Here is a 144,179-nt window from a genome sequence, read left to right on the forward strand (position 1 = left end):
TGACCAGATTACATGATGTCAGCAACACAACTCAGTGTCTACCTGCCCTCTGTCTGTCAGAAGGATTTCAAAGAAACTTGTTTTTAGGTTAATTTTTTGAGACAATAGTACGTTTTCCTTAAGAAACCTTGTTGTCGGTGACCAAAGTTGTCCTTGGTTGCAGTTTGATAAGAGATTTAAAAGTCACTCAATGGGATTATGGCAAGCTGATATGGATTATATGACTTTAAGGCGAAAAAGAGGTCCCTGTAAATTAGTAAACCTGTTCTTTCAGGTAAGGAGAAACTAACGCTCTTTCAGTTTTCACTTTGTTCATTTGTTGTTATGTTAACCTGGCTGCCGCCACAGTGGTTAGTAGTGGTTGCCTCACAGTAAGAAGGTGTTCCATTCCCAGTCTGGAACCTTTCTGTGAGGAGTTTGTCTGCGTGGGTTTCCACCATCAAGACACGTATGAATGTTCGACACACTCCGTCAGTTTGGTTCTCTAAAATGACAATAAAGATGCTTCTTTTCTTTCCTATAATAAAGGTCAGACCATCCATCCATCCATCCGTCCATCTTCTACCGCTTTATCCTCCACTTGAGGTGTCTTGGTGGGGGCGCTGGTGGTGCCAATCCCAGCTGACCTCGGGCAAAAGGCGGAGTCACACCCTGGACCTGCATCGCGAGTCCATCACAGGGTCACACATGGACGACAAACAACCATCCACTCTCACTCTCGCGCAGGTGCACACACACTTAATGCGAATGCTCAAGGGCGCTGTGACATTGCAACCTTGCCGCGCTAATGTTTATTATTTCTGTGCAACACATTCATGTAACAGATGAGTGTCATTAGCACATCTACAGTGAGGAGAACTGCACCTGAACACATTTAGTCAGGGAGTCAGGTCGCATTACATCAAGCACTACCTTCACATTTAGACTTTTTAAAAACAATGAAAAGTGAAAACCTCCTGCAACTTCAGAGTCAACCACATGTGGGATGTTTTTGTATAAGTGCACAGATTATTTTACCTATAAATGACTTGTATAGAGGATTCTTCCAGGGTGCCATGTAAGAAGGGGGGGATCAGCTGGCTGAGCTGAAGAAAGCTGCTGCAGAAAAGAACATCTGGGTTACTGCGTTCACCCTGTTGCGAGCATGACTGGAGTACAGTATGAAGCTGGATGGATGAAAGGGCTGGAAATATTCATTTATATATCTATTTATTTATCTATTTATTTATTCATTTATTTAATTTGTGACCAAGTCATCAAAAGTCAACACAGCTGACTCGTTTCCTTCACAGTACTCATGTTCACGCCTCATAAAATGTGATGACGAACAGAGCGGCGTGGATCGGCAAACATCAATAAAGTCAAGAGGGGATTTTTTTTTTGCATGGGTTAAATCCCCACCCATCCCCCCCTACAGACACACACACACACACACACACACATGCAGAGACTGCCTCATGCCAAATACAGAAAATGTTGCCATATTGTAAGTTACATGATAGATAGATAGATAGATAGATAGATAGATAGATAGATAGATAGATAGATAGATAGATAGATAGATAGATAGATAGATAGATAGGATTGATTGCTTCAATGTTGTGACAGAGTGGTGGTATTTTTAGGAAGATGGATGATGTTGGGAAAGCGAGGAGGAGAAATGAAGAAGCATGTAGACAGACAGAGAGAGAGACAGGGAGAGTGGGGGTGAGTTCATATTGGGGAGGGGGTGGTGGTGGTGGTAGTAGATGGTGGGAGACTAAGCTACATGACGTTTGTTTCCATGGTGATGGTCTCTGTCTCCCACATGGAGGGAGATGGTGCTTTAATGTGCATGCATGTGTGTGTGTTTCTGTGTGTGTGTGTGTGTGTGCGTGCACTTGTAACGGCATTTTTTCCGTCAATAGAGAACCAAGCTCCTGTCGTTGGCAAAGTGGGCATTTTTTATTGACACCACAGCTATGAATGATCCCTGTTTGCACTGTTCCCCCAAACGCTCCCAGGCTTCTGACTCTCTGTCAGCCGTGTTCCTCTCTCGGTGAAGCTTATATGGTTTACAGTCTACTACACAGGCATCTCACAAACCAGGGCACAGAGCACATACAACAGTCTCAATCCAAAAAGCTTTTTGCCACAGGGAGAGCTGCTCGTGCCCATCACGAGGTTTTGTCATCCGGTTATTGTATTTTAGGTATCACTATGAGGAATGTTTTACATTTTGCACTGGGGAAAAAATCCATACAGTGTCCATCTTCACTCTAAACCCAGAACCCAGCTTTGTTGGCTGCTGTGCTGGTCTTTACCTTTGGTTTCACTTGTCTGATCAATTTTATCTGTTCTGTTTTCCACCTGTGCTGCTGCTGCCATCAAGTCTTACACCCGCTGATGACTGTAATGATGGATAAAAATAGAAGTGAGTGGGCTGATGTCTTGCCATTTGGCTTGGGAAAGCAACAGTGTGATGGAAGGCTTTCACCGTGAGTGAGGATAGATGAAGATGTAAGAGGTGCAGCTCAGTGTGTTTACTGAAAATTAATTAGACGGTTAAGATGCAGGGCAGTGTCCAGGGTACTGTGTGTGTGTGTGTGTAGGGTAAAAAAGACTGGTGAAACAGACTCATATTTGTGTGGGGCGTGACCAGCATGGCGAAAGGATCTGACTGTCGCGCCAGATCCACCGTGGAGGAGGAGGAGAAGGAGGAGGAGGAGGAGGAGGAAGGGTTAGGTGGCTTGGGAATGGTCGTGAATCTTAAAGGCAACATTGCCACCTGGTGTCTGATCGAAACGTCAGGAGGAGAATATCTAAAAGTGTGTCAAATAGGAATAAATGTTAGATGTTAGATGATAATGATGATGATACATACAGTACAAAACCTTATGTCACAGCACACTCTGAGCTTTAGCAGATTTCCAGGCCAACATTGAAGCAGTTGATTCATAGCACGCATTCATTTCACTCCACTGACTAAATGGAGTGTGTGTGTGTGTGTGTGTGTGTGCATTTTTGCATTTTATTAGACGAGAAATTGGTCTTATATATTGTTTTTACTATACATGTTTCAAACTGGTAAAGTGCTACATACTCTGTGTGTGCAGTTCATTATGTCCACGATGTCTCCCTGCATTAATCCCCGATCAACAAAGAATGATTGATTGAAATATGTGAAAGATAACACTGTCTTTGGAACACACACTCTGATAAAAATGTGAATCTAATCAGTTGATGGTTAAATAAAGTGGCTTCAAAGCCTGCAGAATCATTTGTAGCGTGAGTGGAAACTGCATGAAATGAACAGATATGACAAACAAAGACTGGTGGAGGCTGCTGTGATACTGATTACACAAAAAACAGGTGAAATCCCTATGAAACTTGAAAGTGACGCGTGCATTAACGATAACAAGTATCACCAAACTCTACAACTGTCCTGAGATCTGTGAGGTTTGAATGCTTGTGTTTTCACTCCGTATGGCCCCTGTAGGCCTCTTGTATGTTTACATATGCAGTATGGAGTATGTTGTTGGCGTGATGATGCAGATACACATTGCCATGTCTTCATCAGTCCATCATTTGCGTCTCTCTGAGTTAAAACCGCAACAAAATGAAGGATATTTTTTACTCAGTCAAATTCCCTTTGTTGCTGACTCTGCTGTGATATCCACACTGGAGAAGATACTAAGTTAGTGTGACACGCTATAAAGCAGTTTCCTGCATTTGTTCCTGCCTGGCACTGTAGACAGTGGGAAAGCAGCGACTCAGGGAACTCTCTGATCCCTATTTTGAAATTATATAGCAGTGAATTTGAGATTAAAAAACTGCATTGTTTTACAAGTCACACATAAAACCGCAATCCACATGCGGCACACCACTTAATATCAATTTATTTCTGTGTTTTTTCTATTAATAGATACATTTTGTGAACTATTTATCATTCTATATGAAAACAAACACTTTTATTTTCAAAGTATGTGAAAGTCATTTGAGTGTGAAACTCCTGGTTTAAACGCTTTAACACATACATGAATGTTCTGCTCTATTACAGTGGAATAACATACACAGGCACATTGTGACCACAAGAGGGAGCTCTAGGTTAGTCCATCCAGATTCAACAAAGCAGGTTTGTTGAGTCAGACACTCACCTCTCCTCAGAGACAACCGTGTCCATCTGCTGAGTGACCCTCAGCTGTGAGACACTGAGACCATCCATCAGCGGAAGCTGTCGGCTGTCAGCTCACACAGTGAGTGGCTAGAGATCATGCCCGAGGTTAAAGGTCACACCAATCAAAGTTTACCATCTGCCCGATCTGCTATTTGTGTTTTTCTGTCTCGGAGAAAGACGGTAGTTTACAGTACAACTTCAGTGGAATGCAATCCAGTGCAATACTACAGTAAACCTCCATGTCAACATTTACATATAATACCCTTTCTTTTCTTGGTTTTTAATGACTTTATGGGAATGTGAACTATAAGTCAGTGTTTGAAGGAACGTAGCATCTACTGTTTGTTTGCATAAAGTTTTTTTTATGATTCCTATGCAGACTCGTCATACTGTACACATCCATCCACTTAAAGCTCCACTGTGCAAGAATGACTGACATCTAATGGTGAGGCTGCAGATTGTAATAAACTGAGGAGCTACAGCATAAACTTGGGAGCCAGAAAACTAGGGTGGCTATAAAAAAGCATTTTTAAAGCATTTACACATGTTTACAAATATGTTTATGGGTAGCACGTGCCATTTCTGCCATTAAACCCTCCAACTTGTAAATAAATGTTCTACACTGGAACTTTAAATGTTGATTTCACCAATGTCCAGATTTCTGCTGGCTGGTCTTTCCAGCTCAATGCTCCCTTCTGGAAAGGGTAACCAGAACAAGTACGGCGGGCACAACTCGACTGTCTTTCTGAAGGTTTATTCCACATACACAGTTAAACAGCAGTTAAGTTAAGTTGAAGTTAGTTTGAAGTTAAGACAGCATCTTGTTAGCTACTAAGTACCGTCAGTTAGACAGTCCGTCAGTTAGGTTGTAAAACCGACAAGTCGTACAAGATTTACAAAGGCGCATACGAAGGCAATATATAACAAAACATGGCTTTGACGATGCACCTTAAAGGCTCTTTAAAGGCAACGGTGCTTTGATACCAGTTACAACAATGAACAGATAAATAGAATGAAAGACAAATAGCTTTGCCTGCTAGAAAGTTCTACACCTCCCACTTGGCCTACTGATTCCTAAATCCAAGTAGGCCACAACAACCACAAATTTGCCTTTCGAAATGGCTACATCGCTGGGTACGAACGTGTTACACACGACTTTACCTTTCAAATGAGTACATGAAGCTACACCGCAGGGTACGAACGTATTGCACACAATTCTACCTTTCAAATGGGTACATAAAGCTACATCGCTGGGTATGAACGTATGAACGTATTACACACAATTTTTTACCTTTCAAATGGGTACATAAAGCTACATCGCTGGGTACCAACGTATTACACACGATATGAATGGCAGATACAAATGACAAATAAAGGTTTCACATTGTCCTTGACGACACAGTGGAGCCCTTTACCGAAACACACCACCAGCCTCTCGTGGAGGATGGTGGAGGGGGGGTCTTGATCCTTTTTCTTTCCGAAACACACCACCACCTCTCGTGGAGGATGGTGAAGGGGGGGGTCATGATCCTTTTTCTTTCCGAAACACACCACCACCTCTCGTGGAGGATGGTGGAGGGGGGGGTCTTGATCCCTTTTTCCGAAACACACCATCATGTGGTGGGGAATCTATTTCTGTTCCTCCACTGGTAACATAACCACCAGCCTTCTGACATCTCTGTGAAGGATGGTGGAGGGACAGTTCACCTTCTCTTTGCCTTTCCCACTTTGTCCACTGAAAACCGGGCAACTCTGGCACGTCCTCACCTTCACATCTCGTACTATGCCTTTCACATCAGGATGGGCCTCCACAACTCGACCGAGCCTAAACTGGCCTCTCAGTGCATTCTGGTCAGCCAACCACACTAAGTCTCCCACTGTGACGTCCCCCGCTAGGCCCAGCACGGCCAAGCAGAAGTGAGTTGGGAGTGATGACTCCTACAGTCTCGTCTTGTACCTGGACTCTGGCGCCGATTGGTCTTTCGTTTGACAGATTAGCTGCCAGGTAGAGGAGAGTCTGGAACTCCAGTGCTGTCAGGTGACTTTCCACCCCGATGTTGCCCAACGCGTATGAACTGCTGCTTCAGCTGCTCCGTTTCGATGGGGAGAGTCTGCTGGGTGAAACACCCACGACCAGTCGGTCCCAGCTGCGGTTGCTTTCTTCTGGACTTGATCCTTGTTGATGTTGTTCAGGAATTCGTAGAGCTCCCTTAAAGCTGGCTTGGCGCCCACGAAGTTGGTCCCTTGATCCGACCAAAGTTTCCTTGGGTGGCCCCTGAGAGCTGTGAAGCGCTGGTACGCCTTTAGGAAGCCATCCGTTGACAGGTCTTCCACGATGTCAGCATGCAGTGCCCTGGAAGCCATACAACTGAATACTACTCCCCAGACTTTCATCTTTATTCTTCGCTTTACAGTGTCTCTGACAACGTAGGGGCCAAAGAGATCCAGTGCTGTTAGCTCAAACGGTGCGGCTGGTTCAGATCGTTCACTAGGAAGCTCACTCATCTGTTGCCTGCATAACCTTGCCTTGGTCTTTCGACAATGCACGCAGGAGTCAATGATGCTTCTTGCGATTCTTGGCCCCTGTACTACCCATGCTTTGGACCTTACTCTGAGGAGTGTGCCAGCGATGCCTTCATGGTTGGCTCCGTGGGCTTCCCGTGTGAGGAGGGTGCTGATCCAGGCATTATATGGGACCAGGGGTACTCCGGGGTTTCCCCAGGTGATGGCTTGGACTCTGCCGTAGCACCGCAGGAGCCCCGAAGCTTCGTCCTTGTTGACGACGAGTCTGTCTAGTGCAGGGAACAGGGAATGCAACCCCTTTTTGGGCGGCCAGGCACAGGTCGTGGAACGCAGCCTCAAGTTCCTTTACTGACAGTACCACCCCCCACTTTGCTGGGATAGGGGCTCTCCCTATACAAGCCAACCACGTCTTCACCGCCCTTCTGGTATAGCCGACTACTCCACAGAGCTCAGCTAGAGAGCTGTACTTTTCCGGACCCACAGTTGAGCAGCAGTTATGTTAAGTTAAAGTTAGTTTGAAGTTAGTTAGACAGCATCTTGTTAGCTACTACGTACCGTCAGTTAGACAGTCCGTCAGTTAGGTACTGTTCGGTCCCCCTTACTTTTTCAATAGGGCGAGGGTGCCTGCCACTCACAGTTTTGCCCAGAGGGCCGTTCCACAACACCAAATTACCGATCTCTTGCAATTTGTTTGGGGCTAGGGAGCTCTCTCCAGCGCCGATTAGTAGCTCGATGCTTTCTGGGCGAGTCAGCTCTCCCGGTTCAACTCCCGAGAAGAACTTCTCCAAGCGCTCTGATGTCACTAAGTGACTCACTCTCGCGATGGTGTCTAACCCATAGCAGATCAATTGGCGAAGCCTCAAAGTCCTTTGCGGAGTCCAGACCTTTATTGTTACAAGGTACCTTTTTGTTTGTATTATCTCTTTGAATGTTTTTACTCCATGCAAGGCAATTAGGACAGGTTCACCAGTTAATCCGAGTTTCTCTGCGACTGGGTGTGTTATGTAATTCGTGTCTGAGGCAAGGTCGAGCATAGTTCCAACGCTGTTTCCCCCTTTTGCTGTGACGAACATAAGCATCATGAGGATAGGGCGTTTTGGCTTGACTTTACACAGCTTTAGTAGGTTCCTGTCGGTACACACAGTCATTGTCACCTTATTTGTGCAGGCTTGGCGCACTCTTTCCAGCTGGTCAGGCGATAATCCTATTTGGGCGAGCGCAGCCTCCCGCTCCGCTGTGGAACCGCGAGGTCTCCCCGACTTTGTAGTAGCCTTCGGGCAGAGAAGATAGTGGTGATCTGCTGGGCCATCCTTACACCTCACATTGGTACAGAGGAACCTTGCATTGCAGGGACCGTCTGCTTTGTGGTTATCTAGGCATTTTTTGCATGATCTTGCTTTTTCTACTAGGGCCTTTCTTTCCGATGGGGAAGCTTTCCTAAACGTGGCACAGCGGAACAGTTCATGCTCTCCCTCACCGCACAAGGCGCAAAGTTTCTGCTTGTTATCTCCGGTACAGGTTATGACTTTAGCTGCAGTTGCTCTAGTGAACGCCGTCCTCTCCCTCTTGCAATCAGCTGACTTCTCACGGTAATTGGGCCTTTCAGAAGCATGAGTAGGGCGTGGCCTGCTGGATTCACTGGGAAAACGCGCCAGTCTTCTAAGTATCGTCTTTTCGCTTTTCAAGAACAGTAGAAGTCTCTTGATTCGAGTCCCAGGGAGAGCATTTTGCTCGGCGATGCACTCCTCTTTGAGCCACTGAGCTTGCATACTTTTAGGGAGTCTGCTCTCCAATGGCCCCATCACTATGGGATTATTCATAGCTTCTCCCCACCCTAAGTCTGTTAGATCTAATACTGCATTCTCCAAATCTGAGACCAACTCTAGTGTCTCCCTAGGGTGAGGATCCTTCACAACCGGTTTGGAATGTAATTCCCACAAAATGTCTTCTACTGTGGCTGATATATCGCCGTAGCAGCTCTCTAGTTCTTTGAAAACGTCGCTTACTTCCTTGCAACGAGACAATCGGAGGTCCTTCCTTACGGGCTCACTTATGCTTTCCAACAGCTGAAGCCTCTTAATCTCTTCTGATCTTGAGGGGTCCGCATGAGCCTGGAGTTTCGCCCATTCAGCCTTCCAGCGCCAATACTCTCTACTCTCTCCAGAGAATTTGGGTAAGTTTATTGGTGTGAATCTTATTTTGGCATGGGAATTGTTCATACCAAAGTTGCTAGCATTTACTGTGCTCTCTTGTTCCATGCTGGTGTTAGCAGGAGCGGTATGAAACCTTGGTGGTCGTGGTGTACTAGTGAGGATTGGAGGCTGCGCGAAACTGACGGTAGGTCCGTGATTAAGGTGTTGAGACCACTGATGGGGCTGGTGAGGGAGGCTGGTGCCACACCCAGTCTCAATGGTACCTTGTCTGATTGCTGAGTGGGTATGAATAGGGACAAGTGGGGTGGTACTGGTGTACTCGCTTCCTTTGTCTTCCTCTTCACTTCTCTCGCTGCTGTCTTCTTCGTTGCGTTCGTATGCTGGCGGGGTCGTTGCGTTTATCTCACTGCGACCTGCCCACTTATTCATCAGTTCCTGCTTTTTAATTTCCAATGTTAAATGGAGTCTCCACTTTTCTTTCCCGTATGGCCGATAGTCTTTCCAAACATACAGAGCGTCTCTGAGTTCGTGGAGTTCTTGATCCAGTCCCTGCCTTCTGGCCTCTTGCTGACACCACTGTAGTGCACTTTTTCTGCCGAGTACCTCGGCCTGGTCGAAAGCTGAATTGAACCGTGCCACGAGGGTGCTTATATCCGGCTCAGCATCCTTGAACCACAGCATTTCCATAGTCTCACAGTACCTTTGCACAATGGCATCCCTTGTTGCTAGGGCATTGCTCAGTTCACAGTTATCGTCCGTTCGGTCTATCTGTCCCAGTTCTTCAATATATTCATTGCTGGCATCGACGAAAACACCATAATCTCTCTTCAATCCTGCCACCTCTTTCGACAGTTCATTGAGGTGGCCAGCTTTAACTTTGAGACGATTAAAACGTGTTGTCAAGCCCCGCTGCATATTCAATAGCCTCCGCTGTAGGCTTCTCAGATCTGGCTTGTCATCTGCCATTTTACTTCTTTGAACTCCTGACTCACTCCGGAATTGGAATTGATTGGAGTTGACTCTCTGGTTCGTTGCCAATGACTCGTTCAAAGGATTCAGTTCTTTGCAAACGACACGTCCACGAATGGCACACGAATGTCCACGCCCCAAGCTGTCGACGTCACAATGTCACAGTCTGTGAGGCCCAGAAGAGCTTTGTATTCTTTGTGCAATCTTCACAGCCTTTCACTCGGCTGCGGCACTTCCTTTAATCCTTCAACGGCTCGGTAAGCTCTTTGCTCTGGCTTCTCTGTTGAGTTATTCTTGACTGACTCACTTCACCAGCGTCCTGGTACTTCACGATTGTCGTCCTCCGCTCGGCAGTCCGTACTCCACTGATACGCCGCCGACAGCGGTTTTACAACTGTCCAGATTTCTGCTGGCTGGTCTTTCCAGCTCAATGCTCCCTTCTGGAAAGGGTAACCAGAACAAGTACGGCGGGCACAACTCGACTGTCTTTCTGAAGGTTTATTCCACATACACAGTTAAGCAGCAGTTAAGTTAAGTTGAAGTTAGTTTGAAGTTAGTTAGACAGCATCTTGTTAGCTACTAAGTACCGTCAGTTAGACAGTCCGTCAGTTAGGTTGTAAAACCGACAAGTCGTACAAGTTCTAACGATAGATAGATTTACAAAGGCGCATACGAAGGCAATATATAACAAAACATGGCTTTGACGATGCACCTTAAAGGCACTTTAAAGGCAACGGTGCTTTGATACCAGTTACAACAATGAACAGATAAATAGAATGAAAGACAAATAGCTTTGCCTGCTAGAAAGTTCTACAACCAATGTCATTTACTTTAAAGGAAAATAATGAATAGAAGATGACAGATATGACTTCAAATTCTGCACAAAAAACACTCTAGGGTAAGCTTTTTACTGCCTTTTTTTTTATATTTCCTATAATGTTCTTTTTCTTTTGATTCTTCTCTGTCATTTTACCCAATAAAGTAACCGACGGTATAAATGTATCAGAAAAACACATTTACATTAAATTATCCTCATCCCTGATGTTTCCTCTTGCTGTTGTCAAGTAATTTATCAATTGTTTCATCAGCATATTTGTGTTTTCCTGTCTCTGAGAAAGACAGTAGTTTATAGTACAAGCTCAGTGGAATGCAATCCAGTGCAATACTACAGTAATAAACCTCCATGTCAGTCATAATAACATCACTATTATATACGGCACTGTTTTGTGACAGTTCAATTCAATATCATAGAATTCCTTAATAAATAAAAAAAAGAAAAGAAAAAAGAAAAACAACCACAGGGACTTGGAGCGATGACAACTTTAAATTGAAACTATATAATCTGAATTTATTGTTATTTTTATCTGCTGAGCAGATTTCTGCAGTTCAGCAGAAAAATGTTTCTTCCAGTTTGAGGCCGACCAGGAAGATCCTGCTCTTCTGTATCGGGTACAGAAGACTGTTCACCACAGATGTCTTTCTGTACCTTTTCCAATATGATCCCAGCTTGCCACGGCACGGCACGTAATGTAATGTAATGTACGGCACGGCACAGCGTGGCACGGCACGGCACCTCAATTTAAGATGTTTGTGTATCTGGTGATCGTGAGATCTAGAGATCTGGATGAGCTTCTTGGAAGTGAACTCTGCTGCGTGACCAGAATCCAGCTTCTTTAGTCCTCGAAGGATGTTGGCTTTGTTTAGCCTTAGTTATTTTTTGATATTCTGCTTCCTCTAAACCGTAGACTTCAACCCGGTTGTAACAATGGGATTATTTATTTTCACTTTTGCTCAGGTTTTTCCTCTCAGGGAGCTCCTGGCTCACAAGCAATGTGATGTGTTTACAGTCGAAATACAGTCTAAAAACTAATTAAAACTAACTCATTTTAAAAACAAAAAGTCATAATAAAGTCAGTAATAAAAACTTACTACTGAACACAATAAAATAAAAAGGAAAACCATGATGGAAAATATAGATGAATAAATCTCCTGTCACAGTAGCATCACATGTTGAAGAAAAAAGACAAAAGAGATGAAGGATAATTCGAGTCTAATGATCTAATTTCCATGAAAAACAGATGGAGTCGTCTCACACCTGCTGAATCTTTCAACAGTTTCCTCTACAGAGATTCCAACACACACATTTATTACACATTATTAAAAAGACGAGTTGTCAACGCAGACAAAGCCGGCTCATCAGTGTGGACGTCCTCTCCTCCCTGACAGCGTGAGGAGTCGCGTGTCTGCACACTTCCTGCACGTCTTCATCAGAGTCAGTTCACACTCGGTGAGAGAGTGCAGTCGCTCACGTTTCTCCCTCTAATATACTCTAAAGTACAAAGTGGATAAAACTTAAACTGCAACAGTGGAGGAATTAGTTGCATCTCATGGTGAGACTGAAGTTTTCTAACAAAGAGAGGATTCATGGAGTAGGAACATGGAGTCAGGCCAATTCTGAGGCTATGAAAACCAAACAATACTTTATTTCAGGTGATAATACACTTAATCAATAAAACGTATGGCTAGTTTATTCAGTTTCAGCCAATAACCCCCAGTCGTCCTTAAAAAAACATAAAAAATGTTATTTCAGAAAATTTAAATGCTGCATTTTTGTTTTTGTTACTCATAAGCTGTTTAAATCGACTTGCTCCAACTTGACCAAATGGTCTAAGAGGTGACTCATCAACTGCAACTCTTCCTTCACAATTTACAAACCATGGGAGGCAAAAAAACAACACATACCCCCCCTCCTGAGTATATGTGACCTGTCTCCATGGTGACCCCGGTGCCTTCTGGAGCAAAGGCAAAGGCAAGAGTGTGTTCAGTGCGTTTACATGCATGTTAAAAGTCTGATTTCAGTCACGTAAACATGTTAGTCTGATTAAATCGAACTAGTCCATACCTGGATAATACGGTTAATAGTCAGATTACTCTTGCATGTGTGCGCTTAGTCGGACTAGAGTCGGACTTGGTGTTCGGCACCAAAATGTCCTCCCAGGTCTTTGAAGCGGAAGTAGAAGGAGACGACGTATTTAAACTGCAGGACTTTTGCCGGACAGCGCAACCACAATTTGTATCACGATTAACTTGTACAGCAGGTACGGAATATATGGACCATCCATCTCACCGTCCATCTTGTATAGGGAATAACAATATTTCTTGCATTAACCACGCCCATTTCTGGCAAATTACACAATAGTCGAAGAAAGTTGTGCCCAGATGATGTGTCAAGAACACACTGACTCCCCAAGAACTCCCCAAATGAGGGCATCATTCTTTTCTTGCAGACTCCACAGAGAGAGAGAGAGGGAACACATTTTGCTCATCTTGTGGAGTACGTACACGCCTGAAATCCATTATTTTCTCCTCAAGTTGTCCGATCGCCCGTCTTAGTCACTATGGCCTTATAATGCTTACAGAACTGCAGGTGCCACCACAGTCACAGAGAGGCTGCAGTTGCTCAGCCAACACAAATAAAAGAGTAAAGGCGCCAAAGTGAAAAGTGTAATTCAGCCACACTATCAGCCGGCGCGAGACCATCCCACACTAAACGTGTTTCCGCGTCCCTCCACAGCAAGATGGAGCACCACTGATCAGCAGCAGAGCCACAGGCCTCGGCTCTCCCGCTTTACACTGATACTAAATCTCCGTTTGTCTCCTGCACTCCTGTCGGCTGTGAGTTCAGTCGGAGGATGAACACTGTGTGTGTGTGTGTGTGTGTGTGTGTGAGAACCATTAAACAGGCACTTGTAAGTACTTTGGCAGGTTTTGAGGTTTGTTTAAATGAGAACCTGAAAGCAAATTCCAAACTTCAGTACTCCATCTACGACGAGCCTTGCTGTAACTTCATTTTTTACTTCCCTTTCTGCTGAAAAAGAAAGAACTGGGCTTTGTTCCCTCGTCCAATACTCAATTCAATAGAAGAGAATCTTTAATGTGAGCGGTAATGGCTTCCCGCTGACACCAGTTCAATCTTGGTTGGCTAAAAGCTGCTCCCAAACTCCATCTGTGTTTCTTCTGTGTTCCATAATGCACGTTTAATGACACTGTCGCCTTGTCAGAATTCTCGTTGTTATTTTCTTTCATTACCGTTGATAACTGTATTTAAACATTGAACAGTTAGCACACATGCTCTGTTGGCAGCCGTCACTGTCAACTGGAGGAATAATGTGAAAACAATGTTAAAACTAGAACTGCCATTATAGGATCTAAGTTTATATGACACATTTATAAAATGCAGAAATGTAGACGTGACACAATCATGTGATCCCACACGTCTTTATTTTTTATACACAAATTCACACAAGTCATGCTTCTGTAAAATTCAAATGAACGCCTTTTTCCACCACGCGTCAGTCTATCGGCTTACATCCTCACGTCTCTCCTGCAAAGCACATTCAGGTGCTGCGTGGGCTCATTAGCACATGTTAGCTTTCCTGCAATTAAAGCCTCATTTCACTGCATTTTCACACAATCATATCTGATGAGACGAGTATGTGATTCGGAGCCATCGCTCAGCCTTCACTCGGCTCTTCAAAGGCTCAGCGTTAAAAAACAAAGGCAGTCTGAGAGCTTCTTTTGATGCTCCAGTCACCTTTTACTTTCTACAGTTGTTTGAGGGAGTAAAAAAAAGACCATCTGACTGTAGAAAGGAGGTATTTCAGAGAGGAATGGTAATTTTTCATATGCCACGTGCCAGCACTCCACTTATCCATATGAGGCGTATACGTCTGTCGGTATTACTAAATCTAAAACACTAAATTATGAAAATCCAAATAGAAGATACTAGAACATCTATTTATGTAAATGTTTTAAAATAACTAAAAACTGAACTAATGTTGACGAGATTATCCTTGACATTTCCAACATGGATTTAAACTTCAAGGACATAGTTCTTTTTATTTGGTTTCCTGTTATTATGCTGTCAAAAATGTGAAAGAAGTCAGTGAATACAACCAAATAAACACTTTTAATTAGATAGATAGATAGATAGATAGATAGATAGATAGATAGATAGATAGACTTTGAAGGAACACCTAGTCAGCAGAGGGCGCTGTGTATATAGGACATCAACGGCTGAGTGACGTTGCGGACTGACGTTGGTGTATTCCGTGACTGTTTATACAGGTAAGAACATTAACAATCATAAACAGAGGAAATATAAAAGTAGTATAACTTGTGTAAAAAAGTTGGACTAGGAGTGCGGCTTTGTTTTGGTTTGTTTTTTTTACCATGAAACCTGTGAAAGGAGCAGAGTGAGTTAGCTCAGAGTAGCAGTAACGGTAGCATTTCAGAGTGTCTTTTCGAAAACTAACAATGAAACTGTCACTTAAAAGGAAGACAGCAATTGTTACTACATTCAGAGATGATTATGTGAAGCTAATCCGTGCTATTGTGTGATGTAGAATGTTTCAAAAGCTTTATTGTGTCAATAAGCCATGGCTAAAGAGATGCTAACTAGAGTGAAGCTCGCGTGAAGGCAGTAGATAGTTTCCGGTGTGTTTACAAAATAAGAGCGCAAAAAGGGACATGCTTGCATTGTTTTCCCGGTTACATTTCACAATAAGAGTGTCGTGAACTACATGATTCTTATTAAATGTTTTCATTGTTTTGGTGAACATTGAGCTAGACACAAACTGTCAAATAGACTAGAGTTGTAATTTCATTAGTAAGTTAAGTTAAAAGGATGTCAAATCTGTTAAAAAAAGAAGCGATTGCAGATCAATACCTCTGGTTGAAAAAGTGTTTATTACTGACGCTGGTGTTTTCTATTGCTGTTCATACAGGATTAAAATGTAATGTGCTACATATGGAATTTGCCGTTTCGTCATTCTTATACCTGTAATATGTGCACATGTGTGCGTCTTCCAGTGGCTTCAGATAGCAGCAGTTTGATCGCCTTGTGAATAAGTTATGGCTGCAGCTGGAGTCCCACAGCAGTAACTCGTTTGACTCTTGTGTGTTTACAGGAGCAAAAAAGAAGAATGTAATTACACAACCGCTGACATCGACTATGGGGCATCCTCCATCATTGCACGGTACGTATACCTGAGTCTCAGCCACTACTTGTCTTCTGTTTTTGGTCGATACCAAAGATCAGATACCACCAGATGTTTTTCTGAGGAGATTTGCTGGACATAGACTTATGTCTAATTATTAAAATGGTATAGACAGTTGCATATATCCATATGCACTTGTGCATTAACAGTTTTGTATTTATTTTTCAATAAAATATTAATTTCTGTAAAAATCAATGAATGTAATGGAAGGCAGAGATGTACAAACAATGGTGTAATTATTGTGACATCTGGTCTGACATGTAGCTTGGCATTACACGTCCCCCTTCAGAAATAATTGCAGTGGTTTTTGCTCCTAACTATAACAATCATACTAAAACCCTCCAAATATGATATATGCATTTCGCTTCACTGGCTGCACCATTACTGCAAAGCCAGTGAAGGATATACCTGGTGAACTGCAGCATCATTAAACTGTAAAAGGAGAAAAGGTGTGGAGTCTCATGAGGATGATAACGATGATGAAGAGAGAGGATTCTGACTAGATCGTAGGGCTCCATCCCAAAAAAAAGTGATGTGTCTGCAGATGATGCTGCTCGGATGGTAAATGTGCCTGCATTCCTTCTAATGAGGCAATAATTTTAGCCTGGAGTCACATGAGCTGAGAGTCTGTGTTGGGGGAGTCAGTAGTGCGTTGTAGATTGGAAAGCAGGCCTTGTGTAGAGCACAGAAAAAAAACAGGTTTTCTCTGTCGCAAGATGTTGCTAATTGTTGCCCAAATCTTGAGAGAGGACAACGTAGAGCGAGGAAGAGGAGAGAGAGAGAGTCTTGTAGAATCTCAGTCATCAAAAACATGGAGATCAATGTCAAACCTGTTGAATCACATTGACAAAAATCACACTGAATAAAGCAGAGAAAAGACACGAATGAGTGTGATAAACAAAAATAGTGACACATACGCACACAACACAACGGTGGAGGGCATTTCATTTCCTGAGGACTGCCTCATCATTGCAACTACTTGCTAAACATTATCTTAACCTGAAAGCATGTGTTGACCCAGAATTTTAATGATTCATGTTCGGGGGATTGTGTGAACAGATTTAGGTCCCCACAACATGAGTAATACATTAGCTACACTCTCTCACACACACACACAGTGGGTCCATTACTGGAGTGTGCTGTCAGCATCAGTACCGCAGTTATTCATCAAAGCCTCTCTTCCCTTTCGTCTCTGTCCTCATGCCTCGCTCAGACACTTCCACATAAAAAGAGTTGGTGCTGAAAGTGGTCTGATGATAATGATGCCATTAAATAAATGACCAGTCCAGATTAGTTTTGAATAATCCAATAATATCAGTGGTCAGTATAGGCGTTGGACTTCTCTCTGATGTTGAGACCTCTTTACAGAGGATGACAGCAACTCTCCTTTTGGCACTTGGTTGTTTAAATTTGTGTTCTTTAAAAGTATATGACATGAATGCAAAATGCTGCTGTTACACCGTGTCCGTCATTTCCCTCCTAGGCACAAAAACACATTAATTACTTGACATTTTAGATGTTGTCCTTGAATCCAAAAGGCAAAAAAAAAGCAAAGAAGATGAGGCAGGATTCTAATCTCTGTCCAACATCCTTCTCATGCAGCTGTAGGTCAGCTATAGCTGTATCTGGCTAATTAAGATAATGTTGACTTCATGAATTAGGTCTCCCATCTTTCTATGTGACAGAAAGATGATAGATAAGTCGTCATCTTCACCAGGTCATTATCTGTGCTTTGAAAGGGCAGTTAGTCTATTAGTATAATAGGAAGGAAAGTAAATGTGTTCTTGGTGTGAGGATAATCAATGGATTTAATTATGCATTTGTATATTTTCAAACAGCTTACTATGAAACAGAAAAGGCTTTTAGAGTCAGTCTCAGTCTCAGTGATGTAGAAGCAACAATTTTTGATAGACTCTCAATTTAAAAGTCAGATTTTAGTCTGCCTAAATGAAGCTAGTCTTAGTGCGATTCATAGTCCGATTATTCCTGCATGTATACATGTTGTCGGACTGGAGTCAGACTTGGTGTTCTGCGCATGCACCAGCATTTCTTCCCCGATCTTTGACCCGGAAGTAGAAAGAGACGATATATAGACTGCAGTACTGTTTCGGCGTCTTTCTTCAGACAACACAGCAACCACAAGAGCCCGTTCTAATTTCTATCACGATTAACATGTACAGCAGGTATGAAACGTACAGAACCACAGTGCGCTCCATCTCAGTGTCCGTCTCACCGTTCGTTGTTTGTTTTTCTATGACGTAAAGGTCAACAGATTCAATACAGTCAAAACAGTCAAAAAACCACAAGGGCTCAGGATTCCTAGAGGGTTTTTTTTTTTCCGTCTACTAAATGAGTGTAACGTTACAAAAAATCCAATTCACAACAGCATGTCCCATTAAAGCCTGAGTCAGGAAGGGTGGTTTAATAATAGGCATCAGTGCAATTATTCCCTTAACACTTCTACAACTTAATACCATGTGCAGCGATATCGTCATGGACTAATCTGATTAAATGGTCCCACGGGGATTAATCTTGAGTTTATCCGCAGCACGATAGTGAGTTAAGCAGATTGTTAAAACACGCAAATAAGTGGAAAAAAAGTGACGCATCTCAATTAGCTACACTATGACGATTAAAGCCTCATAGTGAGTTGGCTGTAATGGCGCTGAAAGTGACTTTAAGTCTGCTGCATGGAAACATATGCTCACGCTGTCACACAGTTGTCTTTCCTGTTAGATAACAGTGGGGTTCGCACCCTCAGCAGTAGGCGTCTGAATGTGTCCTTGTAGGAAGAGACACACACACACAGAAAGATGCTTATGTCAGATCAGTGGACATCTACACCCTTCTCTCTTGCTGCCACTTCATCTATCCTCTCCTTATGTCCCTCCTTGTGAGGAGGACACTCTGTACCTGATGCCAACACTTCGGTCGGGACCACTTAAGGAAATAGGCTGCTGCTATGTTTCAACTGCTCTTTGCTGCCACTATCCCACACTGCGACCTGTCAGTCAGTAATGACAACGTGTCATCGCCAAAAATCTGCAATGTTTACACCAAAATCTTGAACATCTTAACGAGTGCAGCTACAGTAAATTATGACTTCCCCACAAATTTGTTTAAAAGGTCTTCCCAGGCCTCCACAGCCAAAAGGGACAAACATTCACAAAAGGGGCGCAGCATCGCACTTTGCTCAACTGCTTTGTGGTTCCATTGCAATACAAGCATCAGCTAATTATACCACGTGATGTGAATATTCCAGCACAGATTATGTATTCATTCCAGCTCACATCAAATCCTGTTTATGCACACGGTTTTAAGGGAGCCCTCAGACACAGCCCTTCTCCCCCATAGCCTGTATTTTTTTGACAGACAGTGTGCACCCCTACCATAAATAAGAAATGGACACTGGAGCATTCTGGTTGCAAAATAAACTCCCATTTTGAAGCCTTGAGATGTGCAATTGGCCCCATGACTGGAAGCCCACAGACATCACCTAGTATAAGCCATCAATCACAGTGTCCACGCATATGTATTGCGCGTTATAACTTATTTTCCTCTACAAAATTCACAAAATCGACATCATGTTCTACTGAATAAAACGTTATGAATTATAAATTAATGTGAAGCTTATAACAAACTACCCCATTTTTTTCCGTCTGCTACAAATGAATCCCTCAGGATAACGAACATATTCACTATACAGTAACACAACCTCACCCCCACACTGTCTCAATGAAATTATGAATAAAAAGGGAGACATTTTGGCAGCAAACCTATGGCACTGAGCCTCATTGAGGGGGGAATTCAAGCCCTGGTGTCACTGCAGTATCAAACAACCTGGGTTTTTTTTTAACCTGCTCTTTTACAAATCCCTGGTGCATTTTTTCTTCACCCACTCCTGGCTCCTGGGAAAGGGTTTGCTGCTCATCTCCACTGTGTCCTTCGATGCTCCCGCTCAGTGCATTGTGTAGTTTTTATGTGCTGGGATGTGACCAAACCCCAGATAAGCTGCAAGGTGACTGAATTAACCCCACATGCAAAACTGAAAATGAGGTCTTGAATTTTCAACAGATGATCCCTTTATCTTTATTGTTGTTTATTATTAGGTCTTAGTAATAGGTTAGGATGCACTTTAAGGCCTATTACATAAAAGATTTTTTTGCCCGATTTTACTGCCAATTCACTGTCGGCCAGATTCTGCAGCAGTCAGCACAAGTAGAGGACAGTCGACGCCGCTATATGGTACAGAAATCTGTTAGTGTGGGGGAACTTGAATAGAGCTGAAAAATGACTAAATAAAGCTTTTTTTATGATTAAAACAAGATCTCTGATTGTTTTAGCTTCTTAAATGTGAATATATTCTTTGTTTCTTTGCGCCATATAACAAAGTAATCTTTACCAGTGAATCATTTTGGTTTGTGGACAAAGCGAGACATTTGAGAACTTCATCATTTAACGCTTTCTGACATTTTATGGACGAAAATAATCGTTAGTTGTGAGCCGACACAATCGGGGTTGTGTGTACTGGTTACTGACCCAGCTGCAAACAAACGTTGCCAACAACAGCCAATGAAAAGGAGTAGGTGGGACACAGGAAATGACATCAGAAGACGGCAGGAAGTAGTGGGAATATCAAAACGAGGGTGGTATTGTTTACCCCTTTAAACTGTCGCTCTCACAAGAGTTTGATGTCTTCGGTTGTGCCTTAAATGTGTGATCCCCAGTCTTTCAGTCGTCATAAACAAATCTGCTAATGACTCTGAAAGTTGTGTAGCGGCTGCGTGTCCCCAGCTTTTAGAAACTGTCAACATTATCCTGGAGCAAGACAGTGACCCACGTATCTGTGATTGGAAAGTAAACTTCTGTGGTTTCTTGTTGACCCAGTTACTGAGAACCTTGGACACCACGTGGATTATTCAGTTGACTATAAAAAATGGATCAGTTGATGTGACTACTCATTGTTGAGGCTGTCATTTCACTGTATTATTAGATTGTAGGCGATTTGCATGGAGTTTGTGTTGTGCTGCTGAGACTGGATCTATAGCCTCCTCCTGTTTTGTTTTCACCGTGCATGCATGAGCTACTGCTCGCTGCCTGTGTATAAGCCATTAGCAGAACATATGGCGCGGTTGCTATTATTATAGCCTTTGAGTCAATTTAACTGAGTTCAATTCATTATATCTGAGTACATATTAACTGGCAAAGGATTAGAACCATAATCATTTATTTATTTATCTGCTGGGGGAAATTGGCTGCGTTACATTTGCTCCATCAAGAACCGAATCAGGACTAAGATTGTTGAAAAACAATATAAGCAAACTGATGAAACGCATGTTAGGTTCTTTTAAGTTAAAGTTTATTTCTATGGTACATTTAAAAACAACTTCAGTGACCAAAGTGACTTAGAAACACTGAAAATATGAATATAAACAAAAATGTAATCAGAAATAAAAATATACACAAAGATAAACAATAAAAACATGTACAATTTATAAAATATTAACATGAAATGTGGACATGGTGAGAATTATGTGCTTGAACAAGACATGGCCATTTAAATCACATAATTCAACTCTAATACTAAAATAACAATGATAAAATGTCAACTGCTAAATGATCATGGTAGAAAATACTGAATATACTGTGCTGCCAGTTCACCTGCCGTCATATATAAAGACATGAGACGAGGAAGGTGACTCAGCCTCAGTCCTGTGAGATGTGAAACTGAATTACAGCACCAAATATTCACAAATACTCATGAGAGGAGATCTGATGAAGTCAGCAGCTCCTCAGTGATGGCAGCATTCACGTGTGTGTGTCCGTGAGAGTGTGAATATGCTGTGCTGAAGTTCAGTATCTGGAGGACTTATAATAAATAAATGAATGGGCTGAATATGTTATCTCGATATCACAGTTGACACAGCTTCCTCCTCTTCACCTCCTCCATCTGCTGAAGTGAAATCCTCTGCAGTGCGCTGACAGCCCTGTCCTGGCCTGTCCTTCCCACCTTCCTCCTGTTACTCACGTTCCTTCCCCGTCATTCACTCATTCCTTTGACTTTCTACCATCATTTCGCACCTCATTTCGCCCAGGAGCCTCCTCTGTCTTCATTTGCATGCCTCAACCATAAATATCATTCTGCCCAAAACATGTACACAAGCCGAGAGAGAGACAGAGTGTAATTGAATGATTCCAGGGGTAGTTTGAGGTTTGCAGTTGAGCAGAGAAAACGGGAGCGATAATGCCACTTCAAAGCAGCTCCAGACTGGATTGTTCCCCCGCAGCTTCAGATGGATTAATTCCACTTCAGGTCTGTTTGTGCCCATCAGCTCCCCTTCACTTCTCTACACAGCTTTAGAAACTCTCAACACCCAGTCGAAAACAGCACATCGTGCCCAATAAGTGTTCACTGTAAACTCGCACCAAGTGGTAATGTGTGAATTATAATTTGGTGATTTATTGCTCCTCCACTTTGAGCTTAACATGTCAGCAATTATACTTAAAAGGAACAAGTTCCACAGTGATGTCTGTGTAGATTCTCATTCATGCAGGTCATAGTTATCCTAATCTAGTGATTTGTATGCAGTATGGTGCTTTGTATTAGCAAACTTTATTACTGGAACATAAAACTGATCAAATGGATAGAACTTTTTTGTTTGTTTCTAGGTTAAAAAACAAACAAAGATTTGAGGACACTTGATTCAGTTTTGGTCACGTTTTGCAAAAGTTTGTTTCGTCTAAATTCATCACAAAACCCTTTGGCGTTGATTTAAAGCAGCTTTTATCACCATTTTGTTTTAATACGGTATCTAAAAAAAAGAAAGAAGACAATGTAAGATGTGAAAATGGCATTTTTTTCCCCCATAAACCTCAATATAATAACAACTCCACATTTATCATCAGGAACCAGACTGACAGAGCAACCAGGTAAACAGAATGTAACTTGATTTACAATATTTGCAACAGTCTGTGCGTTCAAGACAAAAACTAATTACTGTGCAAGTGCGACTTAAATCAGACAAGCTAAAAGGCGGCACGCGGCCACCAAGCATAGCGAAGATGGACACAGTTTTTTCAATAGATTGATTCCGCGCTAGTGTTTGCCAAAAGCAGTAAACCTAGTTCAACTAAACTGTATTGAAACATACTAACTAAACCAGTTTAGAATTCAGATTATCTATGAATTGTCAAGTCAACTTAATCTCTATAGCACATTTATAAAACAACCAGGGTTGACCAAACTGCTTTACAAGGTAAAACAATACAACAACAACATAAAACACAGTAAATCATAATTAGGAGTGTATATAGCCGGAAAAGTGGTTGTGCTTAAATTTGTATTTACAGTTTTAACTATGATTAATGTGCATAAATTACAAGATATCAATGATAATATAGATTCAATGTGAGATAAATGCTCGGCTAAAAATGTTCAAGGTTCTCATAAATTCATTATTGATCATATTACAGGGCGAGTTCATGTATAAGTGATGTGCAGTTGTCTCTGTTGTCTCGAGAAAATAACTAATGATTGCAGGACCAGGTGAAAAGGCACATATTTTTCATATTTTGTCAAATTTTTTGACTCCAGAGGTCACAGGAGGATATCGCTCTCATCTGACCCTAAACTGAGCGATGAAACTCAGCGGCAGAGCAGAGAGATATGACTTCTGTCTTCTGAAATCCTTCTCGTAACCTCCAGCCAAAAGTGGAAAAGCAGAGAGGGAAGCAGGGGACACGAGTGGCACTCATGTCCTGTGCCTCCACTCCTTGAAATGAAGGAGACATTAAGAGGCCTCTGTTGGGAATGTTAATTGTGTATTGATCGCGTATAATCCATGGCCACGACTTGTCTCATCTCTGTGTCCTCATGTGTGAGAGCTGGAAATACCTATCGCAACACAAGGATCGGGAGTCAAACTGCACAGAAACATGGAACTTATTGTACAAAAACTAACAGAGGCAAGTTTCAACCAGGTCAGAGAGCAAAACTAGGTCAGAAAACACAGATGAAGCACATTAGGGGACAGAAGGTAATTACACACAGGTGGGACAGCAAACACCAGGGAGTGGTGAAGTGACCTGAAACAAAGTGAGTATCAAAACAAAACAGGAAGTGTCAAAATGAAACAGAAAATGACCAGATGACTCCAGTGCAATTATAGTAAGACCCAAAAGCCTTTGCTATTATAAATGTGGTTTTCCGTTCATGCTTCGTGTACCTTTTCTTCTAAAACCACGTCCCCTTTATTAACACATAAAGATCATTCCTCCTTCCGGACTCAAGGATATTTTATGGTCTTTGGTGATAAATGCTGGTCAAGGCCGGAGATATTCTGCTGCATGACGTTGCTTCAGTGCTGTGTGACAGAAATATACACAGAGACAGAGGAGGAGAGACGAGAGAATCACTGTAACTGCACTCATATATAGACGATTCAAATGTGTCCTTGTTTTTTGGACACCAAGGGACTGGTCAGTTTAAAAAAAAATGTGAAATTGAAAAATGCTACACTGAATATCAATTTAATTCACTGTATTGTCTCTTTTCCTCCATGTATTAGATTTTGTGAGACTTTTAAAGTTTTAAAGACACACCTGCTGAAAAATCTGTTGAAATGAAGAATCTTGACACTGCTGATGAGCCACACACTAATGCAACTGCAATGTTGACCACCATATATCATGTTTTATGTCAGTCATCATCAGTCATCATCATCTACCGCTTTATCCTCCACCAGAGTGTCGTGGGGGGTGCTGTGCCAATCTCAGCTACATCGGGCGATGGGCGGGGTACACCCTGGACACTTCGCCAGTCCATCGCAGGGCCACACACATAGAGACTAACAACCATTCACTCTCCCACTCACACCTATGTTCAATTTAGGGTGTCAAATTTACCTAATCCCCACATTGCATGTTTTTGGACTGTGGGAGGAAGCCGGAGAACCCGGAGAGAACCCACGCACACGGGGAGAACATGCAAACTCCATGCAGAAAGCTTCTCGCTGCAAGGCAAGAATGCTAACCACTACACCTGTTTTATGACTCGTCTTTTTTTCTTTTTTTTTTTTCCAATGTGTCAGTCTCATTGTCGTCAGCACGACTGTCTGATGTTCTTATACAAAGTTCACTTTTACATAGAAAAATTTGCTTTGCATGTTTCGGTTACAGTAGAAGAAGGAGACGGGGGGGGCGTATGTATAGTATAGTTATGGTATAGTATAGTACATTATAGGTATGGTATAGTATTGTACAGTATAGTTATGGTATAGTATAATATAGTATTGTACAGTATAGTGTAGTTATAGTATAGTATAGTACAGTGTGGTATTGTATAGTTATGTTAGGTATATTATTTTGTTGTATATTATAGTTATAGTAGGTATAGGTATAGCATTGTACACTATAGATATGGTATATGTATTATACAGTATAGTATATTAATAGTACGATATAGTATAGTTATGGTATGGTACAGGTATAGTAGAATAGATATAGTATAGCAATGTACAGTATAGTATAATTATGGTATCTTATAGTATTGTACAGTGTATATATAGTATAGTTATGATAGGTATAGTACAGTATTCTACAGTATAGTGTAGTTATAGTAGGTATAGGTATAGTGTAGTATAAGTACAGTATGGTATCGTATTGTACAGTGTAGTATAGTTATGGTATAGGTATTATACAGTATAGTATATTAATAGTATGGTTATGGTATGGCATAGGTATAGTAGAGTAGGTATAGTATAGTTAGTATAAAAGGTAATCTATTTGCTGATGTCTAAAATGTAACTGAAATGTTTTGGCAACAACAATAAGAATCGAATAGAGAGAGAGAGAGAGAGAGAGAGAGAGAGACACTGGCTGTGAGTGCTGCTGCTGCTGCTCGCTGCATTTGTCTGCAGCACTTGCGCACTCCTCTCACTCTCTCGCTCTCCTCTGTGCGCACAGTGAGAGACGCCGCCGCTCGTTCTCCTGAAAGTCCACCAGTGATGTGAGGACTGTCCTCGAGACTCAAACCCGCACCGAGACGCCAACACACGGCGTCGACCGCCGCCACCAGCTCACCCTCACCCTCCCTCACCCTCTCTGCTCTGGCCGCTGTTGCGCTTCTGCTGCTGCAGCGTCCAAGTTGTCCGGCACAGCGAGATCATATCTGGAGTGGCACCGGCCAGGATGCTCGCTCTCTCCCCCCCGCTGAATGGGACGTTATAGATGGGCCGCGCAGGATGTGAAGCCTTGTTAGAAGAAGCAGGAGCAGGATGGAAAAACCACGCTCGTCTGCGGCGGCGGTGCCACCGCTGCTGCCGCTGCCGCTGCTGCTGCTGCTGGGCTTCCTCTCAGCGTCCTCCGTCAACGCCGGTGAGTTTCTGTCCACAGGTTGATGAGGGTTCATCACCGGTTAACGGGGTGGAGGAAGGTGCGCTAACCAGCTGATGATAAACACACATGCTGCTGCTGTGTAGTGTTGTAGTGTGTGTGTGTGTGTGGGGGGGGGGGGGGATGTAGTGCAGTGGTCACAGCAGCAGGTTGTTTTGGGAAAGCAAGACTAACATGGTTAAAGATGTGTTTGCATGCGTCAGCATCAGTTCTTGCATCAGCTGGTACAAATAATTCAGGTTTTTCTAAGCCCAAAAAATCCTGACACAATTTGGTCTGCTCTTGGACTCTTGGTGTTTTATAACCTTCTATAAGAGAGGTTTGTCCATAATTTGGTGCCTTTTTCTAGACATAAATGTCATTTTTAAAAGGATTGTAAGAAAGTGCAGGAAAGCCTATTGGTAAAATGTGAACTTCTTTCAAAAAATAAGGTTTAATAATTTAAGTGTACGTACCCCTGAGCTTAAAAGGTCATTATTTTTTGGATTTACACATTTCTGCTCTAAGAAACGTGGTAAATGATATGATGCTAAATCTTTTCAAGTCATGTTTTTATGTTAATTTGGGCTGTTTCTCTGAAATGTAGTGTTACCTTAAATTACCACCCAACAATATTAAAAAGCACTTTTCTATGGTCCGAATTCTGCGTCTAGTCATTGTCAAACAAACCCTAAAGTTGGGGAAAACAATGAGCTTCCATGTAATTCAATAGACTCAATATTTCCAACTTGAATCTTTCAATATTTACTTTTTGTTTTTATCACTGGTTAATTAAGAAAATCATCAATATATGATGAACGGATAGTGAAAAATAATCATTAGCTGCCACTCCTGCCTGAAAACTTCAGCTCCAGCATCCATCAGTGTCCAAATGGGACACGGAATGAGATTAAGCGGCAATGAAAGCACCAATACGCAGCATAGGCTCCAATCATCATATATCATGCATGTTGAGTATAGCATCTCATAAAATTTTCATATTCGTGTTGCATATTTTTAACCTGCGGCGGCTTAAGTTCCAGGCACGAGATGTGCTACTGATTCCACTGCGATGATAAGTTGAGAGATGACAGATTTGTCCCTTGTAAAGCCCCAGATCCTGCTGATAAGATCATGCAGGATTTATCTCGTGCCCCCCTCCAGAGAGTTGGATATTTGGCTTCCTGAGGCTGGAGATGAATGTAGTTTAAAGAGGGGAGTTTTGTGAGGTTCCAGCCACTTCTTGCATTTGTTTCTTCACAGCTAAAGAATGAATGGGATTCCCTCTCTCTTGCTATTGTATGTGTTCCTCAGAGTGTTGAGAAGATAAATAGTAGGAAAAACAGCAAGGCAAACAGGGAGCCATAGCCATGCATCACACACACGTTTGAACAAACACCACACATCCACTCTGCATCAATACACACACACACACAGAGCCGCAGGGAGCCATAGGGGGAGTTTGTCGCCCACCGAAACATAAATCTCACAAGACGAGCGAGCACTACGCAACACTCCAGTTTCCTCTGTTGTGTTGTGATGATTGTGTTCACACCGAGTAGACAAGAGGAGAGGAAAACACAGTTCCTTCTTGCTCCCCCCCCCCCCCCCCCCATTTTTTTTCTACTTACTCGTGGAACAAGTCTTCAGCCGGAGGTTCAATATTTGCAGGGGTGTGAGAGTATGTGAGAGTGTAATTTGCAGTAAGTGACACCCTGCAGTTTCTGCTCATGATCTGGTGGGTAAACGGTGACAAACCGACGGAAAGGAAAGAAAAGAAGAAAGAAAGAGAGTACGGTGCTGTAATCACACCACAAAGACACCTTTTAAAACACAGTTGGGAAACGTTACAGTTGAGTGAAGATTAGTTTTAAAGCGAGACTGTTTCCTTTGACAGATGTAACAGCAGAATTCTCCTCTGATACTTATTCATAAGAAAAAGTGGGCTTCCTCCTCTCCACTCAACTCAGTATGCAGGTATTATACTATGCATTTATATTTGTATTATCCCCGAGTCTTTCTTTTACAGCATGCTTTTCTCTTTTTCACAATAATCCATTGCAGTCATCGAGTTGACCTGGTATGACCAAAGTTTTCCTGTGGTTCCACCAGAACCTAGACAAACACTTTTCACTGTTCCTCAAAGATTCCTACAGGAATCTGATCATTTGTATTCCGTTAAAGGCATTTGAGATGTTTGTGGGTCGTATATGACATAATGTTTACCCTATTTCAAAGAGACACAAACGCTAATATTGTGCACCTTTTTGATTTCATGCATGTTGAGATGCACCTGAGATGACAAACACGTTAATTTATTTAAATTTAAAACACTTACAGCTAATACTATACACTTTTTTTTACACACTTTGAGGTGTGCGAAGAACAGGTACGACCAAAATAACTGTATTGCTAGATCTTTTATTGTATTTTAAATGCACTTTTTAAATGTGTCCTCACCTGCTGCTCACTGGCTGCAAGACCTGTCTGGCCCAGCTAAATTTCTTTGTTTGAAAATGTGGTTTGTAATTGAATAGTCCTGATTTAAGGATTGTACGGTGGCTGGTTAGTGCAAAACAGACATTACAAAGTGTGGAACTCTTTTACAAAGGGACGGACAAAATGTGAGGCACTTTTCCAAGTACTTTTATTTCACATCTTTTTATGTTAATTTAGGCCGTTTCTCTGAGAAGCACTCAGTGCACGTCATTTCTCTGTACTATGGGAAATAGTGTTACCTTAAATTACCACCCAACACTATGAAAAAGAAAGATAAATATTCATAAAGCACCACTTTTCCAGTTGCTTTCATACAGTGCATCTACTGTATGTGCGGCGGTATTTTTCCATCACGCCTCCTTTATACACCTATTCACACGCTTGTTGGGGAGGAAGGTGGCATGAAGTGTTTTTGCCCAAGGACACATTAGGATAGAACTGAACCACAGCATATATGACAGGAAAACACAAGGTATAAGTGGAGGAAATGTGTGGAGTCAAAGCTGCTTTTACAGAGAATGGAGCCGAGTATTTCCCCTGAAACTGTAAATACATTAGAGTCAGACCTTGACACACACACACACACGCACAGGTTTCTCTCTAATCTTTGCTCCTTTTCCATTTAAAGGAGGAAAAGAACTAATTGGATCCATCACAGATAATCTCCCCATAAATAACTGCAGTGCATACTGGGATGTGCAATTTTTATATATTGAAAGATTCCACCCCCATGAGTCACACTTTAATGAGATGTGCGTGGGAGGAAGAAGACGGAGAGGAGAGAGAAATGTAAAGATGAGGAAGAATGCATGCATGTGTTTGTGTGTGAGAGAGAGAAAATATACCAAGACAAAGACGGATGAAGTAAGAGTCCCTCTTCAAGGGAAAACACCAGCAGACCCATGTGTTGTTAATTGGGCCTGGTATTAATGAAAGAATGATTAATCTGTGGGTGGAGGAGAAGTTCTCAGGGAAGGCGGGGCAAGTGAAATCGAAGCTCAAAGAGAGAGCGAGAGGGAGTTGAAAGACATGATTTCATCTCTTAGAAGACATGAAGACAAATTGTGTGTTTGTTTGTGTGACAGACACGCTGCTGTCAGCTCCACTCAATGTGACCATCAGAGAGCTTGAGGGCAACTCCGCCGTGGTCACGTGGGAAATCTTGGAGGGGGATCCCGTCATTGGATTCGCCATCACACAGCAGGTACTTTTGCACGTTGTGTACACACAAACGCTTCATCTTTCAGGTCTGATAGTATTGCTTGACACAATCAATCAATCAGAAGAAGGACATCGGGCTTCATAGAAATAATGTAACGTCATTTCTGTTCATGAAGACCAAACAAAGGCAGGGTAATAACGTCAACAGACATTACGCACTGCAGCTTTTAATTGCTATAATTAGGGTCTGAGCACAAGGTGCATAGTAGTAGTTATTCTTCTTATTATTTTTATCTCAAATTAATCGCATTTTTGGAGCCTTTCCCATTTTTTTTACGACTGCATCAATCCTGGTGGAAATGTACGTGTGAAAGTCATTAAAAAGCGAGGAAAATTGGAAGTGGGAGGGGCTAACAAAATGGGAAAAAAAAACACTTTCATCACGTGATCTTTTGAAATATTTCATGTACATATATGAAAGTTGGTACGCATGTTAATCGTGTCGGGACGTCCAAAAAGTAAATGACAACTTTGCCATAAGTCCTAAAGGAAGGCCGCCGTCTTGGGTAGAACAGCTATTTCTTTTGGGTGATTTTGGCAATTTCACAAACGATGATATTTGAACAAACTTGTCCCAGAGCTTTGGTCCGATCATCTTCAAACTTGGTGAGGTCACTGTGGACAGGTTGAGGATCTAATTCACGCTTAAAGTCGTCCAATAATCTCAACTCACTGATGTGATGCACGTTTTTTGATTCAAAGTCATGTGCTGTTTCTGAGAATATAGAAATTTAGTCCAGAAGCTGAAGCAAATTCATCACATCACTGTTTACATCAGAATCAAAGGAACACAGTGAGAGTAGACATTTATGGCCACAGTGCAAACAGGGAAAGTTAATAAATATTCTCATATATTTATTCTGGAGGAAAGTTGTCAAAATGTAAACAAAAGCCTCCCTTTTCCCCGTTTAAGTGAAGTCCTGACACTGTCAAAGCCCTGAGATGTACATAAAATAAGCAAAGTTCCATTATGCAGGCGAGTAGATGTAACACGCACTACATCTTGACTGCTTACAGTTTTAATAGCATAGGAAATTCACTACATTAATTGCCTAGTAAATAGTAAATAATATTGCCGCTAAGGAGCAGGGACCCAATTGCCCTGAGCAAGCAATCCTGGCCAGATGATAATGTTCTTTTAAAGCGCACATGGCCGTAGAAGCACGATATGTTTCCTTGAGCTTAAGTAACTGAAAAAAACCATGTGAGTCTTTATTTCAGCATTTTTACAAGAGCTGACCGTGATAGATAGATACATGTTTGTGCAACACAGCCTTTAATCAGAGGGAAATTAGCGGGGGATCATAATCAAACTGACCTTGTTCTACTAAGAATCTTTTTTTCTTGACAAAAACATTCGGGCATTGAATGGAAATCTGCTGTAATCTGAGGTTTAAAAATATCAGAGAGTGAACCAAAGCATCAGTTAAACCCTGACCCTGTGAGTTCTCTGCTGAGGCAGTGCCAAAAAAAAAAGAGAAAGAAATCCCTGCAGCGATCAATAAAATATCTCATTATATTGAAACTCCTGGTCCTGATTTCTCCTGTGCTCGCTTTTCATCTCATCTGCAGAAGAAGGATGTACGCACGCTGAGATTCATACAGGAGGTGAACACCACCACACGCTCCTGCGCCCTGTGGGATCTGGACGAGGACACCGAGTACATCGTGCACGTTCAGAGCATTAGCATGGGGGGCAGCAGCCCCCCCAGTCAGCCTGTTCTCTTTAGGACGCCCAAAGAGTCGGAGAAGATGGCATCCAAGAGTCCAGGTGAGAGAGGAAACACGATTACAAAAACACACACACACACACACACCAAATTCAGTATATATGAGAGCATGCAATCAAATCAAATACGTTATTGTCCATACAGGGACATTTTCCATCAGCTGCAGAACAAAACACAGCACGAGTGCCTACAAAGGACGTTTCATTCACAGAATATAAATGACACAATAAAAAAGATGAATATTGCACCTGTCCTGTAAAAATAAATAAATAAATAAATGGATTGCACTTGCAATCATACAGTGTAGATCAGACCGGACATCACAAAAGAGTGTATAATTCCATAATACAGTGACTACGGCTGTGTATTTCTTACAACCTTATTGATACGATACATATCACGCCACAGAGGCTGTGATACAGTTATGCTAATGTCGCTTTTCCACCATACAGTTCTAGAACGGCACGGCTCGACTCTACTTTTTTGTTTTTTGCCATTCCATTAGTGATACAAGTACATGGAACCTGAGTCGATAAAATGGGACGTCGACAGACTGCTGGCCACTGAGTGTCGTCAATGGAAGAGTTATTAGCACGATGTCTGACACAAGAATCAAACAGAACCATGCCGAACTGTAGATTAGTTAAAAAGACTTAAAAATCCTGAAAACATTATGTTAATCTCCAACATTTAGCAAAGGAAATGTCTAAAATCTCAACATTTAACAGAAGAGTCTGGTGTATTTAGCGACAGCGCTGCTGAAAGTCGGCAATCGCAATCACAACCCCTTACGCCGTGTGAGACAGAGTGACTGCGTCAGATGGACTGCAGTTTCTGCCGTGCTAGATCTGTATCATGGAAATAACCATATCCTACACAGAATTTTCTACAGCTGCCTTCACTGCTGTGTTGTGCTGCTGTGTCAAACATGTTGACATTGGCACATGCAGGTCAATGCAATTTGAGATTCTAATATCACATATAAATATGAAGACACATTCTGTTCATGCACCATTTCCATAAGGCAAAGCATCCTTTAACATTGTCTGCCACCTTCACGAGAATCCTTCCACCCTCCCACCCTTCATCAGGTGCATTGTTCTCATTCTCAGAGGCAGAAGCAGAGGCTGCTGTTATCTGGAGCTGCTTGCAGTTCTTCCAATTTTATCGTGTCCGACCCAGTTACAGTGTCAAGAGCTGCTGCTCCAGAGGGACACACAGCAAACGCTAAATGCTCATCAGCAGCGAGCTGATAAGAGTGGAGAGAGTGGACATAGTGGCAGTGTGCACCCAGGAAACACTGCTTGTTGTGATTCCTGTGGGGGAATGGGTTGATGTGCGAAAATGCATATTAACAAGTCACTTTTCAGTGTTTTGCCACTTACCGGAAGTACTCAAGACGAGGTAGTTGTCTCAGTGGAGTGTGGGAGATCGGCTTTGTCCTCCAGCACCGCTGTTTCATAGCCACACTGAATTTTCTACTGACAGTGACCTACTCTATTTACACATCCACCATACAGGACATTACACAGACCGTGCATCAGGGTGCTGACAGAGTTAAGTCAATTTAATGTCCGTGTCACTGCTTTAGCTGATTCAGACTTTTGGGTTCACACACATAATGCTAGCAACAGAGAAATATTCTGTGTGTATGTGTGTGTGCAGCAAACCACACATTATATACTTTATGCACTCAACTTTTATATTCTTCTAAATTCCTTTTTCTTTAAAATGGAGGCTTCTCATTTCTCGCTACCCATTGATTTATGTGACAGAAATGAAGCTGGTCGTCTGAGGGGACGCAGGGTGCAGTAAAAAGTCAGCGTCCTCGCCCGTTGATGATTCATGCAGATGACAGCGCTATTGTTCCGGTGCTTAGCTTTTGTATTTTCTGAGGATAAGGTCGTCTTAAGTCAGGATGTTGTGCAGAGCAAAATCAAATAAATAGTCGAGTTATCTGTCCTCGTCAAAGGAGCTAAGCGTGGGTCATTTCTAGAGAGCTCCCATGGGAACAAAATACCTTACTTTCAAAAGATGAAATGAAGTGAATTAGATGATGAACAGTACAAAGAAAGTCATCAGAACTTACTGAAGACAGACACGTTTAATTATAATCTTTACAAAGTGATTTATATAAAAACATACAGCAAGTCTGTCAATTATTAAACAGATTCATTTATTAACATTTACCATGCGAGGTCATGTGATTTGCTCCGCGGGACAATTTGTCTTCATGTTGAGAGGTGGACTTATTTAGTTTGCTTTGACATTGATGGACGTTCCTTGTGTGCAAATTGTGTTTGTATCAGTGTGTGTTTGTGGAAGCATTCATTAACTGGCCTGATTAAATCTCATCCATTACTGCTCTCCTTCCCCTTAAAGTGGGTATTTATCAGTCTCACACCATTTAGCATCAGCAGGTGCAACACAACACACAACCTGACTGTTTCTGTCTCTGTTTATCTGCAGCCTGTATTATGTAAAAAATGTATTAAAGTAGAATTCTCTGTGCGTGACTAGCATTGCTGTGTAACGTGTTATGTCAGTTAATATTATATTCATCATTATACAGCGTTTGAAATAATCCTTTAGAGGCGTCCGGGGCGAGTTGTAAAAAAAGACTTCAATCCACTAAGGAGCCACGTGGATGACATTTCAAGTATTCTTCAGACGGCGGACCCTTAAGCACTGTGATCACACATGAGCCAGAATGAAGATTTAACCTGCAAAGTCATGAAGCCTCCAAAATCGTCCTTGCGCTGGAGAAGAGCCCATTCCACAGTTGGCTAAACAGCCAGTCAGAGTCTCCAGGGGGAGTACGCTGTAGACCTGTCTGTCAGGCTGCAGGGGAGCATCACCCAGAAGGCAGCATAGCAAAACTTGGGCAATTCAGTCACAATCAGGCGGCTATAGAGCACAAGTGTTTTCACATTACTGGCTGACCCGGGTAAGAACATGTCTGAATCTGCTCTGAATGCTTCCTAAGGTCCAATCACAGAAACCACACTGGAAGGTGGTATGCATGTGGCCGCATTCATGAGCGTGTACAAATGCAGTCTGTGCTCAGGACAACTGAGAGACCACCTATTTACAGCCATCGCCACAATATCAGCGCTGATCACCGCATGCCTTCTTTTCACTCTTGGGTAAAACGACCAGGTCCTCACGTCCCTATGGAATACTACCAGGACACAGGAGCAGACTCTGTAATCAGAGCAGCTTATCCCACACACCAGGCTGTAAGACACTGCTGGCCCATGCTGCATGTGGTGCCGTTGGCCCAAACTCTGGCACAGCTGTTCAAGGTCCTGAAGAGAGGTTTCTGAGAAACTGTTGGCCAACCTTCGATGTAAGATCTAAAAGGCTTCTTCAGAACTCTTGGATGAGCAGTGAAACAAGTCAAGGTTGCTACTGATTCAATGACATTTGAAGACCTCTGTGGGTTCCGCAGTGGACAAAATGGGCCGGGCGGCATCATAGACGCCAGACCATGAAAGAAAAAGACTTGAGTACACAGAGCTGACCGTGCAGAGGTCTGATGCTGGGGCTGTTTTCTGGAAAAGAAGAAGTAGTTGATTTAAGGGCAGAAGTGGCGGTGCAGCAGGGCACACTGCGTTTGTACAACGGCCCATATGCGGGGGATATGCAAAATCTGCACTTTTGTGAATCAATCTGTCACTGGAGCGAAATGTTATCGAGCCTACTTACTGTCAGATGAGTTTCCACCTTCAATTTATCTCCCAAACACAACTCAGCACCTTGCAGCCACAGTCTGCCTCACATTCACACACACAGTGCAGACGAGAAGAGACGAGGATCTTATACTGTGATTACAACCTTTAGTTAAGCCCAACAGACACACATTATTGCAGCTGACCTATGAACATTTTTTATTCTGCAAAACTTTAATGATCGTGGGTGTTTAAGATGAAAAGATTGATTCTGGGCACATGGATCAAACGTCTTACAGTGAACTGGAAGTGAAGTCTGTCTGCACCTTATTTTAAAATCAGAGCCTGTTCTTGAATAATCGTGTGCGAGTCTGGAAAGTGAATGAAATCTTTACTCTTTTCAACGGCCATTCATGGTCTGAATCACTTATTTACAGCATTGTTTTGTGAATGAGGTTCTTCAGAGTCAAGCGGCTGCATAAGAAAGAGGCGCATGCTTTGTTTCGTGGCTGCGGTGTGATTGACGGGGAGAGATGTCGCTCACAAGATACAGCTCAGATTAGAAGATGAATGACTCAATTAGAATATCTAACCGATCACCTCAGTCTCTGTGTATGCGTAGTATGAATAAAAGGCTAAATGCCAGTTAAATACAGTCAAAAAAGAGTTTTTTAGTTAGTCCTACATCCATCCTACCTCCAGATTCTCCATTGATTTTTATATCACTTGAAAGATACAGCCATGTCTTAAAGGTTACAGACAGGAATAACAAGGGCATTTAAACATTGATCTACCGCTCACATCAACCTATAGCTGCAGGTCATAGAATCCAACTCCACTCTGTCTAAATCAGAAAAACATCCGTCACAGTTCTGCCCTCACAACATGTACTCGGCTATTACCAACTTATAGAGTATAACCTCCCCTCTGTCAAGCTCGAGGCCTCAGCTTTACTGCGGCGGGATCACCATGGCAACAGGAGAGCAAGTTGGACCAGAGAACCCCTTGACTTATCCAGACACTGGGGAAAAAGAAGAGACTGGACTGAAAATGACAACCGATTTTCTACTTTAACCCGTGTTTTTGTTGTATCGCAGTTTAGCATTACTGTTTACAACAATGGCGTCGACAATAACGCAACTTCACGTGCGGCGAACGTTGTTGTTGATGATATGGCAGCACGCAGGGAGGGAGGGATGACCATGATGGGGTCGCAGTTGGATCTTGATGTGGACATTGGAGACTAGAGCTGAAACAATGACTCGATTAATTGGTTTGAAGATTTCTGATTGTTTCAGCTTCTTAAATGTGAATATTTTCTTCATTATAAACTGAGTCATTTTGGTTTGTGGACAAAAATGACATTCGAGAACATCCTCATTTCCAGGTTTTGACAAACACTGATCAACATTTTTCTGACCAAGCGATTACTCGATTAACTGCCCACTCCACTCTGCATCGGCAAAACCGGCTTACTGCCCCCTCACTGAGAGGACACAGAGGCATTCGCCGAACTCACGACTGTTCGCTGTCCTGGCTCCCAAATGGTAGAACGAGCTCCCCATCGACATCCGGACAGCAGAAAGCCTCCACATATTCCACCGCCGACTAAAAACACATCTCTTTTGACTCTATCTCGACTAAGACAAAGACGACAAAAAACAAAACAAAAAAAAAGCACTTACTTGTACATCGCACTTATGACTAGCACTTTATAGTTTGGCATACTTGAAGCACTTACTTACGTTTAGCGCTTGTTTGTACCCAAATGTTGTAATGCACTTATTGTAAGTCGCTTTGGATAAAAGTGTCTGCTAAATGACATGTAATGTAATGTAATTTATTTATATGTTTATTTCGGTCATGTCAGGTAGATCACTCATCACACATCATCTTAGTGTAGTTCACACAATACACATAACCGAAAGGGAAAGCAGGAGAAGCAAGAGCTTATCTAGTCCCGCCCCCATTATCCACAGAATACATATTTTCATCATACAATACATAATTATTCTTTTTCTTATGACATTTTGACAAAACATGTTTCAGCATCAGGTAGCACTCAGAGATGTCAGTCAATCAGACTCCATGTGTGTCTGTACATGTGTCCATAATATTCCGTTGTGAGTGACAGTCTCGACTTGTTGCCCGGCATGTTCAACGTCCCAAAAGTCACAAAATGATCCAATCAATAGAGGTCAATTCATCAGGTTAACTATTAAATGAGAAAATAATTGACAGATTAATGAAGGTGTAATTGTGTGTGGTGAAGCACCATCCGATCACAGAAAAGCACATTCTAAGGTGTAAAGAGGGCCTATATGTGATCGCTCACCTTACACAGGTTCCTAAACAAACAGAGGAATGACATGTTTGCCCTTTTTTAATTCACGTATCTGCTCTCTTAATATTCTTTTACACTCCTGAAAGATTCTGTGAGCAAACTAGTAAGTCGTAGTCCTGTCAGTCTGCCATAGAAATGTGTTGTGTCAGTGTTCCTCTTGAGTTATTATTGAGTAGCCATGTTATTAAAGCTACCCTGACATTCTGTCCCCTTCTACCAGTGTGCTGAAGGCTTTTCATGTCACCTCTAATGCAAACGCAGTCACATCAGCGTCCGTAACACCCTTTCTTCTGTATGCTGTGGTCTGTTGGTCATATACAGAGGCAGACGAGGGGACATGCTGACCAGGGAAAATGTTGTTGTTGTTGTTGTTGTTGTGTGTGTAATCCTTTATCCCTGTGAACAGTGTCGTGCTGCAGCTCAAGGAGTCTGAGTCAGCCGGAGAAACACAGTGAATGACAGTAGCATCCAGCTCTCTGTGTCTCTGTGGACGTCTGATCTCACTTAGCTTTAATTACAGTGACCACAGTGCAGAACTGACACCGGGCAGCACCTCCACTCTCATTTGTCACCTCATTTGATTATTTTATCTTTCCCTCCAGACTTTTGAGTAAAATTGCAATTTCACGTGCAATTTTACGCTCTATGGGACAATGAATGGCGGCGTCCTCAGTGGCTTGTTGTTGACTGTCTCTGTCTCTCTTTCTCTCTTTGTGTGTGTGTGTGTGTGTGTCTTTGTTTGTTCCTTCCCCAGACGAGGTGACGATGGAGGAGTTTGGTCACGCCGCCCAACTGAGGGCCGGAGAACTCATCATCATTGTAGTGGTGCTCGTCATGTGGGCAGGTGATACTCCTCTTCAGCATCACACCACATTTATCACTGCAAATGTTATGAGCATTTTCCCTTTCTTTGGCTGAAGCTCCATTAAGAACGTGTTTGATCTCTCTGTGATGACTGTTTTCTTCCCTGCGGTGCTCTTAAAATTATGTAAAGCTGATCACTGTCTCATTCCCACCTGTGCTTTAATCAATAAAAACACTGAAATGGAACTCACTCTGTTGTTGAGAGGCAGAAAGTTATTGAAGCGACTTGTCGAAATACACAGAAATGAGGTTCAGTTAAAGGAAGAACAGACAGGAAAGTCAGATTAAAGAGACTTTTTTTGATTTACATTTTTCCTGTCGAGTTAATGGTCTCAACTGCTAGTTTAAGGTCTTCTTCAATAGAACACAATGTGGATTTTGTAAATAAGGTTTCAGTTTAGAGGAGTATAGATGATAAACACAGCACATATGAGTGGACACCTGTGGGATTGACGCAAAACGTCAACATGGCACCAGCCAAAGCGCGAATCTCAAGGCTTATGGGTGATGTCACAGCCGGTTGCCACCTGAGTTGGGTCTTAGGTTAACATACAGCTGTGCAGGAGGCTCAAAACTGGCTGAGGAACAGCCAAACTCTGCTACCAAGGTGAGGTAGTGGAAGATAGATAGTTTCATGTCACACAGGTCGTACACCACGGCAAGACCAAGTACAGCAACAATGAGGATTGCAGATGCGGGTAGTGGAAAACAACGTGCCTGGTACCCAAACCACGCAGAGTCGAGCCGTGCCAAGTCGTGCTTGGACTGTAAAGTGTGAAAGCGCCATAAGAACTATCTTCGGCGTGAAGAAAAACAAGGAGGGCCAACTGCTCAAAAACTCTTTACAGCAAATTCTGACAGACTCATGCCTTATTTACTTGTGTTTTAATATTCTGACTTGAACCGCAAAAGTTTCTCTCAAGTTTTAAATCAATAATTTATTACACATTTATACCATTCATGCAGTTTATTTTAATTAAAGTAGTATTCCCCAACTACAGGAGTTATATTCCTCACCCGTGCACCACGTGTAATGAGATCCCACATTGGCCTAAATACTATTTAGGTCTGTGTACAGTAACGGCGAGAGGCCTACAGTACAACTCCCTCGCCAATTACCTGTGAGAGGCCAAGAGGATGAGTAAGAGAGACGGAGGGAGTTTCAAACAGGGATAGAGAGAGAGCGAGCAGTGAGGGAACCGAGGGAACAAGCAGCAATCAAGACGAGGGGGAAAAAAAGGTGGATGAGTAGGAAAAAGGGAAAGTGAAGGAGAGGAATTGTGTTTTTCAGCTTTTAATTGGGCCTATGGGGCATCCTCGGGGATATCACAGTGAGATGTCCCATTTTGTTGTTTGGTATTGCAGCTATGAAACGAGCAGCGGCTGACATAAGCAGAACAGCCGAGAATGAAGCCTGATCGGGCAGATTCAATCCTCCACACACTCCACTCCTCCACCCTCATAAATTATTCTCCTCCTCTTTTTTTGTTTTTCCTCCTCTTCCCTGTTTGTGCGTTTCTCTGCAACTTTTCTCTCCTCTCTGCCATATTGTTCATGTCTTTTTGACAGAAAGCAGACATCGCATGGTTTGACAAAACATCATATCTGCATCTGCACATGTCACTGGATTCATGAACCCTCCGCTGATTTGATTATAGGTGATTATGTCGTTCCCTGACATGCTTGACAAAGGGAGAAATTAAATGCAGAGGATTTTAAAAAAACAAAAAACCTGGGAGACCACAGACGGGGAAATTTGCATCTGATTTTCAATGTTTTAATCCCGAGAAAGCACAGACTAGACGATCCAGGACCACACACTTGGCAGTTTAATCAAATTATTGCAGGCAGGAGATTCCAGGGGTTTGGGATCTCACAGAAACTTTTAGCGTGACTTCAGAATGTAAGCAGACATTGAGACACATTAGACAAGCGATCATTCTGTTAACATAAATCCACAAGTTTGTCTTCTGGGCTCAGGAGATGATCTTTATTGATTTTCTTATCCAGTACTTGACAAGAAAAGAACACAATATTTACTCATTAAAAATATTGTTAAATGAGCCCAGATAATGACAATAATCTACCATGTTCATTCATGTCTCTCGCAGGTGTGATCGCCCTTTTTTGCCGCCAGTACGACATCATCAAGGACAACGAGCCCAACAACAACAAGGACAAAGCCAAGAATTCCTCAGAGTGCAGTACTCCCGAGCACCCACAAGGGGGGCTACTGCGCAGCAACGTCTAAGACCAGCCCCGCATCGCCTTCTGCAATAACCAACTCCTCGTACCTCAGGACAGGTGAGGGAGGGACAGGGACAGGGACAGGGACACACATATTTACTGTGTGTCATTTAAAACGAAGTGTCCTGATTTATTCTCCTCGTCCTCGGTTGAATGCTTCAAAATTCGTCCTTAGTCCTGCTGCGAAGGATCCAGATATCCCACAATTCCTTTTGTCATGGAAACAATTACAAATAACAGCGAGGGTTTTTAAAGCTCTGTTAAAGTGTACAATCAAATGTTAAAATAGAATATCAGAGCATTATATTAATCACACATTCAAGACATAAAGTGCACGTAATGGAATATTCCAAATAAGGTGTAGTGGAATATATTGTCTGCCTCAAGGTTAAGAGGACTCGACAGTGCAGCTGAGAGGCGCAGGCAGACGGGAGCAATGACGTGGGCAGCGCTCGCTTACTAAGCCGAGAGATGAACCAGTCAAAAAGGCAAAAAAGGAGGAAACAAAAGGCAAAATCCAAACAGGACAGGCTGTCAAAAGACAAAGAACAACAAAGCCTTGTACGCTACAGTGTAGAAGCACCAACAGATAAGCTGGCAGGAGATGAGTGGAAATGGGCCAGTGTCTATGAGCTGATTAGGGAATTGGGAACAGGTGAGAATGAGTCCGGTGAAGAGATATAAGTCGGAAAAAGGGAAAGGCGGGGACGGCTGCAGGGCAGGAAAGTGGATAGTATGGGAAAAGATAAGCTCAAGCTGTGATCACAGTACATTCATAACAGCAACTCAGCTCTGAGTGAATGTTAAGATTTGGATTTGTCAACATTCTTTGTAGACAAGAGCCTAAAGTCTGATTTATACTCGCTGAAAGAAGCGGAAAGAATTCACACAACGTTTTCAATTTAGCTCTCAGTCGTCTCTGTGTAACCACACACGCACACACACACGCACACATAAATCTGCCAGATTTATGCCGTATCATCTTCATCAGTTCTGTCAGCCTGTTTATTTCTATCCACGTCTGAGCTACGCTCCGATAATGGATGCATTTCAGGAGGTTGAGGTTTTTGAATGTTTTGCTTTTACTCGAAGGAAAACAGGGAGCGGATGAAACAGAGCAACAATTTATTCAAACGATAAATATGTTTCTACATAGAGAGAGCCACTACTGCCACAAGAAAATTCTACAGGTGCGTGACGTGAGAGGAAAGTGTTGTGCGACACTTTTTAAACAGACTCAATTAAGGAATTCATTTGCTCTAACTTGTGTCTCAAACATTAGCGATTTCAAATTTAATTGGATACCAACGGGGGTACTTTGTTTTTATTTATATGCTTAGCGTAGGACTGCCACATATTTATTTTCACAATTCTCTCTTCCTTTAGAACAGAGGTCTCAAACTCGCTTAATATGAAGTTGTATTGAGTTATTTCTGTATGTTTTTGTTTTATTAATCGACCCATTTTGCATCATAAGTATGTTTATAGTGTGAACTATCTTATCGTTCCGTATAAAAACAAGAACATTTATTTTGAAAAACTCAGAAACTCAGTGAGTGGCCCCAAGGTCATTTGAGTTTGAGAATCTTATCATGTGAGCCACAGAAAATGTTTATTTGCTCTCATTGATGCAGTCTGTTGGTAGCAACCGTCTTTACAGCCAGCAACGTTCAAAAGAACTCCAATCATCTTGAATCAGAAATCGTTATCATTATAAACTGCGGGGTTTCAATGTAATATGTGACATAGTGGCTTGTGTATTTCCAGTCCTGTCCTTGGTGTCTCATGTAGTGCAGTAACGTTGTTTTTTTCCAGACCCGGAGAACAACAGAAAGCCATTCTCAGACACCATCAAAGCTGAAGAACAGTTTAACCATTACAGGAGCTCTGCTTGACACAGTGAGGAACTCTGGTGCAGAGGAAGAGGTGCAAAATTTTTTTTTTTTTCCACTTTTGTTGTGACCAAAAAACTGCACCACAGTCTGCACTACTGTGTGTGCAACGACTGCAGATACACACACTGAAATGGCATTCAGTCAAAGAACCTGAGGGGACTCTTATTATTCACGAGGAGAACGATGTGACGACTCTTCACCAGTGGAGTTGAATCATGTTTTGGTTTTTTTTTTTTCAACTTTAAGACGGGCGATGGCAGAAGTGAACAGCTGGTCCTTTAGGTCCACGCATCAGTCAGCACACAGCGAAACGAGCAACGTTCTGTTTTAAAACCGAGGACTTTCTCTTTTTTTATCATCATCTCCTTTCATTCTTACCTACATCTCTTGTATAGCAGCTCATCCCCCCCCGTCTGTTCGTCTGTCTGTGTCAGTGTTTCTCTAATAAGCACATTGCAATGTGGTGCTCCTCCTCCTCCTCCTCCTCCTCCTCCTGTGATTGTCTAAGCATTCACAATCCCAGTCTTGATTACGGTGTCATGATCAGACATGCTCGCGTGTCCGTCCGTCCTTCCTCGCTCTCCCTCTCTGCGTCAACAGATGCTGTTTTTCTGCCTCCTCTTGAAGCTGGAACAGTAAAGCCCGTGTCAGTGTAGGGACAAAGTGCAATCTCATATTTTGCTTATATGAGTGGAGACACAGACATTATTTAAATGTCTGTTTAAATGCCCCCCCCCCATCACCATCCAACTTTTACAACAGGTTTGAAATCCAGAAGTTTAAATGGCTTGGCTGTAAAATTGAGGTTCTAGCGTCCGGACACTGCATATTCAGCACCATATGCCGTGTGTGGTTTGCAGCAGGATGTGCAGGCAGGGACGGAGCGAGGACGGAGATGTGCAGAGTGCCGTTGTCTCTTGATGAAGTGTTTATCCAGGGCAAAGCTTGGAATCGGCTCTGGTTTGGCTGACGATCAGCGGGGATGCCGGGGAGGCTGCGGAGGCTCACAGCTGTTCGTTTTGGCCGCGTGTGGCTGCTGAGCCCAGGTTTGAAATGAAATATACTGCACCACCTACTCTCTGTCATAGTCCTCATCAGAACTGCCAGTAAAACTTTCACTTACTGCTGCTACCAAAAAAAATATCACAAGTGTGCAGTTAGTGGCTCTTAGAGATTTTTTTTAATGTTAATGGTCTACCGTCATTTGGTTTTGTGTCTGTTAAGTTTCAGGAAATATGCTCATTTATAATAATTTATGTTAGAATTTGTCTGTATTTAGGCACAAAAAAAAAGGGAAACTGATGAACTGAAGTTGCAAAAGACAACATTACCAAGATGTGATGTTACAAAATCCAGTTACTGATGCTCAAAAAAAACCAAACAAAACATTGCTAACATTGCGAAAAAACAATGTTGTACGTAACAATGGATACATATATTTACATAAACAGTTGAAAGCGAAACACAAGTATCAAGAAAAAAACTACAGTAGACGTCAATCATGGAAATTCGTAGGCTCCCCCTGGTGGCACCATGTGATGATTTAATGTGCAACAATTAACTTTTTCGCAGTGTGACAGTGTTATAAAGCCTGGCAATTATCTGTCTCTACTCTATATAAAGTACCCGGTTCTCATTTGGAAACACTGAAGGGTCCAAACTAAGTCCATAAACAGTTGGGGTCGAAGTTAATTTCAATCTCATAGGTCCATTTCAGCAGGACTCGCAGTTATAATACGTCTCCTGTCTCCAATGAACAGTGAAGGACAGTGTCGTCGTTCTCCACCTTAGCACTCGGGCCCCACACAGCAGCAGGATGGTGTTTACTCAGGGCCCCACACAGCAGCAGGATGGTGTTTACTCAGGGCCCATGGCCTCGCGTTTTCCATGTAGACAGAGAACACGCTACTTTAGGAAACAATGGAGTCATATTCCCAGCTTCCCTTTTGAATTATAACAGCTACAGTATCTCACTCAGTAATATAAATTCAAAAAAAGGTTTGGGAGAATTCCCAACACGGAAGAGTTTACATGGAGGAGCAAAAGGGTTTCATTAGTTTTCCAGTTTCGTTTTTCTTCTTTTAGTTGCTTCCTGTTCCTCTTATGATGTGTTAACCACGTTAGTTACATTATGAAATTTCAGACCGCAGCCTCTGGATACCGGTGCTCGCCAGTCGAGTTCAGTTTTAGTCAGTTATAGATAAAGTCTGACAGAGGAAAAACGCCGCAGAGCTGAACTCAGCAGAGTCGCAGCCGTGTTGGAGATAATTGGGAAACTTGCACTACACACACACACACACACACACACAGTGTATACAGACACATTGTGGATTTAAATACTGAGAGAGGTTTGATTTTCAACAGCGATCCCTCACCCTGCTGTCCATTTTCACCTTCTCCTTATCAGTCTCCTCCTCCACCTTCATTTTCCCCCCATTTATGACTCCCCATCACTCTGTCGCACTGCTGTCTTTCTCATATATCACGATGCTCTTCCTCGCTTTCTCCCCTTCACCTGTCTCGTCCTCCCTTCTCTTCGCCCTCCGGCTTCCCTCTTCCCCTGTTTCTCATTATCCACTCCTGTTCGCCTCCCCTCTTCCTTCTCGACATCCACTCCTCTCTCTCTCTCACTCTCTCCCTCTTTCGCCCCCCAAACCATAGACGACATGCTTATCCCTCGCTGCTCTGCTCATTTATCACCTTTTCCATTTCAGTCTGGCCAGGGATGGACACTGTAACCTGGTAAACAAGTGGGCCGAAATAGAGGAGAATGAGATGATCAATAAAGAAGGGAGAAGCCAGTAGAAAAAGCACTTTTAACAAACACTACTGAAAAGCACATCGAGTATAGTGAGAGTTACTAAGTCCAAAAACCAAGCAACATTTAACAACATTTAAGTTGCATGATGCAGCTGAATAGCCTTCATCACCTCATCATCCTTCCTAAACAAGAGTTGACCCAGCTCCTGATTTAAATAGAAAAGGCTCATTCTGACAAAAATCACCTAATTAAGCATTAGCCTTGAGGGAGAAAAGGAAACTTTGTTTTTTTGTTTCATAACTTTAATTCCGTCGCAAAGCCATCATTTTCCAACACGAGTCTAAACTAAAAAGCGCACACACACTCGACTTAAAGGGATAGTTCGGATTCGATCTATGAAGACTTGTACCGCCACCCAATGGTGACGTGAGATACTACAGGACTGACGTCGGTATACCAGGGCCTTGACACAGATCCCAGGAGCAGAGATGATACAACGATAAATCATTTAACGAGGTTCCGGTTCGGAGGTCTCGCCCCGGTTTCGGTGCCAAGAAAAGTAGTTTCGGGAGAGAGAGTTTTGGGACACATAGCTAACAGGGTTTTAAACCACAAACAAGCACGCATATGTTATGTTAACGTGTCTGAACAATAAAATCGCCGTCCAGATCAGATCAGTGTGGCACTATTTTCCGGCCCGTATTATGAAGCCACGCAGCCGCAAAAGTCCATTTACAGTTTCTGTGTGCAAACTTGGCGACTTTACGGAACTACTTCTCGTTAAATGATTTAACAACGTTAACATCCACTCTCGACTCCTAGTGGTCTTCTGTCATACAATTTAATGTTCGAAAAACTATCCCTTTAAAACCAGTCACTTGGCTGCAAATCAGCAGAAGGCACGTCTGGCTCCAGTAGCCCCGTCTTCTGTCTGTCTGAAGCCGCAGGAGGCGATTCAGCAGCTGCTCGCGCAGGACCATGCAATGAGGCATGGGAGAGAGAATGCGGATCCTGAGACACAAAAAAAAAACACCAAGAGACGGACAAATGAGGACATGAGGTTGTAGACCAGAGACGAGACAGAGGCAAAGGCGACATATACACAGGGCAAGTGTGATTTAAGAAGAAAAAGCTGTAGTAAATGCTGTTTTCAGGTCTGATTTAAATGTGCTGGCAGTGTCAGCTCAGACGTAAGTTTGTTCCACAGAGAACTGAACGCTGTTTCACTCTGTTTGGTTTGGAGAAAAGGGAATTAAAATGATGATTTGAACTTGAAGGCTCACCGTTGGAGCAAATATGAGTGAATATTTGTATAATAGAACATTTAGCAGGAAAAGAAATGGCTTATATGATAAAATCTCACGTTTCTAGAACCAAATGTTTAAATAAGTGCTTGGTCATCTCTACATGTATGAATAAAGCCCCTTAACTAATAATGTATACTATTTGTTCCATGATAACACCATGAGTTTCTCAGTAACCTCAGCCTTAAACTTAACTCCTGCTCATCTGATCTCCATGTAGTTGCCTCACCTTTGTCCCCCCCACTGTTTCTGCCTGTGTTGTAGACGACTGGAGGACGAATACTGGAAAGTACCTTGAATACTTGCCCCTGCACACACGTAGTAAAAGAAAAGGGACCTTTTTTAATTCATGGCATACGTCTGTACTGTTTGTCTAAGCGAAATAACCAAGAAGCATGGATTTACAAAACCTGAATAATGGAGTCAAGTGTTTTTTCTGTACAATCACGGTGTCTGTGTCCATGTTGATGTTTAAAAATGGGATAAACCCTGTTCATGAGGGCTAGCATGACTCTGCTATTGTTCACATTCATGGTATATATATATATATACACACACACACATATATATATAGATATATATATACACAGTAAATGATTTCTATGAAAATGTACAATGTCTAATTCTGTATTAACATGGGAAAGAAGTAAAAAAAAACAATATTTTCAGTGCACCATTCATTTTGCCTGGTGTTTTTCTTTGAGACTCTGTCACATTATACTAAAAAGAAATAAAAAATATTTTGTAGATAAGTTGACTGAAAATCCATCACAACAATTCAGATCGTTGTTCTCGTCTCAGTAACTCTGTTTTCTTGTTTTTCCAGCAGCTTTTTGTGGATCTTTAAGTCACAGCGTAAGACATTTACCATCCATCATCGACCCAAAATGACTGTGTGAGTTTGCATCATCATTTTCACCATCAGTCGACTTTTACTAAAATGTCCTTGTACATTAGGTAAATGTCTTTATTTATATTTGTCAACATTAAATAAATCAGTGACATTAACTGGGAAAGCCAGGTGTCCCGTTTTCAGCCGCTACTGATTTGCTAATTAGTAGAACGTTCAGACACGTAACTCCGAATACCGAAACTTTCTTATACTAATAAATGCATTTATTTGCACTCTGTCCACACTCTGTTGCATCGTTACTTTCAATAAGTTTTCTGAACAAAGTCTTTTAAACTTTAAAACTATATCAAAAAAGTGGATTTTTTTGGTCATTTTCTTCTGAGATATTGATTTGTTTTTTTTACACAGAATTTTTTGAAACATCAAATTTTTTGACTGATTTGTTTTTGTCTCAAACAATCTATCAAGAGTGGAATTTTTGACACAAATCTTTTGAGATACTGATTTTTTTTACCACATTTTTTGACAATTTCTTTGAGATTTTTTTTTTTAACTGAATTTTTTGAGACATCGAATTTTTGGACTTAATTTTTGAGTTTGAATTTGTTTACACTGAATTTATTTTAACATTGAAGAAAAAAATTCAGTGCTTGAAATTTGATGGATTTTAAAATTCTTGTGTGCTATACCAGTGTTAGAAATTCAAATTTAAACTCAGATGGCACAAATTTACTTCCATATAACTCATTTTAAAAATAAAAAGTCAAAAATAAATAAAAACTAAAACTAATAAAAAATTATTATGACCGTGATCCTTTCCAGGCGCACGACCAATTCGGGATTGAACCAGTGACCTTTATGTTACGTCACAAGCCCAATTCCTGCCTGTAAATAGACAATGAATGAATGAATATCAGGGTGTTTTAAAGATAAAAAAACAGGTATGTATGTTCCCAGAGTGCACTTGTGCTGGTAGACGACACCTGATTTGAATCAAATCCCCCTCACATGCTCTCAGATTACCTGAGCATCTGCCAAGTGTGGCCGTTATCTCTCAGAATGCTAATGAAGGCTGTGTGTGGGCGGCTGAAGTCGGGCCTCCTCCACCATATGGGGCGTGACAAAGGTTAGATTGCCATGGATGTGGTCCAGTCCTTCAGACTATAGTTGGCTTTATGGTTTTTTACGAGGCTGGATCAGACAGACACACTAACACCAGAGACATCAATCAGACTCCGGGCTCCGGAGAGTTGCACAAATGTGCAGGTGTTTGCACGTTCGCTCACGAGCCTAATGGCGTTATGTCAAAACCAAAATGTTGATATTTTGCTTTATAATGAATGAGGTAAACAGCGGCGGCAGATGATGACTCGGTAGATTGCCAGAGGAGGCTGATGGAGCCTAATGAGGCGAATACTCCCCGCTCCTGGTTGGAGCCTTGGGTGCCGTGTGTGTGTGTGTGACGTGGACGTCAAGAATAAAGACAAGGACATGGGCGAGGAAGGACACAATCATCGCTCTGCATCAACGGGGACTTTAAACTTTTTCTCCTCTTTCCTTCTCTCTACCCGTCTGCATTGGGCGAGGCTGTTATCTGAATATCCAGACAGAGGAACAATGCAAAATTAATGTCACCATTTCCCCCCCCAGCTGCTCCAATACATTACTTCTGGCAGGTCACACGTCGCATGAAATCTGTTAGATATTATGTGGGAAGAAGATTGACATCGATCGCAGCCGCTGTAGATTCATCTTCTGTGAAGCTGCTGCAGTGCTTGTAACATCAGTGTAGTTTGTGTGTGTGTGTGTGTGTGTCCGTTGCGTCTCTAATCTATAGCCCATCTTAGCGTTTTAGGATTGGGGGAAAATGTTGATGATGAAGGTGAGTTTTTGAGCTGCTGCATCATCTGGTTCATTTTTCAGGCTGAATAAGGTTCTCATAAAGATGAACTGCACCTCTTTTTTTTCTACTTAACACATTACATTTAATTTGTGCTGCTTTATGACACATTGTTAAGTGGCAATTTCTGCCTGTAACTCTGTAACAGCTCCTGTAGTTTGGTGTATGTCTGCGTGAAAGGAGGCTGTGGATGACTTTTATTCTTTACAAGTTTTTGTAGAGGTATATTTTGAAATAGTTAAAGTTCAGTACATTTTTCATCAGCGTGGACTGAAAAGTGTGAACAACATGAGATATGCTGTTTCTAATACTGTCAAACCTTTCTGTCGTCATCACATTTTCTTCTTCTCCTCTGTTGTCTGTTGGCTCGACAAGATGAGACGAGATGAGAGGGAAAACAGCAGGAACCTTCTCTGACGCCGTTTGTTTTCAGAAAATGTTTTTACACTAGAGACAACAGGCCAGATGATAAAGGTGCAGTGTGTAGCATTTAGCAACATGTATCAGTGAAGTTGCATGTTGCAGCTGAATGTCCCTCACCTCACACTTCCCTTTCAAGTGTGCTGGAGGAGAAAACCTGCCGTGCCATGCCGTGCCAGAAGTACCAAGACGTACCAAGACGTACCAGGACCATGTAGTGGAAGAGTGGCACATGTGCCTTCCTTTCCCTGGGTTTTCACCCAGGTGAGAAAGTTGATATTTACCTCCATCATGTATCAATAAGAAGACACTTAACCCTGTGATATTTACAGTCCGAGGCGTGTGTGTGTGTGTGTTCTTATATGGGTATCTTTGTCAGGACCAAAAAAACCTACATACCTAAGGCAGTGAGGACATGTTCGCTGGTCTTCACATTCTGCCACAGTGTTAAGACCTGGTTTTAGGGTTAGGTTGTGATGGTTAAGGGGATTGGGATTGCATTATGTCTATGAATGTCCTCACTATGAATGCTATACAAACGTGGGTGTGTGTAAAGTAACCACAATAAAGAAAAGCAGATCATTTAAAGTGGTCACATGCAGATTTTGCAGAAATTATCCAATCCATTTTATTTACACAGCACATTTTAAAAACACAGGGTTGCCAAAGTGCTGTACAACGATAAAACTTGTAATATACCCACAGAGATTCAGATACAATAACAAAAACTACATAAAAAGAACTCTAACAATGACTAAAAAACCAGAACACTAACAGCCTAAATTAACATTAAAAGACTAAAAGACACCAGAGACCACACAATTCTCATGCTGGATTAAAAGCCAAGGAGTAAAAGTGAGTTTTAAGACGAGATTTAAAAGTTTCCAGGGTGGTGCAATTTGACTTGCGTGGGTAACTCACAGTTTAGGTGCCAGTGCTGAAAAAGCTTGATCACGTTTGTTATTTTGCCTTGTTTTAGGCACAACGAGGAGACGCTGATCTGCAGACCTCAGTGCCCTACAGGGAGTGTACAACTCTAAGAGGTCTGAGATATAATGTATATGAAATTATACTTCATATTTCACGTGACCTTGGTATCCGTAATTCACTTTGAGTCCTGAGCTGAGTGTGTGTGTGTGTGTGTCCAGCATCTGTCCCTTTTCTGCCTTTTCTTCTCAAGCTTTCATCAAACTTACAGACACAGAGTTTCCTTTTTTAGGAGGAGAGAGACTGTTCAATAATGCAGGTGGTTAAGTAAGCTTGTCGGGACGAATTGTAAAAAAAAAAAAGCCCCTGCTTCACTGAGCCAGAGCTTGTTAAGAGAGAGCGGGGGGGGGGGGGGGGGGGGGGAGTGTGACTTTCAGGCCTCCCAGAATCCTCCTCTCTCTCTCACACACACACACACACACACACACACACGGGTTGAATACAGATAGTGGTGAGGTAACATGTGCTGTGTGGGGAAGTTGATGAGGCAGCCAGAAAGACTGAAGTCTCCACTGTGTCCTCGTCCTCCTCCTCCCTCCTGTCCTCATTTGTTGTCTCCGATCAGTCTTGACACAAAAAACATCCTTGGGTTGGGTTTTTGCCTCGTTTCAGAGCCAACAAAGTTTACATTTATGGACCCAAGCCAGGCAGAGCACGTCTTATAAGACAGAATTGGACATCTTGTAACATCATTGTCTGGCAACAGGGAGAGAGAACAAATGAGTGCTTTGGTCCAGAGCTGGAGATTATGTGACCAGCATCAGATACAGATTTTTTTTTAAGACTCTCATCTGAGTTGTGTGGGTTCTTCTTTGTTGGCTCAGAGCTGCCACCTACTGTCGCTATCACCAAACTGCACCTGCGTCCTCTGAGGATCATATTTTAGTGACCTTATAACTGTGGCAAAGGGGGCGGTAACCATGGAGACACCTGCTGAGTGACTGATGCAGGGACCCACACACACATGCATCAAACAGCAGGAGGTTAAAGGTCAAAACAAACAGCTGGGAGGATCCTCGCAGCAACCAAAGCAGCAGAACTCTTCCATTTGTTTCATGCACTTTTTAACTAATTGAATCCAGACGTCATTCATCAATTTCCTCGCAGATTTTACCCTCAATTTGTTCAGATATGTTCTTGTGTGTACTTTTATATAAATATTAATTAAAATGTAACCATAGTCTTCTTTAATTTCCAAAATGTCCACTTGTTTTTCAATGAATAAATAATCCCTGACCCTTGAGATAAAACTTATAAAGAAAGAACTTCCACATCTGCTGCTGCTTTTTTAAAAAAAAAAACATACAAAATTTACCAACGCAATCAATTCTTTATTCATATATATATTTTTATTCTTTACAATGCAGATTTTGTTTTTTCTAATGTACACTCCTGGGCTTTGTTCAAGACAACTCTGTCACTGCAGGTTCATTAAAGAAAAATATACGCCTGTGACAAACTTGTGAACTTGTAGATTTTACATGAATGCAAAAGACGAGAAATAAAACTAAAGCCACTGACGTTGAAGTTAAAAACGTGGCACAGCCGATTGTGCCGCTGCTATTGTTTGTGCATCAGTCTGAATTTAATCTTCTCTTTTCTTCATCCATATACAAAGGTTTTTTTTTACAAAACTAGAAATTAGAACTAAACAGTATACAAAACTCTTTGATTATGATGACACTGAAAAATTCAGAAAATGTTACAAAAGGACAACTAATGGACAAAAAGAAAGAAAGAAGATGTCTTTGTGTTTACAGTGTATGAACATGAGTAACTTTAAAAGACAGGATTATTGCTTTGGTGTGCAGTCGCAGCACAAACGAAGACAAGAAGGCAACAAGTAGGTGAAGTTTCTCTTTTGACTCCACGCTTATTCCTCATCTTAAATATGTTAAATTCATAGGTTGTTGTCTGTCTGTCTGTCTGTGTGTGTTGTTGGTGGTCAGAAGCTGAAGATGTCATCGGTGAACGGGCTGAGGCAGCGCGGAGTGTTTCCGTCGGTGCCGTCACAGTCGGGGTCGGCGAGCCAGTCGTGTGGCGTCAGCCCAACGTCCAAGACCTGGGGGTTAGTACGCGACACTGCCAGTCTGAGGAGAAAATCAAGCGTAATACTTAAATGGACATAATTTAAATGGACATTTTTGACCCCCAATCATCTGTAAATTTCATTAAAACACACACAAAAAAACAACAACATATGTCGTCCAGTTGTTTCCACTTAGAGAATAAATCTTTCAAATCATAACAAATGACATTTTTCAGAGCGTGTGGTTACTGTAGTTACGAGAGAACAATTTCAATATGAAAAGCAGTGGATGACCAGGCCAGCAGGTCATGGCTGAGGTCAAAATGGCAACAATTAACACATGTTTGTGTTTTTGGCTTTTCATTTCTAGAATATTTAATCATTTTTCCATGCCTATTGTTAAAAATGTATGCCAGGTTGTGCATTTTTTATGTAATTTCTTTTATTTTTAGTTGACTATTGTAAACAACGTTATCTAAAATACTCACACTAACACACCTCTGGACCAAAATGTGCTCAATGAAATGTGTTCAAATCAAAATTTTTGATGCATCGTGACAAAAACGTGGCAAATTAGGGGTTAAAAACTTGAGAAATTAATTAATGTATGATAATGTGAGTATTTTATGAAATAGCAAAAATCTCTGCTAATCTTTCACATGTGCAACAATCAAACCAAAAATAATTCACTTGTCTTTTTCTTAGACCATAAAATGAAGCAGCATGATGACAAAAACTTCATTAATATTTGATATGTATGGAAAGTACTGATGTCGGTTTAAAACATTAAAAAAAATGTATAGCTTAATTTTTCATGAGCACATTTTTGGTCCTTATTTTACATTAAAGATACGGCAATGGTGTGGTGATACTAGAGAGGTCCTTTTGTGGAAATAACGTCCTACTTTGTTTCTTCTCGGTCTGCTGCTCTTTTTACAGCTCCTTTTTTTTTTGTTCCTCCCACTGAGGTTCACGTCATCTACAGTGACCTCACTCCCGGACCTGTTTATGTCACTAAAACCTCTTTTACCTCATTTAGCTCCGCGTGTTTGACGACAAAAAAAAGGCTTTTTATTATAAACACGGCAAAGCTGCAGGTCAACAGAATTACATCTAGAATCTCCTTTCATTTAAACGTCACGTGGCCCACCAACCCACCCACACACACAGTAGAAAATAAATTTTGGGTGACGGTGAGATCAGTGGAGATGATGACATTTTCCACTATGACTTGAAATTCAATAGTTTGAATTATGCTCAACTGTTTCTCCATCTGGGGACTAAATAAATAAAGTACACACACACACACACACACACAAGAAGTGGTTCACACTTCTGACCGAAAACTATGTTATTAGGTTGAATGATAGTTGAATGGAATGGGTTAAGGGGTCGGTTAGTAATTAAAAAGACTTCTACTTCTAAGTGGGACTTGACTTTACCTGGAAGTGAACCATAGCTATCCAGAGCACAGCTGGAGACACAAACACACAGTTGTCAAACAAACTACTGTAAATATGTCAGTTCACTTTTAATTCATCACAAATTCAGGGGAGTTGTGTTTTTTTTTTTTATTCCTTTTTTATAAAACTATATTTCTGCAGTACCAGTAAATCATCACTAAGTGGCACTGTTACACCAAGCAACTTCAGCATTGAACTACAGGACTACAGGTTCGTTTTTTATGACGGTTATAACTAAGTAAGATTCCAAAGTAAAGGAATTTAGCTGGGATTATTTTTCACTTTGATAACATGATTATTGAAGCATCTCACCTGGAGAAAGCTTCATCCAAACCGTCTTCTATTTCCTGTAAGAAAAGAAACCTTGTTAATAATGTGCAACATTATTTGACCTTTTAGAAAATCTATAATTTATATGCAAAATAATTCAAGACACATGTTAGACATTCAAGTTTACTATACATTTCTATGACCTGATCAAAATCCAACTTAAAACTGCAGTGTGACTTTTAAACATACAAAAATATCTGTTAGATCTCTCAGTATAGACGTGTTTTTTAAAGCAAGACGGCTGCAAACTGACTGACAACACAAACAAGTGCCGTTACAAGTGAATTTTACTGCTCTAAAACCCCAAACGTCAACTGGAAAGGAAATATTGCAGTTTAATTTCAATCTTGACTTGTTCACCCTCACCACAAGTTGCAAATCACAAAGAGAGACAAAGATATGATTTACCCAGCCTGGGTTGTCACTGGTCTCAGGAGGCCTACAGTTGTCCAACTGATCCGCTTCCATGTTCCCGTTGGTCTCCACACTGTCCTCAAAGTCCAGGAGGTTGTCTGTGGCAACATCTTTGTGAAAAGAGGGAAAGGGTAATCGACTGCTCGTTTAAGGTCATCTATCTATACTTAATGATAACACTGATAACCCAGTAAACGTGTCAGAAAAACAAATTTACTAGAACTACATTACTGTTCTTAGATTGTTTACAGAAAGGTGCAAATGTAAAGGTTTTGCAGTCAAAAAAGGTCAAAGTATGTCTGTCATGAGAGTATATGAAGAAATTCATGATCCAAGAGGATAAATCCTGCTAGTGACCCCGCCCCCTCGTCATTTTATAATAGTATTTTTACATTTTGACAAGTGACAGTAGGAAAATCCCAGTTGTAATTGGTTGATAATTTAAATGAATAATGTCTGACGCCCATTTAAGGCGTCACTGTCACTGTCACTGTTTATTATGTCGCCTGCTAAAACATGTCAACATTGTTGGTTTTTACCCGTTCCCTTCAGACTCCCCAAGCTGTCCGATCTCTCCGAGTGAGAACTGCTGCTGGTGTCTCCGGCTGAACCGGACTTCACTCTTCTCCCTTTCTCTACGGGAAGAGATAACGGCAATGAGACAAAAACAAAAAAACAGGTAAAGTAAGTTATGTGTGTGGAGTGACGGGGTCTACCTTCTTTGGCCACTTGCCAGAGTTCAAAAGCAACGGTGAAGGCCTGGGCCACAGTCAGAGCCACTGCCTGAGCCTGAACAACGGGAGGAAAAACTGTTTGTAATGGACCAGAGACAAAACATAAGATCCTCAATATTACTCCTATCTCATGCCAAAGTCAATTTTAGAGTCATTGTGAACGGACTTTGTCTTTAGACATTCAACTGAAGCATCAGCTGCTCAATTTTTGCATTTGCAAAACTGCAAATAAAGACGTGATTGGGGGGAAATTGTATTGACCACTGGTCTGCACTCTGGGTAAAGACTATTTACCTGAACACTGTTAGTTGGAGACGGTACTATACGTTCATTAAGAAGACATTTAGAGCTCTGGGGAATGTGAAACATTAACAAATCTGTGAATCAGTGCTGCTTCAGCAGAGGACAGAGAAGAGGACATCAGATCAGCACCGTCTCCATAATCCTGAGCAGAATCGAGTGTTTAGGAAGCAGGGTATTATCATGTGTTCCTGGGACCGGGCACGTAAGCTGAGAGGAAAAGTGCCCTTCTGCTTTTCAAGACACAGGAAGAGACACACGGCTTGTGGAGCTTTACTTCTCGGGTTTCCTCTTAAGGAATGAGGACGAGGTGAAGGCAGGAGCTAAGGTGTCACTGGTAAAGCGGCGAAGAGGAGCAGTGTTACAGGAAAACGTGACGTCCCTTACAAGAAAAGCAGCGGGGCATTTAGAAGAACTCCATTAGTATTTAACACTATTTTACAGATTCATATAGTGTTACTTTTGTTGGCTTTAAAAGGAGATATGTCCACAAGCGACCGTTAGCTTTTAAAATGCTTAAGTCAATAACATTAACTGTAAAAGTTAAATTATACATTAAATGTCCACCAACAACGTATATGAGAGAGAAAGAGAAACTGTCCACACTGGTGTGTTTGTCTTCAACTTCCTGTCTGTTTTCTGGACAAGATGTTTTTGAGAGGGGTAGCGAGGCTTTCTGAGCCTCAGCTGCAGCTTTCTGTGTTAGAGTCACTCGGTTGACATGAACCAGAACGTGCAGTCCATATATAAGTCCATTTAAATTGTGAAAGAAATCCGTCTGCGCCAGTGTTTTCAGCGAAGTTAATTTCAATTTAACACGTTCACTTAGCCTCTGTTGACATAGCACGGTCATTTCATGATTTAATATCATTAATTTCAGAAATATTGCCCCTTTAATCCTCCATTTCAAGGGTGGATTAACCTAAAAACCTTAAACCCACCTGGGTTAAACTGAATGTCACGGTTCAAACTCATCACTGTGGACAAAATGACTGACTCAAGTATTTGGAAGATGATGTTTACCCCACAACTTTGGTGCGTTTGATGAAATGTAAAGCACTACTTAGACATTCATCATTCATGATCCTCGTGTTTAAATGAAAACATGACTGAACTCACCACTTTCCTCTTGGAGCAGAGGTAGGCGTGGCACTCCAAGGTCCCGTTGAGGGTGTTCTGAGCGATGTAAGCAAACACTTTGTCGTGCAGTTTGTCCACGGTGCAGTAGGATATTCTGCAGGCCAGAGGTTAGACAAACACAGTCTATAGGCAACGGTCATACACACGGGATAAGCAAGGTCGCTATACTGCATTAACCTTACCGTCGGTTTAACTACAACACATTTACCTGTATATGGAGACATTTTCCTGGAGTTTATTCGTCAGGCTGTCGTGCACCATTATTCCCTGAGGGGACACTTTGAGAGCAACCTTCTGAGGCTTCTTCCCACTGGCTTTAGCCTGTCAAAGAGACAAGTGTCATGACAAGACATGAATACTAAAGACAGAGAGCGAACACAACGTATTCATACGTTCTTCCACATATTTATATGACAGGCAGTGACAGCAGGTCGTGACGTCACTCGTAAGACTCTGAACTCCCCCTTTTGAAGCCTAGAGGTTCACAATTTATTTTGCTCTAAATTGAAGTATAATTTACAACATTCTAAATATTGTATTGAAGTAATTGAAGTGACTTGAAACTTGGGGACTTGTGGCCATTAAGTCCTCAGGAATATGTGAAAAACTTCCTAAAACCATTTTGATGTAAAATCTACAAGTCACTAAGGTGGTAAGGAAGAATTTTAACTAGAATAACCTTGGATTAGATGTCATACTGATGAGAAACTGGCCATATCTTCATTATATGAGTATTTCTGACAGTTTTACTTTATTTTTACTGTTAAGCCACTTAGTTTTTAAGACGTTGAATAACGTTTCCATCTCATGCAGAACCCCCATGTCATTTTGATGAGCTAAAAAGTTTAATAATGGCAAAATGAGCGAGTGAAATTTTTTATTGTGATGGTTATTTCAGCTCTCACCGTGGCGACAATCCTTTTCACAGCGGCAGCCGATAGCTCCTCCCCCTTGGGCTGATCCACCAGTGTCATGCCAAAGTAACGGAGGTTAAAGGTCATGCCCTCTACGATGGTCTCGCGTGTGTCCGTCCAGTTCTCTGGAAGCTCTGCAGATAGAAAGAGAGGAACTTCTTTTTGATCATGTTCATCATGGTGAGTTTCTACTTGCAAATGAATGAACACAGAACTATTTTAAAGTCATGGTCAGTAGTTTTTGTTGTTGCCGTCAGTCAAACCATAGATCCTAAAGCATATCCTGCTTTATTATTATTATTATTATTATTATTATTATAATACTACTACTACTACTAATAATAATAATAATAATAATAATAATAATAATAATAATAATAATAATAGGTGAGGGTTCAAGAAGGAAGAGAATAGATTGTGCTGGTGATTTCTTTTAAATCATTTATTATTAGCCTTGAGAGTGATAAGAAAGTATATTGACACTGGTAGATAAAGACGCCTTGGTGGAGGTTTGCGTCTTTTACGAAAGAACCTGGAGAAAACTCACAAAGAAAGTTAAAAGCATCAAATGTTTGTTGGTTACAGCTTCACAGATTTGCCTACTTTCCTCCCATTTCGTGTCTCAAAAAAAAAAAATCAACATTTTGTCAAGAGAGCATTCAAAAAACTCAAGGAAAAACAAAATCGGGGAGAAACTGTAAACAGCCTCATGCTCTATCTCAAGTCGAGCCATTTCATCTGCTCACTCCCTGAAGTGGAAAGGAGGCAAAGCGGGGTATCTAGGTCAGAGGTACGGTCTGTGTAAAGTAAATATTTCAACTCCAAAACAACTTATAGCATTTGACAATAAAGAGGGCAAAGACTGTGAAGCGAGGACGCGTGGACTAAGTCACACTGAGATAAAAGCAAAGTTTGGTTATACTGTATTTACCAACAGATCGCTCCAAACTAGGCCACAGACGTCTCCCTGTCTCAACTTTTAATGTTAACGTTTGCAAAAACACACCAAAAGCAAAGTAACTATATGAAATGTAACTCGTGAAAGAACAGCAGCTCCCTCTGAGAGTTTCTTATCATCTGTGAGCGACTGGTGCTCTCTGGCCTTGACCCTGTGGCCGTGTTTACACAGATTTCCTCGAAGTATGAAGGAGGGTAGAAGGGTAAGAGGAGGCGAGAAGAGTGGGAGGGAGAAACTGATCCCGAGGAGCTTCGTCGTGTTCGTTCTCAACTGTGGGATGTAGTGCACACAAAAACAACAAAAGGTTTTTGTGCAACCTACTGTGAAAGCCTTGAGGGACAGCTACTTAGGAACTAGTCTGCGGTCTTGTGGGTGTTCAGTAGGTAGAGGTTGAGTCAGTTGGCCAAAAAAATGACAACATAATAAGAAAAAATAGATAGAAGCAAAAAGAACCGATGACAAAAGTGTGGCACATATGTGTGGAACATAATATGAAGGAACTGCAGGTGACATCTGTGAACTTCCAAGTTTGTATGAGCCAGAATCAACTGTGAGGAAAGGAAAGAAAAAGGTGCAGGTACCAGGCACTGCTGCTCAGTGAGAGAATGTGGAGCGCTCGGGCATGAGACCAAAGGTCAGCAACAGCTTTACATGAAGGGAAAACAGTTGTGTGCACGTGTGAACTGAGAAACTTAAACCAGGTGACCCTGCTGGATATACAAGGCACTAATCTGTTAGTGTTAGGAGTTAAATAACAGTAGGAAAGAAAGTCTAAAATCTCATTTTCTCAACTCCTTCATCAAATACAACACTGATGGATAATTCCATATATCAATGTGTGTGTAAAAAAAAAAAGAAGCTTTTGTTGAACACACTGACAGGTGTTCTGATCCAAAAGGAAATTCACGCCCATGCTGATTTGTGTGTCGCCACCAAACACTGTGGTCTGGATCACTGTGGAAACCACCAACTGCACTCCTACAACTTAATACCACAACAAGACTCCAGAGCCAAATCACCCTTTTCTTTACAAACCGACTTCTGCCACTGATTTGTAGCGATAAAAAACAACAACTGTGATTTCAAGGGATTTAAACTCCTCCGCATTGATGTTACGGTGGTGAACTGAGTCGTTGTGGACGTCACTGTACTGTGTTACAACATTTCAGAGGCATTTAGCCTCAAGTTCACTCACCAGACTTTACACTGGAGGGAGCAAACAAACGAGAGCCAAGTCACGATAGTTTTCCTTAGTCCTTCTGCTTTCCTATTGCTTCTAGAGCAATGATGCGTGTTTGGGGAAAAAAACAGGAAATTGTAGCAGCAAGAGTTAGCAAGTTGGGAGTTTAGTTTGGACAGAACTTGTGATTTTCTCAAAATGAAAGAATCTAGCGGACACCACAAAAACATTATTCAAAGTTAACTTCAACTGGCTCTCACAGCAGTTTACAGAAACTTCCATTTACCCACTCGGGTACAAGACTTGCCAGGAAAATATGACAACATTAGCAAAACAGTGGAAGAAGAAGAAAGACACCTTAGAGAAAGTAGGGAAGACATATTCTGGCAGTGGTTCACAGTGGTACTAAAAATGAGACCTTCTCTATTTGAGAAGGTCGCTGTAAAAAATAAAGGACTCTTTGCTGCAGACAAGCAGCCTCTGGCTGGTCCTTGGTGAGGGCAGCGTGCCCAACGCAGGTTGTTTAGGGCAACCAAGCCAAGGCAGTCAAAGCAGAGACGTGGTTAAGGAGCTGGGAGGCCACTGCCATTTAAAAAAAAATGGGGCAGTCCTTACATGGCTGAATAGGTCCGTCCTTAATGAAATCCCACAGTATGTGGTTATATGAGACAAAAGCTTATGGAGCTGCATTAATGCCTTACAAGTCTCTTTGCGTCTCTCTCTCTCTGTGCTACCACACTCACACTGTGAGTTCATCCACATGCTGGTGGAATCGTTGGAAAAATTAGCTCATTTCTCAGAAGTAAACACGCATGTGTTTTAATTTACTCGTCTCGTTGAGGAGTCATGGCGTTGATTAGCAGTTTTAAACACACAAGCTGCTTTCAGGAAAATATTCTCCAGAGATCGTCCAAGAGTCTGCAGATTTCTGTGAGCGGAGTGTGAGAATGCAACAGGAGAAACTCCCGAACGAACGTATAAACACATTTGACTTTGGAATGTCTTCATGACTCTGGAGATGGGACCTTCCAAGAAGCACAGCAACCACCTGTCATGTCATCCCTGACCTGGTCTTGTAAACCAGCGTCAAACCTGAAGGTCGGACGCTGGTCAGGAACTTCATTTGCTGCATTTACAAGGATTTAATTCCACTTGCAATCAGTGCAAGAGCACAGTAAAGTCCAAAAGATGCACTATTACTTCCTGTGAGCGGCACAAGAACCCAGCGCTGCTGTATGGACAAACACAGAGAGAGTTATGTGTTGAGATGATTCAGGGGTTGATGAGTGCTGTGTCAACTCATTTGACAACGACTTGCATGTAATGAACTTTCATTTATATACAAAAATCTCCCTCAAGACAAGATACACGTCTGTATGTAGGAGACAACCTCAGATTTTCCTTATTTGCCCTTGACTGCTGCAAAAGTCACACAATGTTTGTGTAATCCACTCTACATTTCTTTACTGTACGCTTCATCATGGACGTTAAAACAGAGCGGCGTGAGCTCCAGCCAACAGGAGGCTGTGCACTGATTGACCTGCAGCATTCCTGTCGACCCCTCTTGGTTACAGCCAGGGGAGATTTCAGGCTTTTCTGCCGCCACTCGCTCAGGATCAAGTAAGATTAAGCTGACAAAGTGGCCCTTGAGAGCTACAATGGGGCACCAGAGTGACCATGAAGGTTTCCTGCTAATGATGCAGTGTTGAAGCTCTTGTCCTGCTAAAGACACTCAAAGTTTTGGAGCAATCGCAACCGAAGAACTTTCCCCCAAAGAAGGACCTACTCACGACAAGGAACTTTTCAGATTACCAGGAACCCTAGATAGATACAAGAGCCTCCTTTTTCACCGCAGGAACTTTAATCATTTACCTGGGATTTACCCAGGATTTAAAAAAAACAAAAAAAAACCGCAACCAAACAACTTTGCCTCAACCCCAAACTTTCACCCAAAGAAGGACCTACTCACGACAAATAACCTTTCAGATTACCAGGAACCCTAGATAGAGGGGCGGGGCTGTGTGCAGCTGCAGCTGCAACCCACCTTTAAACAAGGAGCGAAAGAAAAGGACATGAAGACAAGTGGACGGACGAGAAGGTCCAGGCTCTTTTGAGCGCATCTGCTGAGGAGGAGGTTCAGCAGGACTTTTGAGATGGCGACACGAAACGGCCGAATGTATGACGATTAAGGATCGCTGAGTTTTTCTGCAACCAGTGGAGTTGCCCCCTGGTGGCTATTTAATATTATGTTCATTTCCTTTAAGGCTTCAGGAGCAACACAGGAAGATTCCACCCATTCTTCACATATGATCGCAAACATACAGTCTGAAGCATTTATTCTGAAGTGCCATAAGGGGGAGACTGCTTAGTCAGTCTAGGACCTCATCATTTCAATGTATCATTCTTTGCTTTTCACTTTAAAATGGTCATCAAAACAAGTATATATCAACATTTTGTGACGTTTTTGCTGTAAGATTGAAATGAATGAGTTGAGTAGAGACAGATTGTTTCCATATCCATTATCAAATCTAAAAAAATAAGCTATTTTAAAGCATATTCGTTTTGTTCTTTATTATATTCATTCATTCATTCATTCTGACCATGACCCACAGTGTTGCTGGAGGAGAGGGAAAATCTCCTGATGACTCAGATTATCCACAAAATCCAAAACACTGCTGTTGTGAGAAAAACACACCAGTGTCTACTGTACTGTACGGACCACAGAAGTAAAGCAAATAAAGACCATGAAAACAGTCATGTTTGCTTGGTCTGCTTTGTTCATGGTTAGAATAGAGCTACAACTAACCGAATTATTATGTTATTTCTCAGTCAATGGATTCACTGTTTGGTCTAAATAAAATGGTTTGAACAAGTGTCAATCTGTTTCTTAAACAATAAAATTACCATGGTCTTAAAATATTCTTCTCTACAGAAGAAGAAAATATTCACTGTTTTTTTGGGGGTTTTTTACGTTAAAAGGCGGCAAATATTTACAGTTAAATACTTGACCTTTAAAACAACAGGAACGCTTTGGTGACTTACTTTGGTAAAGTTGTCTTACACACGTATTGTCCCTCCATGTTTTTAGTTAATTAGGATTAAATGTGGACACATCAGTGGAGGAGGAGAAAAGCGTTGTCTTTCTTACTTCTGTGTCTGCCTGAAGTCCACGACTGTTTGGCCAAACTCGGGCTGCGGATGATGGCTCTGCCGGCCGACCTGAGGGCATCCATGTCCGGGTCTGAGAGAGCCGAGAGTCGGTGTGAAGTTTGTCCTGCAGGAGAAAATGTTGACCAGATTACTGCTGCTGCTGCTGCTGATGATGATGATGGGGAGGATGGACTTGTGGTGCCTTCAAGTGCAGTCAGAAAGAACGACACTTACACAGTAAATGAGCCCGGCAGAAAAAGCTGATGCTGCGTTTACGTCACGACGTAAGTCAAAAAAGTTTTTGTTTTGTTTTTTTTAATCATATAACATAGGGAAAATAGATATATATACACGATATTATCAAGCATAATATCGTGTTATTATATTAACAAGCATAATATCGTGGTAAATTTTCATTATCGGGATCAAATTGAATAGGGAAAACTTGACCAATAACGTTTTAGTGATTTATTACGTACCTCGATGGCAAGCTAGCTACGGAAGACGATTAGTGCCAAATGTAAAACTTACATTATACATAAAACATACATTATTTTATTTAAAAGTCTGAATTCTGACAATGTAAATATCATTAGTTAATCTGTTTTTTTCTGTATTTGTAGCACATCATTTCAGTTGTTTTCTTTGTTAAGGCAGGAAAAGCACAGGTGTTACTGAGGAGGCTAAATGGAACGCAGCCATTGTGATTGTTTGCACCTGACATTGACCTGTCAAAATGTCTGCCATGAAAAGTGCCTCTAACACTCATATTGAGCAACAATTCCTAGAAGTGAGGAACTGAAAATATTTACCTAACATTTATGTCACCCTATTGCAAAACACACTCATCATATGGGGAAAAACAACACTACAAACCCATATACAGCCCAATGGAACATATATTAACAACAAAAACAAAGTAATTATTGTACAACTTCAACAATGTTCAATAGAATACATGTCTTTTGTCAAAGATAGTTTGATGCAGTACTGGTACTTGTATCAGAACCTTGAGCATCTACCAATATAAGTCCAATAGTCTTTTTACGCTCTTTCAACAACTATGGTGTTGTTTATAATAATACCACAACTGTGAATGGTTTATTTGAGGTTTAAAGATCAAATCCCATTTTTATTCATTCCTTTTTTTGTGAGTTGATTTTGACAAGTAATCGGACTAATACCAATACCAAATATCGTATTAGCTCATCCTTATAGTGGCCATTTTGACACGTTTTAGTAAGAAAAGCACAGCAGGTGTTGCTGATCGTGTTAACGACAGCTCTGCACCGTGAAACTGAGGAAACTAAATGAAACCCAGACATGATGTGATTGGTAACCTGTTGAAAAGTGTTCGGTGAAGGTAGACACAAAGATCACGGCACACAGTTGGCATTGCCACCAGCAAAACCTTCTTTAATGGTGATGGTCAAAGTAAAAAGTGTGACACAGCCACCATCACTTTGAGAAAAAATAAACATGGTAAAACAATGACAAGATAAAACAAAGCACTTATTTTTTTCCAAACCTTCTCTTCCTTCTACACAAACTCGTAAAAGCAACTTGAGAACTGAATTCACAAAACCAGAGAGCCACACAAAAATACTTTTTTCTCTTTTTTTTTCTCCAGGTAGGCAACATGACAGCACGACATGATCAAATGGTTCAGGGGTTAAGTGACCTTTTCCCAAAAACAACACATTCACCGAATCCTTCCCTGGTAGAAAAAGGTGAGGAAACCAACTGAACATGATGGTGCGTGTGTGGGGGAGGGTATCAAAGTCGGCCTGTAACAAATAAATAAATCAGTCTCACTGACCACCTGCCCCGAACCTTGTAAACACAACACCGTCCGAATATGTTCTAATGACAACAACGACAAAAACTAAAAAACGACGGCACTCTTTCTGCAAACATTATGCTAGCTACATCGATCAAAGTATGGATGAAAACCCAAACATCAACACTTGGCACTTAAGAACTGAAATGATATAAACAAAGAAAACATTCCTCAGTATTTTTTTTTTTAAATGTACATTGTTGTAAACAACTAAATGCCAAAACTAGGGCATGAGAAGAGACAATCAATTTGGCTGGTGTCTGGCTTTACCAAGACTGTGTCGCTATGAAATGACATGTACCATGTCCAGAATTGTCTTTGTCCCTTTACGTCCTCAATACTAAGACCAGTTAGCTCACAACGACTGCACGTCTCTGAGGTTTGACTTTTAAATACTGAATTTAAAATGATCCAACGTGAGAAAATCTTGTTGTTTTTTTTAATGCTTTTAGATCCCAGGATTGCAAAGTATGTGGTTCCGTGTCAGAAAAAAGAGAAACTGCAAAAGGCACTGTAAAAATCTGCGAATAACGGTAACGACCGGTCACCTCGACATCATCAAATCCTGTGGACGTTATGATCTAATGGGTTCTAATTTGGTCCAGAGGGAGAGGAAAAAGGTGTCTGCAGCAAATGGGTGAGCGGTAATGTTTTTGGCAGTGCCAGGCCAAATCGAACAGAACTGAATCTGCTTCATCCACTGACTGATAATCCTGGAGAATCCACTATATTCCAGCATTGAAGGAAACAAAAGAAATGGTACTGGAATTATCTGAGGAGAACAGCAAACGCTTACCAGTTCAATACCACTATTTTATAAAGAAGTGTACATTGCAACTGAAGAGAAACATTACAAAAAAAAAAACTACCAATGATATCAAAACATGAATAGTTTTACATTCATGTATCTCTTACAGGGCTTAACTTAACACGTCTGAACTGAGAACACACCTCTGCCTTAATATAAACCATCATGAACGCCGATTGTTTGTCAGTTAATTATTGAACAAAATATGGCTGCGGGGTTTTTTTTATTCTGTACAGCAAATCAGGACTGACATGAAGTGAAGCATGATGGCTCTGAAGTAAACATTTGTTTCCCTTTTCGCGCCCCCTTTAAACAGATTCTATCGTCTAATGGCTAAATCCAAGAAGTCAACAGCAACGACAACAAAAACCCCTTCAAAATAATAGTTCTCATAATAGAACCAAACAAAATAAACCAAGTACATGTTTGTAAAGAGGGGCTGTGTGTGCACGTGCGTGTGTGTGTGTGTGTGAGTGCAAAACCTGTCAGGGGGCTGGTAAACCGAAACAGAAATAAGCCAGAAATGAGAAAGTCACTAAAACAAAGCAGGAGAACGTGTGGACGTCAGAGTCACTTTTTCAGGGGCTGGTAGACTGAGGCGTTGGGGTCCAGGGACGAGGGACTATTGTCCATGAACTTGGAAGAGTAGTGGGGGGTGACGCCGCTGAGGTTGCTGCCGTCTGATGAGTACGACAGGCTCGGCATCACTGCCATCACCTCAGCTATCTTCTGCTTCAGCTCTGCGATCTCCTGCTCCCTCTGATGGATCTGGCCTGGATGACACAAGAAACAGACGTTGATAAACATCATTAAGAGATAAGTACAAGGGCATTTGTTGTGAAGGCCGTCCATACTGAATTCCTGATAGTTCTAGTGTTGCTGTTCTGTAGTTGAATATGTTTGCGTGCATGCTAAAGAGAAGCGAAGAGAGCTTCTCGTACACACGCTACAATAGAGCATTGACCCATCGCTGTCTTTAATTGTCTAAATGTAACCATCCTCACAGAGAAGAACCTTCTTCAACTTCTCCACAATTAACTCTAGCTGCTTTCAGACAAACTCCAGAGGATCCAGACCAAGCGTCCTGCTTCCTGCATTCTCAAGCTACGCACCACCACCACCACCTCCTTGGCCAGATCCTCCAGAGTTTCTCCTGCCGTTGTGAACATCTCCACGGTCAACACCTTACCTTGTGCGATCTCCAGCTGCCTCTTGGCGTCACCCAGAGCGGAGAAGAGGTCCAGTTTGATCCTGGTCTCAGCACTGAGGCTGTTCTCCAGGTGCTGGGTCTTCTCCTGCATGGCCGAGAGTGCCGACATCAACACCTCTGTGTCCTTCTCATTCTCCTTGTATTTCCGCAGCTCCTGAATCCAACAGGTCAAAGGTAAAAAAGACATGGTTACCATACGACAAAACATCACACAGTCACTAAAAGTTAATGAACAAGATTTAATGTGATATTCATTCTTACCTGACACTTGCCCTCCAGATCCCTAATCTGCTCCTCCTTCAGTTTCATGTCCATGCTGAGCTTCTTACACTCGGTCTCCAGCTCCCTTATACGCACACGAAGTGAGTCATTTGACTCCACTCTGTTGGTGGAGAAGCAGAATTGACATTACAAAATGATCACTTATTCATTGTTATCTTGGATTTAATTGTTGATGCCACTACTGTGGTTTTCTATCCACAAAGAAGCTTAAAACCACAATTCACTTTGTATTCAAATTTCAATCAGGAGCAAATCCCAACAGTTATCGACATACTGACTGATTTTAAGTATACAATATATTACATAGCCAATGATGACATGATAAAAACACCATGAGGGGAGTTTATATTTGAGGAAACTCTCCACCGTTTGCCAGAGGAAGCAGGAAAAGTACCTGGTGGCAGCAGCTAACGCAACAGCTCTGGCGGCGGTGGCCTCCTCTATCTTCTTCCTCTTCCTCTCCTCGGCCAGCTGTTTCTCAGCCAGAGCCCGAGCCTCCTGCTCCGCCTTTAGCCTCTTCTCCAGCTGGGAGATGGTCTGTTTGTCCTTCTGCTTGGCCTGGACAGCACTGTGGAGCCTGAAGTGTGTGCAAGAAAAAGGGTCAAGCAGATGAAGACAAAGTCTGTTTCCTGTTCACATTTTGAACTTTCAAACCTGCTCACCCTGTGAAGTACAGTGTCTCGTGAAAAGAATAGGATTTTTATTTGACAGAAAAAGTTTTTATCTATCGCCATCATGTGGTCATTTATGTCAGTTCATTAAATACGACTGTCTTTTTTTTTTTAGTGCTGACCCACATGGAGACGGTGCATGTGGTAAACATTACGTCAAGTCACCTGAGGATGAAATACTAACAAATATGAGATTGTTGGACCCAAAAACCTAGTTACGACAAACTGAGTCAAATTAACAACAAAAATAAAATATGCATAATAGTCTTCTGTGCTATTATGTGCATGTTAATACACATAACTTTAAATTCAGTACCCATTTCTCTGGATAAGTTAATATCTGAAATACATACTGTATCCACAAAAGGGTATAAAAGCACTCCAGAATGAAAGAATGAATACAAAGATATAAACTAAACGAAAATATTTGGATAATGCAGGATCTAGCATCTCAGCTTGCCCTCTACAGTCTCAATTTGGATAATTTGCCGCTTGTAAAAACAACTCAAAAAAAGTGCAATAATAAGCCACAAATATATCTTTCATCTAAACATCTGTCCATGAATAAATGGAAATGGTGAAACATTTTCAAGGCAAGTTTCGTGGGACGGAGCATCATCATCACATGAAATACAATCACGGCCCGACCACAGAGACCTTTGGTGCATTCAAATCCCAAATGTAATCCCAGTTGTTGTGTCACGACTGAGGAAAAGTGCTCAGGGTTTAAGTTAGTAAGTGAGCAGACAGACAGTTCATGCACCCACTTGTTCTGCAGCAGCTCGTTGTCCTGGCGGAGCTGGCCCAGTTCAGAGCGAAGGCTTCGGTCCTGGCTGCTCAGAGAGGACAGCTGACTCCGCAGCTCTGACTCCAGCTGCCTGTTGGCCTGAAGGTCCGCCTTCAGTCGCTTCACGTCCTGCTCCAGCCTTTAATGACGAGAAGACATGAGGAACCACCACAACAGGCCAACACATATCTATTTGTCTACTTTTAACCGATTCATTTTACAGGGAAATAGGATTTATCCTCCGGGTTAAATGTCAAATAAGAGGATAATGAAGCTGTATGAGAATCTCACCGTATGAGAGCGTCTGGTTTGCCCAGCTGATTGTTAGGAATGCAGTTCTCCAGCGGATCCTTCTGGCCTTTCCCCGCCCCTTTCTGCTTCTTCTCGTTCTTACCGGTCGACGAGCCGGGCGGCACGCTGCCGTTTGAAGAGCTGTGATTCCGCGGAGACGAATTAGAAATGCTGCCTCCGCCTGCGCTGGCATTTTTATAGTTCTTCCCCGTGCCCCCCACCTCCTCCTTCGGAGTGGTGTGTGTGTTGGCGTCGGCGTGCGTGTTTTCTCCGGCCAGCTCGTTGTTGAGTCTCTTTGCCCCAACGTAGTTCTCAATGTACTCTGTCTCCTGTAGTTTGGAGTCCAGTGTGTGCATAATACTGTTGTTGTTATTGATTCCTATTGTGTTCTGTTTTTTGCCCTCGCGCTCTTTCGCGGTACTGTCCTTCCCTTTTTCCCGGTACTCCAGTTCTGGTAATGGAATTGAGGTGCTCTTCTTTCCGGGCGGTGCTCCATTTTGGGATATTACCGAAGGTTCCACCTCCGAGATCCCTTTAGCTAAAGCAGCTGAAAGAAAGCAAGCACATGCAGCGTTAGAGAATGCCCCCAGAAGTTTAAAATCTGCGACTTTTCACTTTCCGTTTGACCATTACAGGCTTTGTGACTCAAGGAAAGGAAATAGCAGATAAATATATAAGCAGACAGTAGGTTGAAACAGATGTAATTTAACTACGGTTGCAAAGGACAGTGTTTTCATAGAATAAATGATTCATTATAAATAAACATAACCACTTATTGCAGCTCTAATTTTAGCCCTTCAATCAATAATAGTAAGAAAACTAACAATTCCAACAGCAGTTCCAGCCTATATGTAGTCTCTCATCTAATAAATTCTTATCATCCTTTATTCTTCTGCGAGCTATTTATAAAACACAAATATAAACAAGTTTAGCATGACTTAAATAACAGAATACTGTCTGTACTGTAACGTTTACAGCTCTTGATTTATTTGTTAAAGTTAAGCGTGAACACAAAGTAAGTTTTTTTCCCCCTTTCCAACAGGAACCACAACTTAAAATGACTAATTATAATGGAAAACGTTTCTAAAATACAGTATTTATGTGAGAGAGAATGTATAATTTCCAGAAATATAGCTCTCTATATGAAACAAATTGTTACATTAACACAGTAAACACTTGTCCACGAGTGTCCATACTTCTGGTGGACTATTTGACACCATTCTTTCTTCTTCAATCTGCATAATACTTGTTTTCTTTTAGTCTACGTTCACATTACTCCCCTTTCCCTTAAAAATGCTAAAATTCTGCTCCAGATACATACAAACCCTAACAATATATAAGTTTAAAAATGCTCCAAAGACCCCAACGGTGAACAAAAAGCTCCATTGACACTTATTTTCATTTGAAAATGTCATTTTCATCCACATTAAAGTGTGACAGTACGGATGAAGTGCAGTAAAAGGTGCTTGTCTCACCCTCCTCTGCCTCCCTCTCTTGTCTCTGCAGCATCTGTTGCTCGGGCGGTAAGGCCTGCTGTAGAAGCTGCATGTAGAACTCGTTCTCCTTCTGAACTTCCTTCTGTTTCCTCAGCCGCATCTTGTAGCTGACGTAGCTCTTAAAGCCGAAGCCCAGAGTCACCACTGGATAGCCGATACTGGACGGAGAAGGGGAAACACGTTTTTACAACTTTTACTGTAAATCACGACATCTTTACAGTAAAAAAAAGGAGAGTCTTAAAGACGTTTTACCAATGAGCGGCAAATGGTCGACACAGGTCCACGTGAAAGTTCTTCAGATCTTTGAAGCGTATGGCGGCTTCGATGTACACAAACAGGATCCACAGTGAGACAGTGGGTAGACAGACTCCTCTCTCTGTGTGGGAACAGAGTGGAAATGGCAGCACTGAGCAAACTCAGGCCGTCTTTAAGGCCAAATTAAAGAAGAATCCACTAAGAAAAACTTGGGACAAACCTGTGTGCCAGACATACTGCACCCATACGTAGGTGCTGGCGGCGAAAAACAGCCACTGGACGGGGATGAAGAGGAGGCAGATGATGTCCGACGTGAACGCCACACATACGAAGAAGACAGAGAACGCCTTTGTAAAGAAAGGGAGAAAGAAACGAAATCAAAGTCATTAAATACGCTGAAATAAACGTTTCATCATTCAGCAGCAAATAAAAACACACGTGCTGTGTGAATTCCCTGCGTCCTGGTACAGGAAATAGACATATTTCCACCTGGGCTGCAGAGCGCCGTAGGAAATTAGTGAAGGCTTGAGGCAAAATGCCCTTGGAATATCTGAGAAATTACTCTTGAAATGTGCATTATGTTATCTTACAAAACAGTGTGACTGGATTACAGATTGGATATGGGTTTGAAATGTGTACGAGTTTAAATTAAATATGGGTTTGTCGTGCAGCATAACGTAATAATTAATCCACACTAGTTCACCATTATATCCTTGATACTGTTCTCCTAGTGCAGTTGGCATCCATTTTTAATTCAAGGGGTATTAACTGGGGCAGGAAACAATTTCTTCCCTGCTTCCAAATCACCTGTAGCTCAAATTAATATCAGTGTGAATACGGAGGTGGGGAAGTAAAGGAGGACATCATGCATCATCATGCACATGAGCTCTTACCAGTCCCTGATATCTGAAGGAGTCGTAGACACTTCGTATGAAAAGCCAGAAGGGCCACAGGTACTCGAACCTAAACTCCAGCACAAAGTCGGCCAGCAGAACTAAAACCCACACGACGAGGAACTTCAGGTACAGGAACGTGCTGCGGGAGAAGACGAGAGATTTAAAAACAGAGAAAGTAAATGTTAAACAAGGACTACACACAGCTCACTTGATAACTCTGGATTGAGGTTATGGAACCAGGGAGACTGGACGTTTGCTCTCTGACTGCTTTCTGTAGCTGAGGATTAAGATTGTTTGATGACAACAGGTTTACACCACATCTCGTCGTCGTCATCATCGCCACGTTTACGGTGTGACTTGCAATATGTGAAGGTCACATTAGGTGTAAAAGGCAAGAGAAATATCGATGCAACAGATCGAGACGGAATCTTTAGAAATAACTGGCTTACGTTTTAAAATTTCGTGCTCAACACAAATCATTTACATGTCATTAAAAGTAAATACTTGAATGAATAAAACATTGTATATTGTTACAGTATAGTTTTACATTTGTTGGTCCCCATTGTGCTGCTGTGCCGTAAAAAAAGACAAAGACAGAGGCTGAGAGTGAAGTGTATGTATAGTGTCATGTCTAGACATGTCACTAAAAGCACACCTGGTGTGTGTTTCTGACAGAGAGCAGCATAACATCAACACAGCGACACTTAACTCTTTTAATTACAAATATCATCTGCCTTCCACACAAGAGTCCAGTGAGACGTGGTGTGTCTTTGGCGGTTATTGTTCAATTTCACCCTCTCTCTGGCAGACAAAGCACAGGTGAGACAACCTCCGCCGTCGGTGTCACCCCGCACTTCAAAACAAGCGCTCCCTGACATTGCTGTTGTCATCTCTGGCTCGAGATGATTTTTTTTTTTCCTTTTTCCTTCACAAATTCATGCGATTAATTTCATATATATACATTTTTTTTCTTTTTAGCTGAAAACGTTCACAATAAACGTGTTGAGCTGAAGTCATTTTGAATCTCCACATAGTCTCACTGCCATTATTCCATTCGAATGTAGCCCGTATATGAAAAAAAAAAAGAGATGTATAATAAGCCACACAAGACAAACGTAAAGGCCTTTGGCTTTTTTGTCAATAAGAGTGTCATTTTCATTCATCTGCGTTTGACGCTGAAATATGAATGTAGCAGAGGCTGCCATCCCTCTTGACATATGCAGAGAGGCGCCATTGTTATACAATAACGTCCCTCCAGCCCCTTTTGGTACCTGCTATATATACCCTCCGTGATTCGGTTCCGTTTTAACGGCCGTCGGAGTTTGCTGCAGTCCGCATTGCGCCGCTTCATCCTCCCCGCGTTGGTTCGCTCGTGATATCGCTGTGGTGGCTGCCGCGCGGGAAGTCATTCGCTCATCCTCATGTTCCTTATTCCTTCATTTATCCGCCACTGTTGTTGTTTTATGCACATGAAACAAAGAAATAAATAAAAACAGTCCATGGAAGCCCCTCCCCTTTTCACGACACGCTGCGTCCCCCCCGCCCCCCCGTTTGCCGCCGTCCTGACGTCACTTCGTTGTCGGTGACGTTACGTAGCAAACATGGCTGCCTCCAACGAGAGGAAACGTTTTTGTCGCTGTTGAGGCTTTTTTTTTTTATAAATTCGTCTTTCTCGTCGGTGAGTGTGTAATTGTGAACTATGTGTGTTTTTAATGACATTATGCGCTGAGGTTTGTTGTATTCATGTCAGCTGGACGTAAAACTCGCGTGTTGACGTGACAAAACAAACGTGTCCACGCTTGTGCCCTGGCCACGTTTGATGAGGTAGTTATAGTCCGTGTCAGATATTCACTTTTATACCTTTATTGACAGACATGTTCAATGTCTTAAGTTTGCCCAACTGCGTTACATTACATTATATAAACACTTAAATGTCGAAAAAGCAGCTCATAGTTGCACATAAAGGCATTTGAGTGGAAAATACAGCAGTATTCACGTCTGAAAACAGTGGCAAATCAAAGCCTGATGTGGTTCTGTGGTAAAGTGTGTGTGTGTGGAGGTTATGGATACAACAGAAAACACAAACGGGAAACAAAATCAGAAAATAATTAGTATTTATATAAAGTACATATATGTTGTAAGTAGTTAAAAGTATATACATATGCAAGGTAAACTGTTGATTTTGAATGTCTGTAAGTCTATTTCAGATTTTGTCCATCTTTTATCTGCCTCAGATATTTTTGTCCCAGTTAGAATTTGACATGTTTCTTTCTTGTTCTCCTTTTATTCTCCTTAAATGCTGTTGTGGTTGTGCATGATACATATGCAGGACAAGATGGAGAAACTGTTGTCATCCACTGAGGAAAAAGAGCGAGAAGAAGAGACTGAGGAACAAGAAGGATCTGAAGGAGAAGGATCTGGAAAAGGAGGATCTGAAGAAGGAGTATCTGAAGAAGAAGGATCTGGAAAAGGAGGATCTGAAGAAGGACCTGAAGAAGAAGGGCAAGTAAATGATGATAATGTAGAGGCCAATGGAGATGATGAAGCAGAGGAAACGGTACAGGCTGCAGAGGAAACGGCACCGGCCACAGATGAACCAGAGAAGGCTCCCTTGCCTGCTCAGGCTAAAGACAAAAAGCAGGCCGATGTCCTGAACCTCAACAATGAGGTGGTGAAGATGAGGAAGGAAGTGAAGCGAGTGAGAACTTTGATCATCCGCAAGCTGACGCGACAGATTGGTGCCCTGAAGAAGAAGAAGGGGAAAGAGGCTGAAATTGAGAAGAATCAGAGGAGAGCTGCCAGGCTGCTGGAGGAGGTCCATGCCATGAAGGTTCTCGCACCAGACGTGGTAGGTTAAATTCATACTGGAAGTATAATTATTTATCTATGGGATAGATTTAGTCACTTATTTATAAGCGACTGTTGTCTCGTGGATAACTGACTTTCTGTCCCATTGCCAGGTGACCAAGAAAGCCTTGCAGAAGAAGCTTAATTTTGAAGAAGTGTGTAAAAACACCAAGTCTTCTATTTCTGACCGGGCTGTAGCACGCATCGCCACACACCCTCAGTTCGACAAGAAGATCGAGGCCATCAAAGCTGCAGTGAAAGCTTTCAAAGATGAGAGGATGAACTGTGGGAAGCAGGGAGGAAAGGCGCAAAACAAATCTGAAAAAGTAAACTTGCCGTGTCCGGACAAAAGAGGAGAAAAAACAAGTGAGAAAAAAGAGGAGGATGTTACAGTGCAGCTAAAGGAAATAGCAGACAACAAGGAAGAAGATGTGATCCTTGAAGACTCTAAAGATGAACCTAAACCTGAAATTGACATTGTAATAGAAGCTAAATCAGCTGATACTGCTGACGTCCTACCGGAACAAATACCAGAGTCTGAGAGTGTAGAACAGGCACCAACAAAACCTAGCAATGAAAAAGTCCCTGTAAAAAATGAACCTCAATGTAAAGATGCAGGTAAGAAGCCGAATGTTGCAGTGTATAAGAAAAGGGAAGAGGAAGCAGAGAGCGAGTTAGACTCATCAGATGACGAGGAGAAAGAATACTTTGATGACAGCACAGAGGAACGCTTCCACAAACAGTCCTCCCAGTCGGAGGAGAGTGAAGATGACTTCTTTGTAGGAAAAGTGAGTAAATTTAAGAAGAAGAGGAAGCAGAATGTTGTAGAAGGGGAAAGAAAGGTTGAGATGGTGCAGGGAGGAAAAGGAGAATCCACCAATAAGGTGAAAACTTCAGACAAGGTCCAGCGAGAACTCGATGAGCTTGAGTCCAGGCTGAAGTCTAAAGCGACCTCACTTAAGTCTGTGTTCTGTTCTTCCCTCTCTGGGTCTAAGCAGGCTGCAGGCAGAGGGAGAGGTGGAGATAAATTCAGGGGCCAAAGAAAACCAAATGGCAACAGTGGTTTCAATAGAGATTCCAGATTCCAGGGTTCAGGAGAAGAAAGAAATTCAGGGTACAGCAAGCCCTGTCCTGAAGGCAGATGGCAAGAGACAGAAGACAAGAGCTTTGCATCTGCTGGCAGAGGGCGAGGCAGAGGGAGGGGGCGAGGCAGAGGCGAAGTTATGAGGCAAAACATGTCAGTGGGTCGGGGTGCCACTTCCCATCAGCCACCACAGCAGACACTGCATCCATCCTGGGAGGCGAGTAAGAAAAGAAAGGAGCAGCAAGGACAAATCATGGCCTTCCAGGGGAAGAAGATCAAGTTTGATGATGATGACTGAATCAGCTTTTCTTCTTGTAAATGTCATGTACATACCGAGTGACTCAGTCTTTTGTGATCAATTGTCACTTACGATGTTCTATCATGTTGTTTTTAAAGGGTGTAAAAGGACAATGGCTTGATATTTCTTGAAAACCACCGTAAGAAACATTCAAATCTAAGCTGCAAAACATGTCACGGAAGTTTATGACTTTGTGTTATAGGTTTCGAGTTAACATGTTCAATAACATGCAATTTGTAAGGATGTGCTATACTGTATATTCTATATTCTTGCCTTTTATATCCTAATATGTATTTGGTGATATAAAAGCAGTGATTGTTGTTATTTTTACTCTTTGTCTGACATGATTTTTAATCCTAAATTAAATTGATGGGTAAGGATGCCAGGAGCTGACGTGACCATCACATTAATTTTTCTTATATATGTCTTCCTTTAGTGCTTTTAATCCTCTAGTGGAAATGTATCTAGCTATTCAACTAAGATTTGTATCCATCAGTCGAATATTTGAGTATTTTGTTTAAATAAAAGTTGAAGTAAACACTAATTTGCCCTGGACTACAGGCTGTCGGAGCAGCTCAGTAAATTTCAGACGTCAAGGCTGGCAGCTCTTACTTCGTCATAGCTAGCATTGATAAAATATTGGGTATTGATCTTATACTGCTCAAAATCACTGGATCAGATATCAGAGAAAGAAATAATGAAATCAGATACAATTCATTAACCCTACCTATCACATAAGTGCAGATGAGATGCCATCATCATCGTTGGGTCATGGAGACAGTGGCAGCAAATGCATCAGTACAATCTGTGTCGTGATGTCACCAATTATCCTTTGATTGAATATTTAGTACATACAAGGACATTTGTCCCCCCCCCCCCCATCTTCTCATCCACACTCCAGTCCAGACGGTGGCGACAATGCACCTACATGATGGTTTCCAACCGCCGAACTATCCAAAGAAGAAAGTTCTCCGTGTTCTCACCGTGGGGTACTCCAAGAGAAAGCTGCTTCACCACAAACACCACCAGACTCTGTTTTATATCCTCCTTCGTCCACTTCACAACACAATATCGTGGAAACACGGGCCGAACTGCTCCCGAGGAGGACTCTCGACAACATCCACGCCAATGGCAGAACTGTGAAAGCGAACAAACCCAGGTAAGAATGAACCAGATACACCTGTTTTTGAACATAGCAACATCAAAGCTAACCCGTTAAGTGCGTTAACATGACAACTACATCAATGTAAGCGAATTTCTCACACTTTACCGAGCTTCTTCCTCTTTATATGTTATTTTATTTCGTGGTGAATGCTTTCGTGCTTTATATCAGGTATCTGTCTATGTTCAGTTTCTCCAGGCACGTAAACGCCACATACCCACCCAAAACAGGAAACTCTTAACATTCCTTCAGAATAAAAGCAGTGAGCGTATTTAAATGGCATGCTTTTAATTTGAAGAATTCTCAAAGGTTACAGCTGTACATTTTCGTTAGCGTCACACGCACGCACACAAATACGCCGTATCTGTGCGCACAACACACTTTATCTGTCAAAGTTGTAATGTATCTGCGGGAAGTCACAGGTAAGCAAATGACTGCACGTAGTTTATGTGATATTTACTGCTGAAAACAAACGACTTGTGTGGGTCTTGTCTCAGCATGGCAGGGGGCTGAGGATGTAGCTCCAGTTAGCCAACAGAGAAGCTAGCTCCCAGGTAACAACAAACTTAACATTTAACCCTAACCAGACTCATTGATTCTGATTAAAACCTATGCAAATTTGATTGCTCTTGTCATGCTAAGTTTTTTGGTTACATTTCATTAATTAATTCAAAGGGCACAGTGCTCAGTTAAAACATAATTAATATCACACTATTTGCATATATAGCATAGTTACCTCATATCTGCAGTAACTTGGCAGGTTTAAAAAATAAAAAACGAAAATCACCGGCACATTTCTCAAGCTTTACCCGGATTTTCTAAGGTTTAGTAAAAGAAAATGCGCGTGAAGTTGTGTAACCGTGAATATTGGGAGTTGGTTCATCAAGATATGCTGTAGGTGACGTCACGTTTACTGCAACGATTTTTTTCTTAAACGATTAATCGTCATTGTAATGATTTGTTTGGCATATGGAGCAAAGAAACCAGTATGTGTATGTATGTATGTACGTATGTATGTATATATATATGTGTGTACATATGTATGTATATATATGTGTGTACATATGTATGTATATGTGTGTGTGTACATATGTATGTATATATGTGTGTAAATATGTGTGTATATGTGTATATGTGTATATATGTATATATGTGTGTATGTGTATATATATATATATATATATATATATATATGTGTTTGTGTATATATGTGTGTGTATATATGTATATATATGTGTGTGTATATATTTATGTATATGTGTGTGTGTGTATATATGTATGTATATATGTTTGTGTATATATATGTATATGTATGTGTATGTATGTATATATATATGTATGTATATATACATATATGTGTATGTATATATATATATGTATGTATATATATATATGTATGTGTATATATATATACAAGAAATAGTATAGCACAATCTATTATAAAAAGGTATTCTGGTGGAACATACATAATTTACTAGGTGTGACCCTTTAACGTTTTATGTACAACACTGAGAACAACACTTTAGCGCCATAACAACTGTGCAATGTCTGTCTCAAAGGCAAAGAGAAGACTGGAGCTGGAAGTTGGTGAAGCCCAGGATGGTAGCAAGACTGGCAAAATCAAAAGCCCTGCAACAGATGGCCTCTCTGTCGAATAAGCAGAAAAGTAAGACCTTGTGCCAATGTGCCAGTGCTTGTGGGAAACACAAGCGATAGAATCAACCATTAACAAGCATGTGCTTCCACGAAACTGAGACAGTGTTGTAACCAAGGGGTTCCCAATGGCTATGACCACAAGCACCAGACAGTAGCAGTTGTCATATTTCTGACTGACCACCAGTGGAGAAGATGCTACAGAGCTGAAACTATCTACCAATAAGGTTTTTGCCCAATTTGAACACATTCGAGGTGATTGGGAACCTCTAGTATAATAATAGTGACAAATATGGTGATGTAAATACTGTACTGTGCCAAAGCCTTAGACCAACATTAGATGTATTGTTTTAGCACCATACAGTGTGATACTTTTATCAATCACCTTATTGGAATACACCCAGAAAATATAGTAAACATGAATGCAGTTTGAAAATAACAACTTTTTCAGAAAGAAATAACGGCTTCTACAGGTGAAATATCTGCTTCAGCATTACGTACACATCCTGTATAAGTTTAACTGAGAGTTTTGACAGACATAACAACAACAGAAGGTCTTAAAATAAGTAATAATACATTAATCCCCACCCATTTTTCCCCAATCCTATAACAGGCTCTCACGTGATCGCTAAGACACGTCTTGACACCTCGCTCGGTCTTCTGACTAAGAGGTTTACAGAGCTGCTGCGAGCCTCCTCTGATGGCGTTTTGGACTTGAATGCAGTCGCCCTTGAGCTCAATACCGCTAAGAGGCGCCTCTATGATATCACCAATGTCCTCGAGGGGATCCAACTCATCAAAAAGAAGTCCAAAAACAACATTGAATGGTTGTAAGTATGAGTGGATGTTGCAGATAGTTCAGTGTATTTATGTGAAGGAGGTTCTTCTGCAGTACATGTGCACACTGAATGCCATGTCATGTATCGCTGAGAATGATTTCATGCTGAGTGTGTGTACACAGGGGTGGTTCATTGGATCTGGGAGAGCTCAGGAAGCAAGAGAAGACACTGGACGACCTGATCCAAAGCTGCACGGAGCAGATTCACCAGATGTTTGAGGACCAGCAGATTCAGAGATATCCTTCATCCAATTCACCTTCATTTCATTCTGTGTTTATGGAACAGACGTTGCTGGAGTGTCACTAACTGTGTGGTGGGAGCTTTTTATTAATAGTTGACCTTCAGCAGGAATGATGATTTTAGTCATGGATTTTGTCCCCGTCACTTTACATATCGTCCTTGACAATCAGGAAAACATTTGTCTACTTGACACATGAGGATGTTCAAAGGATCCCCTCCCTGAAAGAGCAGACGGTGATTGTCATCAAAGCCCCTGTAGGGACAAAACTGGAGGTCCCACATCCACAGGAGGTATATTTCTCCACATACAATCGGTTAACAAAAGTTTGTTTTTCCTCAGCTCTCTCCCTCCCTCCGTCCCTCCGTCCGTCCGTCCGTCTGTCTGTGTGGAGGATAAAGCATGACTATACACTAAATTCAGCAAAGTTCCTGATTAGAATCACCCTACAAGCTGGAAGTCCACTGTTTATATGCTGTCTGTGCTTCTGTCTGCTGCTCAAATACTGTGTCAGGACATCGCTTTCTACTCCCTTTGTGTGCAGAGCTTCCAGGTCCACCTCAAAAGCACCCATGGTCCCATTGATGCGTTCATCGTGGTCTCCCAGGAAGGCACAAACACGTCTGCGAGCGACGTCCCCTCGCCCCCCCCTCAGATGTCTTCCAAAGGTCAGTCTTACACGCACTTGAGAGCCCATTGAGTGTTTCAAACACTGGCTGCTGGGGCAGGATTGTCAAGAAAATGTCTGCACTTCAGTTGCTGCTTCCAGAGAAATACTCTTTATTAACCACCAGGTGATATTTTGGGCCAAAACCAAAGCCATTCTTTAGTCTGAAGTAGGCCTGTTGGGCCTGAAACATAAAAAGTTGTTTTCTCTGGAAGCAGCTGGTGTGCAGACAGAATTTGCGACTTATCTCAAATAGGTTACTCATGCAAAAGGGGGCTGCTTATTAACTGCCACAGAAACGATGAGCTTTTACCCTCACAGGGAAAAACATGACATGAGATGGAAGTTAAACAATCCAATAATCCTTAGTAATCCATCCCTGTGCCAGGCCTTGTTTTAAAGTTAGTTGAAATATCAAGGGTATAAGTCGAAAAAAAGGAGACCAGTGCCTTAATCCGATAAACTAAAGGAACTATAACTGCAGAAGCACAAGATAAAGACACCAAGTTGTCTTTCTGAGATAATGTATTGACCTCTAACCCACTTTTTTCTGGTGTCACAGTGTTAATTTTAAACCGTAATCACTCATCTTTTTTTGTTTTCTGCCCCCTTGTCTCCTTATCCACACCCCCCCGTTATCTTTCCAGATGATGCAAACAGTACTTCCAAAATCAAACGGTCACCACACTCATCGCCGGTTACCGTTACCCCCACCTCCACCTCCCTCACCCCCCTCCACCCCCCCTCTGGAGATCAACAGAGTGGTGGTGTCACAGTCACTTCGCCCCTGACCGTGTCTCGTGATGGGCAGCAATACGTCCTGAGCCTGGAGGAGAATGAGGGCATCACTGACCTCTTCTCCTCCTCTGTTGACCTGCAGTCTATGCCTGTGGATATGATCAATATCTAAACAGGGTTTCCATCATTTTGAAATGCAATGAACATAAGCAAGAGACACAGGGATTTAAAATAAAGGAACAAAGAAGTGAGGCTGTAACCCTGAATCGTTACACTGGAGCATGAAACAAATACCGGGATAGATCTTCTTTTGCATTCGGTCCCAAAGGAATGGAATATAGTTCTGAAGGAACTGAGGAAGATTCTGACATTTCATTTGCTTTCTACTCAAAGTCCAACGTCACCTCTTGGCTGCTTGTGTTGGACTTTTGGCAAAAAATGTACAATAAGCAGATGGTGTTTGTGCACATTACAGCTGTAAGTTCATAAATTCTGATTTGTTACTGGTTTTAATTTCCCTCGTCACTCAACCACTGAGGATTAATAACACAGATTACATTTTGTCGCTCGTCACCTGGCACTGACATGGAAATAACCTACATGCCTCTGCGTTGCGTCCACTAATTGGGATGAAGGGCTCCGTTGTTCTGTCGTCATACCTCAGGGTATGAAGGGTATCTGCAGGTTCAATGTATCTCATCTCACACACTGATCCTAAGTCGAAACATTTGAATACCTCACAGCGTCGGCATCGTTTTCTACAGAACTGATACCTCAGTGTGTCTCAATAATAGGATTGGTTTGGGGTCTGCTGTTTATATTACACACAGAAAGTGAATTTGGTGGTGGATCAGTCGTCTCATGTTTCACAGTGGGGGGGGGGGGGGTCTGAAGGTGTGGGAAGTTTTTTGCGCTTGAGCTGATTTTGGGAAAGTTGAACAATGCTGTTGTTCGGCAGTGCTCGTCAGTTTCTCGACGTTTCCAGTTGACGCCTTCGTGTGACACTTTTTGTGTTGGTCTGTTCCGTCTGTCGCTCGAGAGAAGTGCATCATAGCTCAGTCCACGTTTGACCTTTGACCCTGTAGTTTTCTCAGGGCTCTCGGATCTTGCAACGAGAAGTGCAATTTCATAACGGAGTCCTTTTGCAAAGGTTGGCGTGACACCTTAACACATTTCTGTTAGCAGTGGAGAGTCTTGCAGCGATGTGATATTCTGAGGCACTAATGCAGCCGCTCCATGACCTTTGATGCTTTTGAAAGGAACATTTTTAGTTTCTCTTTAGTCACCATTTAAGTTCAAATACTTGCTTAAATATGGAGATGTTTTTGTTGTTTAGACAAAAAAAATAATCAACCGATCATAAAATTGATCATCCGATGACTAGTGAATTCAAAGCTGGCTTCATCCTCTGCACTGTGGTGTTTTTAGCCTTGTATTTGGGCAGTGTTTTCAGAGAAGTGGACGTTGACTGTTGGTGGTGGGAGAACATTGGGATTAATGTGACCGTCATGACAGTTTTGGACATTCTGAACATTTGTTTACTCTGCACCAACTTTGTGCCTTATGAACTGTTTCACGTGACTCTCTGTTCTGATTAATGTGTGCTCACATGAGTCATTTATTCATTTAAGTCACCGGGAAATGTATATTTAAAAGTTACTCATAAAGACAATGATAGTTTCTTTTTCTTTTTTTTACAGTTTCTAATCACTGTGCAAAATTTTGAAGGACAAAATATTGTGAGCCTTAAAGAACAAAAAAGGTGTATTTTCCGCTCTGACGCAGAACCAATTCATTGTTGTTGAGATTGACCCCTTATCTTTTTTGAGATGCAGGGTTTTTTTGTCTGTGTGAAGCTGTTTGTGAACAATATATTAAAAATTTAATCAACTATATTTTGATAGGAGTTCCGTTCTTTCAGCCTCAGGATTAAACTGACTTTCAAAACGTGAATAGTTCATGTTAAAGAATAGCTTTTTAAAAAAAAAATGTCTTAAGGAGAGTGTTAACTTGCACTGACACAATTATTCACAGGCAGCAGCACACTAGGAATGCAGCTATTTATTCATTTCTAAAAAGTTTCTGTGAGTATTTTCCTGCCTTTTTTCCTCATATAACAAATAAATCATTTAAACTGAATTATTTTGGGTTTGGAAAAATGCTGATCGCCATTTTTCAGTATTTTCTACCATTTTATGCCACCTGTTCGAGGTGAGAAACACAGGGTTACCTCGCAATACGATACACGATTCATACACAATACCAGTAATATCACAATATGATACTGGCGATCAATGATTGCATTGCACGAGGACAGACAACGCTATCATCAAATTTAATATTTTGACACCACCTGTAGTCTCACTGGAACTGGAATCACAGTCATTTAATTGAAAACTCAAATAGATTATGATAAATGGCAAGGTTTTCATCAAACCTCCCACGTAACAGTTAATCATGCATCAACCGTCTGACATGATCTGACAGTACAGCTTGCTCTGTCGCTCCCCTTGGATCCCAAACTGCCTGTCGGGTTGTAGCAGTTGTCAGTTTCCTCTTCTCACCTGCCTGCATTCACTCTTTCTGCCGTGCAGCAGCAGCAGCAGCAGCAGCAGCAGCAGCAGCATTACATCACATCAGTAAAAAATGTTTCATTTTGAAATGGAGCTGACTCCTGTGGTGTTTCTATGGAGACACTAGGAGGCAGTGTGATCTCACTGAATCGTGACACACACACACTCACTCAAAGGCTTGTGCTGTTTTTGAAACTGTGACACAAGGTTAACCATATTTTTTTTATAGTTTTTACTTTTTTCTTCATGACCTCATCACCAGTCCACATTTTAAATGCTTAAAACTGTACAAAGGGACTTTTTTATGTCAGAATTTAATCCGGTGGGTATTAAAATTAATTAGACGCGAATGTTTTTACTGTCAGAAAAGTATTTTTTTGACCAACCGCATTTATTTTGTTACCACAGAGCGTGACCTCGGTCATTCATCATGACTTCATTCATGACTTCAGGCGCTGATGTGCTGCTATGACAGTTTTTCCCCGTGTCGTTCAAGTCGAGGTGCGACCGTCAATTCACGCTCCATTTGTTCTGGTAAAGTTTCAAGACGTGACAGATGTTTTGCCCACCTCTGAATTACAAGTTCAGGTCAGTCTATTGCATATATCGCTCATAGAGCTTCAAACAGACCTTATTAAACCTAACAGAGCCGAAAGTCTAACAGTGGGAACCGAGCTTTCAATCATAGGTCAGGGAAAACTGTGAACCCTTAAAGTGGTTTCAGACGTTTGGCCCTGGTGTGTTTATAAAATAAGGACCTCAGGAAATAACTTTTTTATTCAGGTTGATTGTCTGAATGACATCATACTAGTTCCCACACGAGGGGAACAGTTTGTTGTCGTTCAAAGGATTGCAGATGCTGAATAGAATCATTAATGATGTAGAAAGGAGAGGAAAAAACCTATATTCTTATATTTCACATGATAACGTAGTAAAAAAATAGACATTTAGATGTCATATACATGTGAATTATACATTATATATGGAAAATTGTTTGGAGAAACTTTCTTTTATCTCATTCAAGCCTTGAATCCGGCCGCCTCTGCCCCTGCCTCTCTTTGTCTGAGCCTCGGCATCTTAGAGAAAAACACATCAGTGCCCCCTCAACATGATGATGTAATCCGCTCGCAGCCTGCAGCGTCCAGACGCGTCCATAGATGGCAGTGTTGTACCTCAAAATCCCACTTTAAACCCTCTCAACCCTGCCCCCCCTCCTCCTAAACTGTGGCACACTCCTCTTGAGTTCACAGAGAGTCACTGGATCACTGCAATTATCGATTCATGTGTTTCTACTTGTTTTCTCTGTCCTCTGAAAAAACACAACAACAAAAAAACAAAAAAAAACTAAGTGAATATTGAATGGGGGTCACATTGAATTAGGCCTGACGTAAGCACCCTCACGTCTCGAGGGGGCGCCGTTAAAGATCGGCCAATATAGCTGTCAATCAGCCGATCAATTGGTCAGAGGAGTTTCATTTTTAAAGTGCTCTCTCCCCTGTCACTGAGGAGGTTTTAGTGCCAAACAAAGCGCACAAAGATTGCAAGGCTTAAAGGGTGAGAAGGGACCAAGTCACCACTTAAGACTCTGCTCTGCGGGGGACGGGTTTAGGGAGGTGACTCAGAGCAAGTGCAATCCACTTTGAGATCGTATGGTTGAAGGTCTCGTCCAGCTGTCTCCCGTCCCCGAAATAAAACGCCTGTTTCTGTGCGGCGCTCTCCTCAGTCAGACTGTTTTGACTGCTGTAACGACGCACCGAGGCAACGGGAGAATGAGAGGCAGAGAGAGAGAGAACAAAAATGAGAAAGGGTTAAAGATGGAGCATGAAAGAGAGAGAAGGAGAGAGAGTGTGTATACTACTCGTCAACCATTGGCCACCGCGAGCAGGCCGTAATTTTGCGTTGCAGCCTTCCAGCCAATCGGGTGCCTTTGTAATATTTTGGGTTTATGAATGAAATGAATAGTGAGAGAGAGAGAGAGATAGAGAGAGAGAGAGCAGGACAAGAGTAGTTTGATTCATCACCCGTTGCTCATTGTGTGAGTGTACGACGATGAAAGGTGTCTGCGGCGCTGTCTGACCACGGTGGCCTCTGGATAGATATAAAGACAGCGATCAACAGATGAGCGAGCCTCTATGTGCAGCATCACACCTGTTTTTTTACCAACACATAGAAGAAGAAGTAAATGCAGCATCTGTGGCCACATCAGCTCTGATGGCCTGGGATTCATTTCTCTCAGGTCTCTTGTCGTCTCGTACTATTTATTGATTGTGTTTCTAGTCTCATGGCGTGTTGCAGTATGGTACAGTGCGATGGTAAAGCCCGGCGTCAGACCTGCAACTTTTAACTGTACCTTGACTTGGTAGGCGGAGACATCCAGCAGCTCGGTTTGTCTCAACAAGACGTCAAACTTCGTATGAGAATAGACGGAGTGACACTTTTCCGTCACCCAATCAGCTGACTGTCGTGGGTCTAGCTCCACCCATACCGTGCCATACCATTACCATCTGGTACCCCAAAGAGAAGGGTACCGAAAAATGGTTGAGGCCAGATATTCCTAATGAAAATGCAAAAAAAAATACGTGCCGGACCCAACCGTTCCACTCGGTGGAAACACGTCATTAGTGGGTCAAGTGTGACATAATTAGTGACATAATTCTGTCACTAATTATGTCACTTGTTTGTTTGTTTGTTTGTGACAACAAATCAACAATCAAACAATACAATAGAGGGGAACGTGAAGCAGCAGCATAAATAACAACAACAAAACACAAACAAGAAAGAACAAGGCCACCATCAAGACAAGATTATTTCTAAAAACTAGATCAACTCGAGAGTTGTGTTTTTCATTAAGTGTTGTATGGATCATTAAACAACCCCTGGAACTCCATTGCTCCACATCTGGAAGCGTTGGATGTTTTGGTGTCTTCATGTAGAACAATTCCTGCTACTTTCTGTCCAAATATTATGTCCACTTAGCTTGTTGACCGATGAGACATGATGTGTAGTGTCATCACGTTTCATACAAACATACGAGGAGTCTGTTAGAACGTCTCGTCATCCTATTAATGTGCACATCCACATCCCGACAGAGCTGCTGTCCCGTCACTGTCTGTGACTGCATCTGCTGACGATGACATCATCCCTCACAAGCACAAACACACAGTTCCGGACAATACTTTAGTCATCTGTGAAGATAGAGGAGACTCAGTAATGGATGCTGGAGCAACGCAGAGCTGTGTCAGTCGGGCTTCTGGGTTTGAATGTTTCTTTTAGTACATTAAAGCTAAAATGGGGGTTCTTATGCTCTTAAGTTCTTATGACATTGTCCTTGTTGCTCTCCCTGCATGTGTCCTGGGTCGATTCCCCTGACCCCCTTCTTCTGTATAGGTTGTGACGCGTCCTTGGGCAACATAACTGAACTGGCTGTGTACAGTTGATGTATGTGTGAACTGCTGAGTGGCCTGTTAAGTGCTCCGAGGGGTCGATTTGACAACAAGTGCTGTAAATAAAGTCCATTTGCCGTGTAGCATTTCCATTAAGTTCACAGAGTTCGTTTAGAAGACGCACTCGTGCCATGTGATCCCGTCTCATGATTGTCTGCAGACGCCACTGAGGAAGGTTTGAGGAAACTGGATGATGTCATGCAGCTCATACTAAACCGTCGCATCTTCAGTTTTGAACGAGACGTATTTCCTTTCCAGAAAAAGAACAGTTGTTAGAATATTTTGTTGCCAGTGTTAATGTCCCATTTCACCATTTTTAATTTGCTGGTGTGAACGGGCCTCGAGACATGACGACAAACAGTCAAACACAAAAACAATAATACTATTTATGTATATAGAAATACAACATACTAGTCCCTTTCATTGGTCATGATGACATTTCTGGTTGTACAAGAATGTTTTCATTTTCTTCTCAAAGCACTTCTTCGTACTCACTCACACACTGTGTAGAGAAGTCGGGTCACATCAGGACAGTGTTTGTGGGTTTCTTTCCTTCTTAAACCTCAGTTCAGCACAAGTTATCTAAGGTTTGATGTCCACGTGTAGAAGTCTTGAGCTGTGTGTCTTCAGTGGGTGTCCCCGACTGAACTGAATCCTAGTTGGAAGTAACCAATGACTCTCTCTCTGAGAATATCAAAAGTAAGAAAGACTCTGCACAGCACTGCCCATTTAGTTGTCACATTATTTGCTATTTAAAGCTGCATGTTTGTCAGTGTAGCTGTGTTTTTGGATCTTGTGATGAGCCGAGAAAGTGATTTGTTTTATGGGAAGAGACGAGGCAAAATGGCCACATACAGTAGTGACAGTGAACAACAGGTTGCAGTGTGGCTAAAAGTGTTTATGGAAAGCTTTAGAAGTGGATTTTAATGCTTGGAAAGCGGTGGATTTTCAGCAGCTTGGGGACTGCTCGAGAAAAAGAATCTAAACTTGTATTCTGATGCCTCCAGAACTGCAGTTTTGGCTGCTACCATGGGAATCAGATGCATTACCTGCAACCAGGCTTCTATTGGATGATATCAGCTGTCAATCGCACTGGTGTAAAGCTCTCGGACAAGTTTGTCAAAATAACATTGGTGCAAAATCATCCAAAATCGCCAAAATGTGACCGTTCAATCCAAGATGGCAGCATTCCTGTTGGGTTTGGATCATGGTCATAATGTAATTTGTTTTTGTGTACCGATTTTTGTACATGTACGATAATTGAACTGTCCATGGCTCATTTATTGGCCCCTCCCACATCCAATTTTCGACACACATTCCCCCAAACCACTTTCAGACGTAAAGGTCTGATGCGGTCGAAAAAACCCATGAGTTTTGGAGCATGGCAAAGGTGTCAAAAACACGATTTATTTGGCGTAATAATAATAAAAATAATAACTAATAACACTTAGTGCACTCGGACCCTAAAAATTAGTGATTGAGACATTTACATCCTTGGGAAAGTGTTTACTGACATAAATCAGGTGAAATAGTAGGCTTGTTTTTCCATAAATGTTCCTATAAATTTAGTCCATAACACGTACTTCCTTAGGAAACTAGAAAACTTCTGAATTTCTAAATTCCTCAGGGCTTTCAAAACTGATCCACTGCGGCTCAAAGTGTGGCGATGTCATGCAGGCAGCGTTTGCAACTAGAAACAGAAACATTAGAATGAAATGTAAAGTTGCTGTGTTGAAATTATACAGAAAGTGCGTCAATTAAAATGTACACAACAAGATGCTCTTGACTAAAATCCATACTTGCTAATTCACTGCACCATGGACTGAGCGTTAGAGCATTAGAGGGGAATGGTTTTCCTCTGTCACATGGTCTTCAGGGGGTTGTCGGTGCAAAGATTTTAACCTCTGCACGGGAGACTCTGGCCTCAGAAGCGAGCCTCTGTCAGGGGTTAGCACACACATGTGTGCTGTGTACTAAAAAGCTGCTGCTGCTGCTTCAGAGCGGTGAATATATGGGGAATAGCAGCTCCAGATGATGTAGGAGTTTGGCTGCGTCCCATACAGCTGGGCCCTGGCTTTGGTGCATGTGGAGTGGCTGGAATGTAATGTCTACTTCCCTCTTGTTCTCTGGTTTGAGGTTTCTATTTTTCCTGTCTCTTGCGTCGGGGCCGTGCGCTGTGTGGTGTGGTGTGTTGTGGCGTGTGGGTGTGTAACGCTCTCAGCTGTTGTGATGACAGCCTCCTGACCTGTTGTGAACCTCCCGCCTGCCACTCCACCTCGCTCTCCGCTGGGTATTTTACTTTCTTTAGTTCCACTTGGACACGCCAAATATTTGCATAGACGAGACGATTCCAACGAACCCTAAACCACGGGCTCCTTACCCGCTCGCCGGCAGAGACAAAAGAGCGTCAGTTGTCATTTGCATGCAATTTGCATCTGATTCCCTGGGAGACTGTTTGCCGTGTCAGGAGGCCAAATTAACCAGTGTTCTGTTTTAGTCCGATTTGCATCTCATTTGCATCAGAGTTGCTTAACGAGGGTTACTTAGCTGAGTGACCCCCGTGGAAACTCCTTACCTTGTGCTCGGATAGTGCGATCAGCTAATTTCATTAAGGCAAACTGCTGTCTGACGGAGAGAGTGCCTTTGGATGTAATCATTAAAAGGGACGAGGGCTCGCAAGCTGTTTGTAATCAGGCTGTTTCGGCGCGCATATGGACATTGTGTCATATTTACTGTAAGGATGAAAGATTAGGCGCGGAGGGGGTAGCGGGCTGCATCAATCTCACTCAGCATCTTGGAGCAGGCAAATTAATCATCCCATCTATGGAAAACCGTCCTCGTCAGACTTGTGGGGGCAACAGTGTGCCCACATGGCGTCGACCGTCGTCCCGATGCAAGAGTGGACAGAAGGAGAGTGAGTGGCTCGCTGAGCAGGAGCTGCAGCCAAAACTACTTCATTGATCCTCGGGACTTGGACTGGACGCTCGCCGGTGTTTCGTCCAGGCTAATGTGTTCACACCGTTGTGTGAGAATCCCAGCAAGTGGGCTCACATGCAGGCCAAATCGTTTACCTCCCCCAGTTGATCGGTTCCTCCGTTCCCTCTTCCTCTCTCCACTCACCACGTCCATCCTGTGTGTTGTGATGCTTTGATTCAAAGCTTTACGGGCAGATGGAATCCTTCAGATATGGTGGATTGCAATAAGGAAGAATCAATTCTGGCTTTTGTTTGTGGAATCGTCACTCACACGCATCAGCCTGGGCAATAATAATATGGCATCCACGGAAAAAATTTCATCATGTGTGTTTGCTTTGAGAAAAAGTAAAAGGCGAGGATGAGGAGTGAGGAATCGTAGCGTCGCAGTTTCTGTCTATACACGATCTCGCCCTGCGGTTATACAGTTGTCTTTCTTTAATGAAAGGAATGTTACATCCACAGAGAATGTGATTAAATGTTACTCCTCAAGGATTTGTCAAATATATATATATATATATACACATATATACACACACACACATATGTGTTGTATACATTCATTGGTCACGGCTTTAACAACATTTATGCTCCCGTTGAGTGGTTTTATTAGGAAAATGTGACTCCTGTTTCTCTGTTGTGTGCACTAATCCCATCTATACAAGCGGATGAAAATGCCCTTGTTGGCTAAATCTGCAATTATTCCGTCTGTAAGCAGACGAGCACTGCACTCGCACTCTCATTACCAGTGTTTAAGTGTTTAGTAGTGTGCGAGGTGCTTCGCCGTGCGTACGTGCCTACACACTCACACACACACACACAAGGCTGGTGGTAAGTCTAATGAGGGAAAAGGCCTTGAATGGTTCCATTGCTGTGATGCATTAAACCTTAATAACCTGTCCTTTCAGTTCACTCTGAAGAACATGCTCTAAAGCCGATAATATTTGCCCTTTCTCTCTTCCTTTCTTGTCTCTTTTGTCTAATTGCTGCTTTCAGTTTAAGTTGTCTCTATTTTGTCCTTGAAAGATTGTTCTTCCCTTTTTTCCTCACATTTTTTGGGCTCTGTGTACAGAGTATAATGTTATGGATGAGGTGAAGGTAGCGTGTTTGACTTTGGTCGCACAATAGTTGCCGCTCAAAAGCTGTAGTCGGGAGTCGTCAAAAGGCAGTTGTGCAATTAAAATCGGGCATTATCATATTGAGATGCGGTGCTCGCGTGTGAAAAGGAATCTGTAATGTGGATGCTTTGCCGTTCTATCGCACGAAATTCAACCCTCAAGACTAAAATTAAGGAATCAAAGTTCATTTTTTAAAATGGAAAAATGTGTTTAATGAATTATCCAAATCAAGGTCCGATCTCTCAGATCGAAAAGTGTTTTTCTTTCAGCCTAAATCCTGTTTTCATTGCTTCTTTGGTCACATGTCAACACATCGTCTCCTTGACGGCAAACAAACTGCACCTGCCAAAAAAAGCTAAAATGAGCCCTTGAGTTGGAATTGTTTGTTTCTGCTATCTTCCAGTGATAAAAAACTTAAACCATTTACTGTCCTTTAAAACCGGCCCAGTCCTAAAACTGCTTCAAACTAAATCACCTGGGGTCGATTTAACTTGTGAACTGAGACCCGAGATATGTTTCCAGGCGGACCAGAGTTCACTTGTTTGGTCCGCACCAGAGTTCATATGAGCTTTCTCGTAAAATTTACTTTATTCTTGTAATATTACATTATTCTCATAAAATTATAACTTTAGTAATAATACAAGTATTCTCATGAAAATATGACTTTATTCTCATAATATGACTTTATTCTCATAATATGACTTTATTCTCGTACAGTTATGACTTTATTAATATAAGTTATTCTTATAAAAATACGGCTTTATTCTCATAATATTCTGACTTTATTCTCATAATATTCTGACTTTATTCTCATAATATTACTTTATTCTCATAAAATTATGACTTTATTCTCGTAAAATTGTGACTTTATTTTCATAAAAGTACGACATTATTCTCATAATATTACTTTATTCTTGTAGTATCATGACTTTTTTTATATTACAACTTTACAAAGTTTATTTTAACTGACTGACCCACTTAGATGTTTATGTGGATCTGTAGAGAGTTAAGGGAACTTTTGAAGAAGTTGACTGATTTCATGAATGTGTCTAACATTCATACATGTTATGATGGTGAGAGGAAACCCACACAGACACGGGGTGAACATCCAAACGCCACACAGACCGGGACTAAAACCCAGCCCCTTCTTGCTGTGAGGCAACAGTGCTAACCACTGTGCCCCATGAAGCCTCGGCTTCTCCTGCGTTACAGCATAGCACTGGATGTCTGGAATCCCCCTCCACACCACTATCATGTGAAATGAGGACGATTAGTCACGGATTGCTCCTTGCGTGACGGTCACACACTCACTGTAGCTCAGCCGTAGCCGCCTGGGCTTACTTCCGTGGTTCTCAGACAAGTTGCAGGCTAAACAAGTGCAGGAATAGACTAGTTAATTTCACCATGCCGCGCTGCCAACCACTCTCGGCTTGTGTATGTATTCCATACCCTGTCCCGTTTGGTTTACCTCGCAGTGTTTATGCCTTCAGATGTCTTCCTGGGACGTGAACGCTCGTGCCAGTTGCCACACACACAACCCTCCGCTGGCTGCCAGTTTCTTTAGATGTCTGTGTGTGTGTGTGTGTGTGTTTCTATATGTTGTGGATTAGAATAAAGGGCAACTTCATGTGTTGATGCCCTGAGCGGTGTGTCTGTATGGCGAGCAGTAAGTGCCTAATGTGTGGTCACAGTTGATGGAGGCCCGGCCACGGGGCCGAGCCGATGACTGCTCAGTGCCTCTGCTGCTGTTTCATGCGCTCTGACCCAGAAACTGCGCTCTGACCTCTTTAGCTTCTACTTATAGAAAATGGCTCACACCCCTCTCCCTTCGTCACCTCATCCTCTCCTCTGTTGGCCTTCTCTCCTCCTGTGAACCGTCTCTGTGAATCCGTCTTGGATTCATATTTATTTATTTATTTATTTTTAACTTTATAACACCCTGCTTGCAACAGAAATCTGAGCTTCTTGAATCTGTGAGTTTAGAAGTCCCAACTGTCAACAACTATTGTGTTAATATGAATCATTTACAAAAAAGAAACAATACCTTCTCCTTTTTTAGGGATTACATTGAATTATTTGCTGGTACTGTATATTCTCTGTGTTTCTTATGACAGAGAATAAAGTTGTAATTATTATTCAAGCAAAATCAGTAACCTGCATCACCAGCATTTTGTTTAGTTACATTTTGATTAGGGCTTCACAAATACTTTATATTTTGGCACATCAGCACTGCATTAACTTTAGCATCAGGACTTTGAAAAGATGCAAGAAACTGCGTTTGTATGTTTGAAAGATTCACACAGACTTAAATCATCTCTTTTGTGGAGGAGGAACTGGCTATAGAATAATAAGAATAATATTATGACTTTATTCTTGTAATATTACGACTTTATTTTCCTAATATGACTTTAATTCTGTAAAATTATGACTGTATTCTCGTAATATTACTTTATTCTTTTAAGATTATGCCTTATCTCGTAATACTTTGACTTTTTTAATATTAAATAAAATCTCGTAAAATTATTACTTTTTAATATTATGACATTATTCTCATAAAATTTACTTTATTCTCATAATATTACGTCTTTATTCTCAGTTTGGCCCTAATACTCCGTTGTTGTTTATTTTGCCTTGATAAAAAATAATAATTACCACTTGTCTGCTTGATGTTATTTGTTGAAAAAGTAAAAAGAAGTACATTGACATACTCACTTTATAGATGTGAGTTATGAACATCACAGGTGATTGGATGACAGTGAGAATAGAAGATATTGCTCTTTAAATCTCAAGACACAATAAAAAACCCCCACAGATTAAATGACACACTGACTCAATCGCCTCCCCCTGCACGACGCTTTAATGTATGTTTATTGTACATTTCCCTGTTCAGCGGTGGTTACATACACAACGGCATATACAGCACATCTGGTTATATTGAAGTTTTATTTATTAACTGCTGTCAAATCCCATTGCTAAGATTTGACAGCGTGGTCATTTACCATCATCCCAACTGCACCCCCACACACCCCCCTTTGTTTTACTGTGTTTAATCCAATGTCTGTAGGCTATACAGCGCTATGATGTGTTTTCACTATAGCAGCTAATCATAAAAATGAAATACATGTTTCCTAACAGCACAAATCATCAAATGACAGCCCGTACTTACTGCACACACAGAGGCTGAAGCTTATGGGCAAAAATGGTGTTTATTACGAGTGGTTCTTTATTTCTATGTGGAAATAAGTTGATATTGAATAATTGGATAATTTTAATTTCAGTTTTAGTGTCAAACATTTTATTTTTTAAGAGATAATCACCTAAAGGGAAATGAAATGCAACAAATAAAGGACATTGCATTGACTTACATTCATTTCCTGGAGACTTAATCTCACTTTAACCACAATTACTACTGGCCTAATCCCCTAATTTTAAAACGTGTTTTCATCTTAAAATGTAGTAATTTACATTATGGGGATTTGATTTTTGTCCTCATAATGAAGACAAGTCCCCATATTGTGACTGTGTGAACAGATTTAGGTCCCCATAACATAAGGAATACCAGGTACACACACACACACACACACTGGTTTTGCATCCATTGTGTGGACTCTCATAGACATGGCCCCTTTACCCTAACCTTAACCATCACAACTTAACTTAATGTCTAACTCTAACTTAAACGTAATCCTCAAAGAGCCTGTTTAAGTTATGTGGACACCAAAATGTCCTCACAAAGATAGGTTTGCTTTGACAACTGGTCCACACAGCCTGCTAAAGACACACACATGCACACACACACACACACCTCTTGTCCTCTCTCCCCGCTGCTCATGTTATTTTGACTTATATAAGCTGTGTTACTGTTTCTGTTTGACCTCTCACTGTGATGACAGTCAGTCCTGTGAGAACGCTGCCTCGTCCCATCCAATCAGTCTCAACACGTGTGTGTGTGTGTGCGTGTGTGTTCTTGTGCAAAATGAAGACCCTCTGAAATATTCAGCTACAAAGAGAGCAAATAATGACTCTGGTTAAAATATAAGTTGAGCTAACTACGAGCGCTCCAAAGGGGAAATTATATTTGGGTCGAACACACAGACGTCACTAAAAACAAGTTTTAAAAGTTTAAACAGGGACAAACTTCACATTCTCGTCGTGAGTGTATTCATAGGTTTTTTTTTTTGTATCTGAATATACTCTGAAAGTGCCTCGTGCTTAAGTGGGGAAGGAAACTGTACACAAAACCCACTCATGTTCGAAACTTTTCACCAGAGTGTGAGACTGTTCAGGTCTGAGAGTTTTTTTTCCAACAAACCTTATACATGTAAATAATGGAAAAAAACACACACTTATTTTAACAAACAAACACAGTTGTGTGCATGTCAACCTGTGTTTATCACCCCTCCGGACTGCACACAACACACACATGTCTGGTCCATTTCTAAATGTCACCCCCTCCTTGCGCAGTGCGGGAGATGTTATGCAACTTGGTCCCAATGACTGCAGCTCTCGCCGTGTCAACAAAGCCTGCCGGCTGCAGATCTGTCCGTGGCAGCCTGTTGTTTTTGTTATTTTCCTTTCTGTCTGTGATTACAGACGACATTAGCGGGCATAATTATACGATCTGACATGTACTGCTTGGTGAGAACCGCATTGGGAACGCGGGGCGCCCGATAGCCAGCGATGCCCATCTTGTGCAAGCGATGATAAACAAACTGCAAAGACTGCAGGTTAAATAATAGATCTCCTTCTGTCTGTCGGTCTCCTCTCTGTGTGTCTGGTGTGACAAAAACTTTGCATGCTCGAGTTGGGATTTGCACCATTTGACAATTTTCAAGGTCCAGTTCTCTCCCTCTCTTGCTCTGTCTCTCTCTTTATAGCTATGTAACCAGTGGCTCGGTTGTTGGGTTCTTGTGCACTGACTTCACCTCTCCCTCTCTCCCTGGATGAGTCATTGCCGGATAATCAGGCCCAGAGCTTTATGAGGATAACTCAGCCCAACAGCAGACACGCTTTAACCCACCATCACCACACCATAAAAAAAAAAAAACAACCCAGAAACAAACAAAAAAAAAAACCTGATAGCTATAGAAAGAGATTGATTAAGAAGCAGGGATTTATTTCACCTGTGTGCACATGATTTCCATTTTTCGTTTTTACCCCTCAGCTGACTTTGTGTTTGCCTGCATGTCTTTGCATAATTACGTTTTTGCATGTGTGTGTGTGTGTGCGTGCGTGTATGAGCTTGTCCCTTCCCTGCTGGTTTTGGTAGGTCATCGGGTACAGTGAGTTGGCACATCGGGGGTTTTCCCCAGGTTAGTGCCAAGGCCAGTGCCCAGGATAATTATGGTATTATTGCGTGTGTGTGTGTTTATTTTACCAGAACATTCTCCCTCTTCCTTCATTGCCCTCACATTCCCGCTCTGCACTGTGTCTGAAGCCAGTGGTGCCATCTGTCAGTTGTGTGTGTGTGTGTGTGTGTACCCAGAGCTTCAGAGGAGGCCAGTGTATTATGCAAATTAGATAGAGAATGAGGGAAAAAAAAAAGAGAGAAAGAGTGGCAGTGAGCGGAAGGGCATAGAGGGGTGGAATGGGAATGGCCCTACATGTGTTGCGTGTTACTGCAAGTGTGTATTTGTGCGTTTGAGCGTGTGCCCGAGAGCTGCAAAGTCAGCCATTAATTTGACCCTTTCCTGGCAGCATGAGTGTGTTGTGGTTTGACAGTGTGTGTGTGTGTGTGTGTGTGGACTGGAAAGCGGCTGGTACCACCGGTTCCTTTACTGGAAGCACACTGAGAAGCTGCAGAGGTCCAAGTGGTTATACAGGATGGAAAATTGCGATGGCAGCGGTCCCCTGAAATGTCCCACTTCTGTCACTTTAATGCCTGGGTGAAAGATTACTTGATTGTAACCATTACTGATGTCACTGACATCAAACTGTACCCGAGTACGGTGAAAAGTACTAAATTAACTCTTGTAACATTGCGATGAAGACCTTGTAAAACAGATGATACTCAGATGAGAGCACAAACACCACATTAAAGCACGACTATCACAGCTTAATAGACATCGTCATACAATAGTCATTGTAGTCATATGGTGTTTGAGTAGAAACACACTTGGTCGTCGTTTGATGTAATCTGGTTCATTTTATTCACACTCACATTACAAGAGCTGTAACAGGGTGACATGTTATTCTCTTTTACAGCTGTGAGTTTGAAACAGAGCCAGTGATGAGTGCCTGCTTATATGAAATTATATATATTATAACACACACTCTGTAATATGTCTACGTTTTGTCATCTATCTTTTCTTTGACATGTGGTCTGGTCACTCTCAGAGGCCGCTGACTATTGTCATAATTTAGCGGGGCAGCTAACGATAACTCAAGGCTCCTTGTGTAAACAGCAGATATAGCATATTATGCTCAGTCCATACGTTTGCTATGCTAGGTGACCGATAAGCCCCCATTTCTGTTTATCAGTATTACAGCTAGTTGTTAGCATGTCAGTGAACTTTTGTTGCTGTTGTCTTTTTCTTCTTTCGCTAATCATGGGTTTAACTGTGGGAACTGAATCATTAACAGAGCACCTAAGCTAGCTTGATTCCAATTCTGGTCTGACTTAACACATTCAAGCAGTAATGTGACTCCCAATCACATTATCTTTGACTAACATTTTTAACTACTAACTAAGTACAAACACTTAATTTTTTTACTGACTGTGGGTAATGTCCATCAACAGCTACCTCAAAAGATGATATGTAATCCACCTCCTTCTGCTCTCCACACTGACATTTTACCTGCATACAAACACGGCCTGTACAAATCCAACAATCTAAACTAGTAACAGAAACCTCTGTCTTTGGCCGACTGAACTGTTGGAAGAAATTACGGTACAATCTGATCTATCTCCACATCTCTGAACCTCAGTGTTTTGACAATGGACAATTGTTTTGAAAGTTTCAGCTTCTATATTTAAATATGTTTCAAGTTCCTTCTTTTTCTGCTTCCCCATCATGAAGTCCTAGATCAGTGGTTGTCAAACTTTTTCACCTGAGAAAATATTGAGCTCTTTCTCAGAGTAACACCACTATCGCCAACATTAAAACACATTGGAGTAAAAATAGACTGAGCAAAGTCAGCTATGGACTTTTGTTTTAGATTTTTTAAATTTATTCACACACAGTAGAACAGTATTTCTGTTATTTTCCTCAAAGTACCACCAGAGGAAGCTGGTGTACCACTGGTGGTACACGCAGTGCAGTTTGAGAACCATCGTTATAGATCAAAGTCTGTTTTGGCTTGTCAACATTGCAGCAATGGTCATAATACCATAAACATAAACTCCCGTAAAGATATAAACAATCTAAATGATGCAAATGTGCATTGTTTGCATATGTGTGTTTTTGTACGCACAGCTGTGTCTCGCACACACGCTGTGTTTGTATGGACAGCTGGAGGGGAAACTCACTTCTCCCGATGCGCTGGACTCTCTGCACAACCCACTGCAATGTTCCCATGCCAGAGTGGGCAGAGCAGTTCCCACAGCATGCAGAGATGCCTCCAGTCAGGATGTTCTCTGTTGTTGCTCTGTGAAAGGCCCTGTCGGATCCCGGGCCCAGTGCCAAACCTTTTCAGCTCTCTGAGATGTTTTTGAGGCTTTGCTGTTGCTTTTTAACCCCCATGTGTCTGCTGCGTGAGTCCCAGGTGAGAATCTCCCCAAGACAAATGTCTGTATCCAACTGTCACTGCCTCAATGTAATTGTTACGTACATTTCGTAAACGACATGATGAAAACGTTGACGAGCTGTAGATCATACTCGGATTTAGTGTCTGCCTATATATAGGTGGGCTAAATCAGGATGGACAACTTCACCAAATAGCAGGTGTTTGAACACACCACAGAAGAGAGGGCATACGTTAACTACTTCCCCTTATGTTCACATCAGTTAGTTGGATTATACCGTGAATATATAGGCATTTTACCCCTCAGGATATAGACAAAATCGTGTTGTTATCAATCTGAAAATATTGTCTTTTCTGCCACTGTAGAATTACGTGGTTGATCTTCACCAAACAACCTAACAAGGACAAGAGCGCAGAGCTTCAAGTAGTTGATCTTCAGCAAATCCACAAAATAAACAAAACAAAAAACCCTAAATTAGAATCAGCACAGATGATTTATTGTCGTCACAGCTGGCCAGTTAATGGTGTGTGTGAAGAACCTGCAAGCAATTTGAAATGGAGCAAAGCAGGAGACTCTGGTCAAAACATACCTTGGGGCAAAATTACAAAGTGCAAGTACAAAAAAAGACCCAGTTGGTTGCAGATGAGGAGAGTAATTGAAATTTATTACTTCCACCCTTTTGGTTCAGCCCAGGCTACGTTAATGCAGCACAAGCTCTGTTTGTTGGTCCCAGTGGCAAAAGTGTGGTTCCAACTTTTGGTTTGGTCATGTCATCCTCAAAACGTTTTACAGTAATCTTAGTGTTTGCCACATCCTCTCGTGTTGTTGTGACTGGACCATTAGGAATTAGCTGTTCTGCATTATGTCTCATGGACTTGACAGTGGGAAAAAAAAAAAAAAAATCCCATCTGCCTTGTGACATCAGACCTTTTGTCTTTCGGCATATGGGCAGTGATCAGTGGATAATGGACATCTGAGGTGTGTTATTCATCCAATTCTAAGCAGAACACATCTGCAGTAGATAATGAGACAGGTGGCATTAGTATCCATGCATTCATGTATTCATCCAGTCGTAGCCAGTCCAAGGTGACACTGGGTGAAAAAGTGGTGGCACACACTGGACTGGTTACAAGGCTGTAGCACCACCAACAACAACAACCATTCACTCTTGCATTCAGACCTATGGGCAGTTTGGAGTCTCCAGGTCGATGTACCTGGAGAAAGTGGATAGAAATGGGTAGGACATGCAGGTTAAAGATGATGAAGCCGCCTTATATGGCATGTTTTGGTTTGGGTTGGTACAGTACGGTACAGTTTGGAATGGCAAAGCCCTCGGTCAGGCTTGCGCTTTAACTGAGAACAGTACCTTTACTTGGTCGGTGGGGTGTACGCTGTGCCTGAGTGCCGTGTCAGCGAGATATTTGGTGTGACCATGTACAGTTGCACCGCCATCAAATGCAACAAAACAGACAACAATGAAGCAGCTCGTTTTTCTCCACAAGATGTCAAGTTTGGAAGAAAGGGACACTTTTCTGTAACCCAACCAGCTGACTGTCATCGGACTCGCTCCACCCGTACCATACCATTACTCTAGTAGGAAGGGTACTGTAAAATGGAACAGTTGGGGCCACTTATTTTAGCACTATTCCTAATGGAAACGCCCAAAAATATATGTATATGTAATATATGGAAACACGCCATTACACAGTAGTCTCAAAACAATCAGTGTTTGAAGAAAAGGTCCTCCCACTTTCTTTGAGGTCTCTTAAACAGAATTGGTTAGTTTCAAACACAAAATGCAGGTCATGCTAACTGGTCTGAACTTGCAACTCTCTGCAGCATATTGGCAGAACAAGAACCTCATCAGAGTCCGTCAGTACGACAAAATAGAAATGGAATAGCATACTAAATGACATATACGCGACATCTGCTCGTCAGAGTCCGCCGCCAACTCCTGTTGAGAGCACAGTTTGTCTGGGTTGCTGTTGGAAAGATGGAGGTGGAAAAGGGAGAATTGTAAATGTAAGATGAAAACCAATAAATGTGACTTAAGTGAGTGACTCCTAATAGAAATTGTAAAGTGATGTCTAGCCCTTTTAAAGCACTAAAAGATCAAATTTAAATTCATCACAGTGTCTCTCTCTTCCACTCGCTACATTTTCATTACTATATTAGCCGATAGTAATTAGGTGTCATAACTATGGCCCATATGCCACCAGCACTCCCCTTAACAATCTTTCCCCGTCTTTACATCTAAGTCGCAAACGGCAAGCTGTCACAGCCAAATGGAGCGAAGCCATGGTCGGATGTTTTGTTTGACCCATCCTCCAAATGTGCCTCTTCTTATATAACATCGTACTACTTCGTTATTCGTACATTTTTACATGCGCTTGAAGTCTTTGTCACTTGAACATCAACGACTGATCCAGTTGTGTCTGAAATAGAGTTTCCGAGACTCGCAGAATCTATGCCGAGGAGCAATTCAACTTTGAAGAGAGTTGACCTTACACCTCTCTAAGACGCAGCCACAAAACAACACCGTTAGCAACAAATTCCAATAGTTAATTTTACAGCTTCACAATGTTTTGACAAGCAAGTGAAAGGTACCTTGAAAAAGCAACACAAAAAAGTCAGTGACAGCAGTGTAAGAATTATAAAGGTAAGGAATCAGCCGTGAAAGCAAGGTCAAAGATAATTAAAAAGATAATTACATGAATGCTGCAAGAGTTTTAGGGCTAATCTGAAATGGTGGTACACATTTAACAACCCCCCCCCCACCCCCACATAGCTTGATCTAAAGTTGGAGAGCCCTACGGCCTTGATTTTAATCAGGCCTTAATATTTAATTCTTCTTTATTAAAAGAAAATAAGTATGTTGAACTGCAAGACGGCATGTGTGTAAAACTGCTGTTGAGCCTTTGTGTTGCTATGGAATCTTAAGTTGTAATTTATGTCCATCGCGGAGATAAATGAGAAATAAACATCAGCGTGAAAAGATGTTTGTTAATCAGATGGCAGAAAAAAATATATATACATTTTGTTACTCAGATTGTAATTAGTTTTGAATGTTTATTTTTGACTTCAAAGTTCAAAGTCATTGTCGATCATGTGGTGATGAGTTATATACGATTTTTAGTCTGTTTTTATTAACAACTACCTGCAAGTGAAGGCAGATACATTTAAAAGCTGATACTTGGTTCAGTGTGGGCATGTTTGTCGTAACCCTGCTGTCCATGTAGACTGTTCACCAAATAGACTGGACATTTTTTTATTAAAAATCAGCAACATCATTAGCATTTTAGTTATGTTTGGGTTTGTTTATTTCTTCTTTTTAGGAGAACAACATTTGTTACACAGTTGGAGAATTACTTCAGCTTCAAGAATGTGTCAGATTAATGGCAAGAAACTTGGGTGTCATGATTGATGACCAGTTGACCATCATGTCGCCTGGTCATGTCGTTTTGCACTATTCAATATAGGAAAAATCAGGCAGTACCTTACTCAACAGGCTACCCAGCTCCAAGTACAGGCTTTGGTCATCTCCAGCCTTCACTACTGCAACGCCCTGCGAACAGGCTTCCTGACCTGTGCTGTCAAACCACTAGATGGTCCAGAATGTGGCAGTGCGTCTGATCTTTAATCATCCTAAAAGGGCACATCTCACCCCTTTGATCACTGAGCTCCTCTGGCTACCCTTAGCCTCCCGCATCAAATTCAAATCACTGATGCCAGCCTACAAAGTGCTTGATGGGTCGGCTCCCACCTACTTAAATGCTCTCCTAAAGGCTTATGTTACCCCTCGACTGCTCCGTTCAACAAAGGATCATCTGGCGGTGCCAACACCCCGCACAAGACAATCCACTCTTTTCATGTCTATCTTCAAGAAGCTCTTGAAGACCCAACTCTTCCAAGAGCATCTTCTGTCCTCGCACTTACCTTAACCCCTCCAGTCCACTGATCCTATCTAGTGGAGTTCTTTCCAAGACTTCTTCTATGTAGCTTATTCCTCTTTTGTAAGTCGCTTTGAATAAAAGTGTCTGATAAATGCTTAAATGTAAATTTAAATGTTAATATTGGTATTGGTAGATACTTGAGTTTGTGATATTGTTATTGGACAAAAGTGGTTTTGTCCCGTCCCTAGTTTATAGAAATTATATTTGACTGCCCTTAGGCTTAATAGGTTGGCACTTCCACATCCACAACTTTCTTGCCTGTTTCATGAAAACTAATTGTGATGTGTGTTCTCCTCCAGAGCCCCATCGGTGTGTGGGAGTTCAGCCTCGCTAGACTGTCTGCTTAATCTGCTGCAGTCAAGTCTGAAACTCTTTTCGTTTGGTTGGTGCAAGAAATGAATCCAATTTCCTTCACTTGCTTTTCACTTGAAGATGCTGCTTTCTGAGTATTCAGTCAAGATGGCAAGCGTTCGAGTCTCATCTTTGAGAGACTCCCTGCAGTACACAGACACAGATTAGGATCAGTTTAACCACTGAGACACTGAGATGTGACAGCAGTGGTGTTAAACTCAAACAAGATGTGCAAGCCTGCATTTGTTTGTATGCTTGGGTCTACATCTTATATCCCTGAGCGGGCAGGCAACATTTGTCATTGTCCCGTGAGGGTTGTCACTCTCTTTCTTTTTTACCCCCCTGTGGGAGGTGATTCATGGAACAGGCCTGTAATTGCAGTCAACATAGAAATGCAATATTCACACCACGCTCCGCTCACTTAATGGACATCTTTTGTCATCTCTCACAATCCACTCACTTGTTTCTCCCGCTAATTTCTGTCAGATCTTTTCAACGCTCCTATCGTCCTCAGATGCCAGATGGCAAAGTTTTCACAACCCAAAACTGAGAAAACTGGAGTGTCTTTTTCTTAAAAAAACAAAAAACACATCACTCGGACTGTCTGCAAGATGCATTTGTTATTTCAAATTAAAAGCACGGCTGCAGCCAATTACTTGTCTGTTCTTCCTCACAATTGGGTTTTTAGCACACTTAAAATCAGGAGCACATGTCCAGTAAGCCGTGCTGCTGCTGCCTGTTACTCAAGATGTTGCCGCTTGTTGCGTTCTTGTTTGTCGTATAACACGCACATTTCTTTATCAGTTTAATGTAGCAGATCTTTTCATGAGTTTCATTAACAGTTGTCACTGGAGTGATTGAAAGTTTGTAGGCTGATTCCACACTGGAAGCATGTGCGGCACAAATGGCGGCAAGCAAAAGGGAGTTCTTTAGAAAACAAATTTCTCCTGTGAGGGATCCTTGGCTCCAAAAGGTTTGAGAACCTCTGCGTGAAATGACCAGCCATGGCTGGTCCAAACATTTAACGTGGCTGCCTGGATTTATTTTCACTTTCAATATCTGGCATTATTAATTCAACCGTTAAGAAATGACAGTACTGAGAAGCTGACATCGTCACAAACGTGTGACGCGCTGGTGAATATTGTCTGTTATTGGACGGTTGTTTTGCGGAAGTCCTGAGGTTCTACCGTCATGACACGTATATTGGTGCAAAGTTCTATTTCTTTGCTTTCTGGTATCCATCCATATTGCACCACTTTATCCTCCACATGATGGTCAGCTGACATAGGGCGAAAGGCAGGGTCACACCCTGGACAGGTCGCCAGTCTTTAAATTTTCTAGATTTCGCAGTCTAGGAGTTAAAGTAATGAGAAGTACGCAAGCCAAATCCTGTCGGTGACGAGAGGATGTCAACAGAATTGTTAAAGACTGTGCCTACTTAATTTTTCCAATATCTGATCTAGTGATATTGACTAGTGTCTGATGGATACCGATGCTGAGTATGGTATCGGGTCATAGGATAAGGTTCTTGCACCTCAATTTTAAAACTTTTCAAGTGTCTCTATAACCAGGGAAACATTAAAACTCTATTCATAAGCAGCATCCTGTAGTGCATTGAAACTCATGTTGCTTCTTTCAGTGACCTCGGAGCACGACATGAACAGGTTTCAGAAAACTTATAGCACTTTCTCACCTCAAGGCTTCCCTCGCCATCTCACGCCTTCCTTTCTCCCTCTCTCCCTCTCTCTCAGCAATTAAAAGAGTTAGCCTTGCGAGAAGACTGTCGAGCGGCGGTTGCGTTTGTATGCCTTGCCCAACAATAGCCACTCTCCGTCTCTTAAGCAAGAGGCACAGAGCGCAGACAAAGGAAGAAAAAAGACAAAGTGAGAGAAAGCACTGTAAGTTTGTATGAACCGAGAGAAGAGCAGTGCTTCTCTAAAACACTCATCATATCTGATGCAGACGCAATCATTCTCGAGCCTGATATGTGGCGTGGAGGTGTGTTTGTGCACGAGTGTGTGTGTGTCCGCGTGCATCAACTACCCCCGCCAATAACTGATTCCGATCACTGCCCCAGTGTTGTCTCCCAGTTGCCTCTCGAGAAATAAAGCAGGAAAGATAAAAAATGATGGCAGAGAGAGGAATCCTAATTAATTGTGATGAATATGCAGATTGGGTTGAATCCTCTGGATAGTCGACTCTTTTCACTACGATCTGCTTCAATATTTAGACAGAGCTTAGGGACAAAGACGAGTCTACGCCGAGAATACAATCACCCTCAATTTGACTCACTGTTAGTCCTTGGACTTGCGCGCGTGTGTGATTGTGTATGCTTTTCCGTCTTCATACCAGTCCTCTGTCAGTCTCCTCCGTTGACTGATCCACGGCAAACATTTCCATCTGAGTCTTCTCAGTTTCTGTTATGTCTATTTTACAACCACAAAACCCTGTTGAAATGTGTGTGTGTGTGTGTGATACTTTCAGCAGAGCAGGGACACATGAACTTTTCTGTCAATTACAGGTTGTGTGATCGTTTTACTCAAGAACATCACTCTGTCCCGACATTTTGAGGCCAGAGGCATGAGGCCACCCTCTTGAGCTGCCGTGTTTTTACAGCAGCCCGCACATACAAATCAGCCAGATCGTGCGTTTCGCATTTTGAAGTGGAAACTTGTTGTGCAAACAAACATGAACAAGATCCTTTATGGATTGTGAAGGCCACCGTACTTCACTGCGTGCTTGTGGAAAGTAGGAGTGAGTGGTGAGTGTTTGTTATACTCATCAGTTCTTTCACACTGGACCATTTCTCCTATGATTCAGTGTGTTTACATGCATGCTAACAGTCCGATTTTAGTCGGACTAAGACAATAATTCAGTTTTCTTAATGTCATTAAACACGTTAGTCCGACTAGCTTGATTGTAATCGGACTAACATACCTGGATAATGCGATTCATAGTCCAATTACTCCTGCATGTATACGCTTAGTCGGACTTGGACTGCAGTCAGACTTTGAGACGACATTTTAAACTGCAGTACTGGAAATCAGATTTGCTGGAAATCATATGGTGGCGGCGGCAGCGTCTTTCTTTGGACAATGATACGTTAGTCTGACAAAATCGAGCTAGTCTTAGTCAGACTAACATAACTGGAGGATTCATAGTCCAATTACTCCTGCATGTACAGGTATACACTTAGTCGGACTTAGTTGGACTTCTTAGTCGGCGTTCTGTGCAAGATCCAAAATGTCCTCCCTGGTCTTTGACCCGGAAGTAGAAGGAGACGACGTAAAAACTAGTACAAGTGCTGTTGCCGGAAAAGAACAAACAACACAAAGGTGTCAGTGAGAGCAAAAGCTACGGAGTAGACCCAGTTTTGGACTGATGGAGAGGCGGGTACGAAACATATTGCTCTTTGTTGTCGGCGTTGAAGTAAAGGTCAACGGGAAAATGATTCAATATGCACTAGCTTATAGGAAGATACAGCACCACCTACGGAGGCGGAGTCAGAAGTACACAGGCAATAAATTGATTTTCACCTCCACGTGTATAATTGGACTCAGCAAGTTTGCCTGTCTTAGTCAGACTATGGACTTATTACAATTAAACTGTTTGTAAACAACATAGTGACTGTTACCCAGTGGATAATCCACACAGAAAGGCTCATGGTTGACCAGGGATTTGAACAAGTGACCTTCTTGCAACGATATGTTGGACCAGAACCAGCACCTTCTGTATAACCAAGTGTCGGGGCTTTACTTTCCCACAGCATTTCCACTCAGAGCTTCATTTGAATGCACACACTTTAAAAAAGTCTCTGAGCCAGGATGAGACAATCATCTGGTTCCTGCTCAAGTTACAGGTTCACTTCATGTTCATGCTCTACTTTCCTTTTTTTTTTTTTGGCCAAAGCAAATCTTTCAACCAATACCTCACTACATTCACTTTGATTACATCTGTGAATCAAACCCCAGCCTAGCCAACAGGCAAACAGAGCATTTTGGCAGCTGTGATCCATAAAGGGATATGGAAATTAAGGCTCCATTTTATGAAATGAATGTTAATTTGCTTTTATTTTATGAGAGTTGGTCCCAGTCCTTACACGGCATGTGTTTGTGTGTGTGTGTGTGTGTGTGTGTGTGTGTGTGTGTGTGAGTGTGTGTTGTTTTTTCTCTTACAGGAAGAGAATTGAGCATAATGTGAGAAAACAACCAGAACAACAGTTTATTGCTATTTCAAACCAAAATGCTAAAAATGAACAAAAATTGTGTCCACATGGAGACGTCCTTCACCGCTTCAACCATTATAGAGGAATGGAAAGTTGTGAAAAGACGAGGTAACAAGAAAGTCTTTGAGGTCGGGAGAGAACTGAAACTCAACCTTTTACTCCTTTCATCCTCTTTCCATTCTCTCCTTTTATTCCATTTTCCTCTTTATCATTCCCCACTTTAGCCGACGTATAGACTGACTTCATCCTGACTAACTTAATGAGCTCTGTGTGTGTGTGTGTGTGTGTGTGTTGTCACGTGTGTGCGTGTGTGCCTGTATGTGAATGGTGAGTCACGTTAATGTCTGGAAGCCGTGTGGTGATCTCTGACCACAGCCTGGCCGACATGAGCCAGCCAAACAGTTGGTCATCTGGTGTGGGCTGAGATATCGCAGCCTTGGTGTGTAACTGTGTGTGTGTGTGTGTGTTTGTGTGTGTGTGTGTGTGTGTGTGTGTGAGAGAGAGAGAGACAGGCATGCAGAGCCACAAGTAGTCTCACTTGTGGTACTTCATGGACCAGCCAACTGTGAACAGAACACTGGCAGTTATGGATCCCATTAGGCATAATAGGATAAACGGCGCGCATTAAAGCTGCACTGCGCAACTTTGAGCTCATTTCCTTGTCGATATTGTGACTCCGCCTATTTTTATCCTCATGAAACTGAAACGTTTGTGTGTATACAGTAGCAGTGTAGGGGGGTGGGGACAGGAAAGCTGTATGTCACCAAACCTGCTGAACGACAGAATTCACTTTTCAAACTTATCGTGAGCACCTTTTGTGTTTTTAAGTCAAACTTCTGTGTCTGCAGACGGGTTTCAAACATGTAGGCGTTGCTTCCGTCTGTCTTTTAAAAATAAAACAAATCACTTCGGGCAATGTCGAGATTGAGACACTGCTGTTGCACTCAGAGATACAGAGAGAGAGAGTGTTGTGGAGCTCATAGGCTTCATCACCAGTGGTTTGAACTCATTTGACTATGGTTTGAATGTAACAGATGTTACAACCCTAACCCTGATTTGGTGATTGTTAAATGATTGATAATCGATATTTATCACAATGTTAAATGGAGATAATTAAAAAGCATTTAAGGCCTAAGACAATGAACAGTCACCATGCACAATACCACCTCAGTATGCATCAGGTAAAACATGCCGCTTTGACTACAGCCTATGAGCGCATTTGGCATTCTTATGAGAGAAAATAAATGACTTTCCTTACCAGCAGGTGGTGGCAAATGTTAACTACGGCCATATTTCTCAAACTGTGGTATGTGAACTTCCTCTGGTTGTACTTGAGTGTGCAGTCACCTTATCTCTCACTCCATCTTAATGTAAAATCACCAGTGTGTGAAGTATATGTGAGGAAGAGGAGGATGATGAGAGACTAAATCTGCCCCCCGTGAAAAGTCTGTAGCTGACTTTGCTCAGGCCTAAATTTACACCACTGTATTTTAACGCTGTTACTTCGAAAGCTCGATATCTTGGCGGGTTGTTTGAAGACCACTGAACTATAGCATTTGATTTATCTTCTAATCGGTCGCTGTATTCATAAGTTACATAGCTTATAAGTACATGTGTCCAAATTCTTTAAGGAAGGTGTGAAACGACTTGTATGTGAGATCCTGGGTGTGTGCTCTCGTATTCTGATTGGCTGGAGCTAAATAGCCAATGAAAGCGGTGATTCTAATCGTGCTGAATTGGCTTTAAAGCCACCGACAAAAGCCAGCGCTGCTGCACACGTTGTCCTGACGTAATCTATGGACGGTCATCCGTTGTCAAATGGCCAACTGTCGGTCCAGTGTGTCCTGAAACATTAACTTTAGTCAACTTTTGGATTCTACACAGACTTTCTTATCTAATAATGTAATTTTCGCTTAATTTTTCATTAGATATATGTAGCTGACTGACTTTATAAATTAGAATGGAACAGTTGTTGTGCGAACCGTCTGAAAGTCACCAGTATTAAGTGTAATTGTTGTCTGTTGATGTTCGTCAACATTATTTGTGCAGACACAGCCTCTTTCATGTGTTGTTGTTTTTTAAATCTATATCTTACATGGTAGATGTAGATTATAGGCAGCACTAAGCCTCTCACAGCAAAGATTTTAAAAGACAGAGTGAAAAGAAAATTTGAAAATGATTTGTGAACCCGAACCCGAGGTCATTTTAACATTTAATCTGGAGTAATCTGGATGTGTTTATGTGCTTGAGTGACTACAGAGCAGACTAGTGTTTGGCACAATACCCATCTCCATGCATCGTCAATGAGCCGGTGCATTAAAGTTGCATATGAAGCAACCACTAAAGGGATGCAATTTAGGGAACGTATAAAATTGAACATGGTTTTTGTAAATGAATATTCTGAGCAATGAGACACGGTTTGATATAACCTCTGTGATTCCTCTTAACCAAACAAATCACATATTCATTTTAACTCTTTAACACCTAAGCCTCAAAATGTCTGTCTGGACTTTTTGTTTTTGCTTATTTTAACCATAAAAGAGCCAGAAAATGTCCTGTGAGTTAGTGCTTTTGCCCATTTTTCCAGAGTAACTTTCAATATCTGGCAGTTATTTACAATTTACTGCATGTTGAAATAGAAAAATAGAAACTTTTATTTAGGAAAAACAGTAGTAGTGTAGTTGTTCACCTACAATTAAAGTACATTTTGAATTTGAACATATAAAACCTGTTAAAAATAACATTTGTTTGAGTCTTTGTCTCAATGTCCAAAAACAGGCCAAACCCAGTTTCTGCAACAGCACAAAGATTACGGTAAATTACCGTAATAACCACACGTTTTGACGCGCAACTTTTTTCCGATTGTCGCGCAATTGCGATAATGGAAAATGCACTTCCGCAAGCGTGTTGCCTGCGATATGCTCATTGTTAAAGGGTAAAACCCCCAAAGATGCTTTTTTTGATCGTCTCCAGTTACTTACATACATAACCTCTCTAGTTTGACTGCAAATCATTTCAAGAATTGCCAGTAATTACAATGAACATTGCAACCATCGGCAGGTATAGCTGCTCACAACTGACCAGAAATCAGTGGTGTAGTTTTTATAATTAACAGTGGCACGGCATACTTTGTAAATTGGAATAAAAAAAAAACCTTAAAATGTCACCAAACTAAAATACACAGCATCACATATACAAAGCATGTGTCCTTACCTGATAATTGAATCTATACGTGTACATACATTAAAAATCTAATTGTTATATAAACAAGTTTTCTGATTTTCCAGCTTCTTAAATGTGATTTTTTTTCTGGTTTCTTTGCTCCATATGACAAAGAAGTCATTAAAATAGAACAGTTTTTGGACGAGACATTTGAGAGCATCATCTTTTCTAGGTTTTGAGAAACACTGATCAATGTTTTCTGACATTTTACAGACCAAACGACCAATTCAGATTATAGTCGCAGCTCTATATAAAATATTCTGCAGCTTGGAAGGGCATCCAAAAACCACTTCTGTCTGTTGTTCATTCAAGCGTGTGTTTGTGTGTTAAATGTGGATTTTCTCTTTTTAAACTCTTTGATGTAATTATGTCTTTTTCCCCGATGCCTCCCAATCGGTTTTTCATCATCATTATGCTGTTCAGTAATGAGCACTCTCTTTTCTTTTTGAATAACATGCCGTTCCACACAATGGAATATTTAGTAGTGCTTCATGTTTGTGATGGGTTTGCTCTCTTTAGCTGGAAAGCATGGGATACAGTTGAGTGTGTGTGTGTGTGTGTGTGTGTTTGAGGGATGGGTCACAGCAGGGGGGTGGGTGGCGGTGTTTGGGGGTTGAGACCAGAGATTGGGTGAGTCGAGTTGTCCTTCCTGAATTATTTAGCACATGTGGGTGTGCACACACACACAACCATCATGCAAGACCACCGAGCAGAGAGCAGCGTGTTTGCCTGAGTGTGCGTCTTCTTATATGTGTCACTTTTACACAGCAATAAGCAGCCAGTGTTGTCGTGTTGTGCTTGTGAGTCATGTAGTTTATAAAAAGAGAGAGGCACATGTCATCAAAGACGTGTCTGAACTCAATTCAATTCAGCGAGATTGACCAGAAACGCCCTCATTTGGCCTCAATTTGCACTCTTTAATCCGTGCGTCGGTTTGTCTATATTTGACAGTGAGTGAGCAAACGAGCGAATGGAAAATGGAAGATTGGCGGGGGAGTACATGAAAGTGTGATCTTTTCTGGTAAAGCTTCTTAGAGCACTGTGGGTTAACACTCCTGTCAAGTGATTTGCAGTCTTGTGTGTGTGTGTGTGTGTGTGTGTTTTTGTTTTCTTTTGAAATGCCATCGCTTGGATACAAAGATGAGACGAATCCCTTTTAAAGTAGAGATTGTTGTTGTCAAGTATGAGAAATTTGGTTTATCTCAGATGAGGAAATGACTGTTTTACAAACACGTGTTTTTTACATTTGACTCCGCAGCACTGGATGGAAGTCCCTGAACTTGTGAACTCGTGTTCTAACCTCAGCCCCTGGAGCACAAACACACAAACACGACTACACACTCCCCGCCCTCTAAACCCTTAAGGCTCCCCGCAGGTGTCCCGCGGAGCTGGGAATAAGCATATTTATTCACCTTTACTCTCTCCGTACACCAACATGACTCCGCTGCCTGCTAACACGCTCTCTCTCATCATGTGGTTTCGGTCCTCCACTCACATTTTAAAAAGGTTTATTTATATTTCATGTCATTTCCCGTCTTCCTCTCTTTCTATACCCCGGCTACAAACCCACCCGCCCCTTCCCGACATGTTGGCACACAAACAACGTTTTTAGAAAGCAAAACAACCCGGGGAATATGACTGGAATATGGAAATGCTTAATCTCTCTGGGTGGATGAGTATCAAATCCCCCAGCCAACCGTCGAAGGCAGGAGAGAGCGAGGGAGAGACTGTGGAGGAACACTGTGTTCATTTTGCCAAGGCCAGATGGTGAGGGCAGCTTTGGTGCTACACAGCATCTCTGCCTGTCAGGCCGTGACACACACACACACACACACACGCACACACACACACGATTACCTCAGCCTGTTTGTACATCAGTGGTCTTCTGTGTGTGTGTGTGTGTGTGTGGTGGCCTAAACGAGTAATACTTATTAGATTAATCTTCTATTTGTCTCTGTGCTGTTGTCGCTGTTTTTGTATGTGTGTGTTGCTGGGATTTAGAGGCAGTTTCTACTTTTCCTTCTCCTTGTTTTTGGAGATTATGTCCAAAATATGTCCGATACTAAGTAAATTACCACTGTACTGGAGTTCATAAATTTGTTTACTTGCCTCAAAACAGCTGTTTATTTTATTCTGCTACGAACCCCCATCTCGCAAAAGTCACATTCCCACACAACTAAACTGCATTTTCTTTTCTTTCTTTTTTACATAATATAATCATGTGGTGTCAAAGTGCGCAGAGGAAGTTTGAGGAATTATGAATATTAAGAGCAGTATCACGTGTGATACAAATGTTTTTTAATGAAATTTGTGTGTTGACCTTCAATTTGGCAAATAATTAGAATAATTATAATTATAAAGTGGATTTTTGATAGTATTATAATTACTGTTAATCTATTTCTATTGACTTTTGTTAGTTCGGCAAAGAAGGAATTAAATTGCAGAGAGAAACATGTTTTTCTGACTGTGCACATGTAACTAAGGCTGCATCAAAACCATCCCATATCCCTCATATAATCATATGCCGATCACATGAAATCCACCCGAAATGACAACACAATAAAATAACTTAACATTTCCTTTTATTTTTGTTTTTAGATACATAAAGCAATGAGTTCAACAAGATTTGAGTTTACCATTCGATACTAGAGCCGAGTATCACACACTCCCACCCAAAACACGTACATTTAGATCACAATCCTTTGTTCTTATATGTGATGGAAGATTGGACAACAACTAGTACTTTATGTTGTAGTCGCTTGGCACCATCTGTGAGGCGCAATGTGCTGTCACGTCGAGACCGGCACGGATGTATGGAGTGAGTCGCAGCCGCTCACACAAACTGGGCCATGTTCGCTATCGCGGGCAAATGGGAGTTAATGAACTGATCCAAATCTGAATATGTGTTGAAACAGTTAAATCAGTTTCAAGTCAAGTCCACGTGAATCAAAGGAGGGAAACGTCATTCCAGACTGTCCTGCAGTGCGTCTGTCATCAGGGCTCGTCGTGTTAGTTATTCAATGCAGAGCGTGATACTGTAACGCCACCTTCACCACCACCAAGCAGCAATTCCCAAAGGATCACGAAGTCGCAAAAGCATAATTACTTCATCCCCCTGAAGTCAAGTCGGCCCAGCGCACACTTTCCCTTCATGTAATGAAAATGAAAAGTGTATGAGATCCTAAGTGGAGCCTTTGTTGGAGCTCCTCTCCGGCGGGCTGGAGTAAGTTTTGCATGTGTAAATTTGAATAAAGCAATTTGAATTTTTAACTTTTTTTTTTTACCCGGTGCCTTTTCCTGGTGCTCTGATAACGTTTGCTTGGCTTGTCAAGAACCATGTCAGCTTCATATTCTCTCTCACTGTGTGTGAATTTTGTGACACAGTTTGATGAGCATCATACCTGCTTTTGGAAAAAACACACACTGTGGAGTGCAATTTTCCACATTATTCTGCTTGTAGCAGCAAAAAAGAAAAAAAGGAGAAGGAGAAGACGCCTGAGCTGAAAAACATATTCTCATCGTATGCCACATAGGAATTATTTTCAGTGGTTTGTTGTCAACAGCTCGTTTCCTTGGCAGTATATTTCTATCTAAACATAGTCTTATGTGCACAATGGCTGTTTGTATCCAAAAGTACAAGAGAGCAAGAAAGGAGATGGTAAACCACGTTGATTATTTTCAATCGCGGCCTTCTTTTTACAGGGATAGAAAACATTTTTCTCCGCTTCCCTGATAATATAGAACACTCTAACGTGCTGTTTTCAGTGACAACTGCTGCAAAGTGCTGTGTATCCGTGTCGCCTTTTTCTCTTCTCCGAACACCTTTGAGCAATTTGTGTTACCTGATGATCTCAGCAAATAGCTCATCCATTATGACTGTGTGAAAACACTAATGGCACGTTTCCACCGGCTCGCCTCGCCACGGCACGGTTGAAGGAATACTTCACACATTTGCATTTAGCTTTGTATTACTAGAACAGGGGCAGTATTTTTGAAAAATTGTGTTTCCAAACGTCAATTTCCCCTGAGTTGAGAAACATCTTCATTCTTTTCTTTGCTACATGCCCACCAGTGACACTTGGTCCTGTTAGCAAAGATGGCGGACACTGTTTACATCCTGGGAATGAAGTCCTGTCCCCCTACGAGTGGGTCTAAAAAGTGCAGAATTAGCGCCTCGGACCAAGGCTCGGACCAAGTGTCCCAAAAAAAAGGGTGATGATATTTCTCGACTCGGTGAAGTATTCCTTTAAGTTGCGCTTCAACTAGCATAGCACCTGGTACCAGGTACTTTTTTTAGTACCTGCTCTGGCCTGTGGTTCTAAGCGCGCTGAGGCGATACCATGCGTGACGTCGCCAAACTGCCGACACAAGAATCAAGCCGAACAATGCCGAACTGTAGATCAGTTAAAAAGACTTAACAATCCTAAAAAACGTGGGTTAATCTGCTACAATTACCGGGGAAATGTCTAAAATCTCAATATTTAACGGAGGTGTATTTAGGGACGGCACTGCTGATCACAAGTGGCATCACAAACCCTGCCGCTGTATTTCAGTCCAGTGACTGTGTTATATTTTTAATCAACTGATTCTAATGATTCAGTTACACTGAAAACAACTGCTTTACAAGATTAGTCACTCATTTGTGTGTGATGAATAACTGTGCCGTGCCGTGCCGAGGCGAGCTGGGACCACAGGTAGAAAAGGGTCTTAACTGAGTGTTAATGTGCAGGATCCTATGACTCTGACATCAGTTTTGTCAAGGACCTTGTTCAGAAGCAGCACAGCAGCATTCATTCGTTCTCTTGAGTGTAAATACTGTAAGCGTCGAGTCGAGAACGCTCTTTGTTTGCTCTTACACTACAGCCGTCAAACCCCGTTACCTTCACGACGTCTCGATGCATCTCGACATAATATACCAACCCCAAACTGCTGACATAAATGTGTTTTATAAATGTATAAAACACCCATTTTATAGCTTCTTTTTGTCACACTGGAGTGTCACTTCAGCTCACAAGGAACAGGCCTCCACCTCCTGACAGAGCCGCAGAGAAGTGCAGAGCACACGGCTGACCCTCGGCGGCGTGCGTGGCCTGCACTTCTGTTTCTCGGAAAGCTTCAGTGCCACGGTTTATGTTGAGGATCTACGTGTGAGGGAGGCAGTGAAAGCGTATTGTCAACACAGACGGGGCCTTGATGGCGCTGTGTTGTCCTTGATTTATCTTTAAGAAGCGTCCGTTACAATGTCCAAGAAATTATGATAAAATGAAGTCACTTTAGTATATAATCGCGTACAAGGGCTTGATTCCTCTTCTGCCCTTGGTCACCACTCTACAAGTTCTCTGTGTGTTCCCTGCCTTTATTGTTTATTCTTGGGCTTTTTTTTTCTATTATAGAAAAACGAATTGCTGTGTCCTTGCCACGATAACGTTGGGGGGGACGCTAAAAACCTTGCCTGTTGTTCCTGAATACATTCTGGTTCTGTTGGCTCAACAAAGGCTCTCCATGGCCCTGGGAGTTTAATAGAACGAAGTATAATTCTTTGGTATGGAAACACTGCTCGTGCTGCAGAGGTAAATACCGTCTGCTCCACTCACTCTTCCTCCGTCCTTGTGTAAAGTGTTGTGTGTGTGTGTGTGTGTGTATATGATGTGTGTTGTTATATTTGGAAGGCTCTTATCTGCCATGTCTCTTATTCCCACTGTATTTCTGGCATGTTTAATCAGCACTTGGCTCACTTGCACCGGAGCAGCCGCTGTACAAACACATTTAACCGCAAGCTCGGACTTCCTCACTCATTTTTTAACTGTTGATAAAAGAGCTTTCATCCCATCTGAGGTAACTGGCTCTTGCAGTGCCGTGGAGCGGTGTCCTGGCCTTTATCCTGGCCTTTTGAAACTTTGTGAAAAGACCAGGCGTCTATAGATCTGCATGCAAATGCATAACGTAGCTGAAAATAGCCCGGGCGGGTTGCCAGTCCAGAAAGACAGGAATGGGCCCAGAGCGAGCGGTGTGTGGACAAGAGAGAGAGCGAGAGAGAGAGAGACAGATGCAGCATGAGGACACAGACTGGGGTCATATCAGGTGACACTCACACCATCCAGGGGTCAATTATCCAGGCCCAGGTGACCTCACAATCACCCAGAGAGTTTTTAAAGCCAGGAAGGAGAAGGAAAAGTGCTGTGTGCGTCTGTGTTTATGTGAGTGATTTTTCTTCTGTGTTGCTCTTGGCCTCTGACGCACTCACATGCAGACTAATGTGCTATTGTGAGTTTTAGTCTTTACACACATGCACATGCAGACGCGCTACAAAGACGGAGAGGAGTGTATACGGCAGGGTTACATCACAGAGATAATGCCAACTGTGAAAGTATGAATGAGGTCAACTGTTAAACATGAGCTAAGAAAACCTTGTTAAAGGTCCTCGCTGTTTCATGCATTTAGCAGAGCTTGTTGGCATCTATTGAATATGTATTACCCACAAGAATGTTGAAGTGTTTAATAGATTTGGGAGTAGTTTGGGTTTTTGTAGCCTTGGAAATGGTTTGTACAGCAGCCTGAGACTGTGCCTTACATTCACGACACGAGGAAGCTTCTATGCAAACAAAGATAGAGACAGACCTTTCTGCAGTTTCATGAAGCACTTGAAAACGAGAGCTGAGGGGTGAGCTGTCTCATTGTGACAGTAGATGTTAGTGAATCTTACACACACTTGACCTTCTCAGTATAAAGAAGCAGTGATGGGGAGAACCGCATCAAAATAAACCACGTATGTCAGGAGTGGGCTGAACCTATGGGCTACCTTAACTCTGCTTCAATATTCATTTTATCTCTTTCGTATAAAGCAGTACATTGTATCATTTAAGTGAAAATTGGGCCGCATACAAAACACGTTTTATTCAATTATAACTCTTTGTTAGTTTAGTGGCGTTGAGTATATTCTCTGACACCACCGCGGCACTCCCGTCGTACTCTAGAATCCTGTTATTAACATTTATTTTCCGATTTCTAATGAACCTAACGCGGGCCAGTCAGGGGGAGGGCGACAGGGGCCGCATGCGATGATTGGCTGAGGTGGAGTTCAATTTCCTGCGAAGCCCATCGGAGGCAGCAGTGGGCAGGTGGGCGTTCGCGCACCAAAACAACCAAGCATTGGTGAGTACAGAGAATTCTTTGGTTGCGTTTATCAAACTGGAAGTGCATACTAATTGACCTCATTTTGAGATAAAAGGCAACAATGTATATGTATATGAAACGTTCTAAAACATCTGTTGTCTTTATAAACGTAGTGATGTGACAGGTGTCTTGTCTCACATCGTCGGTGTAGATTAGTGCACATGTTTTATGTTAATTTATTCTATTAAGTGTCTATTTCATTCATTAAACATATTTAGTATTCAGTTTTGTCATAAATAACTGAACATACAGTTGAATTTAAAGTTTCATGGGGGAAGATTTAAATTATTGAAGTGACATGATAGTTTCTTTCCATACAGTGCAGTAACTCAGGTACTAACTCAGTTATTTTTGGGAGAAATAACTAGTAACTATAGCTATAATTACTTTTACTACACTGTAAATGAGGAAAACCTCTTTAAGTCTAAACAATGAACAATCATTACTAATTATTCATACCTCAAAACGATCTAGGGCACATTCATTGTAGGATATTATTGGTTTTCCAACATTCAAACTGAACGTCTTCCTAGAAGAAGAAGAACGATCAGATGGCGCCACGCAGAGAGCAAATTAGCAACACATGATGTGATGATGTGAGAGTTCCATTTAATAGGCTGGTCAACTCCCGGAGTTAATGTTAATTAGCTACAGTTGGGGAAATTTGTTGGTCACAGTTCACCTCGCAGCTTGTCAGGAGAACGCTGTTAATGTTCACTGTTCCCTCATTAAAATCCTTCGCCGTTACAATGTAAATATAGCACTCCTGGAAATCGATTAATGGCGCCAAAGCATTATAATTCACCGCTTCTTACAGATGAACTTTTACACGTTTAGTCTTCGGAGAAAAGACTCCTTTCACTGGCGACCCAACGTGACTGATTACATTAATGACGGCTCCCAGGAAAAGCCACAACACTGCGACGATGAACTGAAAGAAATGCACAACATCAATACCCTGAGACTGCAGCAGGTATAATCTGTATTCATACATCCTTACTTTAATAATTCACACCTCTGCTTTTCCCCCAGTCTCCTTCCTCCTAAAGAGTCTGTCATCTTCACTTCAGCAAAATCTGTGTAAAATTAAAAAGTTATATCATCATACAATAGATATATTTCCCTTTTTTTTGACACGTCGCTCCATCTCGCTTTAATATCTCTTTTTTATTCTAATGTACATTTAAATTTGCCTGTGCAATGACTTCTCTTCTCCCAAAGGAAGTGTTTTTTTTTAAAAACACACCTCGGCACCACTTCCTTTTACTGTTTCAACTCAAAAAGACGATTTACCATATTTCCATTTCCAAGTCTTTACTTGTACTTTGTACTCTCTCTCTCTCTCTCTCTGTCTCTCTCTGCGTTTCTGCATGTGCGCTGCACCGAGCCAGAGGCTGGATCGCTGTCGCTCGCAGTGGATCCTGGTGGTTGGGAGATAAGCTGTGACCTGTCTTAATTACACTGTTAACTCCTGAGGTTGAACGTGTTAATGAATCTCTCTAAAGGCACAGTGCATCGCGTTACAGGGCTGAAGTGAAGAGAAATGTTATGTTGTATGAGACTCTGTGAGTCAGTTCTGTGATAATCTGTGTGTGTTTGTGCTGCACAGGCACAGACGGCACGTCAGAATGCTGTGTACAAACGTACACATGTTGACATGCTGCTGTATTTCCAGATAAGACCTCTGTGGTAATTTACCTGGCAGTGAAACCCGCCTGTACTGTATCTTCAGAGTGATCCTTTGATTTAATTTGCAGGCAGATTGATTGAACATCGCCTCAGGTCTGTGTGCCTGTGCCCTGCACCCCCCCCCCCCACACTGCATAAACACATCCAAGTCCATGTTATGTTTAATTCAGAGTCCTTCCATTTTGGAGGGGAATCAAACTGATCAGGGCTTGTTTACACTCTGTGGCCCCAACCAAGCCCTGGCCTACTTTGAACAACTTTGGTGCACTTTAAACTGAGTTAAGTGTATATATGCATGTGTGTGTGTGTGTGTGTGTGTGTGTGTGACTGACTGACTGCATGCTGCACAACAAATTAGCTTTGCATGTATAATGCAGGACTCTTCAGCTATACTGTAGATCCATATGTTGCCAGGCTTGGGGGTGTGGGATATCTTTAGCTATGTGCTTGTGGAGACCTGGCTCTCTCCTTATGAGTTTATGAGAGACCAGTTACATATTCTTGCCTGTGCGGAAGATATATAGCCTTTTAGTGTGACCTCCTTTGGCTCTGAGATCTCCATCAGTCAGGAAGCCTCAGAACTTGGGGCAGATAAGAGGCAGCTGCACTTGATGACTTATAAAATAGGGCCGATAACATGCCTGTACTCTTTCAAGATGTTCGGCGCTAATGCTTTAGCAGAACAGAACAGAACAGAACAGAGCAGAGCGGGACTTTATCAGTTCTCTGCCGTTATGACATTGTGCCAGAGCTGGTCTGTGTTAAAAGTAAAAAAAAAAAAAATAATAATTATACAACTAAATACACATAGAGTATATGCTGGAGTCAAATCAGTCACCCGTCCTTCTCTTTGAACGTTTTTCCCCTCTTTATCACTCATGCTGTGAATCATATACACAGATACATCGCCATTTAACCACATAAATATCTGTGTGTGCGTGTGTGTGTGTGTGTGTTACTGTGTCCCTGACAGCTCCCTGTACTTACAGGCCCTGTGGCAGAGCAGATACCAGCCAAAGATTAGGATGTAATTACACGCCACTTTCTGCTCCATCTCTCTGCCCGAGAGAGGAAGAGAAAGAAATGGAGGGGACAGAGATGGAAGGAAGAGGAGGGGAAGTAAAGTTGGAGATAAGGATTGGCAGCGTGTCTCAGTCTGTGTCTGAATGTGTGTGTGTGTGGGGTGGGTTGGAGTGAGAACATCCTTAATAGAACACCCTTCTCCACCCCAATCTTACACACACACACACATATAAATGAAGAAAAAAAACCTTTCACCCTCCTTACTGCTCTCTGCACCCGTCAATGTTTTGACTCCAGATTTACCCCCACAGTGGGGCTTTATTGGCTGTCTGTTGCCATGGTAACATAATGAACATCACTGTCCCGTCCTGCACATGCAGGAGGGTGTGTTGGGCCCTAAGTGTCAGACATTAGGATAATCCCCTGTCTCATTTAAATGTAAAGTCAGCAAAAAGGGAGAGAAAAAAAACCAGTCTTATATATGTGAGTGTGAGAGTGGAAGATTGTGCTCACCAGAAAGATAATTTACAGAAAATAAATTTATATTTTTTCCTTCCTCCTCCTTCCCTTAATGTTCGCTGTATTTTTCTGTCTGTCTTGCATGTTTGTTTCCCTGTTTCTTTTACCCTCTTTTATCCTGCGGTGACATTTTTAGGTCACCCCTCAGTCACTTTCATCGCGTCTACCCTGGCACGTTGTACCCACACACACACACACACATCTGTGGGGCGCACGTATATCTTTGCAAGGTGGTTATGTGGGAGCGAGGTGCAGCAGGAATCCCTCATGGGAGCGTCGGGGGGAAACGATGAGCTGCTCCCAGCATTCCCGCACGCTCCCACTGGCTTCCGTTTGAAGTTGGAAATGCTGGTGTTAGTGGAGACAGCTGTCACTAACACACACGTGCACCTATAGAGCATCACAGCACCTATACACATTACACACACACACACACACACACATATCCTATACTCTTCCTGCTCTTTTATTCTGGATCTGTCACAAATGTTTTTGTATTAAGAACAGAAGAAAAGATTCCCCCAGTCCCAGTCAGACTTATGTGGACTTGAACAACTTTAAATTTAATTTCTGAGAAAGAGAGGTAGAGTGTGTGTGTGTGTGTGTGTGTGTGTGTGTGAGAGAGAGATAGATGGAGAGAGAGAGAGAGAGAGGGAAAGGGGAGTTCCACATTTTCTGCAGGATCAAAAGCTTTCAGGGGATTTTGGAGCTAGGAGCTGGTATCTGTGTACTGTATGTGTTTGTGTGTGTGTGTGTGCGTGCCTGTGTGTGTGTGTGTGTGGGGGGGGGGGGGGTCCAGGGAGCTTTGACACAGATGTGACTGTCAGGGAAAAACAAAAACATCACGCACACACAAACCTCCTGCACTCGCACACGCCTCATTATCCGTGCATGCGCTTTGTTGTTAATCTTGTGCAGCCGATACAGCACAAGTACACATTAATGTCAGCAGTGTTGTAATGTGACAAAGTACAAATACTTTGTCACGTATCTGTACTTTACTTTGTTATTTATATTTCTAGATGATGAAGAGTTGGTATTATGGTCTGTGTTTAGAGCTTTTCTAGTCTTAATGAGCTGCTTTACGCTACAGTTTTCACCCATTCATCCATTCACACGCCGCAACATGGGGTTAAGTGTCTTGCTCAAGGACACATAAAAGAGAGCAGAGCCAGGAATTGAACCCATGACCTTCTAATTGAAAGACAACTCTCCCTACCACTGATCTACTCATCATCAACAATCATTATCCCTCACAAGTACATTTTATATCAGAAAATTACTTTCGATACTTAATTACAGTAAATGTCATAGACTTTAAGACTTTTACTTAAGTAATATTATAAATAAGTGACTTCAACTTCTACAAAAGTCATTTTCTGGTAAGATACTTTATACAAAACTGAATATAAGTACACACAAATACTCTTTCCACACTTACACGCACAGAGAAACACATGTTGTAGCTACTTAAGTGACTCAGGTGTATCTTTATTTACCCGTTTAGAATATAATATCTAATATGCTGCAGAAAACTGCAACATATTATTGTTATTATAAACGACTCGCAGCATTTTTTGAGGTGCCACGCGTGAACCTATGCGAGCCTTCAAAGGTTCAGTAAAAAGCGTCACTTGTTTTAAGAGCGATGTTTACACACATGCTCGGACATCAATCACTTCCACACACACAGCTCTCCTCCATCCCTAATAATCTGACAGCATGTTAAAATCATCATGAGTGGATTACCAAAGAGTTTTCTAAATCAAAGTGAAATCATGGGCTGGATTAATCCCGTGTGACATCAGCTCGGCCGCGCTCCCTCCGCTCCTAAGCCATATTTAGTTGACGATCAAGTAGCTTAACCTGGTCAGTTAATCACAACCTAATATTCCACACTAATCTGTCCCCAATCCAAATGATGACAGAATCGGCATCGACAGTTTGTTGTTTGTTTTGCTGCTGGGTTTTTTTCTCTCTCTTTCTCTCTTTCTTTCCAGGAGGAATGCTTTTGTTTTTCTGCTTATATTTTGCACACAAAGTCAGTTTTGACCAGGACACCTGTTTGTGTGTGTGTGTGTGTGTGTGTGTGTGTGTGTGTGTGTGTGTGTGTGTGTGTGTGTGTGTGTGTGTGTGTGTGTGTGTGTGTGTGTGTGTGTGTGTGTGTGTGTGTGTGTGTGTGTGTGTGTGTGTGTGTGTGTGTGTGTGTGTGTGTGTGTGTGTGTGTGTGTGTGTGTGTGTGTGTGTGTGTGTGTGTGTGTGTGTGTTTTCCTGTAAACATTCACCACGTCGTTCAGTCACCATGACTCAAACTCTGGCAGATGCAGCGCTGTGTAACACAAACTCACGCTCACACACACTAACACAAACACACGCTGTCTTCCCACTGTGACCTGATTGAAGCCACGTACCTTACACAGAGGATTAGTGACTTATCATCATCATCATCATCAGGTCCTTGGGACTTTTTGATGTTGATGAGGTTATGTTTCCTGGTAAGGTTCTTATGCTTTTTACAATAAGTAGACCACGTCAAACGAATGTCACAGAGCACTTTACTTGATGAAAATAAAAAATAAATAAAAAAGTGTGTGTACAATCTCCTAGTCTACTTGTTTGTTTAGAGCCGGCTATAATCAGATCAACATTTCCCACTCAGGATTAAAAAAGACAAGTGATGAGGAGGAAGGGGAGACGGCGATGATGATGATGACGGTGATAAGGGTTTGACTTTGGGGGGACACCAGTGAAGAGGGAGGGAGAATGCCATGGAGAAGGGGGCAGCAGAGCTTCAGAATCTGGGGGAAATTGTTGTCGGGTGGTGGGAAAGGGGGGTTGGACGGGGTGCAGAGGCTCGTCATGGACCAGCATATCAGTCTGCTGGTATTGTGTTTTTTTTTTTTTTATTAAAAATCATTTATCAGCATGTCAGTGTCTTGTGCTGTGATGGATACGGGAGTTTGATTGATCACATATTGGGGAATTGATGAGTGACACAGCCTTTTTTTTTTGGAGCAGTAACTTGAATGGAATTTTAATAGCAGATGTAAACACTGTAAGTGTGGATGGAATTATTGTTACACATAAAACAATACATCCCTGAGGTTTAGTGTGCGTTTGTACAACAAGTATTAGGGCCAAACTGAAAAGAAAAAAAAGAAAAAATCTTTCGAGAATAAAGTTGTAATATTAGGAGAATAAAGTCGTAATATAAGGAGAATAAAACTGTAATATTTGGAGAATAAAGTCTTAATACTAGGAGAATAAAGTCGTAATATTAGGAGAATAAAGTCGTAATATTATGAGAATAAAACTAATATTTGGAGAATAATGTCATAATATTAGGAGAATAAAGTTGTAATATTAGGAGAATAAAGTCATAATATTAGGAGAATAAAGTTGTAATATTAGGAGAATAAAGTTGTAATATTAGGAGAATAAAGTCGTAATATTAGGAGAATAAAGTGGTAATATTAGGAGATTAAAGTCGGAATATTAGGAGAATAAAGTGGTAATATTAGGAGAATAAAGTGGTAATATGAGGAGAATACAGGCATAATATTAGGAAAATAAAGTCATAATATTAGGAAAATAAAGTGGTAATATTAGGAGAATAAAGGCGCAATATTAGGAGAATAAAGGCGTAATATTAGGAGAATAAAGGCATAATATTAGGAGAATAAAGTGGTAATATTAGGAGACTAAAGGTGTAATATTAGGAAAATAAAGTGGTAATATTAGGAGAATAAAGTGGTAATATTAGGAAAATAAAGTGGTAATATTAGGAGAATAAAGTGGTAATATTAGGAGAATAAAGGTGTAATATTAGGAGAATAAGTCGTAACATTACAAGAATAAAGGCGTAATATTGGGAGAATAAAGTCGTAACATTACGAGAATAAAGTTGCAAAGACGATCAGCTGCAACCTGCGACAAGATGAGAATTGCAGAGCAATTAATGTTTTTAATTAAGTATTGATACAAAATCTCGTAATATTACCACTTTATTCTCGAAAGATTTAAAAACACAATTTTCAGTTTGGCCCTAATACTGTGTCGTACATTGTCTATTTGTCTGTGAGCAGCATCATTCAAAAAGTAAGGAACAGATTTGACTGGGGATGCAGATCATGGCCCAGTGAGGAAGAATATATTAGATTTTGATCTAGATTTTGAAGTGGCCTTGGTGGAAGCTTGTCCTTTCTGAGCGGTTTCTCTAGTTTGTTAATTTATTAACTTTTTTGTTAATTATCTGGATCTTCTGACATGAACCAGCCATTGAGTTGTTTAACACAGCAGAACTCTTTCAATCTAATGAGTTAAGTTTCCACGTACACAGTAATAAGAAGAAGAAGTGGAGTGGTGCAGCAGATGGAGTGTCTCCCACAGGGCCCTGATCTTGGTCTGTCTGGGGTCACTTGTAGAGACAGAAGACACCGTGACAGACTAAATCCACAGATGGAACCATAGCAGGTTCTCAAACATGATTGGAACAACTGACTGGCCAAAAAACTGGATACTAGTTTGTCTGACGTTTGAAAATGTCTTTCACTTTTGACCGCTCCATCCATCCCCTGATGAAGACAGTGGGACACAAGTGAAAGCTTGAAGAATCTTGTGACTCGACCATTTTTTTTAGTAGGGCTGGTTTACACAAAACACCAAAGATCGAATGACTTGATCAATCAATGAGGAGCAACTGTGTCCAGCTCACATGTCTAAAAGAGGTCATGGTTGTCCTCTCCTGAGGTGGCTGTAATGTGATTGTTATGCAATTGTGACGTCGCTCCACCCTTCTCAGCTTCACCTCCTCATGCTGTCTGATTAAAGCCTGAAACACTTTACCACCCTGAGAAGCTTCTCACCAGTTCTGTCTCTCGGTATCTGCATTTTTATTGTAAAATGAAAATAATGGATTGAACTTATATTCGGTTTCTGCGAAGTGGGCTGTGCTTTCACTCAGGTGGAGCTAGCTTCTAAGCTAACCCGCGGTTTTGCCAATTTGTTAATTTTTTTTAGTCTATTTTATGGTGTAGAACCCAAAATACTTTCCTCGTACCTCTTTTCAGAAGCTCTGGTGTCACGGTTGTTCTCCATTTGAACTGTAAATCAATGTAACCTCACTCAGTGTGTTTACATACATGTTAAAAGTCCCATTTTAGTCCAACTAAGACAGTAATTCGGTTTTCTTAATGTCATGTAAACACGGTACTTAGTCCAACTAAAATTGAGCTAGTCTTAGTCGGACTAACATACCCGGATAATGCCATTCATAGTCTGATTACACCTATTGGCTTAGTCGAACTGGAGTTGGACTTGTCATAAACTGCAGTGCTGCTGCTGGAAAAGATTGTACGCCACTTTATAATCTCCCGGATCATATTGCGGATACATTTATTTTCTCCTTTGTTTGTATACTCAGACTCGGCAAGTTGTCCGATAGCCTGTCTTAGTCAGACTACGACCTGAGCTCGATTTAAACTGTCCATGTAAACGTACAGAGTGTCTTATTTGGGCCAAAAGGACATTCAAAGTGGATCTAAGGTCATGCTGTGCTCAGAGTGTCCTCCATTAACCACACAGTAATCACTTCGGATGGTCTGATGCACGTTTAGGCTGTATATTTTGAGTTTTAGGTTTTTTAAGGTTTTAGGATTTTTAAGGTTTTTTAAGGTTTGACTTACTAGTTATACAATAACTAGTTGGAGTTTGTGGATTTGAATGGAGGCTTGTACAGAAGTGTGTTTGTAGTAACGTGTGTTTGCAATAATGGCTCCAGTGTGGGTGTCTGCCTCCAAAAAGCCCATTCTAGTAGAACCCTGGCAGATGGTACCATAGTGGGGGGAGGTAGGATTGAGTTTAAAATGACCAGGAGCAGAAGATGGGGTGATGGGCTGTGACCGCTGCGGCTGCTCGGAGTTAAAATGAGGTGAGGGCAAGTGACATGTCTCTCAAAACCAGATGCAGTTTCAAGCGTGATTAACAACCTGCCACGCTAATTCCTGCCGAAATTGCTACTTAATGTTGTTAACCACATTGTCCAACACTTTTGGATTTGCTACTCATTTCAAATAACACATTACAGCGGGTGGCGCTCACAGCGTTACTTTCAACAGCCACGGAATGATTTATTGAATGTGGAAAATGTATATCCCCAATGTGCAAAGTTGTTCTGTTTTTTAATTACAGTAATAACTGAGCTTTATAGCTGTCAAGTAATGAGTATTTGCAGCCTCAAGGCTTCTGACTGTAATTAGAAAAGTAAAAATTGCCCGTCAAGGGAAAATCAAACTTGTCATTTGGTATCAAAGTTTAATGTTCTGTATTTCAACACCTGCAACAGTGTATGTTGGAGTGAAAGTGGGCGTCCAATCATATTGGGGTGGGGGGGGGACTCGTGAGCCAAAAGCTCCAGAGCCGCTGTTAAAATTCAGTGCAGTTTTAGTGTCAGATGGCAGGCGAAATGTGCTACCTGCTGTGCTGGCAAAAACACTCTCGCAAGACAAACGCTGTGTGGAGAAATCAGACCAAAACCAGTGTTGTCTCACACATTTGTTCTCACGCTTTTCTCAGTAAACAAATATCGTTATTTGTTTTTTTTTGTGATATTTAATTGCCTGAATTTTACTGAAGACTTTCTGTATGATTTAAAAAAAAAAAAAAGAACCAAAAAAAAACAAGGTCACTCCTTCTGATGGATCGATATCCCCATGATAACGTTGTTTTTTAAGGCGCTGTGTGGTTCGTGGTTGCAGCTGCAGCATCAGTGGAGCGAAAGCCAGGACAGGATGGTCACGGGGGGTACGAGCCTTGGTCAGAGGAGGGGGGCGGTGGAGGTACCCCCATCTGCACCATCTGTGACAGATCCCATGACCCCATTCTACACACACACACACACACACACACACACACACACACACACACACACACACACACACACACACACACACACACACACACACACAGCCCCTGATCCAGAATCAGTGGGCTGTGTCCCACTTCATAACTTGTCATAATGATAAGTCACCAGGAAATGATCGCAATGCTCATTTCACGTTATTGAAATGGTGTGATTTTTGTTGACTCTCGGGGGGGATTGCATTCACAAAAGTGTCATAGTCAACATTTAAATGTCCTAATAAATCACGATAATTATACTTATGGTCCCAATCTCACTCCAAAAAGCTTTACTTTACTTTATACCTCTTCTGGCTCCACCTTAATACTGCCATCTTTCAAACGTGCATTTCCCCAAATCCCTGCTGCTCTTATATGGCTGACTCGGGCTAATACAGATTGCAGGCACATACCAGATTACGTGTTTTGGACTGAGATGTATACAATCAAGTAGGATTTTTTTGGGATAACACAAAACCCTCATATAGCTGTAATATAGGCTACCACCGAGGGAGCATGGTGGATAATTCGGCCGTGCACATAGATATAGGTTGAGCTCCCCAGGGGTTTTAGAGGATGTACGGACACAACGCGGTCTCTAACAGCGGTAATGTGATTAATTTGGCCAGGATTAGAATAAAAAAGGCAGATTGAATCGCATGGTCAAAAACAATTTACTCTAAATCTGTACCCGTGCATATATTTTGTGTGCGTTTCCGCATACGTTTGGTTCTTAGTGATTCCCGAGCATATGTGAAAGGGATCCATCAATGACATCTTTTATTGACCCAATTCTTCGTCCACACACACTTAGTCGATATCACTCCACATATGACTCAGGGATATTGTGTGTTTGTGTGTGTGTGTGTATGTGTGTGGGGTGGTCTTTATTTAGGTGTGACAGATGTGTCGACATTATATACTGATCTGCTCTGCATGATGAGATTATTCACAGTGGACACCTGTCTTCATTCTCACTGTTTATGATGTGATTGAAGGGCATCGTGTGTGTGTTTTCTGGCATAAGCACTGACCTTGTCAGGACCGCTAGTCCTCATGGAGGCAAATAAACCTGGTCCTAATGAGGCAGGCACCTCATTTCAGATGAACCTGTGTAGTCAAGGGCTAAGATCAAATCATTAAAGGCAGAATTCTGAGAATAAAGTGAGAAATTCTGAGTTTAAAGGCAGAATTCTGAGAATAAAGTGAGAAATTCTGAGTTTAAGGGCAGAATTCTGAGAATAAAGTGAGAAATTCTGTTTAAAGTGAGAAATTCTGAGTTTAAAGGCAGAATTCTGAGAATAAAGTGAGAAATTCTGAGTTTAAAGGCAGAATTCTGAGAATAAAGTGAGAAATTCTGAGTTTAAAGTGAGAAATTCTGAGTTTAAAGGCAGAATTCTGAGAATAAAGTGAGAAATTCTGAGTTTAAAGAGAGAAATTCTGAGAATAAAGTGAGAAATTCTGAGTTTAAAGGCAGAATTCTGAGAATAAAGTGAGAAATTCTGAGTTTAAAGGCAGAATTCTGAGAATAAAGTGAGAAATTCTGAGTTTAAAGGCAGAATTCTGAGAATAAAGTGAGAAATTCTGAGTTTAAAGTTAGAATTCTGAGTTTAAAGGCAGAATTCTGATAATAATCTAAAATGAATAGAGGTTAATGCAATGTCCTCAGAAGAATAGCTGCACAAACCTGAGTGTGTGTGTGTGTGTGTGTGATAATCCCACTGAGCAGCTGTGCTTCAGCCTATAGAGCATCTGGTCATTTTGGCAGTGTGCTTATATAACATGATGTTGACCTCATATTACTGACGGTCAATAATGATGATTTGGTCTGATGTAATGCTGATTATTGGATGGAGGTAGTGCTTTTGTCTTAATGTGGCGGCCACTGTATCACAGCAATTCCCAAAAGGTTTCAACCTGGCTCCACCGTTGACCTCCCATCAGTCTTTCTTATTGAGATTGTTCTCCATAAACATCGGCGTCGGACAAAGTCACAAGCCACAGTGTGAGCGTTTCCAACTATTTATGTAGGTCAGCCGTTCGCAAACTTAAATGCACAGTATGCAATTACTGCCACCAGGGGTCTGTGTGTGAGTAAAAATAATAACAAAAGGCCACGTTTGATGTGAGGAAGCAACGTGGAATCATGGGAATTCCTCTGATGTCTAAGCGCTCTCACTTTACGGGAAAGCTCCCGCTCCATTAGTGCCAAATATTTCTCTGCCCATATTATTCATTTCATAAATAGGCAGGAATTAACATTTGAATTTTGCTTATAAAATGTGAAGCTCCGCTTAAATCTAGGAAAAACCACATGCCTTGAAACCGATGAGTTCATATGACTATAGTCTTAAGGTTTGTTTACTTTACGTCCACTTGTTGACTCCATAAGATTTTGTTGGATTTACTTAAAAATTGTGTTTGTTTGTAAAAGTTGTTATGACTCAAAAGTGGCAAGTTAAACCATTTCTAGACATGGAGTCTGGGAGAAGTCCTGAGATGTGTTCACAAAAGCAGTGATGTGGACTCTGACCCATTTTACCTGCTGTGGATCCTCTCCAGTTCCTTTTTGCTGAACTCACACACAGAGTTCAGTGCAGGTATGAAAGCAGCTTTTATGTGTGTTGTGTTGTGTTGTGTAGCCGTGTGTAATACTGCTTGCTTTGTGCTCGCTCGTGCTATGATGCTATTGTGACGCCTTTATGCAGACGGACAATACAATGCAGTTTTTACTCCTTGCTCCTTTTATTCTCTTCTTTACGGTGAACCTGTCACTTCCACTCCCGGGTCCTTTTTCACGGCATTAGATTAAACTAAAGTACTGCGTTAGACGGACTAAAACTCAGACGTTTAAAATGCATATAAACATGTTAGTCCAACTTATGTTTCACTGAATCGATTTTGTGCTCGGGGAATGTTCTGTCTGTTGCACTTGAGAGTGAAGATTAAGTGGAAAGAAAGTGAGTGGATGCAGTGGTTTTGCCCATTTGGAAACATTTTAATGTTGTTTAAACTTGTAATGTATTTCGCAGGGGCCACACGGTTGTGTAGTGGTTAGAACTCTTGCCTTTGCAGCAAGAATACACGGGTTCACGACCCGGTAGTCTGCGTGGGTTTGCTCCAGGTTTCTTCACACAATCAAAAAACATGCAGATTTGGGAATTGGACCATTTGGATCAGCAACATAATAGCATAATAACCCCTGAACAATTAACAATTGTTTTACACCAAGTACAATTTCATCAATATTATGCCTAAATTTCCCGTTATCACTAGGGCTGAAACAATGACTCAATTCATTGATTATTAATCGTTTACTAAATTAATCTGCAAGAGATTTGTCATACAAAGATTTTTGCGTTTTTGAACATAATTAAACATTTGAGAACGACGTTATTTTCCAGGTTTGAGAAACAATTATCAAAATTTTCTACCACAAAGAGTTATCACAGGTATCTGGAAGTGAAAAACAAATTCATCCTGTGGGCAGGATTGGACCCTCTGGCGGGACGCGGGCCATACGTTTGACACCCCTGCTGAGAGTGGATGGTTGTTTGTCTCTATAATGTGGCGACCTGTCCAGGGTGTGACCCCGCCTTTGGCCCTATGTCAGCTGGGATTGGCACCAGCTGACATAGGGCGACCCTCATGTGGAGGATAAAGCGGTAGAAGATGAAAAATCTGTTTTTCAGACAGATTATTGTACTATTTCATGTTCTAATCTCATCATTGTGTGTGTGTGGAAGTTACATAAACATTTCTATAGCCCTTTACAACAACCCACAGTTGACCCAAAGTGCTTTACCAAATAAAAGCATGCCAGACACACAGCATTAAAAGCAGACGCTAAAAACAAATTCATGAAACGTAAATCAAAGCATAAAAAAAGAGGGTATTAAAAGCCATTCTGAATAAATATGTTTTAAGTTTGGATTTAAAAAGGCCCTTATCCCACCAGGAGATTATTCCAGAGTCTGGGGGCGTCAAGCATTAGCTGGTTAGACCGTAAATCTCTGCCGTGCTTGTGAACAGTTAAGATTTCTGTTAAATAGGCCGGGGCGAGACCATTAAGGGCTTTAAAAACAAACGTTAGTATTGAAAGAATAAAGTATTGGAGTGATGTGATGTCAAAAGGCGAGCAGCCGCGTTTTGCAGTAACAAAACATCATCATTTTGTAGCAGTTGTGTACAGTTTCCTTCCCTTAAAAAAACACTAATGGTCTGGTTTGACCCCATCCAAGACAATCTTAGATCAAACACTGAATGTCTTATACCTTATGTGTGTTTGAACTTAAATAATGTATGCATTTAAAACAGCAAAGGGAGCATGTTGTAACGTTCTCTCGCACTGGGAACAAGTGTCTTTGAAGTGTTGCTGTGTGTGTGTGTTCTGTATATGTGTGTGTTCACAAACTTGTGCAGGGTTGTGCCCTAAAGTCGTATAGGTTCTGTGCCGGGGTAATTGGATTACTGGATTCCTCAAACGTAAGTTAAAAAAAAAAAAGTACTATTTTATGCCTCCTCAGCATTGATGCTTCATCCTTTTGCTCCCTTTTTTTTTTTTTTTTAAACTTTCCTCAAGACATTAACAATAGAGACCCTGTCGATTTGCAAGAAACATCCAGAAGCGCTGACAAGTAGCTGTGGCAGCACGGAGGAGTCTAATTCTAGTCCTCTGACCTATTTCTATAGAAAGAAAAAAGCACGAGAATCTCCTCCCACCGTCTCCTGCTTCTCCTTCTGACTCCGTACTCGGTGTGATTGCATCAGGACAAACTCACCTAGTACTCTATGTAGACCAGGCAGGCAATGGAAGTGTGTGTGTGTGTGTGTGTGTATTTCATTTGACCGTGTCGTGTAGTCTGTGTCAAGGTCGACTGGCGCTTCATGCAGCCTCTCCACATTTCTACTTCTATCTAATTGATCCAGGAGATGAAAGGTGAGAAGACAAAAGAGTATATGCACAAATTTGGTGCAGTGTGCTTTGCACTTAGTCTGGGGGCAAGGTAATACCCGTGGATAAATCCATGCTGAAATAGGAGGGGAATGATTTAATAAGGGGAGTGTAATAGAAGGTGGGAGAGAAGGACAGATGGGATGGATGAATGTTTTGATCAGAGCAATAAAGAAAGACCCCTCTCTCTGCTTCCTTTCCTTTGCCCTAGGCTCTCACTCTCTCTCTCTCTCTATCCATATATATTTATATATATATATACATGTATGGATGGATGTGTGTGTATGTGTGTGTGTGTTATGCGGGCACTTCGGCTCTAATAATGCACTGCGATGGGAATGAAGGGAGACAGCCGGGGGAATAGTGTAGAAAACAGAGAGGCAGCTTCGGTGGACTCCATTCAATCAGCGCAGAGCTGGACCTCAGCTCATCTGCTCCGTAACAATGGAGGGGTCACTATGAATTAGAGGCACGCAAAGATTTGGGAGATGGAAGTATAGGCGAGAGACGCACACACATACACACACAAACAATAGAGACATGCACCCACATACACATCGTCACTTGCCCACTTATTTTCCTCCGTCCTTCCATCTATTTCCCCTCCTCTTTTCTCTTTCATCTCTATTGGTCTGTCTGGGGTCTAAACAGGTCCACCAACAGGCCTGGCATTGTGCAACGCCCCAGAGACCGAGTGTGACATTTAGTGCGCTCGGTTCCATTCCCCCCCGTCATTATTGGCTGTCCATTCTACTGCGGTTCTATGACAATAGCTGCTCTCTCTCTCTCACTCTTAAACAGGCCTGCTGTGGCTGCTGTGGCTGCTGTGGCTGCTGTGGCTGCTGCTGATGTCTGTTGAGAATAGGCCACAGCTTTTTCATATAGGGCCACAAATGGCCCCCAGTTTCCTGACGGGGATGTGTATCGATCGGGCATCTAGCACAGCTGCTACCACGAGGGCTGCTGGGGAAGTTTGTGGCTGTATGATAACTTGATTAGACTCTTGAAATTCTAAAAAACACACCTACTGTCATCACTGTCTCTGTTTGAGCGATGTGTTCAATGTGTTTACTCTATGATTGCACAGCATGTGTGTGTACGTTGCAAAGCTGGGATGATATGTTTGAATTAATTGTATCACAACACAATGTGATTTATATATTCGGATTATGATTAACTGGGATTCTACAAGCACTCCGATTTGACAGTTTTCATAACTGATTTTTTCGGTAATCCGAAATGAAATGATACATTATTTCCAATATCTATGCACATCACACGTCAGTCAGTGAGACATTTATCTAAATGGAGTGGGGTTACAGTGTTGCATAACACGTACGACACAATGTTTTCTTAATGAACGTCTACATGTGGCTGCTTCTGCTAATAATAAGATACATATAATGATTTGAATGTCTTTTCAAAACCCTGGATTGCAAACAACACTGGGAAACAGAACTGTTTGAGGTAAATTTTCAACTGTTTCTTCATCAAGCTACTAGAGTTATCAAATTCTTGGGGGGAAGAGATTTTTAAAATAGTTTTTTGCAGCCCTAATACATTGGCTTAAATCATTTCTAGCTGGGAGACTTACACAGCAGCTCGTTTTGATTAAAATCCTCCTGATTTCAGTTTCCCAGCAGAGGAGAGAGCGAGAGATGCACCGTCAGTCACAGCCTTCAATTCGGCTTCTTAGAAAATCTCATCACATCCCATCACGTGTGAGCCGTGCCCTGTGCTGTGAAAACCTTATGAAACCCTCAGGGGATTTAGATTGGATTTTGTGGGTCGGCATCCATAATATGTTCTGTTAATTTTTAAATCAAAACCCCTAAAGAAATCTTCCTCTGTTTTACATCATGTTAAATCACAGTAAGATTTTAATAATTAGGAAAAACCCAAATCATGTTGTGATCAGTATTTTTGTATCAATGTATAGAAGTGTAGAAACACTGTAATATTGCAGTGGATCAGAGGCTTTAAGTCTTTAATGTGTCCTGAGAGATGATTTGTGTTCTCATATGTAAACAAGTGGCTGCATCATCTCCAATTACACCTGAACCTGGAGCTGTACATGTGTGAGCTGATCCGGATAGATGCCAACACCAAATCTGAACAGGGTCTGACACCAGAGCCCGTCTATGGTTTAGCCCTGGACCACTTTTTTCTGAGAAACAGAAGGTTCATTCATTTTGCATTTGCTAAACTGAAACAACACATCTATTAGACACTTTTTTCTTCTTCTGGAGTTTAGCAAACACCGTAGGGGACCTTAACACTGATGTAGGATGTGCAGCAGGGGGTCCTCAGCTTCAGCCTCAGCACTAATGCAGGCCTTAAGGTGACTGGTGTTCATGCTAATATGAGACTACAATATATGAGCCACACTTAAAGTCATAGCTCTGTGTTTTGAAGTCTGGCAACTTAACTTTTTAAGTTAGTAGTGACTTTTATGTCGTTATCTCACTCTTTAAACATCCTTTTTGTAAACTGCTCGCTCTCTGCGCCGAGGTCCATTTAAGTAATACAGTGATTTTACATCTGGGCACACAGGAGTTGTTTTATCCACCGCTGCCTCCAATCAGTAAGTTAAGATGTGTGATTATGTAACGGCACCATTGGAAATCCTTCATTTTGATTTACATAAGTGACATTAACTCTCCAAAAGGGACGGCGGTAAACAAGCACTAACTGCGTTGTTGAGGACTAAAATAACAGATTTTTCTCTCCGCGCTTTTGTGCGAGATATCGAAGACTTAATTAGGTGTGGAGTTTATTTGCTGAGCCTTGAGTTGCTTAAAAAAAAATCAGGTTTGCCTTGTGTCCCCGTTGCTGCCCTAAGACAGGATAAACAAAGTGTTTATCAGCACTGAGCCCCTATGGTTTTACCTGATTTATAGTGTTTTTATATGACTAATTGGGGTCAGGGCACGAGCAGTAAAAGAGGATGGCGGAGAGAGAGAGAGAGAGAGAGAGAGAGAGAGAGAGAGCACGAATGGAGGTCAGTTTGTTCTCTCCGCCCTGTTTACCATCTCTCACTGTCTCCAGCCAGCACTGCTAAATGTACACACAGACAGCTTGAACATGTGTTTAAGTGGGTGCACGCACGTGCGCGCGCCTGTTAAGCCGTTAAACACATTGTATATATTTATCCTCAGGGATGAATCCAGGGCATCCAACTGATGAGTCTTGGATTTAGCCTGATCAGTCTGGCTTTGGTGTGAGAGGGATGGGGGGGGGGGGGGGGTGACAGAGGGGGAAGCTGGGGATGAGTCACTGTTATTCAGCCGGTGGCGAGCGGTTAAATGAATATATAAGTATGTGGCCTAACCCTGTTGACACGACGTGGGTTTAATCTGCACAAGTAAACCAGCGCGCGCGCGCACACACACACACACACACACACACACACAGACACACACACACACACGAGATCCAAGGGAGAGAGAGTTAATCAAGTAAAATGCAGCCTCATCAGCGCAGAAGAAAAACATGCATGATGGAAACAAGCGTTCAGCTGCATGTAAACCTTCCCAGTGGCACATTGTGGATAATACAGTAGGTGAAGTGAATCTTCTGAGTCCTCTGTGACGGGCTCATTTTCACAGAAGCAGAGGTTATTAGTTGGCCTCAGAGTGCAGGGGAGAGGTCAGCTAACTCGATTCTTTCTAATTCAATCAGCCCTTTGTTTAACATTAAAGGATTCTGTGTGTTATAACCAGCATGGCCTTAAACAAACTCCCTGACCCTCACCACCCCACGTCTCCGTCATCTCTCATTTTCCCTTCTTCTCTTTCTCTTTGCCTCGGTTGTGATTCAGTGCACGCAGGGCTGCAGCAGTGAAACAATCATTTGCTTTATCAATTTGTAGACTCAAACTATTTTATTAAATGCTTATGTAAAGGGGGGGGGGGGATTTTATGAATGGATTGTTACTCAAACACATATTAAAGAGTTTGTCAAAGAGTGATACGATTTCCTTTGGATTCGGCTGCAAATGAAAAGCACACAAACTGCATTATATACTTGGTGTTCACCAGAGAGAGGAAGATACATCCAGCTGCTTTAAGAGAAATGCAGAGGTGGAAAGAGAACTGAAATATTCTACTCAAGTAAAAGTACCACTATTTTGAAAAAAGTTTACTTAAGTACAAGTAAAACTAAAGTAAAAAAAACTAGCTTCTTTAAAAAGCAATCCGAATAAAAGTTACTTAGTTACTTTTTTAACAAGGCTGGAGTTCTTTCTTGTGTCGTGTAAGGACAAGGGAACACAGATCTCACATGAAATGTCATAAAACATGTAACACAATGTATCAGTCAAAAGGGGTCAAAGGTCACAGATGTTTTAATATTCTCACTCACTCAGGGACTTTAGTTAGGGCCAATTCCCCTGTCCTCATTGTTCACCTGTCAACATTCATCTGTCCACAACATTCACCTGCCCTCTACGTTCACCTGTCCTCATCGCTAACCTGTCCACAACATTCACCTGTCCTCATAATTCACTGCCAAAGTTTGTTACACAAAAAACCTACTCAGTTACAGTAAGGTAAGTAAATGTAATTCATTACTTTCCACCTCTGGATAAATGTAGGATTCAGTGTTTTTGACCAACTTTTTAGGATTAAAAGTTAATCTTATATTTCCATTTTTATCACCCGTGGCTGTGGCGGTGAAGCTGAATTGAAGATAAGTCTCCCCACTTAATGAAAGTCAAAAAAAAAGAAAAGAAAATATCTCTATAACATGCCAGTTGAAATTCAACACACAATCATTTAGTTCACATCTCCGTTGTACTAAAAAGAGTAAAAACACCTGTGAGTGCACGGTGACTCTTTAATGTCTTTAAGGCCTTTGAGTAGAAGAAACCAAACGCAGTCTCAGCTGTGGGGCTTTTGCCTGTAAATGATCTTAATTCCTGGGCCAAATGCACGAGCAGCACTTTTTTAATCTAGCACGCAGCTTGAATAATAATACCACAATACAATAATACAATATCATGAGTTCGTGTCAGGTTTGACCATTGTGATGACGGAGCAGACTCTTATTTGCTGATGGAGAATTTGTTGTACATTCAAAAGCTCTCAAGCAACAATTAATTCCGTGGACCTTGAATTTAAATTGTTGTGTCTGCACTTTAGGAATGCAACCAAACTGCATTATATCAGCCAGTATTGTCTGTGTAAATGTAGCTAATAATCGCTTTGCACTTTCTCTCAGCATGTTTGTTTACGTGGAGTTCTGAAATCTAATTTGTCAAAGTCAGATTAACCCAGATGATGTGGTCAACTGGACCCAAACTGGACCCAAACTGGACCCAAACTGTCCTATAGGTGCTGTGCACATGTTCACCGGGGCTTTGACGTGGAATTAAAAGTAGAGGACGGAACAGAAGAGTGTGAGGAAAACAATGGCAAAATCCAGCCTAGTGCATTTTGGACTGACACAACTCAAAGGTTTAAATATTTTAAAGACTCAGAATGGTGCTCAACATGTTTTGCCGTGTGATGTTGCCACTTGGCATAGCAGAGGCTAAATTGATTCTGGTTGTTCTATAGTAGAACAAGTGCAATAGTCCATTCTGCATGGAAATGTACTGACAGTGTGTCTATTCTGGGTCAGATCATGCTTCGCTCCTCACCTCTCTCCTCGTTTCCCTCCCTCACTCGCTACTCCAGCGCTGTTTATTTGTGTTTGCCTCTCCAGGAAGTTCGAACAAAATGCTGGCATGCCTCTCTTTCCTCCCCCACCTCTACCTTGCTCGTCCCAGCTGTTTCCTCTATCCTACCTCATTTTGCCTCAGCAGGACTCCCACATGTCTCCCCCTACAATACCCATCCATCAGTCCCAATCCCTAACCTGCGATTCCGCGGCAGGGGACGGCGTCGGTACAGGCCTCCGACAACTCTGCCCTGCCAGAACATCCATCCCACAATGCCCCTCATTTCCCTCCCAGCATGCTCTGCACTCCTCCACCCTGGCACCCTGGTGCTGTCGACTGGCTGGTTTCTGATTGGCCAGTGGCCACTGCATCCGCAGGGGAACAGCCTGGAATTTAACTACCAACCAACTGGCAGTTGTGCCATGTTTAAAGCAAGTATGTTTGCTCGTTTGAAGTTTTTATAGTTGCCAAGTCACTGGGGGTTTACGTGACCAGCTGTTAGAGCGCATGCAAAACTGTTTACATCTGTCACAGAGTGTGTGAATTCCAGGATGTTGGCGGAGCGCTGCCACCAACCTCAGAGACGGGAAACTTAACCCCCTCTCGAGCTTGTTACTTTGTCATTGCAGAGTCAGACTGAGCGAGGCCACAATCACTGCATGTGTGTCAGGAAAAAGCAGTGTGACCATTCACGCTGCATTAGCCTCTACAAGAGGTGTGACAACATTACACAACACACCTTTTTAACCACAGAAACTGGTCATGGTGGTTATGAACATGCCTGTTTGGACATATGCCACGTTTCCATCATGGTGCAGTTTAGTTTGGAATGGTAAAGCCCTTGGTCAGGCTTTGCGTTTCGACTGAGAACGGAACCTTTACTTGGTCAGCAGGCAACGACATAGCACGTGACACAATAGACAACAACACAGTTTATGGCTGTTTGTCTCAATAAGACGTCAAAGGAGTGACGCTTTTCTGTCACCCAATCAGCTGACTGTCGTGGGTCTAGTTCCACCCATACCGTACCATTACTCTGGTACCCCAAGGGAAGGGTGACCTGCTAGCTGCTGGTTCTTTGGTTGATAAATGTGGCTTTTTAAAATGTATTTCAGCGAACATACCATCAAGGTGCATTCTGACACACCTGTGGTTCCATTCACACTAAAATGAGGGTCTATGTATAGGTCTGGCATCCCATGCATGTTTACATGTCTGCATGTGTTACGTGATGCCACGTTCTATTCCCCGTATCCAACATATTGTCCTACCTAAAGCATGTTTGGTCAACATAGACGGTCACACACACACGTCATGTGGACCATAACAGACCTCAGTGTAGATGCTTAGATATGAATTGACCTTTGTGCAAAAGTTGCATCTGAATCCTTGTGGTTGTGGAGGTGATGGGAGCTGCCACAATGGTGAATGAACTACAGATTTTACAGCATAAATCAAGCTACTGTTTCAAATGAACTAATATAAGCCAGACAATGTTCATGATCTAACACCAGCGCTCCACAGCTATTATTATTACTACCCCGACCATTAAAATGCTGATCAGTGAGCAAAAAAAGTACATTATCCCTACTGTCTTCTTTCACCTCTGCTGCGTCTGCTGAGCCTCATTATGCTAAGCTAGCAGGTCGATTGGGTTTGTGTGTGAAGGTGATGATTTCACCTCGTCCCTGTTAGCACAACGTTTTAGGTCAAAAAATAAGTTAATTGTGTCGAATTTCTACCGTTGTGATTATCACGAGTGGAGATAATCATCTATATTTCACCAACATATAATCCTCACCCTCTTGGCAACCTTAGTGTGTCTTTGCGTTATTAAAAAACTGAAATATCCACCGTGATTATGATGTTAAAAACTTTTGCACAGTCTAATGGACGTAGAGAAACGACACCTTTCACACGTATATTAGTCCTCTGTAAGCCTCCCTGGCACTGTGTGTCATTCTCTTGGCAACCGGGATGCCGTTTCACCTCTGCTGCATCTGCTGAAGCCTCATTATGTTAAGCTCGCGGGTCGATTGCCTTTGAACCGCTGTCTGGGCTGTGAGTGAAGGTGAGGTTTCACAGTCGCTCTTAATTGGTCTCCGTTTCTGCCCCGTCGGAAACAATGCTGTGGGTCATTCGAGGGGAAGGAAAAAAGAGTTACGCATGGCTGTATGAATTATGGATGGTCGCTGGACGTTATGGATGCATAATACATGACGTCATGTGTGTGTAAAGTTGCTTTTTTGGAGGTTTGTTAGTGAAGGTAGGACAACAAACTATAATGCCGGCAAACAAGGTTCCATCATCTGGATAATCATGAACAGGAATTAGGAGTCTGTTGAAGATTCATACACTTTATTTCAATTTAAAATAAATGTATCTGTCTGTGATGCAAAAGAACACTTAGTTACACAAGGTAAAGTGATTTCATAGTATTCATAGTATTTTAAAGCTGTTTTAGATTAGTTTCACATTACTGTAGATTGCAAAAAGGATTTTGAAGAGGTTAAAGATGACATTATTGTCCTGTGTCTATTCTGTAATTGGTCCATAACCAGTCTTGTATAAAGTACTTGAAAGCGATACTTGAGTAAAAGTACAAGTATCTTAGCAGAAAATGACTTTGGTAGAAGTTAAAGTCACCTTTTAGAATATTACTTGAGTAAATGTCTTAAAGTACCTGAAATTTACTGTACTTAAGTATCACAAGTAACTTTCTGATATAAAATGTACTTAAATATTAGAAGTAAAAGTATTTAAACAAAGCGATTACAATTCTGAATATGACATTTATTGTGGCCGCTAGCTCACCGGTCGGCCGCTCAGCTGAGAGCTGAAACCCGGCGTCCGGAGTGAACCACAGAAACCCGCAGACCAGAGCCTTGGTGTCAAACACGGTAAACAGCGACCCACTGGTGTGTTTTAAGTCCACTCGGAGCCGAAATCTGCGGCTAACAGCTGGTGCTGCTAAAAAATAGCGACAACAAACAGGCATCACGTCAGCAACTCAACTTTTATTTTGTAGTAACGAGTAACAAAGATGATTAAGGGAAATGTATCAGACTAAAAGTACAAGTTGTCAGAAATATAAATAACAAAGTAAAGTACAGAGCAGGTTTGTGCACAAATGCAGGAGAAAATGTTTAAAATGAACCATCAAAAATTAGAAAAAGACCAAAAACAGAACCAGACACACAGACATTCAAACACTACAGCCTTGAATTGAAGACATCAGTCTATATAAAGCACAAATGACAACAGGTGTGGTGGAAAAAAGTATGATGTCAGTTGATCCCAAAAGCAAAAACAAAGGCCCCCTAACAGGATAGACCGGCCATGGGTGTCAACGAACGCACCAGAGTCCACGTTGTTTGACGTACACTGAGTCTGCGTGCACCATCCTTTCAAACACATTCACACACAAAGTCACCCATTTCCCCCGCGGTGGATAACTGCACAACCCAGTGTTGTTCTTTCCATGACTGACTCTTCTGTCACTTTCACATTCTGTTGTTTCTTGGAAAACACTCTGTTGTCTTTGGATGAAAATAATGTGATGTAGACAGATGGTAGAAGACGATAGAGGCATTTTTATTAAAATACCTCTCTTTTTCAAGACTCAGTGGAAATTTCCTCCAGAGCCAAAGAAATGTCTTTATTTGGTAGTTGTTCCTCCCTTTTTTTTTGTCTTTCTTTTTCCATTTGCAAGCACAACAAAAACAGGATATCCCATCCTGTCTGTGTTATGGCTGTACATGTGAATGCATGTGCCTCCGTGTTTGTGCTGCTTTCTGTCTCTCTGTGATGTAACTGTAGTCAGCAGTTGGCTGTTTGTTTGGCCTACTTTCTCTCTCTCTATCTGCTCTCATCATCTGGCAGAGGGGAGGAAAATCCCATGGTTCCCTGTGTGCGTAAGTGATGGGTGGGGATACAGGGTGTCACACCTGAGCCTGGTGATTAGTTGCAGTAACCCCCTGTAGACACACACACACAAACACGCACGCACACAAACACACCCAGCCAATCCCCAGGTTAATGACACTGACATGAAGGATATTTGCTTCACCCCCCCCTTTCCTCGTTCCCTCCGAGATCATTAGGCAGTGTTGTGCGACCTGATTCATCTTCCCTTCTCCAACATGTGTCCACTGGCCCACGGTTCCACCAGATGTATGCCCTGCAGCTACAGTCTCGCTGCCATCTCTCACTGTGTGTGTGTGTGTCTGTGTTTTCTGGCACAAAAACCATGGTGTTTTTTTTTTCCATGCTGTTCCGAGGATAAGGAAACAGGGTCACCGTGAGAGTTGTGTGCAGAGGATTGCAGCCTCCTCCACCCATCCCATCTTTATACCCTCTGCTCGCCATCCCTGTCCCCTTTGGTTGCTCCAGGCTTCTGTCATTACTTTCAGAGGTCCAGGGAAGAGAGGACCTTGCTGGGGGAATACACCTCCTCCTTCCCTCCCTCACTCTTTCTCTCCTGAGGATTGAGAGAGTGAGAGAGTGTGTGAAGGAGAGATGGAAGGAGATGATGGGGCTTGGTGGGGTGTAAATGGGGTGAGATGACAGACTGGAGTCGGGAATTGGGAGGTGGATTATGGAGGCAAGAGACTTAACAGAAGTGGGGATGAGGATGGGGTGACGGTTGTCATGGAGACAAGTCGCTGTGGAAACAGCCCTTTTTTTCCAGACAGGCTAGTAGGCAGAAAGGCACATGGGGGGGTTTGAGGGGGCTGACTGCTGAGTGTGTAAATATGAAAGGGGGTACGTGGGTATGAGACAGTAGCCACCGCACCCACCCACCCACCCACACACACCCACACACACACACACACACACACACACACACACACACACACACACAGTCATCTACTTTTCCGTATATGGACGAATAGTGAACATTAGAAATGGATCAGGGTCTAAAAAGCTGCAGATTTCTGCAGAGGACACAAAAAGAGACGCAAACAGGAAAATAAGCACCCATATTTACTGATATGTTGGTTTAATATTTTACTGACACACATAATTAACTTCACACACAAGCTGAATTAGTTTTTTTCAGCTTTAGGTTTTGTGTGTGTGTGTGTGTGTGTGTGCGTGTGCGTGCGTGCGTGCGTGCG

At 41.8% G+C, this 144,179-nt stretch overlaps 5 protein-coding genes across 11 annotated transcripts; 3 read left to right on the plus strand and 2 right to left on the minus strand.

The window, feature by feature from the left end:
* The first annotated feature begins 10,585 nt into the window (after window positions 1–10,585).
* On the plus strand, window positions 10,586–47,447 carry fndc5b (fibronectin type III domain containing 5b). 4 transcript variants are annotated; one of them, XM_058619245.1, is made up of 8 exons: window positions 10,625–10,699; window positions 15,771–15,839; window positions 25,824–26,234; window positions 29,816–29,934; window positions 31,524–31,722; window positions 38,451–38,540; window positions 40,672–40,864; window positions 42,623–47,447. In XM_058619245.1, the coding sequence occupies exons 3-7, from the start codon at window positions 26,135–26,137 to the stop codon at window positions 40,809–40,811; spliced, it is 648 nt and encodes a 215-aa protein (XP_058475228.1). In that variant the 5' UTR covers window positions 10,625–10,699; window positions 15,771–15,839; window positions 25,824–26,134; the 3' UTR covers window positions 40,812–40,864; window positions 42,623–47,447. The 4 variants fall into 4 exon arrangements, with proteins under 4 accessions (XP_058475230.1, XP_058475228.1, XP_058475231.1 ...); XM_058619246.1 differs by lacking the exon at window positions 10,625–10,699 and adding an exon at window positions 13,814–14,928; XM_058619247.1 differs by lacking the exon at window positions 25,824–26,234 and having other exon boundaries at window positions 10,586–10,699.
* A 4,790-nt stretch (window positions 47,448–52,237) lies between these two features.
* On the minus strand, window positions 52,238–63,743 carry ldlrap1a (low density lipoprotein receptor adaptor protein 1a). 2 transcript variants are annotated; one of them, XM_058620086.1, is made up of 10 exons: window positions 63,538–63,743; window positions 58,243–58,385; window positions 57,546–57,658; window positions 57,317–57,431; window positions 55,880–55,952; window positions 55,703–55,798; window positions 55,158–55,273; window positions 54,732–54,766; window positions 54,399–54,430; window positions 52,238–53,017 (listed from the first exon to the last, which is right to left on the minus strand). In XM_058620086.1, the coding sequence occupies exons 1-10, from the start codon at window positions 63,620–63,622 to the stop codon at window positions 52,971–52,973; spliced, it is 855 nt and encodes a 284-aa protein (XP_058476069.1). In that variant the 5' UTR covers window positions 63,623–63,743; the 3' UTR covers window positions 52,238–52,970. The 2 variants fall into 2 exon arrangements, with proteins under 2 accessions (XP_058476069.1, XP_058476068.1); XM_058620085.1 differs by lacking the exon at window positions 54,399–54,430 and having other exon boundaries at window positions 63,538–63,741.
* Window positions 63,744–64,928: 1,185 nt separating this feature from the next.
* maco1a (macoilin 1a) lies at window positions 64,929–77,190 on the minus strand. Of its 2 annotated transcripts, none has more exons than XM_058618927.1 (11): window positions 77,032–77,190; window positions 72,073–72,214; window positions 71,400–71,526; window positions 71,177–71,300; window positions 70,904–71,082; window positions 69,429–69,975; window positions 69,118–69,276; window positions 68,074–68,256; window positions 67,659–67,779; window positions 67,377–67,551; window positions 64,929–66,960 (listed from the first exon to the last, which is right to left on the minus strand). In XM_058618927.1, exons 1-11 carry the CDS (start codon window positions 77,064–77,066, stop codon window positions 66,758–66,760), a joined length of 1,995 nt encoding a protein of 664 aa, XP_058474910.1. In that variant the 5' UTR covers window positions 77,067–77,190; the 3' UTR covers window positions 64,929–66,757. The 2 variants fall into 2 exon arrangements, with proteins under 2 accessions (XP_058474910.1, XP_058474909.1); XM_058618926.1 differs by lacking the exon at window positions 77,032–77,190 and adding an exon at window positions 73,347–73,577.
* Window positions 73,668–76,692, plus strand: srfbp1 (serum response factor binding protein 1). Of its 2 annotated transcripts, none has more exons than XM_058618929.1 (3): window positions 73,668–73,753; window positions 74,405–74,923; window positions 75,036–76,692. In XM_058618929.1, exons 2-3 carry the CDS (start codon window positions 74,411–74,413, stop codon window positions 76,302–76,304), a joined length of 1,782 nt encoding a protein of 593 aa, XP_058474912.1. In that variant the 5' UTR covers window positions 73,668–73,753; window positions 74,405–74,410; the 3' UTR covers window positions 76,305–76,692. The 2 variants fall into 2 exon arrangements, with proteins under 2 accessions (XP_058474912.1, XP_058474911.1); XM_058618928.1 differs by having other exon boundaries at window positions 73,686–73,753; window positions 74,390–74,923.
* A 195-nt stretch (window positions 77,191–77,385) lies between the features above and the next one.
* Window positions 77,386–83,496, plus strand: e2f3 (E2F transcription factor 3). The gene is made up of 7 exons (XM_058618931.1): window positions 77,386–77,463; window positions 79,026–79,132; window positions 79,733–79,949; window positions 80,081–80,194; window positions 80,375–80,489; window positions 80,741–80,864; window positions 81,511–83,496. Exons 2-7 carry the CDS (start codon window positions 79,066–79,068, stop codon window positions 81,771–81,773), a joined length of 900 nt encoding a protein of 299 aa, XP_058474914.1. The 5' UTR covers window positions 77,386–77,463; window positions 79,026–79,065; the 3' UTR covers window positions 81,774–83,496.
* Window positions 83,497–144,179: the final 60,683 nt, after the last annotated feature.

This window comes from Solea solea, chromosome 20, assembly GCF_958295425.1.
Source record: "Solea solea chromosome 20, fSolSol10.1, whole genome shotgun sequence".
NCBI lineage: Eukaryota > Metazoa > Chordata > Actinopteri > Pleuronectiformes > Soleidae > Solea > Solea solea.

Coding starts and splice junctions, on each gene's coding strand:
- maco1a (XM_058618926.1), bottom strand. CDS start 73,426: ATGAAGCGGCGCAATGCGGACTGCAGCAAACTCCGACGGCCGTTAAAA. Junction 71,301..71,399: donor GCAGTATGTCTGGCACACAG/GTTTGTCCCAAG, acceptor GTTCCCACACAG/AGAGAGGAGTCTGTCTACCC. Junction 67,780..68,073: donor GCGTTAGCTGCTGCCACCAG/GTACTTTTCCTG, acceptor CTCCACCAACAG/AGTGGAGTCAAATGACTCAC.
- ldlrap1a (XM_058620085.1), bottom strand. CDS start 63,622: ATGGATGCCCTCAGGTCGGCCGGCAGAGCCATCATCCGCAGCCCGAGT. Junction 57,659..58,242: donor TGAAAAGGATTGTCGCCACG/GTGAGAGCTGAA, acceptor TCTCTTTGACAG/GCTAAAGCCAGTGGGAAGAA. Junction 55,953..57,316: donor TCTGCTCCAAGAGGAAAGTG/GTGAGTTCAGTC, acceptor CCCGTTGTTCAG/GCTCAGGCAGTGGCTCTGAC.
- fndc5b (XM_058619245.1), top strand. CDS start 26,135: ATGGAAAAACCACGCTCGTCTGCGGCGGCGGTGCCACCGCTGCTGCCG. Junction 26,235..29,815: donor AGCGTCCTCCGTCAACGCCG/GTGAGTTTCTGT, acceptor TTTGTGTGACAG/ACACGCTGCTGTCAGCTCCA. Junction 38,541..40,671: donor GGTGCTCGTCATGTGGGCAG/GTGATACTCCTC, acceptor TGTCTCTCGCAG/GTGTGATCGCCCTTTTTTGC.
- e2f3 (XM_058618931.1), top strand. CDS start 79,066: ATGGTAGCAAGACTGGCAAAATCAAAAGCCCTGCAACAGATGGCCTCT. Junction 80,195..80,374: donor GAGGACCAGCAGATTCAGAG/ATATCCTTCATC, acceptor AATCAGGAAAAC/ATTTGTCTACTTGACACATG. Junction 80,490..80,740: donor AGGTCCCACATCCACAGGAG/GTATATTTCTCC, acceptor CTTTGTGTGCAG/AGCTTCCAGGTCCACCTCAA.
- srfbp1 (XM_058618928.1), top strand. CDS start 74,390: ATGATACATATGCAGGACAAGATGGAGAAACTGTTGTCATCCACTGAG. Junction 74,924..75,035: donor AGGTTCTCGCACCAGACGTG/GTAGGTTAAATT, acceptor TCCCATTGCCAG/GTGACCAAGAAAGCCTTGCA.